We start from the raw sequence: 124,372 nt of genomic DNA, 5'->3' as shown, positions 1-124,372 counted from the left end.
TTAACTCAATATAAGTAAGATTACTTGACCAAAACTTCACAAAACTTTCAGTTTACATAGTCCACTTATATATGCACTGTATGTACAAGTATGTATGTACATTTACTGATGCTGACAACAATGCAAAATTCCCCCTTGTGGAATTAATAAAGGCATATCTTATTTTATAATACCAGAAATCTCAGCAGTTTTTATGGGGTTTTATAGAATGTGAGCCATCATAAACTGGACCCAAAAGATCAAGGGCCATCTCAGTGTCTTTCCTCAGTGGTTAGACATCCCCAACAACACATAGAAGCTCTACGAATAAGATTTCAATCCATCTAAACAAGTAGTAAAATCTGAAATTCAGTCATTTAAAATATTCAGGATATTAGTGCATTACATGTGGTTTGGAATGAGGAGTTACATTTACATTTTTGTGTTCATGCTAACAGCCAAGCCTCTATGTTCTACACTAACTGCATTGTAATAAAAATATGAATAACGTTTTCAAAATGTATGTGCCATTAGTTTCGCCAGCAGTCCTGGCTGAACTTAGAAGCTAGGCATTTAACAGCACAGTTAATCTGTTTGTCAAACAGACAAACAGACTTTTACATTTTTGCCAAGGGCTTTAGTGAGTCTTTAAAGTTCTTTTAACAGGCAAATATATTCTATCATTAGCTAAACGGAGTCAAAATGGAGTCAAATTTCCTTAAAAAAACAAAAACAAACAGGAGGTAGCAGGGAAAACAAAGGTCCTCAAATGGGTGGTTGAAAGTGTGGTGTGAAATCTGTTAACTGAGATGTTCCTGTCTGCCAAATGGGATTTAAATCGCTTGACTACTTGCAAACACACTGTCAAGTGTGGATAAAAAACTTTTAAAAGATAAAAGATCACAGTATCCAAGGCTGTTATCCTGTGTAGATACATTTTAAAAAAGAATTTAAAATAAACTGTTAAAAAGACAATCTTAGTGCTTTGTCATTGCTGAAAAACCAGATTGACACACCTCTCATGCTCAGTTAAAAGCCAAACAAAAAAAGAAGTATAGGGTGTGAGCATGTATATAATGGCAGCTCATTCCATAGGTTAGGAGCCACCACAGGAAAAGCTTGATCACCTTGTTTTTAATCTACCTATAGGGATGAGGATGAAGAGCTTGAAGACAGGTCAGAAATGTATTGTGGGGATGATCCGTTTAATGCTTTAAAAACAAAAGTATTAAAATTAATCCCAAATTGGACCAGGAACCAGTGAAGGGACGCGAAGATCAGGGTGAGCGGTGATGCTTTCTGGTGCCTGTTAAAAGGCGAGCAGCACTATTTTGGCCCAACTGTAAACACCCCAGGGAAACTTTGTTCACACCATTGCAGTAGTCCAAACAAGTACACTACAGACATGTAGCCAAAATCACTAAAAATAAAACAGATTGAATCTCAGATTAAAGCCTCAGATTATAAAAATGATGTATCTCTATTTAAAATCACTGTCTAGCTTTACTCCAAGATTTGAAACAGGATTTAAAATAAGGTAGAAGAGAGTCCAGGCACTTAAGAGGTGCATCAGGGTCAAAATGATTATTCCAGTTTTTGTTTTATAAAAAATTAAAAGGATAATCTTGTCTCATAATGGTATTTGGTAGTGCCTGAAGTCAGTGATAAGAAACCTGCAAGGATGTGACTTAAGATTCTAATTAAAGGTCTCTAATTTGGTTTCTGATATTTGAACACTATCTTTATCCTCTTTCTTATATGATTTCATTCCCATTAGAATCTCTGTCTCCCTACATATAATCAGTATTTTTCTGTCTTACTACAAACAGGTCTTTCAGCCCCCTTCTTACCAGTATAAACATTCTGTTTTTTAACCAGTCCATTTATGTCATTTTTGCCAATAAACACTCCATTTACCTCACTGTTATAAATACTCTGTATACCCTATATATCAAAAACAAATAAAATTTACAAATCATCAGACAATCCTCCATTAACTTTTTTATCAAACTGTCATGACAAGTTAAAGTTTAACATGTCTTTTGTTGTGTCCACCAGGTGGGGCATTAAATTATTAATTGTGCTTGTCACCACACAACAATGAGGTTTAGCTTTCGAATACCCAAGAATCAAGGGGCTTTTCTGTGTGGCTCTTGAATGTTCTCCCTGTATCTGCATGGTTTCTCTCCAGGTACTCTGGCTTCCTCTCAGTCCAAATACATTTAATTGGAGGATAGATGAATTGGTCACCCAAAAGGACAAGAGATGTGACTGTGTGAATGGTTCTTTTGCTTTGTATTGTGTTCCTTCCATCTTGTATTGTGTTAGCTCTCTCCATGACTCCATTTAGGGAAAGGTGGTAGAAGATGGACAGGTGGATGGACAGTATTATTTTTCAGCTCACTAAGTGATTTTTTTTTTTTGCAACACATTAATTTCTTAAAATTATAATACAGATTGGATATTTGTATTTTGTTACTTTAATGCCTACCTTTGAATTGGAAATGTTATTCTGTGGGCTAACAGGAGTCGACAGTAATGAACTTTGCAGCATTTGTTGGATGTTTTTCCTGTTTTTTTAACATCCAACAAATTCAGCAAAGTTAGGCTCAACTCCTGTTAACCCGCAGTATAACATTTCTGCTATTACATGTGATGTGTTTGTTCCACTGAGGTGGATGAAAAAAAAAGGGTTTTTTAGAAGCAGTTCAAAGAAAGCGGAGGGCACTTTCTTCAAACCCACGCAGCACACACTTCAAAGTGTACTGTACTGAACTTTCTGCTCTCTTGACTGTGAAGGTATCCAACAGAAGGGCTTGTCCATGAGGGGATCTTGTTAACAACTGCTAAGCCTTTCTGTTCTCTTCCTGCAGAATCCAGAAGGAGCTGACCTTGTCCTACAGAAGGCAACTTCTGCAGCTTTGGTACTTGCCACCATCATCATCGGAACCATCGGAGTAAGAACCAGTTGTCTATATGACTGAAGACCACTGTTTACATTAAAGTACATACCAAAAGTCCTCAGGAATCAGCAGTATCACCTACAGTAAAGCGGGTTGGGCATACACAGAGAGATTCCACCTCTAAGACCTGTAAGCTCATTTATCTGTCCAATTAGGCCAGAAGGGATTTCCCTGCAGCCCTCTGGCTATCTTCCCAACTGTCTCTTAGGAGTGCCATTATTCTTCATTGTGAGACATAAAATATGCTTGATTTTTTGTTTGTTTGCTTTTTACATAAAAAGAAAAATAAAATACTGGAAGTTACGGTCTACTTCCTTAGTAATTTAATATTAAACAGTTTTCATCATAATATATTGTAGATGCTTTGTTTTTGGCCGAGTGTGGCAGATAATTTAGCTACTTCAGCACCAGTGCAGGACACGTATTAAATAAATTTATATTTTGGAAAGTTGCGTTTTTAAAAAAGCGCGTCAGATTGAAGTAAGTCCTCAAAAAGTACAAGGACATCCAAATTATATTAAAGTACATAAGTTGACTAAGTCATTGTGTTTTCTGTTAACACTGTTACAAAATAGAACTATATCATCGCCAACAAACGTAGTGTAGGCGTTTTCAATGTGAGCACCCCATCTAGTGGTCAATATGGAGCAAACACATTGTAACTAGAACATTACGTTCAATTGTTAAAATAGTCACACTTTTTAAAGTGAAATACCACTAGCATCAAAGGTACACGGAGTATTAAAATGTATTTTATATTCAAGTGCATCTTCATTGAAAGTCACATAAGATAGATAGATAGATAGATAGATAGATAGATAGATAGATAGATAGATAGATAGATAGATAGATAGATAGATAGATAGATAGATAGATAGATAGATAGATAGATAGATAGTCCCGAATATCGTAGCACATCTGGGAAACGGCTTGATGCTGAATTCAAAACAAACTGCATCATAAGTATCACTGCAACCCAGAGCTGTCCGCTGTGGCCTGTTTTCACTCGCAAATATTGAATTCATGTGTGCATGAAATAAAAGTGAAACCCGAGCCTTCGTCGTTTGACTGAGCGGCGTGCTTGCAGTAGCTCAGGCAGCTGGATGACGTCTGGAAACATCTGCAGCGCCTGTTCCGGAGTTCAGCAGCTGCATCGATGTGCGCCGCGCGTCCTGGATCAAACATGCCAGGAATGACGCATACTTGCGCGCATCAGAGACCGATGGGACACGAGAGGAGAGCGTGTCGGTTTTCGCGTGTCTGTGTGCAGTTTGAGTCGTGCGGGGATACCACACAGAACAGACGGTAATGAATCACATGAAGATTTCCTCTGAGGAGTTGCGCTCTCTCCCTCCCAGACCACCGCTTTTACCTGCGGTGTCGCCGAAGAGACGCTTCGCCAGGTTGGGAAGGAAAACCAGCGATGGCTCTCAGAAGTGAGTTAAAAACAAACATTGTACCAATGAGTTATTTTTTCCCTCCAGTTGTTGGTTTTCTTCCCGATGACAGATCTTTGCTTTACTTGTAACTCAAACCTCACACAAAGAACTGCAGTTTTGCAGAGGATATCCATAATTATTTAGGAGGATTAAAACTACATTTAATGAAAACTTGTTCCAATTTTAAATCTATATAGTATAGTTCCAAAGGCAATTGTGGATTTATTGCTAGTTACCTTTATGAAAGACTGTTGTTGCTTGATGGTGCTTAATTATGCTCAAAATAGCATTTCAGCACTTTAATATTCGTAATTAATTACATTCCATCTCTACATCATGGATCATGCGCATTCTTCTTTCATACTCAGTCACTATAAATTAGCTTCAATGGTCTTTTATATTCAACTAGTGTTGCAACTACAGAGCCCTTGAGCTATGGTGATAAGTAGCTTACAGACTCAGTCAGAGGTAAAACAACAGTTATTTCATTAATGTACTGAGGGAGCAGAGGGACACAGAGTACTCGCGACTTATACACATGTATGTATGTATATATTTTCACTACTTGAAGGTCGTTTTTTCTATTTTTTGCCACTAGATCTTCTTTTGACTCTTCTAATCAATACCTTTTAACCCTCATTGCTGCATTCATTGTAGTATATTCAGTTACATTTTTATGAGATATTAGCTGCAGAGATGCTTGTCTTGCTTTAGCTATTTTGTCTTGTCCACTAGAATAAACCCCAGACAGCACTTTGTCGCACAATGTGTCCACTGGAAAGACAGTTTGAAACTGTTCTTAACATTTTCGAGCACATTTCAACCACTGAATGGGAACTCTGCAAGGCTCTTTGTTGTATTTTGGCACTTGAGAAAATCCGAAGGGTTTCCTTAAGTTTCCAAAGTTTTTTGGTTTTTTTTGCTGCTAAGGCTTCTGGAGGGACAGTTTTCCACTTCGTCATTAAAATAGGCACATTATTGGTACATCGTCAGGAGAAAGCTACCGTTTTGGAACCCATGAGAACGTATCATAGCTATAAATAGAAAGACATCCCATCATCCCTGTGTACCTCTATTGTTCTCTATTTGGTTGTTACTTTGGGTGCCACGTGCATTGTACCATTTAGTTTGGATTTGGTTAAATTAATGAGATGGCAGATAGCTCTACAATTAAACACTAAATTGTGCAACTAACATCAAACCAAATCACAGTTTAAACCCAGCACTAGTTACGTTTATAATAGATTTAAGTTATGTCTTTTCTATCTATCTTTTTGCCACATTATAAAGAAATAAAACCGTCCACTTCATAGTTCTGCTTATCCTTCATCTCTTGTTCAGCAGATCAGCCTCATCCAACAGCAGGTCATCAGACGACGTGGCCACCAGGCAGCCCAGCAAGAGCCGCATCCATCACCACACCAATCGGCTGTCAGGTGTCTTTCTGCGTGGCCCTGTCTCAGGCTCAATGGCACTGTCAGCAGGAGTCAGGCCTTCACTTTCTTCCCAAGACAGTAAGGGAAATGGTATGTCTTAGCCTTTTTCACAGTGTATTTGCTCCAAGGTTTGTTGTATTATGTCTAACAATCTAGAATTTATGATGGTGTCTTAAAATGGCATTTGGATGGTTGTCAACCCTCTTGACCTCTGGCTGCACCACTCTGCCGCTAAACAATAAGACTAATTAAATGCACGTGCAAAGACTGGAAAGATAGGTGATCATTTGGCAGTCGGGTTATGCACACACACTCCATGTGAGTCACAAGCAGGTGAGTGTGTGTTGTCTGGCAGTCGAATACAAGAAGATGAAAACTAAAAAGCCTGATTACATGCTCACAAATGCTACAGTCCTTGTGCACTCATTTGTAAGAATTAAAACTACAATTAGAATGATTAGACAGACTGCACTGTTTTGCTAATGAGAGCTGTTAAAAATCCTGGCGATGATAATAAAGACAAGGCGGCCAGTGATACAAGACAGGTCCCTACTTTACAAATGTCAGCAATGCTGGGTCAAGATACAGTAATTTATCCCAAACTCCTTTGCATAGTATGGTCTTTTATTCATTGCAAAGCTACAATTATGTTTGGTGATTTTTTTCATTGTTGATATATCTACAGAGGGTTTAAGGGCAGATGACCCATCTGAGCTGTCCAATCATGTAACGGCGCCTGGAATCTTAAAGATCTTTGGAAATGAAATCTGTGAGGGAGCCCACTATAAAAGTGTTCTAGCAACCACAGACTCTAGTGCAAGAGAGCTAGTCAAAGAGGCCCTTGAACGGTAAGTCCATGTGTTATCTGCGTGTGTGTGTGTGTGAGCGTCTGCCTGCCATATGTCTGTCCTCATGTGTCTGAGTAAAGTCTGCCTTTTCTCAGTAGGATGTACTAAACTCGTGCAGATGAACAAAACTTGGGAGCTGATAAAAGCAAAGCATGTAAATATTGCGATTTAAACATTTCAGATCGACAAAACAGATTTGACTCACTGTTTTGTTTATTCGAATTGTAGAAAACGCTGTTTACAACCTCAGACTTTTCTGAGAGACAGAGCTAGTCTGAGATGTTTCTACTCAGTGGGAAAATGTCAGGCATTTTTGGCCAAAATATTATGCGGTGATTAATACAAATGGCATTTAACATGCAAAGAAAAGAGAAAATAGTTTTCCTTCCTTCAGTGACAATTTCACTGTTGACTTTTAACTAAAGCATTAAGGATATGACATTACAACTTTTGACAGTTTTCTATTCTGCTTTGTCTTCAACGTTGGCTAAAGAATACACCAAGTGGAAAAGTCAGTAGTTGCCAGACAAAGCTGGGACAAAAACATCATGATGCTATAAAAAGCCCTTCTTTTTCAGGCCTTTTACTGATTTTGCTCTGCTGCTTCAAATAAAATCTAAGCTAATGTCACACTAAAGTTTTGATGAGGATGTATCCTCAGACCAATAACTTTGAATATTTATTAGCATATTATGGACAATGGTTTAGCAAAAATTCCTCAAATAACACAGTTGCATTAATAGTAATTGCTCTGATTTTTGAATATATTAAGCTCTGATCACTTCTACTCCTTGGTTTATATATCGTAAACATCCCTCAACATACTTTACAATGTGATCAAGAGATAATGAGAAGTCAGGTGAGCAGCATTTGCAGTTTTTGACAACTCTCCAGAGCTACACTTTGCATTAGTGTATTGACTTTAAACAATCTTTCCAAGGCAACACTGGATTTGTTGTGACCTGTTACATGTCAAGTGATCATTTTCCGGTGTCTTCTAGTTACGGTCTGTCTAAGAAGGAGGCAAAATCCTATGTTCTTTGTGACACCATCGGATCAACTGGCAACCATCAGTGGAGGCCAGAAGGGTTCAGAGTTGTGGGCGACAATGAGAGGCCCCTCCTCCTGCAGTCACTATGGAAACCCAGAGAGGGCCTGGCAAGACGGTTTGAAATTCAGAGAAAAAGCTGGGTGGAGGAGAGGACATCCAAAGACAAAGACACCATTACTGCTGGTAGAGTGTCGGCCTGTATTTTCGGGGTGCTTTAGAAGCTGATCGACCACATCCTTATTCTGTACGTCTTGGGATAAATGCGTTTTTTAAAAACTGAAATAAAGCAGTCATTATTAAATCTAGGTTTACAGTTCCCACGACAAAAATGTGGTTTGTTGGCATATTTTTTTCCAGTGAAAATCAGCCAAACCACACAAACCAAACTGTAGTTTAATGGGTCTGAATATTTTTTTCCTTTCCTTCTGCAACATTGGTCAATTTTTCAAAAGAAATTTGACTAGTAGACACAATTAAACCTCTCAGTGGCACACCCTTCCCCTTCACACTTTAATGGTTTGATGCAACAAACAAAAACATGGCGTGCACTCAGATTTACAAACCACGATGTGGTAACCAACGAGGGTGGACTGCTGTTTGTGGTTGATACAGCTTTGGCCAGGATGAGTTCTGTTTTGTGTTTCATGAATGGCACAGCTTGTGATCGGTATCTATCAGTGTAAGCCCGTGGATGCCTGCAGAATGTGGATCTTTTTTATTTTTATTTCCATGAGTTCTGTCTTCAGTTCCACTGGGGTCTGTTTCCTGACTAGGGCTTCTCAATGTTGACTCTGGCTTACACACATATGTCGAAAGGGCTGAAAACACAGATCACCTTGCTGCAGGAAAAAGGTGTTCCCTAATCACCATATTCCATTACCGTTATGCTTTAAAAGCTTAATTTGAACACATTTTGAACTACATTTGACATGAACAAGAAAATTCTGCTCACTGTATTGCAAATGGTATGAATATTATAATAAGATAATGCAACTATTTACCTCACAAAAGGAGGAAAGGCAATTTATATTTGTTTCACATGGATTGTATTCAATCCACAACTAAAGAAAGGATAAGAAGTAGTGAACAGTGTATCTAAAGTAATTAATGAATATCATGTGATGTCAAGTATTGTTTTGATATACTTTACACCCTCTTTTGTATCTATATGTTTTAGGTATCAATGCACAGGCACGAAAGCTCCAGAAGAGTCGCTCTAGAGTAAACTCAACCCTCATACAGAGGACCATGGGCAAAAGCCAGAAGCTATGGCGGAGCAGAAGTGAGATGGACATTCTAGATTCAGACACTAAACAGTGTTACGAGCAGTCAAAAACAAACCCAAAACAGAGTCACGTTCACAGTCACAAAACCCTCTCCGAAGAAGATGGTGTGTTGCAGTCCAAGAAAGAGACCCTCTGTCTAATGGCTGAGCAAGAAGGAGAGGAATCAGAGAGGGAGGAGACGGAGAGCAGTGACGATAACACCACACAGTACTCCATTCACCCTCCTCATGACTGTCCATACTTGCTGCTGCTGCAAGGCTACAGCCCTGCACAGGTATGTTATTTAAGCCAACATAGGTACCACGAGGAACTAATACTTTACTGCTACTCTCCAGATTTGACAAGGCTGTGTATATAAAATGCTGGAAGGAAATATTATTCTGGATCGCAAAGTTGAAAAAAGGTCTCATCTTTATGTCACAAAGGCCACAAATGGCAAATAGTAACTAAAAATAACACTGCAAAGATAATAGGAAACAGAGCTTCAGCTTCAATCAACTCTAATTTTCGACTGTCTTCCAGCCGAGGCTGACGCAAAGGCGCCGTGTTTCTTCTCAACAAGCATGTGGAATTTGCTCGCTCATGAATACACAAAAATTCTGGTGCTTAAAATGTGTGTCTTCACTGACAATAATGATCAGGGAAAGACACTCAAGTACACTTAATAACTGTTTGGCTTTTGGCTAAATTCTTGTGAAGGTACCAAAGTACTTAAATTACTACATTAAAAGTGTATACTGAGTAATTTCTTAATTCTATGTAAGTATATAGCGCGTATAGAACAAGATCATTTAACCCTTGTCTGAAATTTCTCTGGAGAGTCATTATTTTGTAATTAGAGGTCTGCTTGTTATTTTTAAAACAAGGACCACACTCCTCTATAAAATGGGGAAAAATGAGTCCCACAAAGCAGGTTTTGCTATGCGTCGTAACTCTGGAGCTCACTTACGCAGAGGCTCCTGACTGAGTTGTTAATGGGCTGAATTTGTTGATACTGGAGCTGCTACTTTTCCTCTTGGCTTTCCAGTTTCAGGCTGGCTTTGTCTTTGTGATTTAATGGTTTTGGAACCAATTTTACACTGATCTTTCAGCTCACTGTCATTACTGAAACAAAATTGACCTTTTGACCGTGGAATTTACCGAGTCAGGCTTGTCTCTCTGCAGACTAATCCATTCTGTGCCACTTCATTTCAGGGTGGTAAAACGTGGACTCCAGTAAGGTTGTCTGACAGTGTAATAGAAGAACAGTGACTCCAAACATAAATTCATCATGTATGCAGGCTGATTTTACAGATTTTTTTTAAAAGAAATGTGCTATTGTTATATTAAAACTAAATTAATTTCATTGAAGAAACCAGCTTTTCTTGCTGGAAAGTGTGAAGCTAGGCAGGGTCGGTATGTGGAAATTCAACAAACTGTGGCCGGACACAGAGTGTGTCTCAACACAGGAAACAGAAAGACAACCCTGACAACTGCTTCCTGGCTGATTGTGCATCCCCTCTGTGTCACACACACTGATTTTAACTACGTCAGAGATGTATTCCCAAAAGAGCATTCACAACAAAATGCTATGGAAATACTGGAATTGATGTGGGTTTCTCCTAATGTTTTAAACTTTCTGCCATTCTTAGTTTGCAAATTCCTTCAGAATTCCTATCAAAAGTTTTGCTTTCCTGTACCACTTAGGACTTTGTCATCTACCTGCTTGCTGGACCAATCATTTCATTTGGTCGACAAAGTGAAGGTGAAGAAGGATATAAGACTGATTTTCATCTCTTTGCTGCTGACATCCTTCCAAGACACTGCTGCTTTCATCGTCTAAGCAATGGCAGTGCCACAACTCTTCAACCAGGTCAGGGCTCTTTGGTCATGAGGAATGGGGAGGTACTGAAGACAGAGGTGCACCTTCATCCTGGTGATATTATCAGCTTGGGCCAACATTACCTGTTCCTTTTTAAGGATCCATTAGCTTTAGCAAAGGTAAGTAAAAGGAATATGCCAAATTATATTGGTCAAGACAATATACACAGAGAAAATGTGTTGCTTCTTTCTTTAAAAAAAAGGATGGCAAATATGGACCTGATCGTTGTCTGAACGTTATCCCTTGGATGGTCAATCAACCAACTTCAGCGTTTTCGACATATCAAGCCGGAGAAATTAACCTCTGCAGCACCTGTACTGATCTCCAAGCTTCAGATGGGACACTGTGCCAGAAACAAGACCTTCCCCTTTTAAAATCACCTGCAGGACACATCTGGAGTCTGCAATATGAGAGCAATGATGAGGATTGCATTATAAAGAAGATCTTTGCTATGGGAAGTAGCAAAGACATCCCACCATTGACTGCTGCATTTCTTCTATGCCTGTCTATCCAGCATTCTACTGTAAGTCAACATACATCTGAGCTGCGAGGGCTGCTGTTGCGTATTGCAAGTGGAGTTCAGAATGCAGTCTGGGTGAGTTCTGGACAGGTAATAGGGAATGCATCTGGCTTGTAGACACATCCATCCCTCATTTGGGTGGGATAACAACATTTTTTACGTATTAGCAACTATCTTAGAGTGTCACTAATGAATATTATTTAATGATGCTTGTTCAATCAAAGAAAAATATTTTGTTCCCACAGGAACACACAAGGGCTCTTGCTGAATCTCACATAGACGTGTAAGAACATGCCAGTTTTCATTTTTAACTTTATTATGGCTCCCAAACTGCACACAAGATCCCTTCTCACGTTTTACAGTGGCAATGACACAAGCCTACAAGATCTCCAGGCTCTCACCTGGCAGGAGGTGTACACGGGATTGCGCCCTCTGGTGGTATGGATGTCCAACAGTCTGGAAATACTGCAGTTCATCCAGTTCCAGCTGCCTCTTATGCTGGAGTGTAAAACTCAAAAAGAAGAGCAATGCAATGGTGAAGAAAGAAGGGACAATGAGACGAAGAACTTGGGTTAGTTAATCACAATTTTTTCAGTTAGCTAGTTTAAAAAAAATGTTCAGCAGTCTACCCACTTTTGTGTTTGTCACATCTGCTTTAATTTAACTACCGTACTGAAAAGTTGAACGTTTCTTAGTGATATTGTATAAACAACACTTTTGTTATAAATTCAGCATTACCTATCAAAGCTGGAGGTTGGAGGGCATCTGCATTAGTTTGTACATTGCCTAAAATACTGTAAGCCAAAATTGTTACATAGTACATCTTTCTGGATTGAATTTGCTGTTTGGCTGGCTTTTGAGTGGAGGATGATATTGGCCTATAATTTGGATCAGATGCTTACACTGACCAAGCCTCCAAAGAGGCCCACCTACTGTAAGACACATAAGTAAGAGAGAATTGAGTATGTTTGGTCTGGTATAGAGTGTTACCAGCATGCAGATGGTGTCTGGATGCACAATTATATGCTTATTTCCCATATGATGAAGGCAAACACATCTAAATAACAGTCAGAACAAGTACATTTGCACATGATGACTGGTCAGACAAAACTGCAAAGCCTTCTGTGAGTTATTGGTGCTCATTCCTTTGAAAAAGGAAAAATTATGTTGTGATATGTTTCCCTATCAGTGTAAGGCTTACTTTAGGCTTATTTGAGCAGCAGGACCAGTATCTTCTACATTATCTGAAGAGGACAAGGAGTACTAAATTCTATAAATTCTATAAGTTGAAACCATATGTCTATAGTTAGCCCTGCGATGAACTGTGATTTGTCCAGGGTATAGTCCACCTGTCATCAAAAGTAACTGGGATCTCTTCTCTATCTTTAAAAAAGCATTGGAAAATGGATGGATGGATGGATGGATGGATGGATGGATGGATGGATGGATGGATGGATGGATGGATGGATGGATAGATAGCTGAGCTGTCATAGTCTAGATTGGGGTGGCACGAGGACCTAAAATCTTTTATTGGGACCAAAGTGGTAGTGAAATAAATACTGGAGTTGAATTTTTGTCTGAGAGAGGGCAGTTTATTTCTGAAAGTTAATGGGAAGTCCACTGATATGCTCATCTGATTTTTTCAGCTTTGGTGGAGTCTTGTGTTTGTTCAGCCAATGAGGAGACAGTGGCCGTCTTGGAGGAGGTCATCATGCTTACCTTCCAGCAGTGTGTGTACTATATCACCAAGGTAAGAAAACCACCTTTCATATAACTACAAAACTCATTTAGTTTAAGTAGACCTATTATGTTTATGGTTGGTCAGTTTTTCAAGCTAGCCAATTAAGTAATGACTTCGGGAAAATATGCACTTTTTCTTGGGCTGAACAGAAGTCGAGTCAGAATTCCTTTTCAATGATCATCATGATGGCTTAAAGTAAGGCAAACAATCAATTAAGGAGTGGGAAAAAAGAGTCCAGTTAGCCTCCCTGTGAGCTGAATAATAGACAAAGACTCACTGCCAGGCCACACTGGAATCATTATGGCCAGACACGACACCATGGACCTTTGTATATTTATGTTTATGTGTTGGGGGAGGATGAAGCCAGGGATCTGGTGGTGCCAAAGAAGAGGTGGTCCAGCACGTGGTTAGTAGCAGCCATGGCCATGACCATATTTTCTCAGTTGGACTTGCATGTCAAAAAGAGTCAGTTTTACCACACAAAGAAAATCTGACTTAAATTTAAAAAAGTCTTCACTTCAGTAGTATCTTGCTGCTTAGCATAATTTTTATTCAGCGTGGGAGGATGTGGTTATCAAACTACCTGCCCCAGAGAGCATGTATTTATCTCAATAGGTCTGCCTGATGATTCAGATGACTTCCAGATGTGGTTTGTCAGTGAAATCATTAATAATCCAGAAACAACATAGTATGTTCATGAAGTTTTGATTTAACATTTGATGTTTAGTCGAAATATTAAATTGCAGCGTCTTGACCTATGAGTTTTCAGGCTTGCTAGAAGGGAGGTAGGATGTTCTACATCAACCAGTTTTGTTGATATGGTTTGACTTAGCCCCCTCCTAGGCCACCACCTTATCGTGGTGGAGGGGTTTGCGTGTCCCAATGATCCTAGGAGCTCTGTTGTCTGGGGCTTTATGCCCCTGGTAGGGTCACCCATGGCAAACAGGTCCTAGGTGAGGGATCAGACAAAGCGTAGCCCAGGACCCCCTAATGAAGAAAAATAACATTGGTCTCAAGTTTCCCTTGCCCGGATGCGGGTCACCGGGGCCCCCTCCTGGAGCCAGGCCTGGGGTGGGGCACGTTTGTGAGCGCCTGGTGGCCGGACCTCTGCCCATGGAGTCCGGCCAGGCACAGCCCAAAGAGGCAACATGGGACCCCCTTCCTGTGGGCTCACCACCTGTGGGAGGGGCCAAGGGGGTCGGGTGCATTGTGTGTTAGGTAGCGGCCGAAGGCAGGGACCTTGGCGGTCTGATCCCTGGCTGCATAAACTGGCTCTAGGGACATGGAATGTCACCTCTCTGGTGGGAAAGGAGCCTGAGCTGGTGCGCGAGGTTGAGAAGTTCCGACCTCTGGAACCAGTCTTCTCGAGAGGGGTTGGACTCTCTACCACTCTGGAGTTGCCGATGGTGAGAGGCGACGGGCAGGGGTGGCAATTCTCATTGGGCCTCATTCACCAATATGTTCTTAAGAATCTTCTTAGATTCTTTCTTAAGTTGTTCTTAAGAAGTTCCTTAAGAAAACCCTACGTCAGATTCATCAACGCGTTCGTAAGCCTCAGAATTGTTCGCAGCTGTGTTCTTAGATTGATGAATGCCATCTACTCGTAAGTTGAGAGCGCGTGCCAGGTGGGTCTAATTAACATACGATTAGTATAAGTCACCGCCCACTAATGCCCATAAAAGGAACTGCAGCAGGGCCCTGTAGACAGAGCAAAAAGCAGCAAAAAAAAGCAGAATGTAAAAAAAAACAAACGTGTAAAAGCTGTGCTCTGAAACTGGTCTCTCTTATTTTTTCTTTTTGAAGTGAATCAAGACTGTTTGACTGAAATTGTGACAATAATGCATTTTATTCACAAACGGGCAATTAATTGCGCTCGAACGTGAACCGCGTACCTGCAGTCTGGCCCCATCATTGCGTCAGGACGCACATCCTCACGGGGTCGTGGCTCTGTGTCCAAACACATCCAGCGCCCCTTTAACATGCCGATGGTGCGTTCAATGGTGGAGCGACTGCGCGCATGCATCTGATTGAATAAAATTTCCTGTGGAGTCTGAGGGTTGGTCAGTGGTGTCAACAACCAGAGCATATCCTCGATCCCCTAATAAAATAAATCAAGATAAAATCAAATAAAAAGACAGTTTTGGCATGGTTTCCAATTTGGTTGATTAATGTTAAGTCATTGGCACATTTACGTAATTTTAAAATTCTTTGTAAATCACCAAAACTAGGAAATAAATAAATAAATGAATAAATATGACAGAATTATCATTGTAATATTGAATTTTATTGAACTGCACAAGAGAAGAAAACACAACCATGCCAACATGTCGGCACTGAAATGTGCGTAAAAGTACTCCTGAGTGTTCATAGGATTTGTTCTTACCTACGCATAAATCCAGGATGAGAAGAAAATCCTGAATGCCACAATGGGACTTAAGTGGGACTTAAGAACAAATTTGTTCGTAAGAACGGTTCGTGAATGAGGCCCATTGCTCCCCGGCTCAGTGCCTGTATATTGGAATTTACCCCGGTGGATGAGAGGGTAGCCTCCCTTCGCCTTCGGGTGGGGGGACGGATCCTGACTGTTGTTTGTGCCTATGGCCCAAACAGCAGTTCAGCATATCCACCCTTTTTGGAGTCCTTAGAGGGAGTGCTGGAGAGTGCTCCTTCTGGGGGCTCCCTCATCCTCCTGGATGCTTTTCAATGCTCACGTTGGCAACGACAGTGTGACCTGGAGAGGTGTGATTGGGAAGAACGGCCCCCCTGATCTAAACCCAAGTGGTGTTTTGTTATTGGACTTCTGTGCTCGTCTCAGATTGTCTATAACGAACACCTTGTTCAGGCATAAAGGCGTCCACATGTGCACTTGGCACCACTTGGCCTTAGGCCGCAGATCGATGATCGACTATGTGGACACCAGCGGTGAGGGATGCCGTCAGGCTGAAGAAGGAGTCGTATCGGGCCTTATTGGCCCATGGGACTCCTGAGGCAGCAGATAGGTACCGGTAGGCCAAGCGGAGTGCATCTGCGGCTGTTGCCGAGGCAAAGACCCGGGCATGGGAAGAGTTCGGTGAGGCCATGGAGAACGACTTTTGGACGGCCTCAAAAAGGTTCTGGACCACCATCCGGCATCTGAGGAAGGGGAAGCAGTGCACTGTCAATGCTGTGTATAGTGGTGATGGTGTGCTGCTGACCTCAACTCGGGATGTTGTGGATCGGTGGAAGGAATACTTTGAGGACCTCCTCAATCCCACCAACACGTCTTCCTGTGAGGAAGCAGGGCCTGGGGACCTGAGGATAGGCTGTCATATCCCCGGGGCTGAAGTTGCCAAGGTAGTCAAAAAACTCCTTGGTGGCAAGGCCCCGGGGGTGGATGAGATCCGCCCAGAGTTCCTTAAGGCTCTGGATGTTGTAGCGCTGTCGTGGTTGACTTGACTCTACAACATTACGTGGTGGTAGTGCTGCTGGATTGGCAGACCGGCGTGGTTATCCCTCTTTTTAAGAAGGGGGACCGGAGGGTGTGTTCCAACTATAGGGGGATCACACTCCTCAGCCTCCCTGGTAAGGTCTATTCAGGGGTACTGGAGAGGAGGGTCCGCCGGATAGTCGAACCTCAGATTCAGGAGGAGCAATGTGGTTTTCGTCCTGGGTGTGGAACAGTGGACCAGCTCTATACCCTCAGCAGGGTCTTCGAGGGTGCATGGGAGTTTGCCCAATCAGTCCACATGTGTTTTGTGGACTTGGAGAAGGCATTCGACCGTGTCCCTCGGGGGGTCCTGTGGGGGGTCCCCGAGAGTATGGGGTGTCGGGCCAGCTGACACGGGCCGTCTGCTCCCTGTACGATCAGTGTCAGAGTTTGGTCCGCATTGCTGGCAGCAATGTTCCCTCTAATTTTTCATGTGTCTGAGCAGACACACAAGCTCCCTGAGCACACTGAGGACCACTGTGATCAACATCAGATGGGTATGTTGTGGCCACACACCAGTATCACGCTTGTTGAAAACCTTGGATCATAGCAAGTTACATGGCTTATTAAAAGAATCAAATGACAGCACATAAAATGAAAAAGACAAAAATCTTGTTGTTCATGAGATGTGTACTATGTTCTATGTGAGAGTCCTGCTTTAACCATAGGAAGAGTCCTGCTTTGGCCTGGGTAAGGTCCAGTTGTGGCATTGGTGAGGGTCATGTTGTGGAAGAAATGACATAAACATCTTTCAGACATAAAATTTTGTTCACATTAAAACATTAAAATTTTGCACAATGTATATACATATATGTGCATATTTATTTATTTAAATTTGTTTTAAATCTGGAAAAAAAAATCATCATTCTGAAGCCGCTTGTTCTTCTATTTGCACATACTCCGACAGCCATTCCATCTTAAAAGAACCGCATTTCTTTTTTACTTTGTCTTGATGAGTGGATGTGGCTCTGCCCGTTCGTTTCGCCATGATAAGGGATTAGCATTTGCGTCTCTTAACTCCGCTGCACTGTTGTTAACTAGCTAACGTGCACGGCGAGTAAAGGCACATACGCAAACACTGTCAATGCTATGATTGGCTGCGTAGCGTAAGTGAACTGTATCGTATTATTGGCAGGACACCTGTCACTCATTGAGTTACGTTGCGAAATGGTACAGAAAACAATATTACTTGTCTAATGAACTAGATTATATCAGTTCTAAAATTAGATAATAGTTAATACGTTTCTAATTTTGTGCGCTGCATAGATTTTCTTATGCGCTGAGTATGTGCAAGCAGTGCGCGATTGCGCAGGCGCGCAGCTTAGAGGGAACATTGGCCGGCAGTAAGTCGAACTCGTTTCCGGTGAGGGTTGGTCTCTGCCAGGGCTGCCCTGCCCACCGATTCTGTTCATAATTTTAATGAACAGACTTTCTAGATGCAGTCATGGTGTTGAGGGGGTCCGGTTTGGCGACCTCAGGATCGGGTCTCTGCTTTTTGCAGATGATGTGGTCCTGTTGGCGTCATCGGCCCTTGACCTCCAACGATCACTGGATCGGTTCGCTTCCGCATGTGAAGTAGCTGGGATGAAAATCAGCACCTCCAAATCTGAGGCCATGGTTCTCAACTGGAAAAAGGTGGAGTGCCTTCTCCGGGTCAAGGAGGAGATCCTGCCCCAAGTCGAGGAGTTCAAGTACCTTGGGGTCTTGTTCACGAGTGAGGGAAGAATGGAGCAGGAGATCAACAGGCGGATCGGTGCGGCATCCGCAGTAATGCGGACTCTGCACCGGTCCGTAGTGGTGAAGAGAGAGCTGAGCCAAAAGGCAAAGCTCTCGATTTACCGGTCGATCTTCGTTCCTACCCTCACCTATGGTCATGAGCTTTGGGTAATGACCAAAAGAACAAGATCACGGGAACAAGCGGCCAAAATGAGCTTCCTCCGTGGGGTGGCTGGGCTCTCCCTTAGAGATAGGGTGAGAAGCTCTGCCATCTGGGAGGAGCTTGGAGTAGAGCCGCTGCTCCTCTGCGTTGAGAGGAGCCAGATGCCAGATGAGGTGGCTTGGGCATCTAGTTAGGATGCCCCCTGGACGCCTCCCTGGTGAGGTGTTTAGGGCATGTCCCTCCGGTAGGAGACCCCCGGGAAGGACACCCAGGACACGTTGGAGAGACTATGTCTCTCAACTGGTCTGGGAACGCCTGGGGATCCCCCCGGATGAGCTGGAAGAAGTAGCTGGGGAGAGGGAAGTCTGGGCTTCTCTTCTTAGGCTGCTGCCCCCGCGACCTGACCACGGATAAGCGGTAGAGGATGGATGGATGGATGGATGGATGGATGGATGGATGGATGGATGGATGGATGGATGGATGGATGGATGGATGGGTTTGACCTTAACCCAAGGAAAGAAATCTGCATAGCCTAATCAGTGATTAATAATTTTAAGGTGCACATTTCTTAGTATTGCACATTGCGACTGTGATGATCAGCCAATATAACGGTTATCATTTTAAAAAAAAAATCCAACCCCTGTTCTGTAATAACAGTCTGCAGATGGCATAGGTCTTCATGACTCAACCCTGGCAGGCCCTAAAGTTAAAGTAAATAACAATTAAATGAAATAAAATAAAGTGAGTTAAGGCAAATTGTGTACTCAGATGCCTCACAGTGGGCACAATCTTTTGGTTGTTCACTATAGTCCCACCCCAAACCACTGATGTAACCAGCTAAGCGCCAGAACCACACCTCTTTTTCTGGCTTCGATGTTCTCTTTGCGGTCAGTATTTGAAAACCAAAGAAGTAGTACTAGTTAAAGCACCAACACTGAAGAAGTTTGATCATTTTGATGGGAACAGGGAAATATTGTGCTTTCTACACTGTAGTCAGTCTAACTAAGCTAACAAAAACCAAGCAAAAATGTATTTAACATCTGTTTTCTACTTCTACTTTAATAATCCCTAAAAATACAAAGTGCACTAACATTATTTTCTTAAATTAAGGTTCACAAGGTCTAGTTTCATAGCAACTGATCTAAATGAATACATATTCCCACAAGTCAATAAATACAAAGTTCATAGAGTTCAGAATCACTTTGATAGACTGTGATGGCCTGTGTGATTAATGCACAAATAAGTGGCAGTTGCTTAGTGGCTAAGTGGTTTGGGGAACAGGAGGGTCACTGGTTTGAGTCCTTGCCACAACAAATGGGTAGGAGTATCTACTGGTGCCAGCTCACCTTGTTGAGGTGCCTTTGAGCAAGGTAATACGCCTTCTCTGGGTGTTGTAGACTAGCTGTCCCCTGCTACTTGCATCTGCTGTGTGTGTACAGTTAAATGCAGAGGAGTAATTACATTTGTGTGTACATGTATAATAAAGAGTTTTTCTTTTTGTTCCTACCAACACCAATACAAATTAAAGTAGTGCTTCTCCTGCAATGAATTAATCCATTGGTTTGGCTCAGCTGAGCAACATTTCCCAAACAAAATAACTGAGATTATGTGGCTACGCATTCTCTCCTCTCTATTGTCTCACGTGTGACATGACCACTTATGGTCTGGACTGTTCAGCGCTCAGATTGACCCAGCTCTGGAGCCTTATAGTAAGTGTAAAATGATCTGTTCAGGGTGGATTCTTTGTAAAACCTTCACTCAGCAATGCCATGCCAAGCCCACATGAGCCATATTCAGCTTTTAAGGAATGTGAATGTATGGCTGGTGCTGGTCTCCAAAGTGTGGTGGGTTAAAAGCAGATTTGGAAGGGGGGGAAAGAGGGATGTCTGTGTACAATTAAGCAGGACAAAGCTATCATTGTCCTGGCTCACTGTGAAGAGCAGAGGGGACTTTTGCCTGGAAAAAAGGAATTATTCCACATTCTGTGACATAAATAAACTAATATACTGTAATAAATCTGCAAACTAAAGTGAAACACACAGGAAGAACAGAGGCTATACGGGTGGTCAGAATTCTTTTTTCTGGTTTTTACTGCATCCTAGTGGTGAGAAAATTCATCACACAATCTTAACTGTTCCAACCTCAAAATGACCTGAAAGGATCATTCCCCCTCTATAGTGAGTCATTCTTCGGTTGAACTGCACAGTTTCTATTCCTAATATATTTTTTGTGGTGAAATGCAAAATAGTTGAAATTTTCTCTTGGTGAAATTACTTTTATAAACATACTCTAGTTCTGCTTTTTGTGTCAATTCTATCAGGTCCTCTATCCAATCCTGCCAGATTTTTTGGACTGCAACCCTTTCAGGGAGAGACCCACCCCACAGGCAAATGTTGATACTTCTCTAGCCCTGGGAAGGGGTGGGCTGGAGGTCCTCACTGAGATACGGTGTATAGTGGACATTCTTTCCGACACTTGGAGACTCTTGTCTGACTGTCAGCTCCATCAAGAAATTTCCTCACAACTCATTGGATACCTCCTCTTCTTCATCAATGCCTCCCTCTTCAACTCACTCATGGAGAAAGGTACCAGTGTGCCAGTGCTTACAGAAGACTGTCTTGTCCCTCTGGTAGTCAAGAAATATGACATGACCAAACTACCCACTGCCCTCGAGCTGCATAGAAAAGAAAGATGGCAATTTTAAATGTACATGTTTCATTTTACAATGTAAATTAAGCAAATTTTACATTAAACATTAGTAGGTGTCATTTTTGACAGGTAGGGTCAGTTAATATCTTGAGTATTCCACTGTAAGCAGTTTCTCTGCTGCATCGAACTCAGATAAGCCAGCCAAACTGTTTCCCTTATTATTCCTTTTTAAATGGTCTATTTTACCTATTTTTTTTTCGACCCCATGACAGGAAGTTTATTTAGGGTCCATACGGCAGAAACAAAGTCTATATCAAACTTTCTCAGAGACAAGTCTCATTTGCAGACTTGTATAGACACAGTTTATTAGAGGCAGAGTGATGTCCAAGAGTAACTTCCCACTGCAAACTCAACAATCTGACCTGAACATTCTGAACCTGGCCCATGAATCAGATTTTTTTCAAATAAGATTTAACACATTTTAGACCTCAAATATTTGGAGAGAAACAACGATGCAGGGTCAACATTCATTTGGCTTCCTTCACTGCGAAATAACTTATATAAAGCTGAAGGCACACATTGCCAAACTGTGTTTGCGTTCTTTGTATGTTTACTTCTGTAAACACTGTGCTACATCTGAGGTCATATGTGTCCACTGCACATACAGTATGGGTCACATCCGGGCCTTAAGCTGTTCATACTGATTACTGAGGAAAAAATTAGAGCTGAAAAAAAATCAGATTCTACCACTTCTCACTGTTATGTGAAGGTAGTACAAGAAACAGGGAATTAAACACGACTTGTCTTCAATACCTCCATTCCTCATTTGCTGTATTTATTACAATGGATTTGAACATTGAAAAAACTATGAGAGCTTTCTATTGTGTACACAGGCTCCAAGCCAGGTTTCTACCAGTGGTCCAGGGGGGTTTGCATGCAGGCTAACCTTGATTTGCTCCTGGACTGGGCTCAATCAAACGGACTGGAAGAAATGGCTGTGGAACACACACACACTCTCTCATCGGCCATCAATCTTCTGGCTACACCTAGAAAACATTTACTGCAGGTAACACAGAAGTTCATGCACTCTGATACACACTTGATATGTATCCTTATAGTGACAGAATTTACAGGGTATTTGGGATTTCTGTAGTGTACAAAAACCTATGTTATATGTGTAGATGTCTTGGGTATCGTTGAGGTCTGATTACCCTGCCCTCAGTCCAGCCCAACTGAACCACCTGCTCAGTCTTTACAGCCCAGCTCCTCCATGCCGACATACCTGGACTCCATCAGTTCATGAGCAGGCTTCAGCTCGTTCAACTGGTCAGAGCTTCTTTGAGTCCTTTCATGATATGCTAGTTTTTATTGAATTGATTTTCATACCACCATGTCTCTAACTCCTTCAGTTGACATTCTGGAGAGTTTTGAAACGCAGCATCCTCTGGTGCTCCCTGACAGTGGTTACCAGTTTCAGCTGGGGCAGGAAGTGACAGATTCAGCCCTGTGGTTGGAGCTTGAGAAGCTAAAAAAGTTCATTTCCACACTTTCACAGTGTGGTGAGGTTTCAACAACTCACGAGCAAAAGGTACCAACCATGAAGAAGAATATTTTTCACCCCTAAAAGTTAGTTTTAAAATAAATATATAATATTTTGATAGGTTTTATCAGATGTTAAAATAAAATCTCAGCTGAAGTGGTACTTGATTGTTGTGCTTCTGATATTACTTATCCAGAGTGTTAGCATTAAAGCAAAGAAAATCCATTTAAAAGACAGCCTGGAGACATCAGACTCACCTCACCTTAAGCTTCTTTTCCTGTCTCCTGTCCACATCCATGGTCATCATGTTGCTCTACCTGTTGAAAATTGACTGCATCTCCATCATCTTTCCCTCTGTTCAGGATGTGGAGGAGTTCAGCACCTGTGATTCACCTCTTGTTTCCCAGAAGTTACAAAATCCAGAAATGACAAGGACATCGATGGATCCTTCGACACTCCTCACCACACCCAACACCCCCCAAATTGTTAAACAGACTCATGCTGTAAAAACACACCAAGATAAATGGGGGAATGATGATAGTGTGACAGTCTGGTCTTCAGGCGAAGATTTGAATGATGAAGGTAATCCGTTAAAAAATTCTATGCACTTAAAATGTAGTTATTTATATTACGTCTGTGTATTTTTCTGCAGTCAACTAACAATGAATTTTAATCTGAAGGGGGACTTGTGTTTGAGTGTCTGGCTGCACTGAAAGTTGACATGAAAACAGATTTCTCTGGTGCAAAAAGATTAGTTGATCTGAAAGAGGAAGAGCAAGAAGAGAATGAGGAGGGGTTTGGTGACCCTTTTGATGACATAAATGATGAAGTATTTAGCTTGGAGCTGAAAAGAAGTGAAAGTGGACTTGGTCTTGCTCTGATTGACACAAGGGTAAGTGAAGTGACTTGACTATATAAACTTTCATTTTAAGCCAAATTAAGTTTATATTTAAGGCAAATTGAGGCATTCTTTTCATGTTCTGTCTTAGTCTGATGAGAAAGAGCTAAGGTATCGGTAGCCCCCTTGAGAGCAAAAACCTTTTAATCTTACGATCTTAGAAAGGAAGGCTATTATACCATTAACGTAGATGTCATCATATTGTTGGCATAAAAGAAAGAATACACTGTAATTCAGACATGATTGAACTGTAAAGAAAATATGAGATGCAAAAAATGTGATCAGCATTAAGAAAGCAAAAAACATATAAGTAATGCACTTTGATCATTATGTGAAGATTGATCCAAGAAGCTTTGTGTTATTTTGAAACTAAAAGAAAGTGTAAATAGACCTTTTTACAACCCCTTATCCAAAAATGTTGATTGAATTTGGACATGAAATCCAGATAGAATGAGATTAACTGAAAAGACTCTAAAACCCTAAAAATGTTAAATAAATATATACATATGAGCAACCATGGTTTTGAGTCTTAAAGCACAGTGATGTAATTACAAAGCGCTTTCTGCTTTGCTCCAGGACACATCTTTTAGGATGAAAGGTATCTTCATTCGTGCTGTGGTCCCAGACTCTCCTGCAGCACGCTGTGGAAAGCTGGCACCAGGAGACAGGATCCTGGCTGTTAATGGAGTCAGTCTGGTTGGACTGGACTACCACAGGTTAGAACTATTTTATTGGTGTAATCCCACTAATGCCATGTTGAAATATTTAATTGAACAATCTGCTTTTGTCATTTCCTCTTCCTTCCTGTGTGTATGTTAGTGGGAAACAGTTGATGCAATCATCAGGGGACAGACTAAGGTTGCTGGTGGCCAAATCTGACTGGATGACTGAAGCTGCACAGACTTATTGTTGACAACATGTTGACTGCCTTTTCAATAAAACACACAAGCTTTCAGTGTCATTATAGCAGTTGGTGAAATCATTTCTTAGGAGGATAAGGTGGACTATTAAAATTCCAACCAGAGGAATGTTAATAGTGCACATCATATGAATAATTGATGTGACTATGTAATACCCTTTCAGGTGATCCAGGTGTTTTCTCCCTTCTTGCAAGGACAGAAAGACATGCATTTAAGATTGATCAAACCTATAATAAATGCCACTACATTGGGGGGAAAAAACAAAATAAGATAATTTATATATACATGTATATATAAAGGCTATTGCAGTGCCACCAACAGATGTTTCCAACTTAAATTTTAATGTGTAGGTTTTCCTAATAAATTCAGTAAAGTGATTTCATCACCCAAATCTAACTTCGAAACAAGTGTTACCCTCAGATAAGCTTATTATAGAGAAAATAGACCTCCTGAGCTTTTATTAAAACTCATTATAACACTATTCAAATGTTTTTCTGCAGCAAACTATCATGACAAAACCCTGATTTTTTTTTTTTAAACTCTTAATATTCGACAGTTCAGATTTTGTTTAGGTATTTCTCTTTATTCTTGTTTTAAGGATCAATTTTCAAAAGCTAAAAGAGAAATAAAAACTAAAGAACTTTTTTTCTTATTAACCACTTTTTGCCTTTTGGGGTCACAGACAGGGTACACATAAAGGTGAAGGCAGGATCCACCCTTGGATGGGTCCTCAGTTCATGGCGTGTGAGCATTTGTGTGTTTGGTACCTTGCTCAAGGGTACCTCAGCAGTGCTCTGAAGGTATTCTGGTGCCTTAAGCTGAAGTACGATATAATATTATTCGATACTGTATTTTTGAAAGGCTACAATAATGAGAACATTTTGAAAATGAGATTAATATTACAATTTTCCACCATGCTGTCTATAAATGCAAACTGACTTATTAAAAAATAGCCAATCTGCACTGTACCATTTGTCAGCTTTGAATCACATTTATTATAAAACTGTGATGAAATAAAGGTTGAGTTCAGAAATCATTTTTTTTACTGAACCATACTGCACCAGGTGATCAGTGGCGCAATGTATAAAAAGTCTCATTTCCTGTCAATACTTATCTGTCTTATTGGTAAGTTTGTAAATGAGATAATAGATCGTCCACTATAATTATTTTAAGTCTACACTTTTGTTTTTAACAAAATCATCCATGCCTGTGAATCCTGGCATGTTGCAAGATTTTTGGTTAAGTGATTTATGAAATTAATTGTGAAACTTAATCCCAAACAAATTTGAATTTGACATTTTTCATTTTGTCGTTGTACACAGCATCAAATGTTTCTGCTTCTGCAACAGTTAACTTGTTTTTCCAGTCCCCAGTGATACCTGAAAGAAATTAAAGGTTGCTGAAACAGGTGATGAAGCTTCACTACTCATTTATTTGCAGAATGGAACCAAATGTTATGGAGAACAACTGCCAGGAAAAAAAGGATCCATCAACTGAAGCTTACCTTTCCTAAGAAATTCAGACTTTTCCTGATCCATGATGTCACAAGGAACTGTCGAGTAATTTGACATTTTGTTCTGCTTCATGTTCTTGAACACACATCGCTCTGCTATCTTCTCCACGACTTCACTGTCCAGAAATGTATTCAAAAAGTGACCAATTTTGGTCACAGAGTCCTTCAGATTCTGTAGCACAGAAGAAAAAAAAATCAGTGATTTCTACACTATAGCAAAATGTATAAACTTACCATTATCATTTCCTCATAAGAGATGTACATTATAGGATGTCTATCCCCAGCACTCAGCCAACCCTTCACATGGTCAAACCATGAGCCAAAAATGACTAGGAGAGGAAAAAGGCATAATTATTATGAGCAAATATTTTTTAGCCTTTGCATTTAAACCTTTAGGTTATATTTCAAATAATTGGTGATAGTTCATGGACTCAATTTACTCCCTTTTCACTTTAGTGTGCTAGAGCAATGACCGGAGCGATAGGCCATGATCTGTGTCATGTTTCCACTGGTGGATGTGTAGGATGGATGGTTACTTGCATCTGCTATGTAATTAGTATGACACAGCAGAAACACACAGTCACGACATTCAGATAGCTACTATATCGATTTGTGTTGGTCCACACACCAATGGCTCATATTCTGCCTTTTATGCAATTTGGTGTTTTGTCTTTTTTCAGTGAAACTTACTGACACTAATAGAAATGTCACTTTTTAGAGTTAGAGTTCTGGGTGTATGCAAGCCATTGGAAAACAGTTTTAAACTACATGGAATGTTATCTGGGTAATTCTTTTTCTGCTCCCACCCATCAGAGAATAGTAAATACATCCAATTTACCATTAGTATATTAATCATCAGGCGAGTACACAGTTCCTGTTCCTTAATCAAATAAATACTGTACATTAAACATGAACAAAAACCTTTTCCATCAAGGAACGTCTGAAGGAAATCACTCTGTAACCCTGGTTCTACTAGGAAGGATGTCATGCCATGATAGTGAAAGGAAGATGTGAACACATCTTTGGGGTTCCTCATGACATAGATAACCTGCATTGATGATAAAGCATTTGTGAATATTTGAGTGTGTAACAGTTGTTTGTGTTGAACCATATTGTAGGCAATATCTTACAGTTCAAACCTCCAGTATGCCTTCAATTATAATGACATTATTTGAAAAGGATAACAGCAGGTCTACCTTTGGCTTTACTTTAAGGAAGGATGGAGTCATCATATCATATCTGAAATGAGTGGTTAAAATTCGTGGAGAGGGCCTCTCTTCCAGATTAAGCACTCTGGCTCTGTCCTGCTCCAACCAGGGAGCACGGTCCCAGTTTGGAACAGTCTCAACAGAGGCTGGGTCTCCTCCAGTCAGGATCAGTGGGACAATCTCCTGCATCCATGTTGTGCCTGAAAACAAGAAAATGAATTGTGACTACACCTCAACTAAATATATTTTTGTTGAGCATAAAATCCAAATCTGTGTTTTGGTCCTCATTAAATGAAGTAGGGCTACTTGTGCAAAGAGTGCACAGGAGGCGCAAAAGAATTGTGGTTCTGTATTCTAGTCGGAACATTTAGGGTGTTGCGCGGTGTGTGCATCACGCTAACGGATCCGACTGAAGATTGGGAAAAATAAATAGGGAAGATGGAATTACTAAACAAAGTAGAAACGAAAATGTAACTATTATATGTGGAAACACAAGACTCATTTATTACTCTTTTTTTCTTATAACGGAGCAGTGTAGAACAATTAACATTTTTAGGCCTATGCATGATAGATATTCAAATGTTTCCACAGTGATAATGTGAGTATAAAATACGTGAGTATACAGATATTTCCCTTAAATATTAACTGCGTTGTTCGTAAAGTGTATATAATAATATTAATGTGCAAACGTCTCTCTACCTTTCATTCTTGCTACGGGGGAGATTAGTCATGCAGAAATGGGCATTCAGAATGATGAGAAGCAAACGACTGTACCTCTATCTATTGCTTAGTAGTGCTGCAAGAAAAGGTGATGATAATGTTTCCAAGTTTTGTCAATATCACACTGTGCTTTAAATGCGTTTTCTTTCTCCAGATAGCAGCACAGTTCAAGGGTTGGGCTGTCAAAGTTGAAAGGTTTTCCAACATGAAGCTTCAAGGTTGGCTGGTATGTTAACTCAGTTTCGGATTTCATAAATATTAATCCTGATTTGTTATAATTGTAGTATTTTACGGATCTAAATAGACCAATTACAGTTCTGTTCAGAACATGGAGAAACATGCAACTTATGCCGGACGGCAAAATTTTGTACTCTTTTCAAAGTCGGAGCAGCGCAGACTAATTGAAGAAATATATATTAAAATAAAGGGAGGAGAGTAATATTAGTAGTTATTTTCGAGTATTCAATCTTTTTTCAAATTTATTTTAGTTCAGTCTTAGCTAAGTCTTATTAAGGGTTTTATTTTAATTTCTCCCCCCAAAAACACAAATATGATTTGCAGTACAGCTGAAATCCAGCTGTGTTGATGCAGTAATATAAATTATTGACCCAGGAAATTTATTATTTAAAGAATGCCATAGGGTAACTAGGAGCTTTCTGGGAAATCACATTTTTATCAGTTTTATGTTTCACCGCTAATATTCATTTATCGCAGCCTGAGCATTGATTAGTGTCTCCAGCAGGTGGCAGTAGAGCTGCAAAATACGGATGAGCGGCGAGGCCTCAAAATGATATGAAACAATTGCTTGGAAGTTATTTTGTTATCTGTGTTATTGACAATTTCACAAAATAAATGTAATACAAAGCTATCCATCTATCTATCCAACAATTTCACAAAATAAAATTTTACAATTTGAATCAGACAACCTTGGCATTTTACTGAAAATGATTGATCATTAAATCAACACCATGCAATTCATTGCATTTAAGTGCATGGATGTGACAACTTACTGAAGTTCAATTTGAGCATCAGAAGTAACTTTGAATGCGGCATGGTTGCTGATGCCAGACAGGTGGGACTGAATAAACTGAGGACCATGAAAAGCATGCACAACCATCTCTGGGGTTTACAGAGAATGGTCTAAAAAAAGAAAAAAGAACATTTCAAGTGAGTGAGTGTAGATGAAATTGCATGGTTGATCTGAGAGGTCAGAGGAGAATGGACAGACTGGTTAGAGATGATAGAAAGGTAACAGTAAGTCAAATAACCACACACGTTACATCCAAGGAATTTAGAATGAAGTAGATGACATTTATTTTTTTATTTTTGCGCGAGCAAAGTTAGCAAAAATACTGAATATAAATACTAAGATAAACGCTGAAAACAAAGCGAATTAGGTGTCTGTGTAGATTCTCAACCATCCAGGTCATCGTTATCTAAGGTAAGAGTTCGCCTTCAAGAGAAGAAAAAACAGTCCATTATTGACACATAAAACGCACCTTGGATAAAGCGCGTTAGGGGCGAACTGTATGTATCAGAGAAAGTCTTCAGTAGGTGACTTCATAGATCATAGACTTCAAAAGATCTCCAAAAAGTATAAATAACGGATAGATTAACGTCAGCTACGTTTGATTCAAAAATTGAGAAAAACGCATTCACGCTTCCCTCAACAGAATCCCTGCAAGCCGCCCGACTCACCTGATTTGGGATAAGTTACAATAACGACGTCATCGGGGCGGAAAGAAAACTCCTCATAGTATTTGAGGCTCTCCGGGGAGTGCACCAAATTGGGCATATAGAACCCTTTGTACAGTATGTATAAGTCAGCTTCTGTCATTGTTGGAAGACCAGCTGGATCGCCACAGCACTGGAGAAATGACGGAGGACTAACCCGACAGCCGCGCTACTATTGGGCCCGGGGTGGGGGGTCGGTCCCACCCATTGTGACCCAAATTCATCGTAACGAGTGAGTGATTTCGCTTAGTTGCGTTCTAGCTGGTCACCCAAAAGCAACCCGAGAGATTTGGTTGAGCTTTGACCCTCTCAGCCGATCAGCGACTTCTATGCCACGTATGGATTCTTACCCCTAAATTGCACCCGTCCCTGTGGACAGAAATCACAAAACCACGCGAGAACCGTGACTGCTTTCGCCAGATCAGGCAATTAAGAAAAACCTGAAATAATAATTAACTTGATGGTTGAAGGTCAATCCACCAGCTTGGAGTATGGACTTTACTGCCCATAGACCATATCTTAGATTGTGTCAAGTGTGTTTTCGGTTTGATGCGATCAGGGCAACGAGGTTTTACGCGTCGAGGTTTTACGCGTCGCTGAAAAATAAGTTGGAGCGTCACAGGGACGAAACAGCGTCACGCTCTGGAAACATACTGTGGAAACAGTATGGACTGGCCTGCAAGCCATACTCCGCACCTGCCCAGCCACACACATAAGGGAAACCTAGTTTTTGTGAAAGACTACCAAGTCGCAGAAATACACACACCACACGCACACACAACGAAAACCCTGGCGCCACTCCAGTTCCGGACTTCCACGCCCTTCTTTACGGTTTATCATCCAAACACGCCTTAACCCTGCAGAAAATTGCACCACAGGAAACTGAAACACAGTGCAGGAAGTAAATGAATGTTGCTGGGAAATTTGCTCAATATATAACACTAAACTTAAACTTTCTCTTTAGTTTACATGCAACCCCCCCCCCCCCCAATCACTTTAGCTCTCACTGCTAGATCAGGGTACATATAGTTAATTTAAATAAATGGTTCTTGAATGCTGAAGGCCTGTTAGATCCCCAGACCTGAATTCAAATGCGCGCCTCTGTGTCGTTGCCATTCTGTACCTCTGACTGTTCAGATGCTGACTGATGCCGTAATTGAGGAGATACTGACACGATCAGTCATCAGGACTGAGCATCCCAAGACGTTGTATATTTGTTTACATAGAGGTTATGCACACTACTCAGCCATGTTATGTTTGCTCTTGTGGAAAGTCACAGAAGTTGGATCAGCCGGTAATTTAATTTTTCCACTTTGATTCTGAGGAAGGTTTTTAATTCAGTCATTAGTGTGTTGATTTGGCTTTAATCAAATTATTCTTACGTTCTTTTGTTCTCAACAATTCAAACTATGTAATCAAGAAAGTTTATCTTTGGTTTGTGTCACTTCTAATTTGTGTTAAGTAACGTGTTTATAATAGTGTTGATTTAAAAAGGAAAACCTTACAGTGCCAAACACACTCGTTGTGGCCCAGTTTTCTTTCTTTCACTTTAAATTCAGGACACAGCTTGCTCTTACAAGATCACATGACTCTTTACACAACAGATGACGTTGAGTCAGCTGGGGCTAAGACGAGCCAGGAAAGTGAAACTCAGGCCTGGTGTTTCTCTCTCCTCCCTCCCTTGGGCACTTCACCATCACTTTCCTTTTCCCTCTCATTTCAACATTTCTTCATGTGCTGTTTATCACACGCCTATTCAGCCTTAATGCCTATAATCTGCATCACCTGCTTTTATCTGATTGTGTTTTGTGTATCTGTGCTCAAATTGTACCTTGATAAGCATGTGCACTCTGTTTGCTTTCAGTTTTGTTTCTTCCTAGTTTGGCTCAGAATGGAACGTATTAGAAATGAGGAGAGGGAGGGGCTACATTCCAGAAATAAGGGTGGTGTAGGCTTATAAACACAGCTCTGAGGTAGATGAACCACAGTGATGCTTTTTTAAAAGTCTAGGTAAGTTGGAAATTCTTTTTATCCCCCTCTCTCTTTCTCTCTCTCTCTCTCTCTATATATATATGTAGTTTTTTTAGTGACGGCTCTACTTTATGCGTTGTATATTTATCTTCCTATTGCATTATACAACACTGAATCATTGTGCAATTGCAAAGGTACTTCATTATTTATGTGTTGCTCAGTTTCAATATAGTATAATATTAATGAAATTATTGAATCTAAATTTTAATCAATATTAAATTACGGTAATTACAATTCAAGGAATTAAATCGATGTTTAAAAATGTCTACGTCTTATTTCTAAAGCAGCTATCATTCCAGAGACAAAACTTTTTGTGTGGACACAGTGTAAGCTCAGGAGAGCATCAGACATGCCAATTTTACCTGCCAAAAACAATGATAGTTCATTGGATGTTTTTTGTAATTTATTATAGTGTAACCTCCTAATTCTTCTGTTGACATTTTGTTGTTGTTTTTGTTGGCAGTATAACACATGATGGAGAGTGTTCAGGACAATGTAGTGGCTTTGGTGAAGGAGCACCCAGCTGGGATCCCTCTTAAAAAGCTGGTTCAGTACTACCAGAAGAAATACCACCAGAACTTGACTTTGTCTTCGCTGGGTGTTGATTCTGTGACTAGCCTGATTGCTTCTTGGGATAGTGAGCTGGTTATAAAGGGACAAATGGTGATATACAACAACAGTCTCCACAATAATCAGGTTGGAGCATAACACACATTCCGAGCAAAACAACTGCCTGCCAAAAAAGATGATTATGATCATGATTATTCAGGATTTTCCTCTGAGCACATTTCTTCCTCAAAAATAATGCTTCCCTACTATTCTTTCAGTTTTTAGTAAATGCATGACAATCATTTATTACTTCTCAAACAGCCAAACATTTTTCCCACAGTAACAGGATGTCTCTTTCAACATGGTTAGCTAAGAAATGACTGAATTAATTAGTTGCAATAGCATAGTTTACAAAGTCAAACTCAATGTTCTCAGTGTAAACTGTTCTATTCTGTAACAGTTAAAAACGTTCGATATTTTCTGACATTCTAAAAGGACCAAACTACAAAACACCTTTAAGTAAAGCTCAGGAGCAGTGATTGAGGGCATATTTATAGAACATTAATATAGTCTTGCTGAAAATTGGATCGGGTTTGAAATTTAGCAGTTAACCTAACATAATGATAAATTAAACTGTTGGGAAATTTATGCTGTTTGTTCTTGGTAAGCTCTCCATCCAGCTTTTTGTCTGATCCTGCATTTCGCTGCAGGATGCTGAAAGGTTACCGAAAGGGTCAAAGCACAGAGACAGAGATGCATTCCTGAAGGAGGGAAGTGCTCCTGTGTTTAGAGATGGTTTTCATGCCCAGCTGAGGGAGACCCATGGAGCTAACATGAGGGCAGTGGAGGCAGCAGAAGGAGATGAGAAGGGCCACAGTTGGAGGAGAAGAAACCTCGATCCAGACATGGTGAACAATCTGATGGAAGATTTGATACGACAAATAGCTGAAGAGGGAGAGCTGGTCACCAAAGAGAAGGTAAGGAGGAAGAAGAATCTCTTTAAAATTATTTTTTAACATCTGCAAGACTGCGTGCTTAATTTTTATTAACATCACGCTAATGTAAAGCATACATTTGGCTTAATTAACTTTGTTCCTTGTGGATTGGTACATGTTTTTTTGCTTTGTCCTGATCATGTAAATTGTGTCCTTTATGTTGCTGATAGCTATACTAGAGATGTAAGATTTTTACTGTGTACTTTCAAATAAATATTTTGGTGAACCTCCAATTAGTGTTCTGTATTTGCTGCATTTCTTGATTTAACTGTTGTAATCCGGTTTGTCCAGGTAATATCAAGAGTGTGCCAGCAGATGCAGATCCCCTCACTGGAAGCAGGAGGAATTTATCCCGGGATGACTCCAGCTCTCAAAGATCTCCAGTACAAAATAAGAGAGGTCAACATGTTCATTGAGGTTTGTGTACATTTATTTGCTGGTATTTTTCAAGTATGTTTTTGGTCGAGCAAGTTTGAAATTTGTGCTGTTTCTGTCAGTGTGCTGAGGCGGTGTCATCCATCTGCACTCTGTATGAGCTGGGCCGTTCACTTGCCGGCCTGAAGGACAAAAAGCAATATGAAGAGCTGAACCTGGGGCCACTCTGCAAACTCCCCCGCATCCACCGCATATTCAAGATTGACAGTAACACAAAGGATGATGACATTCAACAGATCGAGACTGTAGACATCCTAAAGGTGAACCATGCTTTTTAGACATTTCACAACTAGTATTTATTATTGTCAAGAGGGCAAATGATAAAAACAGACACTTCAAACACTTCAACTCAGACAAGGAGCAGAGCATGAAACACATGTCATGTCATTAAGATTAACTACAGTGTATTATCTCCTAATTCATTTCCTCATGTTCCAAGAGTCAAGTCAGGGATTCTAACTGCCTACAATGTTCAAGTCTGAGGATCCCATAGCTTCAGTTTTGCTCTGTGTGACATTCTATATTTTTAATTTAAACTTTTCTTTTCTTTTGTTCAGCTACTGAATAATTTTAGGAAAAAGAGCAAGGGGAGAGTGGATCTGACAGAGTTCATGCAACATTTGGCTGACCACTACAACTGTGACTCTCCCTACAAGCTGGGTATCAGAATAAACAGCATTGCGCTCTGCATATCTGTAAGTCATAGTACAAGAATATATTGTTCTGGTTTACATTGAATAAATATTATTCGTCAGGTTTATACAAAATTAACTTCTTCTGGTCACTTTTATCTAAGAATTCTCTTGTTCGATTAATCCATAGACCTTAAATAAGGTGATTCACCAAGAGCGCGCATTCCGAGAAGAGGCCCAGCAGCTTATTGAGAGAGAGCTGCAGGAGGAGACCTACGAGCGTTTGAGAAAAATCAAGAAAAGCATCTTGGAGCCAGTGCAAGGAGTGGGCTCCTCATATCCTACAGGAAACCCAGAACTCAGGAAAAAATATGCTTCTATGTCAGCAGCTGAGCTTGTTCTGACTGTCTTCAGAAATGCAAAGGAGGTGTTTTCTACAAAAATGGCTTGGGTAAGTTCATATCTATCAAAGGAGGGTTCTTTGAGGTTGTGTGGGAACTCATCACTAGTACCAATCTAAATTTTCATGTTTATGTGATGACTTACCAATCTAGCAAATTGAGACGTTCCTGCAGCATGTGTCAGGAAACGCGCTGACAAATGCTCTGTTTCAACTGGCCATCTGTGGAGGCTCTTTGGCTGTCCCACAGAACCTGGTGCCCATAAATAAGATGTCCAAAACCAGTGACAAAATTAACATGGAAGACAAAGCCACCACATCCCTCCCCAGCGAAGGTATTGATACAGGATGTCATGTTTTTGTGACACATTTGCTTAATCTTAATGCTCACGATCTGCTCTGCTCTGTCTCTCAGCTAAACTGAAGCAGTACATAAAAGATACCTTGTCGTCCCAGAACTCAACCTTCGAATTGGCACACATAGCATCATTGGAGAAGAAGTTAATCAAGCACTTTCAGGTCAAAGATTTCCTGTCTTTAGAAAAAGGCACCTTTCTTGAGTTCCTAGCGAAGCACACTCAGGTAAAAAAGTGTTAACTTCGACATTTGTACAGCTCTTGAATCTGTGAGGTAAAATTATACCTGCTTTCTCCTTTTTGGTTGTGTGCAGTTGCTGCAGGACACAATGGGCTCTGTAGTTTTTCTGGGTAGTGTAGAAGGAGGTTTCAGGCCTACCAGGCAAGATGTGTTTGAATTCATAAAGCAGTGTGGCAGTAAAACCTCCAATGATCCAGAAGAAGTAAGTCATAATAATGGCAAAGCTGTAAGAACTGCAGTTTACAGAGTATCCTCAATTATTAATTTTTTCCCCCTAAAATCTGTCTAAAAATCTAAAAAATAAGTGAGCCCAGTTTAATTACAAAAGAATCTCCCTCTTGCTTTTCTCAGCTTGCCCTTATTGAGTCAGCACTCAGGGTTCACTACAGGGTGCGGGACAGTCGTGACCTGGGCTATGGTGCTCTTCGCGTGCTGGCTGATCTGGTGCAGCGTCAGAGAAGTCTGCCTGGAGGAGGGCTGTGCCCAGTTTATTATGAGGCAGCGTTGTTTGCCAAAAACAATCAGTTAAGGTATGTGGAAGGCCATAGATTTTTCAGCCTTAAGAAGGTTACCCATCAAGTCCTAAAGAGGTATTTACAGGTCACAAACTGTATTTAACAGGGTTGAAGGTGGATGCGAGGCAGTGGGGCGCCTTGGTGAAATTTCCAAATTCCAAGCCTTGGAATGCTTGCTCTCCTGTCCCCTGCTGGAGGATTTGAGTGAGTGGAGCCAATGGGAACTGATATTTAAACCATCTCATGGCTCCCTTAAAGAATTCATCCAAAGGAACACTGGTAGGTGTAAATTTGTGCCTTGTGTGCCCATATTCATTTTCATTCCATTGCTGACTTTAAAATATACACAGAAATGAACATTTGAAGATGTTTCCAAGTATATTATGCAAAATTACAATGCAACTACTTATTTATATTTATTAACAACACAGCAAACACAGGCCTGGCTGCCTTAGAGGTGACTCCAGGCTTACTTCTCAAGCTCACCTCATACACGGGGGACAAGCATTTCTCCAGAGCTGCCATGAATCTCGACCCTGTAGGTACAGCAGGCCACCTTGTGTCCATGGTGGTTGCTGATGGCCTTGTCAACACTCCCACAGCCCTCTTGGCAACTCATGTCCAGAACTCCCTGGCATCAGCAGTGGCCAAACAGGGTAGTTATTTTATAACTTATTTAAAAAAATCAGGCACTAGAACATTATGTGCTTTAAGTACTGATCATTATTTAATTAGGATCTGTGCCTGTTTAATAAATGTTTATGCTTGTTAGATTTGTCCCAGGATGAAGACAGCGTGTCCTGTTACAGCAAAGTGGCCATATTCCTCTTGGAATGTTGGACACGGATTCCCACCAAAATTTGCCAGGCTCTTCTGCAGCAGGTCAGCCAGACTGTGTTAAGTTACAGCAGCAAACAATAATTTTGATTGTCTTATCAGAATTTTTTCTTGAGAAAGGCCCAAAAGCTCTTAATATTGAAGATATGATGTCTCAGAAAAACACTTATATACACAAAACTTACTTTTGGCTTATGTTCAAGCCTGTTTAATCACTTGCTGTCATGCTTTTGGATTTACAAGACAAACTATTAATAGCACTTGCTTTTGCATAGAAGGAACAGCTTTTGACAAACAAATGAGAGGTTACTAGAATTACATGTTTCCTTGATCAAAGGGGCAATGATAACCTGCCATTTGTATGTCTAATGTATTTTTTCCAGCGCAATTAGACAAATGCATCATTGTCACTATATTCCTATTATTAGTCTAATAGTCTGCAGCATAAATTCATGGTTCTTGCTTCTACAGCAAATAAACTTAAAACATTGGTTTTAGAATGATGGTGTGAATGTGGCTTCCAGGTGTTTTTAGAGCCATTTTCATTGGTCTTGGGTCAGTCCAAGTCAAAACGAGTCCTAATCAGTGTGGGTCAATCAGACACAAGGCACCTGAACTGTCTGCACCGGCTGGGCATTGTTCTGGGAATCACAGACTGGGTCAAAGACTATCAAAAGAAGCTGGACCCATCACAGAGTCCACAAATGGTTCCTGTCGAACAGGCCAAGGTGAGAACACATTCAGAACTAACAGTTTGGATGAGACATCTTTTCAACTGTTGTTATGCTCTTTCTTTCTTTTTTCAGTCATACTCGATAGATTCTTCAAGCAGCAGTCTCTCAAGGCTGAATTCAAGTGAAGATTTTGAGGAGGACATCTTGGACAGAAGTTTTGCCTTCTCCCAACAAGACTCAAGCTTACACCAGGGTAATTGGGAGAAATGTAGTTCTCCATCATAATTTCTATATTGAGTTTGCACTCTAATTCTATCATATTTCCCTGAATTATATTTTGTTGAATGTTTCCTTTCAGCCAATGGGGAGATGGACATTGAACCTGAGGAGGTAGAGGATGGAGAAGAGCTGTATGAGTTGCTGCCTAATGGAGAGACATCAGATGTCAGTAGTGAAGCTGAGGAAAAATCAGAAATGCCAGATTATACAGACAGTAATGCTGCCAGCTGGCACACAGAGAACGCACAGAATCCCCAAAGATCCATAATTGAGGACATCAGGTCAGTTCTCATCACTTCATCCTTTAGGATTGTTTTGTGTCATATTGTCTTCAGCTGACGTAAGTGGACTCTTCACGTGCCTTTTTTCTCGGACAGAAAGAGCGCATTTGGTATTGGTATAGAACTGAATGCAGAATGCCAAAGGTTGATGCAGGTCCAGCAGGAGAGGCAGGGCCGAAGCTTAGACCGCCTCGCCACTGAACTCTACAGCAAAGACACTCATTTTGTCCTGGAGCTCATTCAGGTAGCCTTTGTATTTTTCCCCCAAAGATGACACAGAAAGCTTATTTGTTATCTGCTTGTTTTTCATTTATGCTTGTGAATTTAGATTGAAATTTTCCTTTTCAGTGTAAGCATGCAAAAACCTTGGAAATATAATTATCCATTATTGTCTAAATTTATTGTAATCTTTTTGTTTCTATTTGCTAGAATGCTGATGACAACACTTACCCATCAGAGGCTGGGGTCATTCCAGCATTGGCATTTGTTGTAGAGAAGGACTGCATCACCATTCTTAACAATGAGATGGGATTCCAGGAGAAGAACATCAGAGCCATCTGCGATGTAGGTCGCAGCACTAAGGGCAAACACAAATATGGATACATAGGTGCGTAAACACATGATAGATTTCAGGAGATTGAACCTTCTATTCAATGTCACTAATGATTTCTCTCTGATGTGACCTTTACTTGCCAGGACAAAAGGGCATTGGCTTTAAGTCCGTGTTTAAAATCTCAGACTGTCCAGAGATCCACTCCAATGGCTTCCATTTGCGATTTGATAAGAATTCTGGGCCCATGGGATACATCCTCCCTCACTGGGCTGAAGCAGACAGACCTCTGGACTCACAGCTGGGAGACATAAAACAGCACAGGTGAAACTCTTGACAGATGTGCTGTTTACTGTATAGATATTGCAAAAACCATCACAAAATCCTCCTTAAATAAAACATTTGCTCCAGAACTTCTAGATCGAAATTTAACATGCCGTTACTAAAAAAACTACTAAACCAACCACAAAGATCATACAAAGAGTTAAAAAAACAAAACAACCTGAGCATAAACAGAGATATTAATGTCAAGTCAAGCAGTAGCAGAACAGTTCCTTGTTATATACGTTAACATGATGATGACTTGAATGTATATCAGCAGTTTTAGCAGAATTTGCTGAATTTTGAGCAGGATTGTAACTTTGAAAAGGTTTTTTCGCTAATTTTGTTAATTTTTGATCTCTCTCCTGGTCTCTCACAGTTGGACCACTAAGATCTGCCTTCCTTTGCGCTCCCAGAGTCATCAGACCAGAAACCTCTTCCATGATGTGCACCCCTCCTTGCTGCTCTTTCTTCACCGCCTGCGCTCTATTACCATCTACAATCGAGTAAATCTTGCCCATACATGCTTGTTTTACAACACATGCATTTGCCTTTAAACCAAAAAATAAATCATGAGGTGTCACTGTAATAATCTTCCACTGTATGTGCAGAACGAGAAGCGCCTCGTGAAAATGACCCGGAAAGACCTAAATAACAACGTACTGGAGGTGGAGCACACTGACGGCACAGAGCGCTGGCTTGTGGTTAAAAAAACACTGCATCCCAAGAAGGTAAACCTGAACACTGACCCTAAATCACAGAAATGTTTCTTCTTATTTTAATACATTTTTGCATCTGTGTCCTTTTTGTAGTACTGATTCCTGGACTCTAGTACTCGTATTTTACTAAAAAATAATCATGTCTCTCAGTCATGACAAACTTTTCTATACTGTTCTTGATTTTTTTTAGCCATTTCAATTCTAAAGCTTACAAAATATGTTCAAAATCTGATGTTGAAGACAGCAAAGCTTTAAATTATTCTGTTTAACTTCAGAGTAAACACCATATCACCTTTCACACAAAGCTTCCCCACTGTCTGACTGAATGTCCGACAGAAATTAATCCAGGCACAAATACAAACATACAAATGTCAGGCTGATAGTGCAGCACTGTTTTGTTCGTCAGCCTCCTTTCTTCTCTTCCCACATGCAGTGACCTGTTTTCACACATCAGATTATGTAAAAGAAGAACTGAGAGAAACAAGTTGTAACATTTTTGGTTCCAGTCTTGGTGCAGCCATTTAACAAAAATCACTTTCTATAGAAAAAGCAGCCTTTTGAGACCCTGTTTTACATTTTTTAGATCAAAGAGGATGTTGAGTCTACGGAGCTGGCTCTTGCCTTCCAGCTCACCAACGGTGACACGGAAAGTGGGACTGTGTGGCAGCCCCAGAAACAGCCAGTGTTTGCTTTCCTGCCCCTTCGTAGTTTTGGTTTCCGTTTCATCGTCCAAGGTAAGAGCATATTAGAGTATGATGGAGCTTGGGAAGAACGGATCACTTTCAATTGCTCCATACTTCTCTGTAGGTGACTTTGACATCCCTTCATCTCGAGAGGACGTTGACAGAGACAGCCCCTGGAACCAGTGGCTTCGCTCTGAGATACCTCATCTCTTCATACAGGCCATGGAGGTAAGATGAAACGAGTCTGCAGGATGATAACTAATCATAACGGTCACTAAGTAGATTCATGACGGAAACCATAGTTTCAGGATTCTATTTTTAAAATAATTGCAGCATTAGAACCTGTGTGGTAAAATACTAACACCTGAAATGCTAAAGCTGGATTCTCAGAGGCCTGGCTAGGTAAGGTCACTCCAGTGACATGAGGGTCATTAGTTTAATCCATGATGCATACATACTACAATCTACTGAACCCCAAATATAGGTCCCACCAATGTATGAATGGGGAAAACAGACTCTTTAAATGGTGATTAGAAAAGTGTGCTATAAGTACAGTCCATTTTACTTTTTTTTTTTAGAACTTTCATTGGCGATAATGGGACAGCTTAATAGACAACCCCTAAATGTTGGATATTGGAGCTTATCCCAGCTGACTTTATGCGAGAGGAAGGGTAAACAGGGGACTAGTTGCCAGTTTATTACAGGGCTAACAGAGAGACAAACAATCATTGACACTCACATTTACAGCTAAAGCCAATTTAAATGAATATGTTTGGGAAAAAAATACTAGTAATAACAGTCTTTTTACTAGTAATAACAGTTTTTTCTGTTTGTTTTAGAATTACCCAGAGTTCAGCGGCCTTAATGGTCTCTATCTTTACCTGCACTTTATTCCCCTGCCTGATGAGGTGCTGGACTTCTTCCGGCCCGTTGCTGGGCAGATTATTCAGCTGCTCAAGGGCAAGGCCTTCCTGCCTACAATCAACTCAGGTAGTAAATTACACCCAGAAAATCAAAATTGAGTTATTAATAAAAGATAAACATTGGATTCAAGTGTAAAAACATCACTTTTGGTAGTTCTTCCTCTTTCATGTATTGTATATTATTACATGTATTATAAGGGTCATGTGTTTTTCAGGTTTGATAATTCAATTTAAAAAAATTGGAAAACCCTGCCCTTCCATTCTTTGCTATTTAATTTCCAGATGGGAAGATCGTGTACAAGCAACCATGCAAAGTGGCAGTATGTCAAGATGCTGTGATCCGTGATGTGATTGGCGGAGATGAGCTGGAAAGACATCTCTCTCTGTCGTACCTCCATCCGAGGTTGAGTAGTGCCCCGCTTACCTCCCTCCTCACCCACCTGGGAGTGCGATATCTGCAGGGGCCAGATGTTTCCACAGTAACTACAGCCATGGCAAGAGAGCTGACAAGAACAGAGGGCATCTGTACAGGTAGAGGCCTTTATTTAGTACAATCACATGTAATCATAATGTAATCACATGTACGGTAATATATATGTAATAATAAAATTGGGTTACATGGTTCATGTCATTTGCTGTCAATGACTTGCAGTAATGGCATCATAAATAATTTATTTCATTCTCTTATTTTATCTCTGATTTTAAAGATATACTTGAACACATAACATTTTAAAGGTGCATGCAGCCATTTCCACATACTCTGCTCCTTCCTCTTAGTCTCCTATTAGTCTCTGTTTTTGGAGATACTGTAGGTTTCTGGATTATGATTGTGGCTCAGCTTAATGCAGAAGACTGGTGCCTTTCCACCACACTTTTATAAATGTATTTGAGCACACATTCAATCTATCTCTCGTGAACTGGTTAAAACGGAGCAGGATATGTGCAAAGATCAAGAAAAAGTGAAACAGTCATAGTTGATGTGGTCTGCACCATTGTGCCCTGATATTCTGGGGAACTTGATGTAATGTGTCATTTTAGGGGCTTTTGTTAGCTGTGTTTTTTTTAAAATCTATTTTTGATAATTTGTTTTTAGTTTTAACACTTTTTTTGCATCGTATTTGTAAAAAAAAGTATTTTGTACTAAACTACCGTAGGTATTTTTAATAACTTATAATGTGATGATGTGAACAGAAAAGATCATTTCCAAAATTACCTCCTAGATAAAAGGAAACTAGTTCAAATGGAGCAAAAAACTAAGGGTTCAAAAGTCTTAGTAATGCACCTCTTGTCAAATATATAAAGTAATAACAAGCTTAATTTATTTTGTGATGTTCGCAGCTGTTTTTTTTAACCATTTCTTTCTACCATTAAACGTGGATTTTTTTAGATGGAGGTTTACGTCAACTGGCCAGGTTGCTGGTTTGCAACTTTCGAGCACTTGAGCACGGCTACGGAGAGACAGAGTCTGTTTTGCAAACCCTTAGAGATCTACCCATCATCCCTCTGGCTGATGGACGTGTGGTGGCACTGAGTGAGGAGGGTGTGTTCTTTCCAGTGGAAACACAAACTAAGAAAAGCAAGGACTTAATTCAGACAGGTAATTTCATGTCAGTGCACACTTGTAGTCACCTTCTAAATAATTTACTCAGCAACTATAATATCATAAACACTCTAAATTAGTGTTTACCTTGATATTTGGATATTTATGTATATAACAGGAAAAAGGATGGGAAAGGACCACAATCAGATTATTGGGCAGAATAGCTCAACATTTCTTAGAATGTAAAAATTATTTTTAGCTCAGAAATAGAAAAAAATATATATCACACTAGTGATGGTGAGAGATGCACATATAAAACATTCCATCTGTGCTGTTAAAGCTCAGCAGTCAGCCTGAAACAGGTGTGATGATGTTAAACAGGAGATGAATAAAAATAGCACATTAACTGAGCTGGTACATTTGGACTAAAATAAGGTTGCATGAGTATTTATGATATTTCTGAGTCCGTTCACCACCTCAGAGGCACTAGAAAAAGCACAGCTGGTGTTTGACATACCTCATCCATCTTGAATAAGCAGACTCTTGCATCAGAGCAGGAATGCTTGTAAAATGAACGCATGCAGTCCATGTGGTGCGTCATCATTGCATTCAAAACGAAAACGCAAAGCAAATTCATATATAATTGCTTCAATCTATTTGAAAAATTGAATTTTATACTGATGCATGAATTCTTTCACTCCATTGGCTTTAATTGCGGAACTGTCATTATTAGTAATTCAGAGCTGCTTAAGGATTTCACCGCGATCCTGCTTTCTTTACTAATAATCAAACCCAGTGAAATGTATCATTGACTGTTATTTTCATTGTTTTCATTAAGGGTAACGATTATATTAGTGTAAAATATTCATAACCCCTGCAAAAGGCTTTGCAGCCCTGCAGTAATAGACTTGTTTAGTATCACAGTTTCATTGTTCAGTCCTATGTTTGTTTCTGGTGCCTCTGCCTCTCCGCCATGCCCCAACTGGACTTTCACCATTTGCTTGTCTCATATTTTGTCTTCATTTGATTTGACCGACATTTGTGTTGTAACAGCCTACATTTGCTTCACACTGGGGATTTGAAAGTGACTATTTTATCCCTCTACATCAATTTATTAAGTTCCCAATTAAGCCACTGAGATGTACAGCCAGTTAAGTTAAAGCGTAATTTACATATTTGGTTAGGGTTAGGGTTAGGGTTAGACAAATTGCAATGTTATATCATACGATTGTTGACCCGCTTCAGTTATACTTTTTCTAATGTCAGCTTTCTTTTTTGTTACCAAATAGTTATGTAAACCCAACAAAATCTATGTTTTAGCTTTTTATGAAAATGCTAAACATACTATCACTCTCTCTGGATGATGTCATGTTGACAGTTTGCTGTTTCACATATTCTATTATGCCATCATGTCATTATTGTTATTATATAGCATGTCACAGTTATTAATTACACATTCACATTCCACAGGAAAGATGGCACAGGTAGCTTTGAAAGTTGACAGTAAATAAGGGTATTGGGTAGGGTAAGGATTGATTGGGGTTGGTTTTCAGGCCAGTAGGTGTAGCCAGACTGGAGCCAAGCTAGAATTCTGCTTAAAGATGAACTCAAGTGGAGAGAGATGTGCAATAGCTGAAGAGATACAACTCAGAGAGTACCAATGTTCTCTTTAAATATTAAGTAGAGTGGGGAAATCTTCAGATGACACTCTCAGAACAGAGATAATTGGGTTAGTGGAGGTTGGGATTTTTTTTGGCATAGTTACAATGTTAGCTGCCAAAAGTTGGTAAAATAGAGTACCTGTGAATTCAAAGATGTAGAAAACATGAAGGCACACAAGAAATGTTAAGATGTTATCTTCCTTTGTCAGCAATCCATTGAAAAGGGATAGGTGCAGTAGTTACATTAGTAAAAACCGCTGTCCATGAGCACAATTCATACATACATTCAAAATTTGCAGTTGAGAGCTTGTAAAGCCTCCAATCTAATGTGTCTTATGTTCAAATTCTGTACAGCCCTGTATAACAAAATGCTTCATTTATTGCCTTTTCTCAGAAAGTCTTGCAGCATTGTACAAGGATATAAATGTAGTTAAACCCTCTCTGTTGAGCTGCCTGGAGCCACTGGAGAGTCAGCAGGTTCAAAAGCTTCTAAGAATGCTTGGTGTTCATGATTTGGAGCCTCAGCAGCTCCTGGACCAACACATCTACCCAACAATACAGAGCAACAAATGGAAAGTACGTACTGTGTATGCTCATTTTTAAAAGAAGATTTATTTGCCATTATACAAGTGATTGCACAATGAAATTTCAAGGCCAGACAGAGGGTCGGTCCTGCGCCTAACCATTGGATGCAGATGTCTGGTTTAATGATACACAAGTATTGTTTTTATTTAACGTCCCTCACTTGCATCCACTTGTTTTTCTCTTCTGATGATGTCAACACCAGTCGAAGCCTGAGTCTGTGGTGGTGAGTTACTTGGTTTTCATCAAGGAGCATTCTATGTCCAGCCATGACTACGTCCATGCCGCTGTGCCTGTACTCACCAATAGAGGACTGCTTTGTCCTGCTGAGGAAAAAGTTCACTTCTCTGTGGACTATGACAATATAGACCTGCCAACACAACTGCCAGGTAGGGAATTAAAAATAATTTTGTTAATTTCCAGCTTGCTTTTTGCAATATTTTTCATAATCTGATTCTGACTGTTTGCAGCCAGTTGTAGTTAATAAATAACTTGGACCCACACCTTAGCAGATGGACAAGCTGTACCCAAATTAACTGTTCTTCAATCTAAGAGTTGGAAAGTTGCTTATGCCAGGAACACAAACAATCATGCTGTGTGAAAATATTAACTTGAACGTTGTTCTTTAACTGTTACATAGTGTCCATAGTGTACTTATTGTCTTCACTTTTTATTATTATTATTATTATTATCTACATTTAAGAGTTAAGGGCCTATTGGTGATGAGTGGAATGCATATATTTATATAGTAGTATGTGACTATATTTCTGGTAAATACAGAATGAACAAAATTTATAAAAAATAATTCTTTAATATTCAGCTTCCTGCAAAGATGGTCAATCTGTCTGTGCGTTCTTGCCTCCATCAGGTCATGACTGGATCATGCTTAGTTCCTGCTATGTAAAGACAGATGGCGATGTTACAGGATGGAGGGAGCTGTTTAGCAGACTGGGGGTCAGAGATGGACTCATCATCCGCAAAGAGAGAGTCACACTCACTGCTAAAGAACTGGTAAGGATGTCCCATTTGTTATTTCAGCTATTTGAAAATAACACAAAAATGCTATTATGTATCAGCTGAACCAAGGTTGTCTGGGAGCGGAGGCGCTAATGGCCTCCATTCTGTGGTTTGGGAGGCTTCAAAGTTTAGTGGTTGCATGGACACCAGAGGCAGAACACAAGACACTGCACTACAAATCAATGAGCTAGTGATTAAGGGATGAAGATACCAACCATTATAAGCCTCAAGGATCAAGGACTGTTTTAAGGTTCAATAGAAAAAGCAGCTGATGCAATGACACACGTCAAATTGAAATATATGTAGATATTTAGTCAGTACTGTGTGACCTAAACTATGTGTTCTAATTCAATTGTAAATATTGAAAACAGGTGATGGCTACTTCACATAAGTGCAAGTGCTCAGATGAGTGTCAAAAGAGAAAATTCAGAGAGAAAGTTTCTGATTTGTATATGTTTCTCTATACCTCCCTCCAGGCTACAAGTCCCTGGTCAGTGGAAAGTAGAAGTTGGAATAAGAATCCTGGGGAGAGCTGCGAGCTGGATGACTATCCCTGTGAGGAGTTCCATGCCCTGGCCACAGCCCAACTGCCTGACTCTGTTCTCTTGCAGCAGAGACTGACTTTACTGGAGATGCTGGCCAACAACTGGGATACAGGGTAATACACTCATGGCTATACTGTATATTAATACACACTATCTGGCCCCCCAAAAAAGCTGCCACCAAATAAAAAGGTCACACACTATTTAATAGGACCGCCTTTTTGATTTGATTTGATTTGATTACAGCATGCATTTGCTGTTTTCTGTTTTGATAACCTTCTGCAGTGTCACAAGATTTATTTCTGTCCAGTTAATTTTTAACCAAGATCTTATATTGATGGGAGAGTCGGGCCACTGTGAAAAGTCTTCCCCCCCACATCCCAAAGATTCTCAATGAGGTTAAGGTTTGGACTCTATCGTGGCCAATTCATGTGTGAAAATGGTGCCTCCTGCTCTCTTAACAACTCTTTCACAATTTGAGCCTGCAGAATCCTGGTACTGTCATATTGGAATATATAATATTAATATTCATGGAAGAAAAAAAAACTAATGAAGGAATAACCTGGTCATTCAGTATGTTCAGGTAGTCAGCTGACCTCATTCTTTAAACACATACTGTTGGTCAACATGGACCTGACCAACTGCAGCAATCCCAGATCAGAGCTGCCCCCACAGGCTTGTACAGGGGACAGTAGGCATGATGGGTGCTTCAGTTCATCTGCCTTCCTTCTTATGATGCTTTTTAAAAAGTCTTAAATGACTCCAATCCATGTGTCTGTTGTAGTCCCTTTTGAAAAGTAATAGTGAGCAGGAGTTTAATTCCTATGGTCTGCCATTTGGAAATCTTGTTGACAATCTTATGTTATCTGTGGGTCTGACAATGGCTCTGAAATAATATTATGGTAATTGTACTGAAAGAAAAACAGGAAACCTTAAATCTCTTCAGTTTTTTTTTCTCTTTGTACCATTGCATTGGCAGTATGTTTGCTTTCTTTTTCATGTGGTGTTTACTGGGTCCTTGTCCAGGATTTGGTGTTTGGAGAAATGTTTTCAGCCCAAATTTCCTTCACAGCGTGTTCTAGTGACTAGCTACCACCACCGCACAGTAAAAAAAAAATACTGTCACTTACATGATGACAAGCCAATAAAATAGCATGAAGTTTATCCTGAGGTGAAATCAGAGCTTGTAACCCTCAGTAGCTGTTTTTCACTTGTTTAATCATGTTACAACATGAGTCATCTCACTTGCCCCAACTCAGCCTTTCTTCGATATGCCACAATGTCAAGACTTGAGTTAAATAAAACACCATATGTAAACAATATGCTTAATGAGGGATTTTTCCATGAGATTGAAAAATAAAAATTCAAGGCTGCCTTATCTGTCCAGTATGTATAGATGAGGTACAAGGATTCTTAATATCGTAGCCATTTTTGTATAAATGGTAATTTGGCCCCAAATGGAATTTCTTTCTGGAAATTACTTATAGATATTTATAATGTCTTTGGTAGATTGACTGCCTGTGAAACGCAAAGATTCCTTTAAAAAATGATAGCTCTGTATTTACGTGTTGTGACTCTTATCTCATAGATATAAATTTCTCAGTACATTTAACTCTAACTGTGGAGCACGTGCGTTGCTGAATTTAGGTCACACAGTTGTGCCAGTTTGTTGAATCGAATCACATTTATCTTGTTTGCTGACATCTATGATTACCTAGAAAGAAAGAGATAAAAATGGATCTTGGAGTGATTTCTTTCAAATGAATTATCTCTGTCACCTTACAGGCACCACTACTCACAGTTCCTCAGAGCTCAGGTGGTCAACAGTGATGGCCGAGAAGTTAAAAGCACCAAGTCATCTTTCTACCACTACTTGTGTACTCTTAAATGGGTGCCCGCATTTCGCCCAGTAGAAGGAGAGCAGCAGGAGAGGAATTATCTGTGTCCAACTTCTGTGTACCTGAACTCACCTGAGGTCAGAAGCTTGCTGGGGACTCATGTCTGTTATGCTGATCTAACTCCCAGTGACTTCAGCAGAGCTATAGGTAAATTATTCTCTGTCTACATCTTCAAAGCATCTACATCTACAACTACAAATGACCACATGGAAATGATCGAATATATTCTCCTTTGTACCCAACCTGATGTGACATTATTGACCTCAACATTATTGCACCAACCAATGAATCAGAATCAAAATAATTCAGCCAGCAACTGAGAACAAACAAAATATTTACCACTTCAGGAAAATGCTCACCAAGTGGATTATTATCTGTATTTTTGGCCTTTTTCAGGAATAAGGCAAAATATCTCAGTGGAGGCTATGATAAACTACCTGAAGGAGTGGTGCATCAAGCCAACAGATAAACAGGAACTGAGGCAGCCTGACGATGTTTTGGAAGGGGCGGATTTCACGTCTACTGTTCAGCACATCCATAACGTCTACAACTATCTGTATCAAAACTGTCCCAAAGCCACCCTTAAAGAGCTGTTCCACCATAGCCCTGCTGTTTTCATAGAATACAACAGGTACACTCTCAGCTCCACCTTTCCCAATTCATGTTGAAACCAAGTCACCACATACTTTGACTCTACCCCTGCAGGCGAGATGGCAACTGGTGTTCAGGGCGTTTCTACCACCTGAAGGAGGCGTGCTGGTGTGATCCAACAGGCATGTTTCAGCGCTACAAACAGCTGACTCATGCAACAAACAGCAGTGTCCTGCAGCCCAAAATCCTCGCTCCCTTCTACAATCCATTGGAAGGCATGAGAGACTTCTTCCTCAATGTATGCATCCCTTTTACTGCCATTTAGAAGTAAACAAATAGAGACAAATAGAAGCAGCACTTCACCTCTAATTTGTTACAAGTGAAGACACTTTGCTTTGTCATAACCGAACCATTTCCTTTGCACGATTTGATTTAACTGTCTAGCTGCTGGATGCAGACCACAGTCCCAAAATGAATCAATATGTGGGTTTGTTGGAACTGATCTGCTCATCATCTCCCATACCAACTGCTGAAATGCTGCAGGATGTGTCGGTGGTCTACGCCAGTCTTGGTAGGAACATGAAAACTGACTGTTGTTTCAAAGAAAACCTCATTGGTTTATGTCCCATCTGTTTGCAGCTCAACTACAGTTTTGTTCAAAGTCAAGGAAGACAGAAATAATGCTAGCAAGAGTGAATGATGCACAATCTGTCTTTCTTTGTTTGACAGCTCAAAAATGTACAGTTCGCAGAACTGGAGATCAGGAAAACAATATTCAGGGCATACTTGATGATGGATACTGCTCCACATTGAAGGGTAAGCAACACATGTACATAGTGTTACTACACTAATGACCTGAGCATGTGCTGAAGGGAAAATCAGCTGCAGAGTGCATTTCTGTATGTAAGATTTAGTTTTTTGGAAAAAAGATGATTCTTTACGTCATGTTCATATAGAACTATACAATGTCCAATAACACTGGTATAGGTGCTATTAAAGCAATAAACAGAGAGAATGTGAAATCCAGGAGGGGAAAAAAGAAAATATAAGCAATGGGGTAAGAAATACTTTCCACTTTTTCTTTTTGCACAGGTATGGTGTTTGATAAGAAGATCTTTCCCACCAAGGACAGTTGGGTGACTTTGGCACGTAAACCCCTAATCCCTGACAGCAAGGAGCTGGAAAAGGTCTTCAAACTCTGCAACATCTGTCTGCTTAACCTGCCACCACCAGAGAAGAAGGCTTCTCAGAGAAACAAGAGTGGAAACAATGGTACAATCATTTAGAGTTGTACTTGTTTACTGATAAACAAAAGAAATTAAACAAGGCTGTTGTACTAATACTGCTTCCATAGTGCTAAGAGAAGCTGAACCCAGCTTCAACGTGGAGGACAGAGCTTTGTTTCTTCAGATCTGCGGGATCCGTCAGTTGTCCATGTGTGTTAAATCGGAGCCTCTGACTGAAAGCCTGAGACCCTGTCCATCCATGCAGGCTATGGTTCGCACTGTGGTCCCTTACATCCAGAGGTTCTTGTGCAACCATGATGAGCTTTCTGGAGTCTACTCTGAGCTGGTTAAGAACAACATCAAAGAGAAAATCAAGCATCTTTACTTTGCACAGGTCAAGAGTTTACAGTTTGCTCAGAAGAGATCGATTGTGTATACCTAAGTCTTATTAAATTGGAAAGTTCCATCACACCCATTTAGAACTCTTTCCTGTTTGTTTACAGGTGGGAAAGCTGTACATCCGCTATGAGCTGGATGTTTCTGACAATGTGATGGTGGAGGTGAAGGACGTTAACTGTCTGTTAAAGGATGAGAAGGAGCTGTACATCCAGAAAGATCACCTCACTGCTAAGTTGGACATCTGCAGGTGTGTGAGTGATGCACCGCTCTGACAGTTTCGACACCATAACTGGCCTACTGTTATGGCAACCCAACTGTCTGACCTTGACCAATGGTCAAATACTACTATTAAAATCAATTTCAGTCTCTGGGACATAAAATTAGCTTAATCAGTACAATGTATATTCAATAACTAAGCAATGCTGGTATAAACTTCCATAAACACTCCATTCATTAGCTTCACACTAATACAGTGCTGTCTCTCCACCCTCAACAAAGCAAGACCTACATTTTGGCCCATCTTACCAACACCAAAGTGTTGAACTAACAAGCAGACAAGGCAAGATGAAGGTCAAATTTGAATGATCATTTGAATATTTGGTAATCAAAACCATTTATACTTCTGACATTCACTAAGCTGAAATGAAAAGGTTATTGTGATTCAAGCAACAGCAGAAATGGTCAGAATATGAAAGCACTAACTGTGGTTACATGTAATGTTGATTATTTAAGTGAATGAGAATCGCGAAGATTGGCCTCATTGGCCTCTTTCCCAGTTTAATGCACCTTTTTGGTGAGTCCTGGTTGCCACCATTATGTCATGTTACTAGCATTTCTGTATGTGGAGAATGTACCAAAACAGATATGTATAAAATGTTAGTATTTTCCCTGGTATATCAGTATGTGTGTATTCATGTATGTGTTTGGATTGGTGTGCTGCAGGGAGCTGGTGAAGTTGTTCTGCACAGAGAGCAGCCACAGGAAAGAGTTAATGCATTTCTTGAGCTTCTTGGTAACCTCAATGGACGTAAGTGACGCATGATCGCTCCAAATATCAATCAGTAAAGGGCTTGCTAACTCACGGTCGGCCCTTCATCCTGTCTTATTAACCATGCTCACAAACTCACACAGTGCAGCTCCAACCAGCTACTACAAAGTTTCCTCTGAGATGGAAACATCCCATGGTCACCTACTGTTGAATGACCTGCCCTCTATTGAGGCCAGCACTAGGATTTCACATTTAAAGTTTTTATTTGGATTTAGTCAGGCAATACGTCAGTTATAATTGTTATTACTGTTGTTGATTTTCATTGTTTTGTTCTTAGTAGTATAACTTGAAAAAAAAAGGTGAAATAGTAAAAAAAAAGGTAAACGTAAAAAAAAAATCCTTAATCTCTTAATCACATTACAAGCATGTTCCAATATTTCTTTTGCTGCCGTCATTTTAAAGCATCTGTTTTAATATTCACCCATACATTGGTATTTTGCACAACACTATGGTTACTAGTAATTCAATCTAAGTGATTTTAGATGGTTTGATTAATGTCTACATATGAAGATTAAAAAAAAAAAAAAAAAGACTTTCCCCCAACTTTGATTAAAATTTTGATTTTGATTTTGAAGTGTAAAACCAATTTCTACACTTCAGTCAATCTGATTCTGATGTTGGAGACTTGGGAAAAGTTGCCAGATCAGTTTCTCCTGACTTTTGCGTTATTCCAGGAAATTGATCAAACACCAGCTTTACAAATTAAAGAATTCATCAACCTATAACATAGATGAGAAGCAGAGAGGATGGAAGTTTCTGTCATTTCTCTGGTGAAAGGATTCCAAAATCCACAAAACTTTGCAGCTTTGGGCTTCACAGTCCCTTTTATAGGTCAATGAGACTGTGCGTTCTTGACTAAATAAAGAATTACAATAAAAACTGAAAGGTCACCATTGAAACAAAAGTAATAATTCATAATTACAACTCCATTTGATCTTGTAGGATTCAGAGTCCCTGAAGCAATTCTTGCTCAAGGAGGACATTGGAGAGCTTCCCAGTGAGGAGGAGGTGTGGGAGGTACCAGAACCAACTAGAGATAATAACCTGGAGAAAGGTATGAGGAGCATGCAGGCATACACATTCCTGCCCAAGCTGAAACAACAGCCAGGCTCTTTTAATGATCACATGATGAGCACCAGCATGTGCTGCTGCTATTAGCACATCACAGAAGCCTGGGAGTGACATCATGACTGCACTCGTACATGACTGTTAACAAATCTAGCCTTTTAGAGCTAGATTTGCATAACTTACTGTCAATAGAGTTTACAAACTTGTCTGTATAACCTTTACCACCAATTTATAATTGATTTCACCTTTCGGATTTACATTTATAGCAAGAGAACATCCAAAAGTACTAAATTTTTCATTCATTCATTCATACATACATACATACATACATACATACATACAAGCAATGCATCATCTGAAACTACAGTATAAAGCGATTACAAGTTAATGATAGTGGTGGTAGCTCAGTCTGTTAACCATGGACCGTGTTCTGGTAGTAGGGGAAAGTGCCAGAATGCCTTCAGAGCACTACCCTTCAGCAAGGTACCAAACCCACAACAGCTCATATAGGGCCCTGCGATAAACTGGGTCGACCCTGGCTTTGCCCATTGTGTACCCTCCCCATGACCCTGAAAGGGATAAATTGTTAAGAAGACGAGACAAGTTAATTATCTTTAGTGCTACTGTGTTACATAGAGTATGCATATAGTTTGAGTCAAAGACAAGTTCAAAAGATGATGAACTGTTCATCTCGCTATGCTTATTACATAAATGCAACTGCTCAAACCAACTACCTTACTGAAAAGTTGTAAAATAATTCACAGCATTAAAATGTGTAAACATTAATGATCTATCAGGTTTTATATTTGCATTGTCTTAAATGTAAATCACGGCGATATCTTAAAATTAAAGAGAAACTTCCCCGGTTTGATGATTTCATTTTAGTTCTGGAAGATGTGTCTGCACAAAAGTCTCATCCTACTTCTCCGATGGCTGTCTGTGACACTTGGTTCCATTTCCATTATCATGTCATGCTTTTTTGTTTGTCTCTGTACACACACACATACAAGCATGCACATTAGTGTGTTTCTCACATATGCTAATTCAGGTGTTAGCTGTAATGTGTGGTGTCATAACAGAGCAGCTGTTACCCGGCCACAAAGAGCAGATCCCTCACTGCACAAACACACACTCGCGCACACAGACGCCCACACTTTGATCTCAAGGCTTAATATGATCAAAAGACTTTTTCATCTGACATCTGTCTGACATTGAAACAGCTTTATGTATGATTGTTTTCTATATCATTTCTGCCTCTGCTTTGCATTTTAACAAAGTGAAAATGTTGCATTGCAGTGCTATCAAGGAGTTACTCCTCTCATGCCCCTGAGGAGTTGCCACGCCATGCACAAGAAGATGGGGAAGAAACCTTACAGTGCTGGCCCCCCAGAGCCCCTCTTCACAGTACAGGAGCCAGCCGCACAGGTAGTGTTTGGATGGTTGTTTCATTCTCAGTTAATGACGACATTTCCCTCACACCCAGTATCTTTAACAGCAGTGCACAGAGATTCTACTATAGTGGATAAAGTCATGAAGATGTGGCCACCTCCTGCTGGGCCCGATGATCGAGAACCGGGCAGGGATTTTGTCCAAACAGGAAACAGCGAGAGTCTGAACAGCAGCCAACCACAGAAGAGCTTTAGACCTACAGACGAGTCAAACCGACACGGGGTCCACCCACCACAACAAAACAACACTGTGGTGATCTCCAGTATATTACAAACTCCAGGTTTGGTCATTCTTCTCAGCTGAATGGTACTTTGAGTCTCTCGTGAGAACACACTCCTGCAACGGAGGAAGATACTTTTAGTTACTGCAGAATTCATCCATACTATTCACCTTATTTTAGACAGTTTTGTGAGGCTAAGCATGGTCTGTTTTCCGGTTGTGGTCAATTGCAAAAATAATTTCTAAGATAATCACACACAATAGAGCTGTTTTTCAGTTGTTCTGTCTGCTCTCATCTGCCATTACCAGAGCCCAGGCAACAGACTGAGACTACCAAATCTAGTGCTGAGTCTGGAGAGGAAAACCCTCCCAAACCTCCATCTGTACAGCCTGCCGAGCCAGACAGAGAGCAGCGAAAACCAAACAGTCTGTACGTGTGCCCTCACTATTCTGATTCATGAATACCTTAAGGTGTTTATTTTCTCCTTCGGTGCTTATTAATTTTATCATCTTTGTTTCTTTGCCAGTGTTGTTCCTGAGGTCACTGTAGCCTCTAATACATTCCATGGGTCTACAGCTACTACCCAGTCTCTAGGTCCACTGAACATGGACTTCCCTCAGTGGAACTCAAATGCCATCATGGAGGAACTGTCACCAACCTGTCAGATACCCACCACAGTCAGTACATACCCACACCCCATCCTTCCACCACTGATTACGCGGCAGGGCTCACTGAAAGATGCTTGTACCGGTATGTTGCAGGTTGTGCTGCCTGGTGATTTGACAGACCTGGAGTTCATCGGCAAATGGGGGGAGGAGCTGGTTTACTCCTTCCTTTGTCAGTGGAAAAGCAGCAGTGATCCTGGACGACCAGCACAAGTCATTTGGTGCAACCAGAGTGGAGAGAGCGGCCGGCCATTCGACTTCAAGCTCACATTTGAGTCCACCGGGGGGGTAACAGAGGAGGTGTACGTGGAGGTGAAGTCAACCGTGAAGAAGGAGAAGTCCTTCATTCACATGTCAGCCAATGAGCTGGACTTTGCTTTAAAGGAGAAGCAGCGCTACCACATATTTAGAGTGTACAACGCTGGAGATGCCCAAAACGTCCGGCTGTGCCGTTTTCGGAATCTGGCACAGCACCTGCACACCAAAAACATCTCTCTTTATCTCTTTCTTTAAATGTATTTGTCAAATCTTACCACATATTGCTGTCAACTTTTTAAAATGCACTGATTTTACTTTTTACGTTTTTATGGGTATTTTTTAATTTACTTTTGTTAGAACAAATCCTATGTATTTTATTATTGTAAAAGTGTCGTTTTTGACCTTTTTAAAGATTTCCTCTTGTAGTCTGTTATGTAACAGTAATTGGAAATAAGTGTCAGCTGATTCTAACTCCGCTTGTGATGTACTTGAATGCATTACGATCTCTTCTCTTGTCACTGATGAAGTTATGTTTACTCAAGGGAAAAGCAAAAAATTAAAAAGGGATGAAAGAAAGAATAATAAATGTATATATGCAATTCTTGACCTTCAGTAACCTTCAATAAGAATTTACATAAAGCAAAACACAGATAATTATATTTAAATATAAATCCAACAGAGAGGTGGTTGGATTTGGAGTCCAATTTTATTTTTAAAATAACTGCAAAGGGTATTCCCCTCATGGAATCTAAACTTCCCAACCATAAAGAGTATTCTTTCTAAGAATTTGCAAATATAGTCCCAACAGAACACCAATTCTCCCACCATATGACAAGCGGTGAAGTGAGCCAAAACAAACTCTGGGCACAGTACCTCCTTGGCCCTTTGATGCAACTGCCTGGTTAGCAGAGGGATGTTTTTGCTGTAGAATCAGTTAAGACTAATATCTCCCTGGAAGTTTAAGTAAAAATGTTTATAGCTATCAGCGAAGACTGTGAGCTGTATGATGAAAAACAATTTTTTAAAGACTTAGGCATGGGGAGAAAAGGGAATGCCACTGTTACACAATTTGAAGATTGAATGGTTTATTATTGGGCTGATTCTGATCTGATCATACATACAGAGACCCATTTTGAGCCACAGTCAGATGAGGGCCAGGTGATGTTTTTATTTCTCAGAACACGTTTTCCATCTGTATTAGGCTTATGAAGCATTCTTGTGTAGCTTGTAAATTTTCCATATTTACATCCACAAAACATATTTAAAGTGGAAAATGCAGACTTACAACTACAACCTACAACCAAAATACATTATCTGTAGTATTAAAAAAAAAATTGCACTCTCTATTCTCTCCAGTATACGTTAATTCTGACAGACAAACTTTTGTTCAATTTTCTTTTCAATGGTTCAATTGTCATTTAATTATGAAAAAAACAGTTGTTTATATTTTAGTAACTTGCAAATTTTCTGATTCACATTTTTAAGTAATACAATTTTGTTACATACTTGTTTTGCAAAATGACTTTGTTGTTTCTTGAATTAACTCAATCTATCTCAGTTACCTTAATTTAAAATGAGAATATTTCAGTAATATTGCTGTGGTATAATACTGTGGTATAAAAAAAAAATAAGGTAATTCTCTTTTTAAACAATGTACACCATCAGTGTACGATTCTGTGATTTCCTCATTTACATACATACATTGAGATATTTGACATCTTACACTGTGGCATTTTTTTTGCAAACCTAAAAAAATTCTGTTTTAGTAATTAGACTTTTTTCGATTTCGTAAACACTTTACAATTGTAATTGGTAAAATAAATTATTTATATTACCGGTAATTAAACAAAAAAAAGTGCATTTCTAATACAGATTTAGTTGGACCCGTAGTAATAACAAAGATCCCTGCAGCTGTTTGGAATATTTACGACTGCACCTGAAGGCGGCATAGTCTGTACGGAGACAGCGAGCAGCAGCGGCTCCCGGTGGAGCTGCGCTGTGATTGGACAGAGCAAAAGGGAGGGGGAGGGCCCTCCGCGTTGCTGCCCCCCCCCCCCCCACCTCCTCCCCTCCTTGAGGACAGAGCGATGCGGAGACAATAGGACGCAGAGCTGGAAGAGGCTGCAGGATGCTTGGTGACATAGCCACCGTAATCACACGGTTGGAGACAGGCTTCTCGCCGGACACCAGGTGTTCCCCCCGGCTCACCTGGCGTTAGTATGCGCCCAGACATCCTGTGTGTTTTCTAGCATCAGCCCGGGCTGACAGGGCGGACTCCACAGACCCCATATGGGAACCAAGTGATTGGTGAGTGTTGAACTAAAGCTACTCCTTTCATCTCCACCTGCATATCAAACATGAATCGTTAAATTACATGATTCTACTTCAATTGCAGAAGGTGTCACTGTTTTCGTGCAGTGGATACGTGATTGATTGGGCCTCTTCTGTGCAGCTGCATATGCTGAACACAGCACTATGATTGGTCGTTTATGAAGTGTGTTGTTGTCTATGATTCTTCTGTAGGCAACAATAAAAAAAAGCATCTTTTTAATTCAGAATATTCTTGTAGCATTGAATTCTGTACAGATCAACCTCGTCCCTGTTTTATCAATCACTGCAATGTTGAGGTGTAGCAGGTACCTACAGCAGATCCTCTGTCTGTCAGGTCTCGTGTTGTCTAAGAACATCCTGCAGCTGAGGATGTGTGAATAGCATAAAGAATACAATGTTTACATTCCGGCTGCACCAGTCCACACATAGGCCTTTCACAATGATAATTGATGAATATGATTGGGAAAGGAAGGGCTTTGTCTTCCCTGCATTATAAACACCTTCTCACTAAAGGATCAAACTAATGGAGATGTGAACCAGCTTGAAACAAACCGTGCTATTTTATACACCCTGGGCTGCAGCGGAGGGCTCTTAGATGTGCTAAGCCCAAGGCACGGCTGATCAAAGTGGGTTTAAGCCCCTTGATGAGATGTAACAGCCGAAACACACACACACACACACACAACACACACACACACACACACACACCATGATGAGTCACAGATCATGATTTGGGTCACACAGACACTCTGGTGATCAACAGTCCTCACAAGGAACATCGTTGCAGGTAGATTTGTCATCAACCTATCAAAAGAAAGCTTCAGTGGGAACATGGGGGGTGTTCTCCTGATGATGCTCTTTCACAGCAAAGTGCCATGTTTTGATTCACTGGTTCAAACACTGCAAAATATAAATAGTTATGCAATGGGCGATACTGATGCAGCGGCAATAATCAATCAGGCTGATCTGAAGAGTCATGCAGTTCAAGAGATGAGACAATATACTGCACAGATTATAACACTAGTATATAAATTAGGAAATCATATAATATATTCCACTTCCTGAAAATGACCGACATTCCAATTATGATTGTCCATTGTGATAAGCCATCCATTGTGGCACATTTTGTGAGTTTTGCACTGTCTTGGCTGCTGTAGGCAATTATTCTGTTTTCGGAGCTATGCTTGTTCTGGAGATGTATTTTCATAGTGGTCATGTTCGTCAAGGTTTGTTTGTACATGATCCCACATGCCATCAAGCTCAGTGGACTCCCACGAGAAATCATCACAACCTTTCAAATGGACAAAAATTTTAATGGAGATAACATTACTGTTGAATATACTGACATTATTTCAGAGAGATGGGCTGCTGTAACTACAAAAGGTGGACCATTCAAGGGTAAAGTTCAAAATGGATTAAACAGCAGGACTGACCTCATATGGTGTGTGTTGTGGTCAAAAACATTCTAAAATGAAATCGTGTTTTTGAGGCAAAAAGGTCGATATTTCCAGATCTGTCAGGTGTATACACAGGTGTTTTTTTTTTAAAGGTGATTCTCATTTCAAGACCACTGGCAGCATAATTATGTTGCAAATCCAACTGCTATATTTTGAATAAAACTTTTAATTGCTTTCTGAAACCTTTTACTTTCTGCCAATAACCAAACAATACTTAATATATAGTATATCTTGGTCTTGATTAGTTAAGAAATCCCAGTTTGTGAACATTATATGCATTTTATGTTGAATTTTGTCCTGCTTTACAATTTAACATATAATCCACATGACATCATCATGATGTCATCTGTATTTTTGTTGACATTTCTGTTGGAAATTGATCATATTGATCATTCCAATATATACAGTCTGAACAAAATTGCCACCTCCCTTTTTTAATGAATACAATACAATAAATACAGTAAAATTTAATTGCTGGGGTTAGTTTATCTTAAGCATATATTTAAAATGTATTGTGTATGTTCGATTTAAATATGCCAGAATTTATAGGAAAAACTGAGAATTGGAGTCGAAAGTGGTTTGCCTTGTAGAACAGAATAGAATAGAATAGAATATGTGTTAAAGAACACACATTTGTGGAGAAATTTAGTGTGAATTCTGACATGGGATTAAAAACAAATTAAGTTAAACATAATCATCCACCTCTGACTGAAACAATGCTGTAAATTATATTTTTTAATGTGTAAATGATTTGTAGATATTTTCAGGGGACAATATGGCTGCAACCATTGCCTCGCCTTGTTCAGTCAGCATTGCCCTGCGGTTACATAAGCTGTCTGGGATTCATTTTGGCCGTTGTCACCGCTCTGTTTCCACAACCTGATGTCAGGGTGTGTGCTGAGTGAAGACTGCATGAAGGCTTCATCTTTACTCAGCTGAAATGAGCACATTGTGTTTGCTGTTTCCAATATGTTGCATTAAGGGACCGTGGGAGTCTCCTGTCCAGACAATGAGGTTGTCATGGGTGGTCAGCTCGTGCTGTCCAGGACATTGTCAGAGAAATGTTTATCAGAAATGAAGCATTTTAACCAAAAGCTTTTCAAACACGCAGATTTTATGATAACTGGAGATTTGATTGGATAGTTACATGGATATTTTGATTGTCTGTAGATGTGCCATCATGTGATCTACAAGATCCAGGAGTCATTATTGTTGAAACTGCCAAGTTACATTTCAAACACACTCAGTGTGAACACTTGTGATCATGATCAACTGTTGTGTCGGTTCATGTGTGTGTATTTCATGTGCGTCTGAGTTCTGTTATTTGAAGCCCAGAAATGGAGCAGTACATCCTCGCTGCGCTGCTGTTAATCATCCAAAATGACTCATCCCTCTTCACCTGCTGGTGTCAACCTCTCTTCCTGTCCATTTCACACAAACACACATGATACTCCCACAAATGAACACAGCCTGTTGAGAGGATGACAAAGTAACGCAGCTAGCATGCTGTGTGTGCGCGCGCGCGTGTGTGTGTTCGTTTTCTCATATGTCTGGTCTCTTACATGTGATTAAGAAGGATTTGACAGTTGCAGCTCATCCATGTGCATCAGAATGATTGCTGCATCTCAATGTGACATGATGGAACATTCATTTCTTTTAGAAGCAGTTGAGCATTACATGCTGAGCTCATGTCAGCACACAAAGGGACCTGCTGATTTCCTGTGTCCTCTCTCAGGATTTTTAATGTTCCGTTTGATTGAGTGCCATGTTCTGCACTGCAGTGCAACCTTCAGATACCTTCTAATGTTAACATGATCCCGTGTCATCACCAGAAAGCTGCTTGGGTAGATAAATCAGGACCCCTTGGATAAGCAAAATATCATTATTACTTGTTCATAAACTCTAAAGTTTCAACATTACAGTTTCAACCTTTTTTTAACTGCAAAAGATTCTCAAAGTGTCTCCTACAAAAGATTCTCAAAGTGTCTCCTCTTGGATAAGGTTCCTTTTCTAGCACTTGAGGTTATGTAATGAAGCGTCTGTTTGTCTCCAAGTGTGTGTGGGGGTGTGGTTGTGTGTGAGTGTGCATTTAATTCCAGTTATCTACAGAGGGTCAAGACTTGGAACATAAATACAGAAAGCAATCACCACAAATAATCACACTGCAGCAAGGAATGGATTTTCTGTTACTGTTGGCTCCTGCGTGTATGTGGGTGTTTTTGCACATGTGTGTTTGTGTGAGTTCGGCTCTGGCATCTCCCTCAGTGTGCAGCATTTAGAATTACTTTCGCCTTCACTGCAGATAATTAGCATTTTTTTCTGCTTCTGGGTTGCAGATTTCCACTGCTTGTTGTCGGTCTTTGACCTTGAAAATAAGCAGAAATATCACATCTTCTATTGTACACACATGGATGAATTATGCACCCTGCACGTCTTACAGGTGTCAGCTTACACACCTCAACAACAATGAAATGTATTATTTCTATTAAAGTGTCATATACCACCAAGCATTTTAAATATATGTAGTCACTAAAATAAAAAAGCAATGACCAAAGATACAATGGCCAAATGATTTCATTCATCGCGCTAGTTATCAAGATCTTGATAAATAGAGATAATAATTCATTGATAATATTTATGGTGGAATTAACATTCTTTCCTCATGGGAATTTCATGTTTTCTCTGTAGTTGGTTTATGGTCTAACGCATTTTTCTTACTGAAAGAAACAAAGCCATTCAAAGTTTCCTTACGGAGGGCTAAGCTGTCCTCTCTGTTGTTTCTGTGCAGGGAAATCAGGTGCTAGTTGTTGCCCTCATCCTGTCAGAGCATCTATTCCCCACTTTTTCCTGGTTGATCCACCAAAGTTTTCCCCACGATGACTTCATCTCCGCTGGTGTCTCGAGCCAATATGGACATTCTGGACGAACTGCAGCTGATTGCGGCCCAGAATCTGGAAAGGCTGGAGGTCAACAAATACTATGAGGTGATCAGGGAGCTTGGCAAAGGCACCTATGGCAAGGTGGACCTGGTCATCCATAAGATCAGAGGTGAGGACCTCATCTGCTGTTTTAGATTAGCAGAAGGGAGGTCTAAAGTGACACCAAAGCTCAATTGTTTTTTCTTTAATCTTGCCTCAAAAGGGACAAAAATGGCATTGAAGTTCCTAAAGAAGAAGACTACCAAGCTGAAGTCATTCCTGAGGGAGTACAGCATCTCGCTCTACCTGTCTCCGTGCCCTTTCATCATCAATATGTTCGGGATCGCCTTTGAAACGGATGAGTACTACGTGTTTGCGCAGGAATACGCTCTGGCTGGAGACCTCTTTGACATCATTCCACCACAGGTGCTCCATCCCATTTGTCTTTATATCTTTAGTTTTATCAGCATTTCAAATAAAACATGAAGCTATTTGAGGACAGAGGTGGATGAGACAGAGGTTTCCCACATGTAATCCAAAAAACATCTCAGTCACCCTTTGCAGCTAAAACCCATTTCCATTTATTATTTTATTTTAGTAATTGTCTTGAATAACTGTTAAAATTGGGTTTCTTGGCACTAAATAATCAATTGTTAGTATAATAGATTTCAGGGGAAGGATGTTTTTATATCACATTGTGTGTGCTGGACAGCTCAGCAATAGATTTCTTATTTGACTGCTCTTCATTGCTTTAATCTAACATGATTTCCTTAATTCTGTCTGTTCTTTCCCTCAGGTTGGTCTTCCTGAGGCTGTGGCAAAGCGTTGCGTGCACCAAGTAGCAATTGCTCTGGACTACCTGCACTGTAAGAAACTTGTCCATCGGGACATCAAGCCTGAAAATATTCTAATTTTTGACCGTGAGTGTCGCAAAGTCAAGCTGTCTGACTTTGGCATGACGCGCCGAGCCGGCTCGCCTGTGAAGAGAGTGAGTACTGCAAAGATGTAGCTTTACACATAGACTCATCGGTGTGTCCTTACTTGTGTGTAAATAGCCAGTAATGATAAAATATAGATATTCAGTCAGTACTTCTTCCTGTTTTATAGCCAGTTTTCCAATTTAACCCGGGGGTTATGAGAGTGTGCTGCTGGCTCAGAATTTTATCCAGGGATTGTTTATGAGGGTGTCATACACAAATTAGTGACTAAAGACTTCTCACAAATTTGGAAACATATCTGAAGCCAATGTATTTTTTCAATAAAAAAAATGTAGCAATACTGCTTTCATTTTCTATTGTGGAGTTCACTGATTGAATTTTCTTCCAGGTGAGTGGCACCATTCCGTACACGGCCCCAGAACTCTGTGATGTGTCTCGCCACGAGGGCTTCTGCGTGGACTATAGCACCGATGTCTGGGCCTTTGGTGTGCTGCTCTTCTGCATGCTGACGGGCAACTTCCCCTGGGAGAAGGCATTGCCATCTGACTCCTTCTACCAGGAATTCATCCGCTGGCAGAAAAGGAGGACAAACACAGTGCCCTCGCAGTGGAGACGTTTCACCGAGCAGGCCCTCCGTATGTTCCGCCGGCTGCTGTCTGTGGAGCAGGACCGCCGCTGCTCCGTCAAAGAGGTCTTCGGCTACTTCAGTCATTCCTGGATGCTAGACACGGAGAACAACAACAACAATGGCAACAGTAACACTGGAAACAGCGGAGAAAGGGTGAGTGGTGGAGGAGGGGCCGGAGCTGGGGGAGGGGGGCAGGGAGATCTAAATGGAACCATTTCATCTTCCTCGTCTGGAGAGGAAGACGAGGAGCTCCTTGTGGAGAGGATGAAGCAGCAGACTTTATCTCACTTCTCCCCGCTGTCCCATCTGTCCCCCCTTTCCCCCGTGGCAGTAGAGAGGAGCAGCGGTGGCGGGGGGGCAAAGGGAGGCATGATGGAAGCGGGTAGCAGCCACCACTTTGTGTCCGTGTCCACCAACAGCTCAGTGTCGTCCACCAACAGCTATGACCGAATGCCACGGGAGAACAGTTCGCCAGGTGGTCGCATGCTGGTGACAACGCCCATCGAAATCTGTGTCTGATCGCCATCGCTGAATCAGATACCTTTCATCCAACCCCACTCATGCATGGAAGCAGAACTGAAGACAGTATTTAACACATATCCATCTGACTCACACTGAAGGAGGAAGAGCACAGAGATGGAGACTTAACTGATATGTTCCTCAAGAAGCTGTTGATGTTTTCTGTTTCCAGGAGTGGAAAACGGGATTCTCGAAAAGAATACGTATTCCTTAAAGCAATATTTCCAGCGGGAAAACGGAGGTGAAGGCTTGAGTGAGCTCTTCTAGATGAGACTGTATGATTTTGTAAATGAAGCCATGCGGCAAAGGATTTGTATTTTTGACTTCAAGTACTCCACTTGCGTGATCAAAAAAGAACGAGTTGAGGTTTTTCCAAGTTTCGTGTAACAAATGCGTGTGAATGTGTTTCTGTATGAGTCAAAAACACCTTATAGGGATTAAGACACTAGTTTTTCTCTGTCTTTTTTTTTTAGTACAGTGGTTTTCATAATCTTTTCTGTAATTCAGTGTCTGATTTCTTTGGGAAACATTATTTGGACGTCTGCTGCATGTGTGAACGTTCAGGTTAGAAATGCTCTGATGTCACCGATTGATTATGTAGCATTACACACACACACACACACACACACACACATACACACAACATAGAACATTGAATTAAATAGGAAATTCATATTTATATTTTCTTATGGACACAGAGTGGTGGTGGCTCCTACAAAAAATATAGGATTGAATTAAATAGAAAATTCTCACTCACACCCATGATATCCGTGTTCAGGCCTGGATCAGCGCATGGCTACTTTATGGCGTTCAGACCAGCAGCAGGACGTTTGACGTGTGTCGGCTGTTTTCTACTCACTCTTGAAATTATGTTTGTATAGATATTTTTGACACTTTCATTTTGGAAGAATTCAGTTCGTCTTTCTTAAGTTTTCAGCAAAAAAAGAAAAAAAATGCATTTTTAATATAGTAAGGAAGAAAATACCAATCTCAACGTTGAAGACTCACTTTTATATAAACTGCATGATTAGCTCAAACTAAGTCTTACAAAATGAAGAAGAAAAAAGATTTTCAGGTAAAAAGATTTCAAAGAAAAAAAGTTGTGATGTGGAATTCTTGCCGTAGCACAAGTTCTCCCATTATGGTCCAGAGTGAATATTGCCATCATGATCTGCTGAGATGTTTTAGGGCTACTTAAGAAAGAAAACTTAAAATCCTAACAATACTTAGTTTGTATTCAGTGTGCTGTGTTTGTGTTGCTGTTAATGTTGTGTACATTTTGTCACCGTCACAAAGGGGAAAAAAAAAAATAAAAGCATGAAGACAGCGCGAGCTTGAATTTAAATCAGAAGAAAGGACTCCGATGTCTTTTATGCTTCTAAATTCCCTTTTTTTTTTTTTTTTACTGAAGTAGGTTCTTAAATAATTACTGACGAGGAAACAGCAAAAAAGAAATTTTTACTTCAATAATGTTTTGGGGAAAAAAGAGGATCGTGCACAGAAATCTGTCGCTGTCCATAAATAAATCTGCATGAATTTATATGTGCTTGGGCTCGGTTGTAAAAAAAAAAGAAAATAAGAAACTGCAATTTGCCTGAGTATTCTGTAGATGTACTTTAGCTGTTTGATTCATCTCAGACGTGAGGGTGCACATAATTGCATCTTGTGACAATCTCTGAGCTCATGGGCCGTGTCAGACTCGGTACAAAGAGCCCTCCTGACGCGGACACTGTAGCTGTTCTCATGTCACTCTGCGGGCTTTATTGTTTGACTTCCAGCGAGTCGGACTCATCTGCTGAGGCCTTTCACATGACCACTTATACATGAACATCACCCCAATGTCATTTAAAACAAATGACATTGGGGTGATGTTCATGTACAAGTGCTATCGTCCCCCAAAACCACCCACCAACTCCCATCATGTAGTCAGATTAAAACCTTCCTGAAACATTCTAAGTGTGCGGATATTGATACTGTTGATTTCTTAAATTCATGTAGCCTATAAAAAAGTGATGTGTGCCGTTCCTGGACAGGTTTCCACCTACAGACCAAACTCATGCACAATAGGTTAATAGCAGACTCTTCTTTTGGTGTAACTGACCAGTCAGGATGCCTCTCGCGTAGTGGGCTGAAAAGCAGAGGGGTCACAGTACGAACCCCAGGCAAAAACATGGAAGGGGTTCTAGTAGAAGGGGGAGGTACCCTTGAGCAAGGTCCCAAACCCCTAAATGCTCACAAAGGGCCCTGAAATGAGCTGGCAACTCATTCTGGGGTGCACCCTGCCTACGCCTGCATGCAACTGGGATAGGCTCCAGCACCCTCCCTTTGACCCTGAAAGGGGTACAGCAGTCAAGTTAAAGGACAAAAAAAAGGTTTCAAACTGTAGAAGTTTTAAGGGTACTCCTTCACCCCTACCCCTACGAAGTAAACGCACCAAAGCAAGGGCAATCAGATCAAAGACCAGGCTTGGGTTGCTATTGCTAATGGTCATCATGTGTAAAATGTTTTTCAGATTAGTTTTATTTTAGAGCTTGGTATCAAAAACACAAAAAGAGAATATTGGAATTTTACAAACAACAGCATGTGCATATTTTGGTTTGACAGTGTCTATTCAAATTTATTCTGTGTTCTTGTTTTGGTAAAACTGCACCACTGTTCTGCTAATTCCGTTTCACTGTAGCGGTTTAGACCTGTGTTGCTGTGATACATGTATTTTTAGGACATTCCTGATCAAAGCTGATGACACCTGACCTGAGATGAAGGATGGATGAGTCACACCAGACGAAATATCCAACCCAACGTTCTTTTCTCCTTCCTCGCAATGAGTCAGTTGCTGCTGGCCACTCGTCTCATCTATCCACATGTGTTGTCCTTGCTGTCCAGTGCCATATTTTATTATTTGGTGTTTTAGTGAGCAGATGATCACAGCGCTAGAACTCTGAACCACTTCTGCTGTTTCAATGCAACTGTCTTCCTGTAAACTGAGATTTAGCCAATAAAATGAGAATCTTGTTGGAGGGACCTTTGGTATCAGGACTGTCCTTTATGAGTCTGTTTTGGTTATACTTTGCTTTATGTTAAATACTAGCGCAAAATGATGCCCACATGAAGTAAACATCCTTCCATTCAAGTGCACTGAGTTTTATATGCAACATTGGAACTGATTTATTTCCCACAATAATCAGTATGTTTACTTCTATCACAATTTCTCTAAACCATCTCCCTTTTTCCTCACAGTAACTGTACTGCTGTACAATTACTGACTTCAAGTCAGTCCAAAGAATAATTCTATGCCAGCAGAAAACAGGATTCTATCCTCTGATTATGAATTTATTGTCTGACTGGTGACATGCACCCACGATGGCTAGGTTTTTAACGCTACCTGCCTCAAATATTCCTTTAAGCGTTTAAGATGAACACAGATAAAAAATAAATCCATCATTCCATTTCAGGCTCAAAATCATTCATTAAAAATGTTACAAACACACACACACACACACAGTATATACACAGTATATACATATATATACAGTATATATATAGTCCTAGGAACAGCTAAGATCCTGCGCAGAACCCTCAGACTCCCAGGCCTCTGGTAGAGGACCCGAGTCTGAAGGAAGGAGGCACTGCCCAGGAGGGCGAGGAAGAGATTATTTTATTTATACAGTATATATATATACACATACAGTATATATATATATATATACACAGTATATATATACACACACATACAGTATATATATATACACAGTATATATATACACACATACAGTATATATATACACACACACACACACACACACATATATATGCTGCTGCTTAGTTAATGTTTAACCTCTATCTTGCAAACCAGCAAAACATTTTTTTTCCAATTTTGCCCATCATTCAAATCCAGAAATATTAGTTAAATAGCATAATGTTTAACAAAATATTTATTTTTAACAATTACAATAACTCCTCCGGTGTTCCAAGAGATGATACAAACGGTTGCAATCAAATAAAATACTGGAAAACAAAACAACAAAAGTGACATAGGTTGGCAGTTTTTGTTCCATGTTCACCCCCCCCACCAAAGATCAGCAATGACTGAAATGTGGAGGTGGTGTTGGAATGTCATTAGTGTGTGTGACGGGACAGAAGGCTTTGTATCCATGGAGATAAACACATTCTGCTGCGCCTGACGATAGTATTTACAAGTTCACGCCAAAACAATATCTGAGAATCAGCCCTGAGATTAATAAATTCATTAGGGGAAAAACAAAAAAATCAGGAAGAAGAAAACATTCCAAAGCTGTATTTGGTGGAAATAATATTTTGTACTTTGAAATAAAAAAATTATAGTATGCTACTAGATTTAAAAAAACGTGGCACAAAAGGTATTATGCAAGATGGTTGAGAGCGTGTCTGGATCTGTAAACTTTAAGCCCTGGCTTACTGCAAAATCAGTCATCAAGCCAGTGCAAGACTGCCCCCATGGCTGTGAGTGAAAGTAACACAGGTATAACACTGAACAGGCAGGCCGACCCCACCGCATAATTCTGTCACGCTGAGAGCATTCACCTCCGCACCAAAAGAATATAGTTCTGCAGCAGGGAGGGGCACACCTGCTGCCCTTGGTTACCAAAAAATACCTCTTACAGGTCCTGTAAGGCTTTCTGAGAAAGGGTTTTGGTGGAAACTCTCAACTCAGACTCAGGGCAAGAATTTAAAATCCATGTCAAACTTGCAAGCTAAAGATTGTCAGCACGGAAAATCTGCTGAACAAATAAAAATGAGTGAACAGGAACCCATTAGCTTCGATCAGAAAGAAGGCCTGGTCAACATGAGACGACATACTGGGACGACATACTGCAGCTACCAGTTAATGAAGGCAGTGGTGGACCAAAGTGCTTTAAGTAAAATAAAAAAAATGGCGTTGAAGTGGTTCACATGGTTGAGCTCACAGGATGACCTGCGACCCTCAGGGAAAGCCATGTGACCCAAAGGAGGGGGCAAGTGATACAGCATCTGAAGCTCGGACCAGATGTAGTCGATGCACCTTGAAAGTGTGTCCTTAGAATCGCCCACACTTTCAGAATACATTCAACACACCGTTCGGTCCAGTTGAACTTCAGCTTGGCTTGACATTCAGCATTGCTGCTTTCCGATTGACCCCACCTATTTTGGATCCAGCAAAGCTGTCCAGCCGGGTACCTCCTTCTGGCTTTTTATTTTAAATAAAGCTCCTTTTCTGAATGATTTCAACGATAACTTTAAAAAAAACACAGAGCTCTTTGACAACTGCTAAAGCACCAAATGCGAAAATTTAATGAATAAATACACCAAATAAATCAAATATGTAGAAATCTTTTAAAAAAAATTAAATAACTTTGATTGTAATTCATATTTAGCCAGAAGAAACAAATTGATATAAATAACTAGTAAAAAGACGAGTTCAGGAAGTTTCTTTGTGTTGTCACTTTTAGCCTGTTCAGAAATGCCTGACTGCACTGAGGCCGTCTGCACCTCTGGCAGTGCAGCTGAGGGTGAACGTTAAGGTTTACGGGTGCTGAGCTGTCGCTATGAAGGTCCCTGGTCAAGAGTTGCTGTGGTTATGAGCGGAACGGAAGCCACTTCAGGATGTTGATGGCCTGGAAGAAGCATAAAAAACAGGAATCAGAGAGGAATTCTTCTGTTCTTTGGAGTGTACAGGCTCTCTTAGATTTTAACAATGAAGTATTCCTACATATCCCAAAATGCATCTCATTAAGATCTAAACTGTATATTTAAACCCAGCACCATGATCTTACCTCAGGAGCTGTCACCGTCACCTGTCCTCACATCGGTTTTCTAGAGAAGCTTTGACTGTCTTTTTCTAAGTAAATTAAAAATAAGATATGTTGACCTTGTTTTATTCAAGATATGAATGTTTCTCATGGAGACTGGAGAGTTTATTGGTTCACCTTGTGCTTTCTACACTTCATGGAGAAGTTTTCTTCAAAGAGGATGCAGTCTGTGAGAGGAGGAGATCAGGAATTAGAAACGCTCCACTGACTCACCCACAGGATCTAGATCGCCCACATCAGCGGAGGCCATAGCAGCCATCAGAAACCAGCAGCAGATGTCTATTTTGGGTGACTTCAGTGCATTTTAACAGGTACAAGCTAAATCTGAATGAATTTCAAGACAAATAGCTGCATGGTAAAAAATAACACTGAATATATCGACAGGAGGGGATGACGTCTGGTGCAAAATCTAAAATTCTACTAAAAATTATGAATTCAGCTGGGAATCGTTCAAGCAGCCTAACCAAATCTCCCAGTTTCTGTACGATTCATCAAACCCAGATAACTGAGCACATGTGACCTGCTCTCGTAATCATGGGGTCTGCCCTTTGTCTTTTGGATAGAGAGGGTCGGGGGGGGGGCAGAAGGCAGTATTTACCTGACTCCAGAGCACACCTGTAGTGGTATTTGTTTGGACAGCTTTTGGTGATGCATCCCAGTGTGGCGCCTGGCTCGCTGCATGCTGAGCACCTCTGCAGACACACAGGATGGATGAAATTAAGACAGCAGAACATTTTTAACAGGACCGGATCAAACAGTGTGTGTAATATTTAGTCCCAACTGCTGATAATATATCCATGTGCTGACTATCGAGCCAAACATAGGTAAAAAAATGCAGCATTACCGTCTCCTGGGCCACCCTGACAGCCTCCTCCAGTCCGTAGACCTTGCCTTTCACAAGGTAAACACCTGCTGACCAGATGCCACAGTCTTCATGGAGCCAGTACTCGCAGGGCTCCAGGGGCAGCATGGGGGGGCTGTACCAGTCTTCGATCATGGCTGTGTCCCTGTCTGAATGAGCCCGTTTGGCAGCAGGGCTGCTGGTACCATCGCTGGCCCACGGCTGGGCCCCTACTCTCAGGCGGTGTGAAGGCTGTTTAACAGTGCGCTTCCTTCCTCTCTCCTTAATGGTGGAGGATGAGGAATCAGAGTCACTGTCATCTTCCTCTCCCTTGAGTGCGGGTATACCTGCCGGTCTTTTAGCAGCAGGTCGGTATCCTTCGGGGTAATAGGGACCATGCAGGTCCCCTAAGTCCATTGCGTTGGCCGACTGTCCACAAAGACAGCAGACAAGGGAACGTTGATGCTGGCTGTGCACTGATGCCCGCCCCAGCTGCAAACAGGAAGTGCTTGGGACAGCTCCAGTTACAAAATTGCCTGAGGGCAACTGCTGGCCCTTCTTGAGGTCTCTTCTAACTTCCTCAGGATAGTTCACAACTGTGCACAGCGAAGGAGAAGACTGTAGATGCTCCACATGCACAAATGGAGAGAAACTGTCCATCCTCAAGTCCCTTTTCTCCTCTTTGTAGGTGATGTACTTCAGCTTGATCTCTGGCTCCTTAGGTGAAAACATGAAGGAGCACTGGCTGTGTTTTTTTTCTTTATGTTTCTTTCCCCGACTCCTGGGAGAGCAGGTGGCCTTCCGTGCTGCGGCGGGAGCTACATTTACTCCAGCCTTTCCTGTAGTTTTCTTTGGAGATTTGGAGGATTGTATGTGGGGAGACACGCTAGCTACGTAGATTTCCATAGCAGGGTCTGAGCTGGAGAGCTGCTCTGGCAGCTTCTTTAGGTTTGTGTGGACAGCAGGTTGAGGGATTTCTGGAGGTGTGCTGTTCTGAGGCTTTTCAGAGTGATTGTTAAGAGTATCAGAGGTAGAATCATTGTTACTGTCAGTGTTACAATTATTATCTTTATCCTCTTTCACTGGAATTACTGTTTGTTTCAAGCTCTTCTCTAAAAGCGATGCCTTATCTTTGCTTGTTCTTTTTCGGAGTGACACTTGGCCAGTGCTCTCGCTGTTGGTTACCTTAGCGCCGCATTTTGCCGCCCGGGAAGGATTTGGCTTCTTATTAGTGCGTATGCAACCAGCCACTTTGTAACTGCTGGAGTTAATGTTCATAACTATGGCCTCTAACCGAGTCCCTCTACCTGACCGCACTGGCAGTTTTTTCTCGTTTAAAGTCCTCTGGAGTGCTGTGGCGTTCCCATTGACATGAACATTGAATGGCTTTTTTTCTGAATCATCTGACATGCAAACATTCCCTGTGACACCAATCAAAGGCTCCAATGTGGGGTTCTGTTTCAGAACAGGCTGCTCATCTCTGTCGCTTGAGTCTGACCCCATGTCAGCAGTGAGCCTGGAGCTGAGCTGATTAGCACTCTTTGAAGACGAGCCAGCCCACACAAACCCACCAGTAGTATCAGGGTAACAGTTGTCGGTGCTGGGTGAGCTGGAAGCCTGAGGCAGATCAAACCCATCCTTAACGGCATCCTGTGAGATAACTGAGGGAGAGAGTGGGTCTTCTAGAGGGCTGATGTACTCTCTGTTCAACAAACACAGGTCTCTCACCCCAATACTGTCTGGGAAGACCACTGGGTCAGGTTTCTTAGACACAACAAACACCGCACAGTCCCCTGTTTTCTCATCATGCCCAGTAGCAGGGACCAGAGTTTCAGGTGAAGGCTGAAGATATACAGCTGGACTTTCCCTGCCGAGAACCTCCCCGTTCTCCAACCCACTGTTCTTCAGAGATAGGCTGTTTTCCTCTTGAAAAGCCTCATCAAACTCCCTGGAAATTATTTTACTCTTGACCTCATGGCTTTCCTTTGCGGGAACATTGTTCTCTGATCCTAGCTGCGCCTGAGATGATGACTGAAAATGTTCCTTTGGAATATCAAGGTCCACAGGCTCTGAATAATGCTGGTTAAGTTCCCTTAGTGCTTCAGAGTTGTGTAGAGAACAGAGGGGCAACTTACTGATGGCTGGTAGGCTGGAAAGTGGCGAATGCTGAGACAAGGAGTTGTGAGTGATGCAGACATGAGACCTGCTCACGTAAGATAGGGTAACTGTTGTGTGTGACAAGGCATTGTCTGGGTGAATCTGATCCCCTGATTGAATATTGATGTCCGAGGACCCGGCACTCTCTGAGAAGGTAAGCTGGGGGTTGCAGTTTGCTGAATTTGGACACCATCCCGGGCTCTTGACCAAGGTATTTACAGATGTATTGCTGGATACACATTCTTCACTTTTCCTTGTTGAGTCGATCAAGGTGGAGATGCTGGAGGTGGAGAGGTCTTGAGGCTGTAGATCATCTAAACTCTCAGGTGCCTGCTCCATAACAACTGGAATTAAAAAAAATAAAATAAAAAAATGTTTTAAGTGTGGGAAATTTACTTTTTCCTCTCTAGCCAAGAGTAATATATGGCACACTTATGCTATAGGAATTTGAGTCTATAGTTTAAGCAACGTACAATTTTGATGTGAGAAATATAATAAATCAAAACCAGGTGTATTCATTAATCGTATTGTTGACATTAGCTTTGAACTGGCATGTGCTTATAATTCAATAAAGGTTGAATATTGCTTAGTGTAACAGTCCAATTGTGTTCACCTACAAGCCCGATTCTAACTGAAAACTTACACAAAAACAAAAAAGTACTTTTAAAGGATATAATATTTAACTTGACATGTCAAGGCTGACAGGTCATGGTTTAGCAGCAGTTAGCTTAGCCTAGCCACAGTTGACGTTAGCTAGCTAGGCCTAGCTTAACTACGATTACGCTTCCGTACGCCGAACAACATGACATATCTAGCGTTTAAAGTTTATTCTTCCACACAATAAATTACAGGTCTCAGGGTGTGCCCGTGCAACAACGAGAAATAAATGGCCAACATACTTTCAATTCGGCGAGGGTTTTGACAGGTAAAACGCTCAACATGTGATCAAAATGAGAACTTTTAAAATCTGAATGATCGACATTGGTTCTTCATGCGTGCAGCGACTTTTGATAACTTTAGTGGGAGAGAAGGAATTTAAATGGTTAAATCCTGATGAAAACATTACTTTAGCGACAATATATAGGTCCCGATTTAAAGTACAAACCCTGCCTGTTCACATCAGTACACTTTTATTTCCAATCGATACAAAGATGGAGCAGTGAAAAGTGTTTAATGAAATGGCTTATTATTTTCAATGGAGTTTGGTAACACGTTCTTTCCATTTACGCGTAATCTACATAAGGGCAAGGCCCGGCTAGATGGAACAAAGACAGAGCGGAGGTTAAACGCTGCGCTGCTGATCAAAACTTACCCGGACCGGAAAGATCGTAACGCCTTTAAACGTCCACTCGTAAATTTGTGCCCCCCTGCATCTCCTTAATTACACATTCAATAGGCCAAAATAAATAAATAAAATCGCTAAGACATCAATGGGATAACGCCGTGAAATAAGATAAACACACTTTCCAGGAACACAGTAGACTATAGCAGCGACATCATATTTTTCACGATTTAACCACTTACTTCCGGTTTACCTTTCAAAGTAAAATTAACAAACTTGTTCTTTGGCTTTATGGCGAAATATTAAATGACTGCAACAAACTCAAATCTGTGAGAAAAGAAATTAAAGTAAATATATAAATACCAACACATACATTTTCAAATTTATATCTAGGGCCAGACCATAATATGACTACTTCACTTAAGGGCCTCTTTAGAATTTAAGCACAATACCTGAAGTTTTTAGTTTATCTATTGTCGCACAAAAGTTCCCCCATTTTCGTTCTTGGGCCATCAATAAATCTGCAGAGCTGATTTTTTTTCTCCCGAAACGTTATCCGCGAAGACAATTTTCAGAGATGTGTTCAATTTCGAATTCTCATGTTGTGATAAGTTGTGATGATTGTCTATAAAAGTGGTTTGAAACTAACTACGCCACACAGCCATCACGTGAACGTTTTTAATTTTAGAAATCTATATACAATTGGCATCAATGATTGCTTTCAGTTCATTGCTGTCTCACTGTAAGTACCTTGATCCGAAAAAGATAGCAGATTAGGTAATCTATTAAACAAAATCATCATTAATGTAAAGTGTCAGGACCGATGTATCAATCAACATGCACTTAGAATTTGAGCTTGACACAATTTCATTGCCAGTAATTACTGTTGAAATGATTGCACACGATTTAAAACAAAAAACAAAACTAAACTAAAAACCCTTGACTCTTGTAACACCAACATCCCTTCTCTTGAGATTTTAAAACATCTCTTCTTGCTGGCTCCTTTTCAGGAATTTCACTTTCAGATTTCCAGATTCTTTATAAGTAAACCACAGATGGTAAAGTTTGATTCAGGTTCTGTAAAATTGTGCTGATATTTCTGTTTCCTAAACCATCCCCATCTTTCATTGTTTTAAATACAGCTGCAAACTTTGTTTCTAATTAGCTGATGGTTCCAAGAGGTTCAAACACACTATTCTGCAGTATACAGAGAACAGAGTCATTCTCCTCCTGTGTGGTCTTTGTGCCTCAGGTTTCCATTTTTTCTTATTGCGTCATCAGTATTGCCACATGTGCTCTTGTGAAATCTCCAGCCTGCAACACGGTGTGATGTGTGATGGTGGACAAATGCAAAAAAATCACAGAAGAAAAAAAGGGTGCAAAAATATTTATTGCTAATAAACTTGTAGTCAGTCGGTGTATATTTGCTTTATATTTACAATAATAGAGTACGGGGGAATGGGAATGTGGAGAAAAAAAATCCCAACCATTTAAATAAATACAGTCTGCCACTGAACAAGACTACAAACATAACCAATTCCATCTCCATTACAGCTGGAACCATGATTGCAGTGAGAAAACAAAAGTCTATATAGATTTTCATATATAAATTAGAGTCAGTAAATCTTATCCTTATGCATTCATGTGTCGCCTGTCCAAGACAACAGAGAGAACATCTGTGATGTTGGGCGATGGAGCATCCTGGCAGCTGTTTCGTTTTCCAAAGCCAAAGAGCTTTTTCATTCCGTCTGTCCCTATCATGGACTGGGGAGATTATAGACTGGTGGAGCGCTGAATGATGGAGGCCTCGTTCCTGTGCATTTCTTTACGTGGCGCGCTCATCTGTGCGTCAAATTTACATCGTTGTTAGTGACAGTCTGGGGTGTTAAAACAGTAGCATACACAGTCATAGTGTTAATGTACGTGTAACAGACGCTCAGTTAAAAACATTATTTACAGTAAGATGTGGCAGCAAAAACAAATACAAAAAAAGTCACAGTAACTGAAGTGCATGGAATGCAAAATCTAAACATGAAATTCAAACTTCATACCATGGTTTGTATTTATATATGATCTGTTGTGACCAGTGTGTAGTGTTACTAAATAAGCCATTACAAGGGTAAAATATAGTGGGACTTCTAAACATGCAGCCAGATGTGACGCTTTACTGTCAGAAGTCCTTTGTGTCTTTGTGGTCGAACAGGTGGAGCCTCTGCTCTGCTGTCAGCCCTTCCTTCAGACTCTGCAGGGAAGAGGAGAAGAATGACATGTTTACCATGAGTGCAGATGTCTGAAAGACTCTTGTCTGTATAACGCTGCTGCCACTTCATTTCTTAAATGCTACTCTCATGACACATACGCTCATCACATCAGAGAGAAATGCAAAGGCCTCTACACCTTGAAACTGTGCAAAGACGAATCAGAATAGCCCGTCATTCAATTGACAGTGTGCGCAGAGAGTGAGAAAAAGGATTTAAGATCCTCTGCAGAAATGGAGAACAGCTGTGTTTATTGAAATTCTGAATACTGAGTTTTCCGTTGATGAATTACTACATGAACATGGAGCCTGATATCTCTGCTGCTGCCACATCTTGGACTGGAGGGACAATTTAACTGTTTGAAAATGTCGGGCTCAAAAAAGACACTATTATCTGCACTAGCTTTATTGTTGCCTATTTAGTTAAACAAGTATTACATTTGTAAACCATAGAGGAAGAGGCAAAACTGTCAAGCAGTCCAACAAATCCAACAACAAAGAAAAGGAACACACTTGAAAGAATCAGTTCGTCAATTGTCAAACTCTTAAGCTGTTTCCACAGCTGCCCAAAGATCTGCTGTCCTGACCCCACTGACCCAAGTCAACTTGGCCATCAACTCCCTTACCATGTTAGCCATCGTCAATCATTAAGATCCTTTGAAATTTGTTAGTTATGCCTGGCTGTTAAAGTAATCAGAAACACACTACACAAAAGCAAAAGATGGATACAAATCACATATTTAACTAATGTGTGTAAACAGTGTTCATTTCTGAAGCTAAATACAACATTTGAGATAATACTGATTATGAGGACCCTGGCCCAAACTTTTGAAAATGTATTCCTGCCATCATATTTGATTTTTACATATGTCAAAATTTTGATTTTACTTTTAGTATTACATCATAGCCCAGTTAATGTAAAAAAAGCAGATGTTTAAAATATTCTGTCAAAATTACTGGTTCTCACTATACCCAAAATGTTTCAAAACTTTATTTAATGACACATTTAGATTATATATATATATGACTAACTGAATGCTGACAGAGGCTGCAAGTGACTCATTCCTGCATATTAGAGCACCAACGTGATACATTCTTCACCACGGTGATATTTCAGTGGAACAGAGACTCTGATCTGTGGTTTACAGATGTGGAGGGCGAGAGGATGTGCTTCAACCAGCTGTGGATGTGTCTGGTTTTGGTTTACCTAAAGGAGGAGGGAGAGGAGGCCTACGCGTCCTCAGCCGCCCCTAACTGTCCCAGGGCATGTCACGACTCACAAACTGAGAACAGAAGGGGGAAAAAAAAAAAAAATCACACCAGCAAGTGTGTGTCACACCACACTGTTCCTGCTCCATCACAACAATACAAATTATTCTAAGGTGGATGCCTGTAATCGAGGCAACGGCTGGCGTGCAGTGCAACATGCAATGCCATAGATGAACAGAAGATGGCAGGAGTCCCTTCAAACTACTCTGTTGGGATGCTTTTGCTCTGTGATCCTGAATGCAGTGAAGAATTGATGTCACTGTGCATGACAACCTACCTTTGACCTCATTGTTCTCTCTGAACGTTTGGCTGCAGCTGCTGCCATCTTTAGGATGTCAGGGTTGCTTTTGGATTTCATTATATCTAAAATAGTAGAATAATGTTTAGTCTTCTCATATACTGTACAGGGTCAGCAGTGTGGCCATGCCAACTTAGTGAATAAAGAGGTAACTTGACTTATGAAATATAACAAGTCTACAACTAAGGAAAAAAAATCAAATTATTCTAAATACACTGCTCAAAAAAATTAGAGGAACACTTTGAAAACGCATCAGGTCTAAACAGGGGGAAAAATGATCTTGAATATCTTTCCTGATAAAAGTAGGTGATGTATTTAGTATTACCGTAGTAACAAAATGGTGCCACATAATTTGATAGAAATGGAAATGATCACTCTATAGAGGGGAGAAATCAAAGACACCCCAAAAATGAAAGTGAAAAAATAATTCAGCAGACTGCTCCATTTTGTGTGGCCCCAACATGCTTGTATGCATGCCTGACAATGTCAGGGCATGCTCCTAATGAGACGACGAATGGTGTCTTGGGTGATCTCCTCCCAGATCTGAACCAGGGCATCACTGAGCTCCTGGACAGTCTGAGGATCAACCTGGCGGTGCCAGATGGACCTAAACATAATGTCCCAGAGGTGTTCTGTTGGGTTTAGGTCAGGTAAATGTGGGGGCCAGTCAATGGTATCAATTCCTTCATCCTCCACCAAATGAATAACTACAGCAGTAGAAAGTCAGTCAGTAAAAAAATCAGCCAAAAGAGATGAGGAGGGAAAAAAGTATCCGTGGCCTCACCCTGGAAAGCCATTCCTGTTTTGGGGCCGTCTCATTGTTGCTCCTCTGATGCACCTGTTGTTGATTTCATTAACAAAAAAGCACCAGAAACTAATTAACAACCCCCTCTGCTACTTAACTGACCAGATCAATATCCCAGAAGTTTGAATGATAGGTTGCTATACTCTGATTAAAAAGTGTTCCTCTAATTTTTTTGAGCAGTGTATTATAAAATATTATCTTCTTCAACATCGTTTTGCAGTGTAATGCCAATCCCTATTCTGTTCTGGAAAGGTGAGATTAGAGTAAACCAACAGGGGTAATCGCTCACAACAACTTTTGGGCTGAGCGATAAACTCATGATTTAAAATAATAAAAACTGTTAGCTATATAAGCCGAATCATCTTGATGTTCTTCAGCAGAGCCTGGTGTTATTCCTACTTCCGTACCATATCCTCCTCGCTCCACCTCCTCCAGTGTTGGCTCGCCGAGGGCTTCGTGGGCCAGCTGCAGCTGGTCTCTAAGCCGGCCCAGATCACGCTCTGCTTTGGCCTTGACAATACTCAGCTCCGTGTAGATGTCCTTGTACTTATCTGTTGCATATTTCTTGTCCTGAAATCACAATGTGGCATCTCAGTTAAAGAGAATTCATGTTATTTATGTCTTCTGTTAACAGAGCAAGCATACTCTTTGGGCAGCATGGAGTTCATCCTTCAGGGAGTTGATTTCTTGTTTAAGGTATTGGACCTCTGATTCCTTCACCCTCAACATCACCTGCAATACATTTAGAAGAACCTTACAAAATGCACGTGAACCAGAAATGTACCCTTCATTCTTTCCATGTTCAATTGGAAATCAATCATAAATTTAAAAAAAGATAAAGTGACTGATACTTTTGTTACTTGTTTTTCATCCAATACAAGATATGCTTGGCTTTTCATATTTCAATTTTGATCTTCAATTTTTAGTGCTCAATTAGTTGCATGCATCATAGTAGCTATAGCTCTGAAATGGCAACAAGGCGCAGCAGTGCTGCAAACAGAGTTGTAAGAATAATGTTGAATGAGAACTTTGAAGATAAACTGATAACTAAAGTGTCTTTCCTTCTGTTGTAAAGATGAATGAAAAGCTTGTTTTTAGCATAACTATATGACCTGAGTGATATCTATAAAGGACTGCATCATAGGCTACCAGAAATATTATGAGGTAGTCTACATTTACTGCAAATCTTCTCAGTAATACACATTAAAAAACTATACTGATATAATCAGTACATGGTTGAGTAATACTAAATATAATATGAGGTACTTTTACTTTGTCCTTCTGAATTTCAGGATACTCTGCTGCAATGTGCAGGAAATTTCAGTGCATGTCAAACTGCTGTTGAATAAGTCTGAACAATTGACAAAATAAGCAGAAAAGTTAGAGTGAAAGATGGTTTTTTTTGCACTCCAATTTTAGGTCCAAATCAAAAGTATTTGTCTAATTATTAGGTTATTATCTTAGTTATGCTGCTATAAGCTGAGGCTGCCGGGGTCCAGAAACATGATCACCTGACAGGCCTCTGTCACCCATTCACAACTTCCTCTCCTCTCCTCTCGGAGTACATCAGTGATGATGTTATTACTGGTGTAGTTTCTCTGCTTCTCTTCCCCTCTCTCTGTATCCATCTACAGGCATTGTCGCCTTCATAGCTGTACGCTGACCCGCTGACCTCCGACCCCCTGACTATACCAGCAGTTTGTTATAATTAATGTACCTGTATGATTTCTACCTATTCTCTCTTCTACCTGTCCTCCCCATTCTCCTCTCTACCCAGCTGGCCATCAGCAGGAGGGTCCCCCTACATGAGCCCGGTCCTGCTCAAGGTTTCTTCCTGTTAAAGGGGAGTTTTTCCTTGCCACTGTTGATTGTTGGGGGCCAGGCCCTGGGATTCTGTAAAGCGCTTAGAGATAATTTTGATTGTATGCCAAGACTGCCATCACTCATTATTTTAGCGGCACGCACCGAGGCATGTGAGCCACGGACATTTTGAATTTTATAATGTGAACAGTTATTTGGTATGCCTCGTCTCTTCTAAAACACTGAGATATTCTCAAAAATTGACGGTGCGCCTTATAACATGGTGCGCCTTGTGTGTGGACTGAGTTCCAAAATCTGCTGTGCACCTTTGGTGGGTGCACTACGGTAAACGCTCCGCCAATCGATTAGCGGCACACCTACGCGTGAGGACAACTGTTTGCGCAGCGGCTGCCTGCAGATTACCAGGAGAGGGTAGCCATCTTCGGCACCTACTGCCACGACAAGATAACCGCGCCCAGCCACATCACCAACATGGATGAGATCCCTCTGACTTTTAACATCCCTTTGATCGGCAAAGTGGAGAAAAAGGGACCAGCACAGTGGCGATACGCACAACGGGGCACGAGAAGTCGTCGTTCACTGTGGTTCTCGGCTGCCACGGAAACGGACAGAGTGCTGGATGACGGAAGGCGAACACTCCTTCACAAAGACTATGAGGCAGCGGCGGTATCATAGCCCATGCGTCTACAATCCACCCGCATATGGTGGCAGTTATGCCACCATATGCGGGTGGATTGTAGACGCATGGGCTATGATACCATCTTCATGTATTGTAAGAGCTTTCACAAAATCAACGCTGAACCGAAACCGGTCGGTGAGTCTGATTCAGATGATTAAGAAGAGGAATTCAGGATGTTGGACATTGAAATAGTGCAGCTGTTTAATTTAGATACAGAAGATGAAAACTTTGATGGTTTTGTGGCGGAAGAATGAATATTTTGTTCAATAAATGTGTCGAAACTCACTGTTTTACTTCCGTTGTCATTTTTACTGTATGTTTCAGCATGCGCCTAATAATATGGTGCGTCTTATGTATGTTTTAAATACAGAAATAGCACCCATAACTGAGACTGTGCCTTTTAATACAGTGCGCCTTATGGTCGTGAAAATACGGTACATACCAATCTCATCCCTCTTATAATGGTGGTACTCGTCTGTGGCTCACCTATCTGACCTTTTGGACTTTATAATGTGGACGAGCCACAATAAATTTTACTACCCTATTATTACCACTGTCTGACCTATTAACATGACATTATTACATTATGTGGTATGTACAGTAGTGTAATAATAATATATTCTTGGTGAAAATCAGGGTTCCTTTACTTCCAGAAGGGGGCAGTATTTGGTAACTTGTTTTAAGTCCTTTGTCCCAACAGAGTCAAGTTTTAAAAGCAGTATCAAAGACTATTACTGATTTTCCTCTGCTCTGACATGGCCACTGTACTTAGTAAGCAGCTATTTAACAGCATTCAGTCTTTCCCCCCAATAAAAAATGACAGGGTGATCGATATGTGCCATACAGTGGGACCTCTACTTACGAACGTCTCTACAGGCGGAATTTTCAGCTTACGAAACATCTCAACGGGAAAATATTTCCTCTTGTTACGAAAGAAATTTCAGGATACGAAAGGCAAAAATACTCTACCGCTGCTACTCGCAGCTCGCGGAGTTTAGCGAATGCAAACATGCTTGTAGCTGCTCTGCCATTGGCTATCGCCGAGCATTTTCCTGTCATCCCATTGGCTATCGCCGAGCATCTTCCTGTCATCCCATTGGCTAGGAGGGATGTCAAAATGTACAAGTTTGTGTGTATCCCAGCGTCGCCTTAGTTTAACTTTTATTTATTGTAGGTGTTCGTATGTTTGTCCATTAGATGGCGGTGTTACCACAAGTGTTAACGTTCGTTGCTAATAATGACGGCTAATGTAAGATTAGCCTGTAATAAAGTTTATTTTGTTCCTGGAGAAGCCTTGCACTGAATTCCTACATTTATTGTGCGGTAATCTAATTGTAACATGTATTTGTTAAAATTATGTCCGAATTTTTGGGGGCTTGGAACGGATTAGGGCATTTACATGGAAAACGCGTCTCTACTTACGTAGTTTTCAGGTTACGAAACAACTTCCGGAACCAATTAATTTAAGTAGAGGTCCCACTGTACGTCACTTTGGGATCTTACTATCTCTTCCATGGGGACCTACATTACCTGAATTGTTGTGTGCAGAGCAATTTCCATGCCATATAGACTCGACCGATTAAATATTAAAATCAAATTCAGTCCTGTGACTCCCTTTGTCCATTTTATATTTTTGATCTGAGGCTAAAAATTAGATATGAAAAAACATACATCTCCTTTTTTCATGTTAGATTAATAAACAAATAACAAAATAATGAGTGACTTTTTCAGTTTTGATTGCCAATTGAAAATGAAAAAAAAGAATGAGTATTGAATTCAACTTTTTTCAGTTTTTGATTTTTAATGCCAATTGAAAATGGAAAGAAGGAATGACACCAAGATTCAAAAATGTTAATTAAAACACTATGCGATGCGCCGCACTCTGCTGTCAGGGTCATGTGTCTGAATTGCATCAGCACTTTCTTAACTGTCTTCTTATGTTCAGAGCTGGAAACATGCTATTGTAATTCAGGCTTTCTGCATTTTCTTTAGTCTGTGATAATATAGGAGGGAGTAGTTTTACAAAAACAGTATCTAATTTTAAAAAAACAAACAAAAAAAACAGTCTATTCAGCAACATGTCCATACTCATTTGAAATGTACATGTCACAGGTTACGGCCAGCACTTTTGTAAGTTTAATTGATGGTCAAAAGGTTTTAAACCATCTTGACACTTAAGGTTTAAATCTTACCTGATTTATTAATGTGTGACCCTCAAAGCTTTATTAGTTTAGATTTGGTTACATTTGTACTGCTCTCAGGTTGATGTTTTGCTGTTTGTCTCTTACTTCTAACTCGTAGAGCTCTTTTCCCTGTATTGTGGTATTTGCATCTCCGGGCCCATCCTCAGCTGCCATGGAGCGCATTTTGGTGATCTCTGCTGCCAGTCGATTGTTCAACTCCTACAGAATCCAAAAAGAAGCAGCTCAGAAGAGAATGACAGCTGAGTAACTGTATTTTAGATCACAGTGTGCGTACCTGGTTGTGGGCATTGAGCTCCTGGTTTTCTCTCTGACACTGTCTCAGGGCCTGCCTCTCGGCCTCCAGCGCCTGGGCCAGATGGGCGTTTTCCAAGCACTTCTGGGAATACTGTTCTGACAATACTTCAATCTCACGCTGGAAAGAACACAGCTCCTCCCTGAAACAAAACAACAGCACATTGAGATACTATATGTGACAGTGTGGTGTACAGTTCAGTGATTAAGGAGCATCATGATAACTGGTACTGAACTGAAAAACTTTCAACTAGGGCTGAGAAAGACCACAATATATCCACCTAACTCTGGTATACATTCTAATTATGATAATACATTTTCTATTCTAATATAACGCGTGTTCTTTTAACATTATTATTATGGTTAATAATATGAGAGGCCGGCAATTCTTTTTTAAATTAAAGTAAAGCACAACATTGAAGCAAAGCCGGCAGATCAGTTGAGGACATTAGGAGAACGATTGCACTGAAACTCTGTTATAATAGCTGTTCCATATATTTACACATTTAGAATCTGGAGACTAAAGGGCTCCTCATGTGACTCAAAACAGAGCAGTATGTTAAGAACTTTTACTTAATGCAACGACAAGCCAAAGCTAACTAGTGATGCCATAGCTTATCTAGCAACTGTTTGGTCATGTCACTCACTTTAGTGTTCATTATCTATAGTTTGGCTTCAGCTCTTGATAGTGTTGTATTCTTCTAATTCACTTTACATAGTTGTGTAAATTATTGAGTAAGCATTAATGATAGCTTAAGGTTAAATTGAAGGTATACTGCTTGACCAATAATGTTTGAATATTGCTGGACAAATAATTAGCCCCGAGGATGATGGACAGAGTATTTCATCACTAAGATTGATGTACTCATGCTGTTTGCGGATCTCGTCGACATCTGCATTTCCCGAGTTGCTGTTGGCCTTGCGAGCCTTGTCCAGCTCCTTCTCCATCTCATTCCGGTGTGCATTTTTCATGGCTTCAATGGCTTTAAAAAAAACAAACAAAAATAACTCATAAAAATTCAAAACAGTAGTTTTAGAATAAAACAATGTGATGTATTTAAAAAAAAAAACAGCAAGGACTGCACAATTATTGAATTACATGTCTAGCAGTAACAGTAACAGCAGCAATGTGGTTGTTTTTTTGTTTTTTTTAGTATTGTGCAGAAGGTTAATCCATGGTTGTGCAAGTTTTAGCTCTCTGGTTTCTACACAAGTGTAATGCAGACATTTACCAGCTATAGTTGCTGCCGTCTCCTCTGCGAGGAGTCGCTCTTTCTCCTCCTCCAGGTTCTCCAGCTCTCGCTGGTGTTTTCGCTGCAGCTCATCTATTACCTTCTGATGGGACTCCTCCATTGCTGCAAAGCCCCTCTCGCACGTAGCCTGTGACAAAGGAAATGCTAGTTAGGGGTATGGCCAGCTGGACGTGGACCACGAGGTTCTCCTGAGAAGGACAAAAAAAAAAACCTCTGGGCCCTACACCATGAGGCAGAGATGATCTTGATGATTATGTTTTCCAACAAATATCTTGCAAGCTGCAGCCATTTAGCCATGAGTGGACAGGGACTGCGTGAGGATGAAAAGGTTTTAGAGGAATGAGAGGTTACGCAATACACTTAAGGTTAACGAGAGAGGGGAGGGGGAAGACATTATATTTTACCATGGTCTACACGCAGAGCCAATATTCATGGATTATTTAAGCAAGATGTGAGTGCACACTCCTTATTTGGATAATTACGATAACTTGTGGTCAGATAATGTGAATATCCTCATCTACCTCTCACCTCTAAACGCATACTTAGAAGGAAAAAAAGCAGAGGAATCCTCTTGAACACACTTTGAGAAGGAATGCTAATATTACAGTGCAATTTTCCAAAGACAATGCTTCACTTACGCAAACCTAACACAAAATGTTGGCCCACTTACCCTCTACCCACACTAATCTGACTGCTCTGGAGTCTGTTTCCCTATGCTCTCAATCGAAATTTGAAATGTGCTGTGTTTTTCGTGTTTTCACTCTGCAAATGTATCCTAGGTCATGGTCATGGAGTCACTCCAGTTAATGGAGAGATGAGCTTAAACATCATATCAGCAGTCATTTTTTTTGTCTTTGTTTTTTTACATCAAACATGAACATGAAATATGTAACCATAATGTTACAATAATGTGGAGCCACTGAAACAGAATATAAAATAAGAAAAACATAAGATATAAACTTGAGGGTGTTCATTTTACAAATGACTGTAAATGCTTTAATTTATTAATGAGTGCGCTCATTTAGCTCTGAATGAGAAAACAACTTTACCTCCACCTGAAATCATCATCAATGACAGTGACGAGATAACATGCAAAAAGGTAATCACGTAGAATTTTCTTTCATATTTCTACCAGCATTACCTTTAAAACATTTTTAGACACTAAAAGCATCTCTGAGGCTGAACTGCATACAGGTAATTGAGAATTTGTGTATGTTTCCGGCATTTGTCAAATCGCATTTCAAGGGCACCGCAACAGCAAATTAGCAAGCTTCAGTTTTAATACCTAAAAAAAAGCTTTGGCTAAGATATTCAAAACTGACATGTTATGCCTTCATATGTTATTCAGAGAAAGAGGAGGTTAAATGAACTGTTAGCAGAATCAGAGGAAGAAACACAGCCAACCCAAACAGTAGTTAAATAAAATGCCCAGATCAATGGGTCAGGCTGTCAAGCACAACCAACTACGGTACAAGCAGAGGAACCCATTTCATAAAAAAAACAAAACAAACAAAACTATTGATGTAAAAGTTGTGAATATTACAAAAACTGAAAGTTAGAAAGTAATTTTTTTCTTAAGGTATATCTACGGTATTGTACCTGTAATTAAAAAAATGTGAAATTAATGATGCTGATAAACAAGATTGGGTCCTCCGTCCTCAACTACTCACAAAACATGTCAGATCACATTAAACAGTAAATGGTTAGTTTCCATGCACAGAAAAGACAAGTTAACAGAAGAAGAGTGAAAGTTAGGTAATAAAAGGAAGGGATTTGGGAAGAAGGGAGGATCTTGGAATGCCACAAAGGAACACAAGGCATCACAGATGGATGACAGCAAGGACAAGGAGCACTTCCACCTTCAGATTTTCCAGGTCTTTCTCGTATTTCAGCCGTACAGTTGTTATGTCTCCTTGCTCTTCACGCCGTCTCATCTCTTCAGCCATGACTGAAACCTGGTTCACCAGATCCTGAATGCGTTCCTTCAGGGAAGATGTTTGGGCCGCGGAGTGATGAGATGTTCGATGTTTTTCTGTCAAGTACTGCTCTGCATCTGTAGGACTGACCATGCCTCTTAGCTCTTCCATTTCCTGATCAAACTTCTCAATTAGGTTTGTTCTCTCCAGCTCGTGCTTCTTCTTCAGCTTTTCCATACTCACTGTCAGTGAGTTGATTTCTTTCACATTTTCTTCTGTACTGGCACGAATCTCCTCTTTTGCCTTAGTAATTTCCTGCTTCAGCTTCTGTGCTTCCTGCTCATATCCACCCTTAACTTCTTGTAGTTCCTTAATATGCTTGGCTATGATATCAGCAACCTGACTTTGAGATCCTGTGGGGGAATTCAAAACGACCTCAGATAGTTGATTCTGAAGAACGCCCATAGCTTCTCTTAATTTTACACAATTTGGACAATCCATCCTAGCAGACTGGGCTTCTTCTTGTACTTGCTTTAACTGTTTCTCATGTTGAACTTTCATCCTAGTGATCGCATAAGAGATACAAGCTTCCATAAGAGCATCAGATAGAGATTCAGGTAAACATTTTCGTTCTTGATCAAAGTCAAAGCTGGCTACAAACGAGGCCAGAAGCTCCTCATCTTTGACCGCTTCCACGTTAGATGCAATCTGCTTCAAGACATTTGACTTTGCTTTCAAGGTTTCTACTAACTCCTTATGAATAAGAGCATGGGCTTCATTATCAAGCCATCCATACATGGTTGCCAAATTGGACTTCATTACCGCCTCACTCTCAACTTGCGGGCAAGGGGACCTCATTAAAAGCATCAAGCGCGTCTGTGCCATCATCTGTTCTGCGACATGTCTTTCAAACCTGTGACCATCTTCCTCCGGTGGTTTTTTGTTTGTACCCAACAACTGACTCCAGAATTCTCCTTCTATCAACAAAGTCCTGTCATTTTGACTTATAAAGACTCCCTCTTCATCAGAGGATCCAAGTAAACAGTATTTAAAACCAGTTAACATTTTGGCTACATTAGTATCTATCATTGCTAGCATCTCTAAAACCTGGTTAATCGCTTCACTTTTAATTGCAATCTTATCTACAACTTGCTTCATAAGCCCTTTATCGATAACCTGCTCCTCCCCTGCCTCAACAGACTTACTAAATGTCTTAAATTCTAACTTTTCTTGCAGCATTCTGATTTCATTTTCTGCTTCTCTTAGCTTTTCCCTATACTCTCTCTCAGATTCCTGACTCAGTGTGATCAGTTCAATGTTCCTGGCTTCAAACTCACAACACTGTTGCTGTGTGTGCTGGAGCTTTGCCTCCATTTCTGTTAAATTCACTTGTGAAGCTTCAAGTAGTTCTTTCAATTGCTCTTTCTCTGGGTGTAACTCCTCTTCCTCATAATCTGCTTGAAAGCCCAGCCCCTTCAATGTGGCTTCTTTCAACTGCAGTTTCTTCTCAGTGTCCTTTAGAGTGTTTCCAAGCTCCTCCAATGTCACAAGAGCTTCATGGAGCCTCAGAGATTTCTCATTTAGCTCTCTCTCATAATACTCCCTGTCTATAGCAATAGCCTCGTTTTCAGCCAGTTCTTCCTTCAGTCTTTTCAGCTCTTCCATATCCTGATGATACTGTTTGCCACCTTGCTGACCGTTGAGCTCAACTTTCAGCCTATCTATTTCTCTGTCAGCCTCAGTCAATTGGTTAACAATCTCCTGACATCGTTGTTTCAATGCCTCATTTTCACTTGTTAAGAGTTCAGCCCTCTGCGAAAGCATCCCAATGGTCACATCACCAGCGTCTGAGTGCTTTTCAATTTGTAAGAGGGGTCCATAGGGGCTTTTAAGATTTTCAGTGTTTTGTTTCTGAACTTTCTCCACCATGTCCTCCATAGTCAGAAGACGGGATTCATATTCACGGATGCTTTCCCCTGCTCTGGCTAAACTCTTTTTTAATGTTTCATTTTCTAGTTCCTGCTGGTACTTCCAGTTTGCCAAGAGCTTCTGAATATGTTGTTTCTCTGCCATCTCTTTATTAAAGCTATGTGACCTCAACAAGTTTGCCAGCTCCTTCAAGGTAACCGGTTTCTCAGTGACCAAGTCTTCTAGTTCTTGAATTGCTTCTGTGGTGTCCTGGAGCAAAAATCGAACTGTTTTTTGTACAAGTTCATGGGGGGGACATTCCAGAATGGAACATGTTTGGGGATCAGAAAAGTAAGATTCCTTCAAGTGAGAAAGTGAGAGGCCAAGCTGTGCCTGCATATTGCGCTTTTTCAGCTCTTGCAGCTTCAGGAGCTCCTTGGTCTCCTGGTACTTCTTTGTCAAACTCTGTGCTTGAGAACTAACCAGTTCGGGCCTCTTCGTCTGGGGCGTAACATCAGCCTCCAGACCCAAAGCGTGCTCCAGCTTGGAAAAGGGGACCAGACATTTAGTTAACACACATCAGGGGAGACACAGCCTGTTAGCAATCTCTTATATCTATTTGTATATTACAATCAGCTTTCTAACATGATGTCCCAAATGATTTGTAAGAACAGAACTTAAAAGAATGCAAAATTTCAAAAGGCAAAGGAAAGAGAGTTAACTGCCAGGATTAGTTACTACTTAGCATGCATATTAAATGGTTAACAGATATTTTATTTGTTAGGTAATGCAATATTAGTTAAAGCTAGATGTTTATTAAGGAATGAAAGGCATACCAGGTACCTTTTACATAAGCATTTGTATTTATATGATGCAATCTTAATTTTTTACCAGGTGTTACAACAATGTGGTGTGAAATTATATTTTCAAACTCTCTATAATACATTGTACAGAAACTGCACAGATAACAGTACACAACACATGCTAACCTAATCTCATCTGCCATCTATATAAGTGAATTCTTCAGTCGAATTCTGGCAAATCCACTCAAAAATATATGCAGAAGCTCCAAAGGTCATCCTGTTTGTGATGTACATACCTACCCACATTTGTTAACGGAATAACAAATGAGTGGTCTGTAGAACAGTTAATAGATGAAAATCTGTCCATGCACATAATTATAAAACAAGCTATGGTTATTGAACAAACATGTTGAGACAAAACTTTCAGCGAATAGAGCTATGACTGTTGGACCAGTGACTATGGAGGATCAATTCACTCTAATTTTGATTTGCTAGCCAAGTCTAGAAATGTACACAATTTAAAGTTCATGCTTACCTAAAACTGGGGAAAGGAGGAGAAATGTAAGGAAGGTTTTGGTACTTCCCCCAAAATTGGTAAACCAAATTATGACAATGACAAACAAATTTAGAGTGAAATAATCCAGATTAAGTCACATTAGCATCCATAAAATGTAATGTAAGCAGAATATTTATTGCTGCTGCCATGAGTTCAGATACCACACTGGTCTAAGAAAGATAGAAATATAGAGCCAATGAAGTAATGAGATATTGATCTTCTTTTACATGCAACAAACTCATGCAATGCATGTACCTACAATCATTTTGTTGTTTTGATGTCAGTTTGTCTTATGTTATCAACAATTAATAATGACATGCAAAGATGGTTACAAAATGGAGAAGAAAACACTGCTCTCTTCAGTATAGGCATGTGAAATCAGGATTTCCTGTCAAAAGAATAACAGTGTGATAACACTACACAAAAAACTAATACCTTACCGGTGAGATGTAACCTGATCGGATGTCCTGCTCTCTTTCTAAAGCCGTTCTTAACTGGAGCTCCAGCTCCTGCTTGTGCTTGTTGGAGTCAAGGAGTTGTTGATGACAGTTTTCCAGCTGTGCCTTCAGGTCCTCTATCTGCAACAGCAACAGGAAAACATTTCAGTTAATCATAGGAAGTAAAGTTTTAATGATGCTGTAGATCACAAATACCTGTAGCAAGTTACACAGCCGTTATTAATTACTGATCATTCTGTGAGTAGAAGGACTTGTAAAATGTGTTGTGTTTTCTTTTATTATGGTGTACATATGACAATGATTGTGTGTTTTCCTGCTTTGCGGGGAAAACACTTTATTTAATGAATCAAAAGCATGAATTCATGGACTTTTGTTTTAGCCGTAACTTTTTTACATAACCTTGGTGTATGTAATTAAATGTAGCCATTATGTGGAAAGATTTTAAGTATGTACACAGATGTTTACGGTACTCTATTCTCTACATGATTTTAGCATTCACACTTGTCAAGACTCAATTCAACATAAATGCAGCAAGAATAAGACTCTAGTATTGACCAACATACAGACTCACCCCCTGTTTATAATGTTCCAGCAACTGCTCCAGCTCGGAAGACTCTTTGGATTGTGCCACAGGAGGCAGAGGGACCCTCCTCTCCTCTCGGATGGGTGTTTTTTCCACCTGTTGCCAGTGTTGTTCAATCACCTCTTCTACTCTCTGCTGCTTTTCAAAATTAGTGGGACTAATCGAATGGGTTTGTTCAAAACCCACTTCGCACTCATAGTCAGTCTTTGCTCCTTCTTGAGCAGCAATGGTCTCTGCCGAAGAGCCTGAAACTGTCTCATACCTCCTCCGCCTCTCCTCTCTTCTTCTACTGCGCTCTGGCTCTCCCAGGTCAGCGTGGAGGTTCTCAGCCTCCTGTGCTCGCTGCTGAGCCAAAGCCTGCGCAATTGGCCTGAACTCTGCCCAGTCAAATGTTTTAGAGCGGCCTTCTCGTCTACGTTCACGTGCACGACTCTTTATGACACCAGGAACGGATTCTCTTTCAACTGATGAAGTCTCAGAGGAGGGGGAGTCCTGTGTTACATCTGGTCTGACTAGACCCTCCAAAGGAGAGAAGCCATGATCTTCAGATGAGCTGGAAGACAATGAAAAGCAGAAAAGTAACTTTTAGTAACAAGATCTTTGCAAAGGTGTAAATTGAAATGCAGAAAATAACAATACATGTCTATTATTATGGCAATTATAATGTAAGCTACAGTAGCCTTTGTTATATTGATTTGTCTGGGATGTTGTTTGTTTCAGCTGCACTGAAAGTGATCAGAATAAATGGAGACTGGCTGAATTTGATTTGTCAATGAATTTGTAAATATAAATTCTTAAAAATTCATGTAAAAATGACTGACAATTCAGACAAAACAAGCACAGCAACAAGGAGATGGAGCCTCCACCATCCACAATCTTCCACATTTGAATAGAACTTTGCTTAATAATACTATTTGTGAATATGTCTGAACCTGTGTGCTCCTGCTGACCTTGCCACATCAGGGGCATTAGAGGGTCTGACATTCTTCATGATGGCCTGCATCCAGTTTCTCCGTATCCCTGCTGTCATGGCTGACAGAGTATGGACTCCCTCCAGGGTCTAAAAATGTAAATTCTTTGACTTTTAATCACCAAAATAATGTAAACATTTAACACCTCTTTAGTACAAACACTTTACAGAACATGTGCATTTCATCAAAGAAAACATCTCATACGTGTATTTGAAAGCCATAATTGCGTTGCGCCTGGTATTCTGTCACATTGCTGCAAGTCGAAAGGTCAATTTCACCATCGAGATCAGAGGCCTGAGGAGACAAACATTCAACATTGAATAAATAATTATAAATAATAAATAATTAAATGTAACTTGTAGACTTCAAATGAGCTTACCTCCTCTGCAATTGAGTCCTTATAATATCTCAGACTGTGGTCCGTCAAAACAAACCAGTATTTTTTCCACTACAAAGAAAAAAAAAATGTTTGAGGCATTTGCAAATATCCAGAGAAAATTTTCAACTGTCTTCTGTTTTTATCACAATCAGGGGTATTGAAACCCTCAAACAGACAGTTCTGCTTGAACTTGCTTTTGAAAACATTTTGTTGGCGTATTCACAATATTGAAGATTTTCAGTCATTTTTTATTGAAAAGACTGTCACAGTCTGCTCATATGACGTGACCTGGAAAAGTTCAGCTTAATTCTCAAGGGTATAAATAAAAAAAATACCTGGGCTTGCTCATCCAGTTTCACCATCCAGCCTTTCTTGAAGTTCAGTAAATCGGGCTGGAAATAGGTAAAAAAGATATCATGAAGACAACTAAAAGTACTGAGAAAAGGTCACTCAGCATGCACTGAAATATAACAATATTTCACCACATGCCGCAGTATTTTACTACCACTGTTCTTGAATGACAGAAGAGACTCTACTAATTTTAGCTATTCTATTAAGCATTTTGCCTATCATGTGTAACAAGTTTTTATTCTTTCATCGCTGTTACAAATAAATACATTTAAACAGTCTAATTAAATGACTTTTCACTCGAAAAAATACATTACACAATTTTCCTCCCACAACATGAATTGACTACAAGGAACACGTATTAGCCATGCAAATTATTTTAATTACTAATTTGTGCTATTAACTACTAATAACGCATGTAATAAACATATACTGTATTTGGGTTACACAATGCAAATTTTTTGCAATTTCTGCCACTGTACACCACACAAAATATTTTGCAAATAAATGTGATTAAAATGAGACCTGACACTGCCACTTTTAAAAATACACTATATGTGTGGTGTAAAAAGGTAGACCCGCAAAAACAGTTTCACTGCTTACTGTTTTCAAACTGACATGAGACAAGTACAGACTCAAAACAATGACGCAGCAATGCTTACACTGCTTATACATTCAAGTTAAAAACAAGAGAAGGTATTTTAAAAAAAACCATGCTCACTCGGTCAGCTGGGGGTAGAAGTTGACCACACCAATAGAATACAAATGAATTAAAGTCAGGTGCAGAAATTGCAGAAATGTGAATGACTTTGAGGGTCAACTTCTACCACATTTCTTGCTGGGGTTTACCAACTCCAGCTGATGATGCGGAACACAGTGTTTGGTACTGCTGTTGTCTGCTGTGACTGCATACAGTGGGAGGAACACACATGTGCACAGTGGCCTCTGGAAGCAGTGGTAAACCGTGATTAACACACAATCGCTCACACTCACACATGTCTCTCACAGAGGATGAGTGCAATGAACAAAGAGCGGGCACAATCTGCACACAGATGGGAATTACGTGTATGACCTGAAGAGGAGAGGGAGAAGAAGAGGGGATGGCACTGCCCCCTGCAGCATGGAGGTGTGGTCTAAAACATCCACAAACTTGCACCACCACACCAAGACCAAAAAAAGTTAAAAACAGATAGTATTACTTATAATGGTAATCCAAAACTGTTAATATGTGTTGACACATTTTAACCACATGTCAGATATCTCAAGGATGAAATGCTTCCATATTTGACTTCAGGAACAAGTTTTTTGCACTTACAAAACAAAAGCATTTTAATAGACAACAGATATATAAACAAAGCTTTTAACATACAATAGCCTTTTCTCAATCATTAATTCTGCTAACTATGTTACCTAACAGAAACCCAACAACAACTCGGTGACCTCTCTTCACACAGCAAAAAGCCTGGCACTAACGCCAACCCGAGATCCTACAGCTTAGTAGAACAGGAGAAGCTTTGTCTGGCATCCCACAGACACACTGCGACACATTGGCCTTTGCATGCACTTTCCCCATGTAAGTGTTGGATAGCATCAAAACAGAACAAATGTGAACTCAATCCTTTTTTGTCAGCTGTATTATTCATTATCAAACAATCTTCTTTCTAAGGGTGTCAGTAGCTATTTCAGCGCCATCGAGGAATACATCAGAACCATTTACTTGTATGAAATTACTATAACTTGACTGTAATGTCGTATAAAAAGAGGCAGCTAAAAATATATATGAATTAAGTTTAAAAAAAAAGGGTTTCCCTGCTTAATTCATCACTGTTTAACATACACATAGGCATGTTAATACTACACTGATTATTTTCATAGATGCACCATCGTGTATCATTTAACATTATTGTCACAGCATTGATTTACCGTACATTGTTTTTTTCCTCTCAGTATTCAAACAATCACAACTTAAACACTGCAACTCTTGCTAGAATAAATACTTTAGTTTCTTCTAACTAAACTGTCTTCTAGCCTGACTGTTCTCCTCAGCAACTCCACCATATTCACAAGATATTAAGATCCTCTTTTCCAATTAATTTGCAAAAAGTTTTAAAGTTTTGCTTTCAATTTGTTATTCTGGGGTATTGAGAGTAGATCAGTGAGAGATTTTTAGTTACTTATTTACATTTTAGCATACGGACACAACATAATATAAAACAAAAAAGGATCTTAAATCTTTCTGCACTGCATATCCAGTATACATGTATAACTTTAATTCTACACAATTTGTTATTGTTTGGTACTAAAAAAATATCCATTCTATCTGACAAAAATAATTTGACTGACTGACTGGTTCACGCTGCCTGTGGAGTACATTTAAGCTCATACTCAGTGTATTTAATCAAAATTGCTCTTTACCAGACTCTCATATGACTGATTTCTCCAAAGGCCATAAAAAAAACTTTCCTTGTATGCACAATTTAGTTGAGTCTGGAAACAAACAGTGTTGCCATCTTATTTTTCTTTCCCCCATTTCCTCCATAGTTTCTCCAGATTGGGAATTAGTGAAACCAAATTCCATACGCTGCAGAGACCTGTAACAAGCACTTCACCAACCTTTTATAGACAAACCACTAAATCAAGGCTATATTATTGCATACTCTGCTGCTCAACAATGCTTTTAAAATTCAACCCGCAGTTATTCCCCATATGTTTCTGTTGTGCCATTTGCCTTAAACCTGACAAACAAGTGGAACAGCATTGGTCCAACAAAGACACAAACACAGTTGTCCAGGAAATGAACACCTGAAATGTATTTAATGTTGTGTGTCCATTGCATTTTACATATACTACCTGCTTTTACCTTTGTTCTTCTATGGAAAATACCATCCCTTTAATATACTGTAGTTAAGATGTTAAATAGTACTATTGTGATATGATGTGTAACTGTTTACAAAGTCACAAAAACTCACGCAACTTGTATTAGATTTATGATTCACTGACTAAGCTTAGCCACTGTAGATTCTATCATCATTGGTTTGATTTTGTGCCTGACAAATGTAAAAGGACGATGCAAGGATAATTGTTAGGACCATCAGTAGAATGCAACTGTCATTTAACATTACCTCGGTCTCTTTGGAAACTCAACAGAAAATGTACTAAAACAAGAGAAAACAAAAGCAAAGAGCACCATTTCAGGCCAAGATGGTACCCTACAGTAGAAAAGGGGTGCAAAACAAAAGCAGTATACATCAAAGACTACATATTCGACTTGTAATTAGAAAAGGACGGGGGACATGACTCATAATGAACAGCAAGTTACCTCCTTAGCAATAGTTGGAGACCTTTGCCAGAAGTATTTCTAGTAACTGTGTTTATGATTAAAGTAAGTGTGAGCAACCACACATTTGTGTTTAAGGTAACATTTCCAAACTTGAGTACTCTCATTTTACACTGCTTGAACTACATAAGCTACTTCTTTCCTAAGATAGTCCTTCACTTAGACTATCAACAAAAATGTGGTGGATTAGCTCAGAGTGTTTGAAAACGGCTACTTACCGTCATAACTGACTCAGTTGTCCTTCTATCCAGTGACTTTGCTCTCCTCAGAGGAGGCAGACTGGAAGCAAAATCTAAATCTTCACCTGCATCACGGGTCTGCCCCTAGATAACAAGCACATTGGCACAGGCAAATTTTTCTGCAGTCCATCATTTAGAGTATCGGTAATAAATAGAAAAAATCTTTATTATATTATGGAGTATTCAACATGCAAAAATCAGTCCTTTATATACATGATAAACAAGTAAAAAAAGTAGCACACAAGCTTGTTACAGATTTTTGTTTGGAGGCGGTTAAGGATCATCTATTTAAAAAAAAAAAAAACATTGTAAGTTCCTATACACTACACTGAGCAGATAATTAGAAAAAGAAAAAACCTAGAGCGCTTCAACCTGAGCTTGGAACCTCTACATCTGTATGTATTGTTTAAAAGCATCAGTATAAAAAGCACACAGATTGGCTGAGACTGAGAACATGGTTCAAGAAAAAGGGAGATGTTGTCATTCTCCTGAGAATGTAAAGATATTTAACAGTATTAAACATCCAGAGAGGATCAGTTGGGAAAGGGAAGCAATATCACCAGGGGGATTCCCAGCACAGAATGGAGACTGGAAATGAATACCACATACTGGTGACCTCTGACCAACAAATAAAACAAAGACAGGAGAGAGATAGGGGGATGGAGGGAAAAGGGCAGTTAAGTGGGAAGGAAAAAAATTGATGGAGGAGGAGAGCAAAACCAGCCGGTCCTGCAATGAGCTCACAGGATGTTTTTCCACCATTCACAAGTCTTAGTGTAGTGTGATGATGCACATTGTTGAATTAAAAAACTAAAATTCGATGACACACCTCTCTGTGGAAGCGTCTGTGCTCACTGCGGCCCTGTCTCGCTCCGCTCCTTCCTGACTCTTCCACCTCCATTTTCTCTTGATTCTCCAGCTCCAAGGCCTCCATCTTCTCAATAACACCGGAGCGACTGCAGACACAGTTAAATGAAATAAGTCACAATTAATTTGGTATTTTTGTCATGATGAAACATGCGAGTACAAGTTATGGAAATATAATGATATTTGAGCATTTTTATTAGGTGCTGTCTATTTGCATAGATTTCAACTGGAAAAGATATAATAATAGCACTGTAATAACCACACAAGTAAAGCTGTAAGATATGACTGGAAATTCTTAGCTAGTATGTTTGAATAATTGATATTTTACCATTAACAGTGGTCCACTGGTGTCTCTTTTACAACATGTACCGGTATGTATATCTGACTTTATGAAGTGAACCTGCAAACTAAAACCATTGTTTGTGATACCAACAGCACCACACCACAGATGAATGAAGATGGATTCACTAAAATTCCCTCTGGAAACATTATGACGTGCACTTTTTGCTCCGATATGTTCCCACATTGGTCTTTTGTTTGATGACCATGGAATCTGAATTACAGAGTGGAAGAAGGTGGGAGGCAGGGGGAAATGTTATATTGCACTTTTGACTAACTGCTGCCCTTATTTGGGGGCTTACGGCCAAAGCTTAAGTCCTTAAAAGGGAACAAAGACGAGAGGAGGAGGACAATGACAGTGTGAGGCCAAATGCTCACCCGATCTTCCAGCCAGCAGAGTGAACTGGCCAGATTATACTTTTGACCACATCACAAAAGAGTGGGTGAAACAGAACCCAATGGTTTTACTTGAATGAAAAACACAGACTTCCGGTCAATCCACAGCAGCGGTTTATAAAGTACAACAAGAAATGCACAAGGCTCAATATCATAAAAGTTGAAGACACATATATGCACACACACACACGCACGCACGCACGCACGCACGCACGCACTCCATCACAATGTTGAAGTATTTACCTTCCTTTCATTTGGAACATGAGTGAACATGTGGTCAATGACTTCTGATGTTAAACGTTAAATATGTCACGAGTAGGAACTCGAAATGTGAGGCAAAGGATGCACCCAATCATATGCCCAAAAACCAGATAAAAACAATAATCAGAGGGCACGTACTTACAAACATAATAAGAAAGAGTCAGTTCTTATTAAAAGGTTTAAATGCAAAACATCACCGATGTGTTGTCTCCCAATACACCCTCACTCATCCTTTCTAATGGAGTTGGGTCAGTTGGAAAAAAATCAGTGATTAAATTATGTGCGTCACACTGGATGTGTGTATGGTTTTAAAAGGATAAAAGGCTCAGCTATTTCCAGAACACAGTGCCTGTACCATGGAACTGGATTCCAAGAAACAAACCCACTAACCTGGTTTAATTAAATCAGATCTTTAATCTCAAATCTTTAATTATCTGCAAGGCTACCATGGTGCTCTCAGTCGACCACACAGGTTACTAGAGTACGAGTAATGTGCCAGCACTAGCCCACACAAACACTTAACATCATTTACAGTACAATCTTTCAATGTGATCATTCTTACATCATGACTACAGTATATGCCGGGAGGGGACATAAGGATGAGTCCGTCCAACTATGATGTGATAATTGGAATTTTGCGAACACATTGTAAGGGTTCTCTATGAGTTGACTTATGCAATAAATAAGAAGTCATAAAAAAATAAATGGCGTTTTCAGTGTATGCTCAGCCACATGATTTACTAATATCAATTGTAAAAAACGACTTAGTGGATATAAATGTGGACATAAATATAAATCTTATAATTGAATATGAATGGCCCTTTGAACAAAAAAGTAATCCTCTTTTCAGACTGTAAGTACAGAGAAATGTAACCCACCACAAAAAAAACAATCTACACAGGAAAAGCAAAACACAATGGATAAGACACCAGGGCCAACACAGAATGACAAACAACCATTCACACTCACATTTACAACCAAAAAAGTCATGAATATAAAATTTAGGAAGGAGCAACTTCATGGTCAGAAAAAAAAAATCTGTGTATTTTGTGATCAACCCATTTTTTTTTTAATTTTCAGACCCTCCTTGAATTAGGAGACAAACCAGCAGAGTGTAGAATTAGACACTGACCTCCTCTCGGGGCTGAGGATGGCCTCCCTCTCTTGCCTGTCAGGGCTTCTAAATCGGCTCCTCTTTTCTGCCTTTCTAGCCTCAGCCTCCAACCGCCTTGATCGAGGAGTGTCATGGTGACTGTAGGAATGACTGCCCCTCTGGTTGGGGGGGTGGCTATCAGTGCTATTGACTGTGCCTCCACTTGCATCCGAATCCAATGAGCTGACCGAGCCACTGATGTGTGATCCATTAGAAAGTAGAGAGCTGCCAGAAGGAAAGGGATCACTGGGGGCTGGAGACAGGCAACGAGGGATACCCCCAAGACTGGAACATGAGCCTGTTGGGGACAATAGGTCATTGGGAGGCTGTGGAGCAGAGGCATGTAGCACCAGGCTGCCCCGATCCACTTTATCTCCATTCACCGAACTCCCATCAGAGGCTTGTGCTGCAGAATTACGGTCACCTGAAGAAAAAAAAAAAAAAATCATATGAAGTACGGTATTTTGATTGCTTTAGAATATATATATAAAAAACCTGTCAATTTAAATGACCTAAACTTTTTCATCTTCATTCCTGCTTACCTGCAGGGGGTGGAGATGATCCTGGGAGGTCAGCTTGTGACCAGGCAGCAGCTGCATCAGCCTCCCTCTGACTCAGTTCCTCCTGCCAAATGATGGAACTTGAGTCTGGAACTGTCTCCGCATCAGGGATACCAGAATCCGTCACTGCGACCTTGGCTGGGCCTGGCTCCTGAACACAGACACACCAACCAGTATGCAATAAAACAATAACAGCATGGTATTTGAAGTTAAACTTGGATTTATTGTGATGACAAGTACCTGGAAAGTTGCTGGCTCCACCTTGCGTTTTTTCTTTTGGTTCTGTTTGTTGGTTCGGGGGTATACAATCAACTGTTCACTCCACCTAGAGCCACAAAAATGACATGTTACCTGTTGAAACTGGTTCTATAAAATAAGTGATTTCTTTGGCTAAAATAAAGCTTCTTCATGTTGCTGTCATGCTGTTAAGCCAAAGCTTTCTCTGTAAGATTGGCAGCATATTTTTTTTCTCAGAGTTGTGCATATTTTTGTCCTGATTAATGGTACCAATATGATTTACCCATAATGCAAAATGTATTTCACTGAATGCCTGCTGTGGAACAGCATGGACGGATGTTTCTTTAGTGGTTCTGAGAATATGATATACGTGATTTTGAATAAAAATGCATGTTATTTTAAATGAACAGTAATTTGATGACTTAAAATATACACCTCAATTTTGTGGAAAGGAAAATGTTACGGCCTCTTAACCCACCCATCAAGACAGCTTACCCATTAATGATCTCTTTATTCTCCCCTCTGATGAAGTACTCCTGCTCTGGGGTGATGATACACAGTGAGTTCTTTTGACCAGTTAGGGGTTCCGCATCTACAACATCTGTACAGAGGTTCATGTTCACCGTTCCTTGAGGTAAAGTACTTGGCTGGAAGATATAAGAAAAAAAACAGAACTTGTTTGGATGTAATAAAACAAAGTCTCCAGTTATACATAGATTCTGAAGTGATCCTGTCAAGAAAGATGAATGCACTCAGATGTGGCCAAAATTTAAAAAGGGATGCTTGAGTCATTGGTTTCTATATTGAATTAGTGACCCCTGAGTGAACACTGATATCACCTCACTAACATTTCAACAATTTCATAATTCAGACATGATCTCAAGGAAAACAAATCACACAGCTTCATTTTTCTCAGACTTGGCTCCAATCCTTAGTCCCTCTTCCTCCGCCATGCTTCACAGGTACACGGCATGGCACATGGGGCCTAAACTGTATCGACTTTGAGACCACATCCTCATGGCAACAAGGGAAATTCAGCTGAATCACACATAGATTGAAAGGGAAAGATAACAGCAGTGGATAAATAAAATAAAGCCGCTTTGTGTAAGTGATCAGTTAAGAACTTGACTGTATCTATGATGCTCAACAGCTACCGCACAGAAGCACTCTACTTAGGATACTAATACCATGTCTGTAAGAAAAAAAAAGACATATCTAACAAACCATATAAGATGCACTGATGTGAGCCCCCATTGGTTTTATATTGCAGCGGGGGGGGGAACATTTACATTTGAACATACTGATAACCTGCTGCCGCATTAAGATCTAAGCAAAGAAATCCCTCTAACTTCCTCCCAATCTCATGGCTCTGTTATGAGGCTTTTCAGGAATATGACTGCAGCAGAAGTAAAACAGGTGCTTTGTCTTTTTCCAACGCCTTTTAAGGCCACTGAACACAAATCCAGTTTTATTCAGATCTGGCTGTAAACCCCTGGGGGATGCCAAATATGGCAATTGGACTGTGTAGCACTTTACAACTGCTGTGGAAAAATTTCATCCACTAGACCCGATAATGTAACACTCATAGATGCAGCAGTGGCAAAGGAAGTAAAGCTGTTGCTAAACAAAGTTTAATTTATTACAGTAAGTAATTAAAGTCATTTGACAGTAAATGAGTAGAGTGAATTAAAAGAGAATAAATAATCCACATACCATGCTATAATGAACCCAATATTTAGAACCGAACTGGACATACACTATTGATCTGGGCAAATATCTTAGTTCCCATTTTTCCTAATCAGCCACAAAAGTCTGCATTCTATTTTCTTCTTTATCTTTTGCAATTTACAGTCCTGTCTGGTAAGATCGCCCCAATCCACCAAGATACCATCTATCTTACATTGCTAGTTTCATTAGTAAGTCCAAACTTATTTCAGGGAATTTAGAGAATTCACAATTCTTTGACTTTTTAATTTGTACTGCTTAATATATGAGCATGTTCAAAACAAATGTGTCATAATAATAATTGTGAGTATATGTATGATTCATAATTTATCCCAAGAAGCACCCAACAAGGTGGTAGCCATTATTCTTACTTGATGCTTTTGACACACACACACACACACACACACGCACACGCTTACATTCAAACACAAATGCGTTTTCATGGTTTCAGTTTCAACATAGCTGTGCCAATTCCATATCCTGCCATTGTATTTGCCTTCATAGAGCTGTCTATTTTTAGATTTTTATTGGAGTATTATTAAACCCAACAACTTTCTTAGAAAAAAAAGTCACAGTTTGTTTAATGCGAGGCAATAAAAACAAGGATGGCGATGACAAATTTAAATGTATCTACAGTAAATTAAATGCTTTTTATTCTTGAATTTTGCCATTATTATTATTATTATTATTATTATTATTATTATTATTATTATTATTATTATTCTCTTTAATTTTATTAAAATGGATTCCATTTCTGTTGACTTTCAAAAAAGCACAGCAATGGTATCAATGTATGTATTGTAAATATTTTAATATTGCAGTGCATAATGGTCCCTGTGGTAGCAACACTTCAGCACAGTCTCACGATCAGTGATGCTTTGGACTTATGGAGGGTGACTGCATTCTAACCTGTTGCTTCATAATAACCTGCCTGTCTGACTTCTCACCATTTTACTATATCATGCTTAAAGTTGTATCAAACCTTTAATAAATTACACCACTATTTCAAAAGTGCAACTAATTGCAAATGGCAGCATTAGCATATCTTGGTGTATGTTGTGGCCAGCCATGTGTGGAATGTCTGAGTCTGGGACATTTCTGACGTTTATTCTTTGGATTTCGGGGGCAACGGCTGTTACTCTTGCACTCTGTGGTCCCAAACAGTGTGTTCACTGCAGTTCACCAAATAAGGACATTGGAGGAGGAATGCTTCTTAAGATGAGAGAGCATCTTTGCTTTTGCTCCTGGTGAAAATAGTTCAGCTTTGAGAGGCCAACGCTTCAGATAGCACCATTCTGTTTTCAGGCTGAAAAATAGCAGACCATGTCATCACATCTTGGAGTTTAATCCAGCATATATAAATAAGTGAAAATGATCACTTTTTTGAGAATTGACAAGGTTAATGTGTGTGATTAGACAGAGCATTATTCTAGTTAAAACACAGATTTAAACTATTGGCCATTTATTTTTCCTTGAAAGTACCTTGGCAATTGCCAAGAAATAATCCAATGGGAGCTGAGAGGGATGACATCAAATGTTGAATTTTCTTTCATCATACAAAAAAGCAAGAAAGTAGTGTCTTATGAGATATGAGATAAAAAAAAAACAATACTTGGAAACCAACTTAGAGAGTTTTCCATACTGCAGAAAGGCACAACCACCATTAATCTAATGAAGAAATTTTACAATTCCATTTTGTGGGAAAAGATTTCCTTGCCTTAACCATCAAGTTCAAAGGAATTTAACCATTTAGCCTGCACTGTATGTAAGCCTTCAGTTACCAAGGTTGGCTTGACTAGTCTTTAGATGGTTGAAGTAAATCAATTGACTCAAATTTTATTTTGATGATTAGCCACAAGACAATGACAGGATGAGAAGCTGGGTGTCTTTACTGTAATATAAAAAGCACACAAAGGTACAAAAATCAAGCACTCTTTAAAATGCACAAGCTGAACTATTTATGGTTGTTAGGCCTGTTCACTTTGTGTTTGATTTATTGTTTACAATGTACATTACAAGTACAATCACTCTGATGGGACTAATCGTGTCTGTACCAAATGCAGATGCCAGGTAATGGTTCAGGTCCATTATCTTAAAGCCACATAAGGAATTCTATTTAAATCCCTTACACACCAATGAAATGTCAAACAATGAACATTGACTGTGACTGCCTGCTAATTCGGTCTTGTTGTTAGGTATTCTGCCTGTATTGCTGTAGACGCATCAAACATATGTGATTAAGTGTTATTCTCTAATGAAAAAAAACCAAAAGGGCTTCATTATGATAAAACTACATGATTTCAAAAAAGTTATGAAGAACCAAAATTTCTCAAATTTCACCTGGACTCTACCCAGAAGTTTGAACTAGAAAAATGCTGCTCCAGCAACAATCCAAACTCTGATTTTTGCTTTCAGAAAGGTCAATGAAGAGCTGCACTCAATTCTTCTGTTTTAAAAGACCTTTCAAGTACTTCCAATTTTTGAAAAAAGTCAATTTCTGCCTTCAGAAAATGACTACTGTCCTCTGATCAATGATGAGCACCAAAAAGACCATGACCATTAATGTGTTTTTACCAGTTGTGTGATTTCTGAGAGTTCCTCTCCTGAGTCTTGAGCACACAGCAGCCATTTCCCTGACCTACTTTTCCTGCCTTGTGCAGCACATGAAAAGACCAAAGGACAAAAAGCCACACCGCTTTGGAATCACTGTTACAATTAGAGGAAAACACAACTACACACTAGCCTGGGTGTCAATGGAAATGCATTACATAGTGGAAAAGCACAGTCGCAGCCGTGCAACCAAGTTTCCTCCTATTGTCATTGGTGGCAACAAAGAGATTTGTGAAATGCAGTTCCAAACAGCTGGTTAACAGACTGAAGCATAGTCTGAGTAATATGAAATAAGCTCATTTGCTTTTCCTTCACCAAGGTACACTTGAACACAGTTAAATGCTCTCGTTTGTTGGAAAAAGCAGTCCAACTCTCATTATAAGAACATCTGGACTAAAATAAAGACTTCCTGGTGTTGTTCATTGCACATATAATGCACATTAAATAAATGTCTAAATTGACTAGCTATGTGCCCCCCACCAATGTTTATAGACAAGCAGCATAATCTCTAGTCTGATCAGCTGGTGTGGGTTTGGTCATCCGTGTTACATTCCCCCAGCGACACAGCACCACCACAGCAGCTTCAGCTGGTGATAAGCATTCACTTCTGAGCCTCTGTTTGATTCTTAGGTTCGGTTCACGGTGCGGTGCTCATCCGATTAAATGTGTGTTTTACTGCCATAATTGCAGGCGTTGTTACTGAAACATGTTATGGTATCTACAGATTTATGCCAATTGATTGCTTTGTTGTGTGATGCAATGATTAAAAAAAGATTAAAATTATTAGTTAGAAAAAAACAAGACAGGATAAACAGTCACAAATAGCAGCTGCTTACAATCAGCACAATGCACTAAAAAGAGTGACAGCTGATCTACATGAAACTGAAATTTCACAGGCAAAGAACATTTGTCGGCAAAAACAACAAAACAGGACTAAAGTCCTTTGAAATCGTATACCGATACCTCAGTCTAGTGGCACATTTCTACCTGTACCTACTTGGCACAGTATGGTTTATAGGCTATTCCACTAGAGGTATGAGTTACTTTTTTTAGTATATACTCTGTTAGTGTTTAATTTTAGTCAATGCATTGAATTACTGAATCTGAATGGTTTACTTTTAATTTGTTACTTTCAAACTTGTGTATTGTCACATTCAGTTTTCCGAATTCAAATTCAAGTCTCAAAATTGAACTTTAAATTAAACAATATAAATTCAAATTCTGTAATTCAAATTCAGTTTTTTAAGGCAATGATTCAAGTTTAGCAGATCAATTTCAAATATAAACGACTCATATTCAGTTTCTGGGGGCACATATTCAGCCCATATACAGTATATGCATCATTACATGTAGAACAAAATAAATCTAAAATTTATGGTTTCTGGCTGAAAACTTGCAGGATTCATTAGGTTTACCTTGTTTATATAGTGAGCAATCAACTAACGTCATTAAAGACTACTTATGTGCAAGGAGTCACCAATTATAAGTACTAGAATACACAGAATTCCCGATAGCCAAAAAGTCCTGCAAGTATGATACACAAAAGGAACTGGACTGGAATTTAACTCTTATGCCACGTATTTTACAATGTACTTAGTTTTACAATGTAGCTGGATTGAAAATCTGAGCAATGGATGAGCTTACCGACTCGTCCAGGGCAAAGCGCAGGCAGCCATGTTCGTACAGCACAAAGAATCTCCGTTGCCATTTCTGTGAGATAGAACAGAAGCCATCAGAACAGCCTCAAGCTGGGACTTAAGATATGCATGTGAACAAACTTCAACTAGTTATTGAACCACAGTAGGATCCCAGTATCGGTGTTAGTTGGACAATGAATTTGACATCAGTAATTGCTACAAAGTTTCTGGGAAATAAAGTTATTATCGTGTGTGAATGTGTATATATACATTTAGTGAACAAACATCAAGGTCAGTGGTGCATGTTCTTACCCGGGATCTCTGCATTGGATTGTCAAAGTCAGTTCCCTCAGGGGCCAAACATAGCCATCCACCATAAATCGGCTTGGCCTGGAAAAGAGCAACCATGGGCAGGGGGGGGGAAACAGAGCAATTTAGCCAATCATTTAAACTGGGAAAGTACACAGATGAGGCAAGTGGGACCATTAATAATAGATAGAAATCCTCCTACAGCAACAAATCCCTCCGACTCAAAACTACAATGCCAGTAATGTCCCAGATGTGATCATGTGATTGGAAATCAGGGTCAATCGCGTAATTTTCAAAGGACTGGAAACAAGTGGAAAACTTCAGGATCCCTGATGTATCATAAATGTAATGTTACATTGTCCACATGTCCATGCTGTACACATGACAAATTTGCAGAAAGCAGAGAGTGGGCCCATAGAAATACACAGCTGTCCAGTGCTAGTTGGGTCATTAAAGCTCCATGGTGCTTTTCCAATGTTGACAAGAAGGCGATGAGGCTTCTACTACTGTATAGTTCTATGAGCATGTGTAACGTTTAGGCACATGTTAATGTGAAAAGCTGGTAAGAACAAGAGCAAATTAAATGGCCTCTGATTGGAAATATTTAATCTAATATCTAAGAGCATGAAGATAGTGATACAGCTACTTGCAACATCTGCAAGATGGGGATTTTGCATGAATGTTATGATACTGTTGTTTTAATAATAATTAAAGCTACAAGCAGCATCGAGTAGTTCCACACACTGCTGTGGCACAGTTAAAATGTCAGATGTTAAAATGCTATTTCAGCGACCAAATCAATTGTATTGAATTTTTCAACAGTTCTGACCTAATCAGAAATACCTAGAGACCATTTTAAGTGTGATGTAATTTTTAACTGCGTTGCCAAAGTATCAGCATCAGCAGGCACTCAATTGACTCAGACTCAGGGGCAAAAATGTTTTTGGTGCATCCCTATGACCTGCCCAGTAGAGGCCACTGAGATACCGAAGATACACAAACTCATTCCCCATTCATCTTTAAGTGTTAAGCATTAGTGTTAAATTTTCTTCTACAGACTGTACCTAAATAGCTATCCTGGAAAGAAGTAGAATCTGATTATTAGGCTGCTATTCTAATAGTAACCCTGTTACTGCATGCCTTCCATTAGATCCATACATGCTTTGTCTAAACTTGTAGCAACATGCCAGCAAATGAAGTCTGGATGAGCAGAAAATGTTGAAAAGGAGGTATCAGACAGGCAGCACGCAGTGACCCAGATAACCCAGGTCCTGCATGCAAGTCATGCAAAGTGTTCCATTTGGCTGTTTAAACACAAAATCACTTAAAATAGATGTGTTGGGGATGAAATAAAGAGAGCTCGAGAATAAAAATCTATTATCGATTACTTTCTGACTTTTATGTACCTTTAAAACCAACCCTTAGAGTGAAGAATCATGTAGCAATTATCACTAAAAATATTCACCATTTTACTTTTCAGTGATAGAGTTGTCATCTAGTTATTCCATAGTAAATCATAATACATTACACTTTGAGCTCTAATTACAATTGCAAATGTGGTCTAATTCTGTGCTGTGAATCACTTTGGTTTTGCCCTTAAGCTACAGCAGATCTAGAACATACCTACATACGCAACCCAAGTTTGTTTTGGCAGTTAAAAACCAGTGTATAGTGTCACATGTAAAGAAATCAAACTGAAAGCAGATAGAGATATTTCAGCCCAAAAATGGTCTTTTAAAGGTCTTTGTATGTTTTGCATTTAAGAAAAGTTGATGGAAAAGTTACCAGATATTATCCATTTAATATATAACAATTTAACATGTTTTTTATGTTTATGCAATCAACAACCTTATTTTAAACTAGCAATATTTTCCATTTGTGTATCAAAATAGTAAAACCTTTGAAGATACTGTAATTCAATAATCTATGTAAGTCAGGTTTTGACATATTTTCATCTCGTTCATGAGTGGGAAAAAACAGCACATTTTATGTTTCTATATGCGCATCTGTTTTGTCTCTTGCACATCTGTTTGCTCCACTGCACCTACACATTTGTTCACTGGCGCAAACTGAGACCCAAGCTATTAGCTGCAAAAATCATATTTTCAAGTGCGTTCAAACCCAAATGGGTTTTCTCATCAAATATAAAATGTTATATGTATGAAGTAAACTAGCGACTGTTTATAGTGGAATAAATTAAACTAAACACTACACTGAGGCAATGTTTAAGCTGCTACGACACAAAAAGTGTCTTAGTAGAGGGTTGCATTATCCAAGTGTGTTAAAGTTACATAATTCTTAGTAATATGAACAAATGAAAAGCAAATATCAGTGTTCTGTCAGCTCTTCCAGTCCTTAGTAAAAAAACACATTAAATCAAATCAATCCTTGTCAGCCGAGATTACAACTATTTAGTTTGAACCCTAGATTTAAACATGACTTTTTTTTTAGACCCGTCTATAGCTTCAGTTAATATAAAAACAATTCATTCCAACACAGTTGATTGCGGAAAAGAGAGGACACATGAAATTCATTCCATTATTATATCCCAAATGTGACACAGAAAAAGAGCTACAAATGAAATGATTGTGCCTGCACTTTACCAATGAACACAAACACCCTGCAGCAATAACCATTAGAACATTTGGTAGATGTTTAAATCCCAGTGTTGAACAGCAGCTGCTGGGAGACACCGACTTCCCCATCCTGAACTTCCGCTCTCTCCCAGTGACTCCTGCCCCCACTCCTTTACTCCTATCGCACTTATTCTCTTTGATTTATGTGTAAACCTTCACTTGCATGTATCTTCCAGCACTGTCTTGCCTCCTATTACCTCTCCAGGACAGCATGATAACTGTTCCACAAGCCCAATCTGAACAACAGATGCAGAACCTCTGACACAGGGAAAAAAAAGCCAGCTAAATGTGCAAATTTAACAATTGACAAGATTTCTATTTCCTTTTTGTCCACCTTTCCTGTGATTTTAACAATGTTTCACAAAAACACCCATTATAGGTCCAGTCCCAGTCACTGATTAAATCTGAAATACTAAGTAACAAGGTTCCTTCCTGCACCTTTGACTCTTTAATAGTGCGAGACACATCTCAGTCCCCTAGTAGTCAGTGCCTCAAGTTCTGAGATAGGTGGATAAGACAAACACATGACATATGGACAGGTTAAAAGCACAGGTTAAAAAAAAATCTAAGGCCTATTCTCCCTTTCTCAAAACCAGACATTTCAGAAAAGCTCTCCTTAGTCCAGCTGAATGAGGCTTAGAAGTATTACACATGCAGCATTATATAATACAGCTTTAGGTCTGTCTGGTGGATAATGGTAAACAGTCTGAAAGCTGTCCACACACCATCCTGGCAAAACCTCCTTGTGAAACTCAACAACCCCTTTAACTGTTTAGATAGCCGTTAAAGCTGGAAACGGTTTCAAAAGCATGTGTGCGATCGATGGTTCATCGTTGTTGAAAACTGGGCAAGCAGATTCTCTCTGGTGGAGGGGCCAGGTCACAGGGAGATTAGAGGAAGTGATGTAATTGTAAACCAGCTATACTGATTCAGGAAGCCTGCATTACAACGGTTAAATAACCAGGAGTACACTTTGCGCAGTGAGGGCTACAGACTTAAGGGAAAGAAGTGTGTGTGCACCCACACAATCTCAGAGGAGAGGAGGATGCTGACGTTGCTGTTTGGCTCTTCAAGGGCCCATCTGGGCCTCCCGTCTGGGATCAATTACAGGATACAACAGAGACTAAACTAATGATCTGAGGGAAGGAGAGGGAGAGAGAAAGAGGGGCACAGAAAATACACTGCAAATAAGGCCTCCACAGCTGAATAGAGCTTCCTATGAGCCATCATTCAGGGCAAAATCTAGAGAATGAGCTCTAAACGCACCCGCACACACGAAACAAACTGTAGATGACCAACAGCTCAAAGTAAAGAATCAATCACCCAATAAAATAAATAGTTACTGCTGAAAGAGAATATTTTGTGGGATCAATGGATTAGACTTGTTTGACATAAATAACTCAAAGACCATACAATCCAAAGCTCTGTAGATCCTGTACATGCTTAACCTTTGCAACTATGTTTTTGCCTCATTTGTTACCAGGTTCTTCCTCCATTTTGGATTTATGATATTTGACTTGTAGTTCAAAGCCAGAGGGCAGGGAACGGGAAAGCACGCACTGAGTTCAAACCCGAGTTTGGGTCTAAGATGTACACTACATTTAAGACCAAAAAGGGCAAAACAAAATGTTATTACAAAGCAAACGGCTTCCAGAAGAACAATTTACCCTGTGGTAAACTGTTTCATCTTATCCAAATCGAGTAAGTTAAACCTAAAGGATCTACCTTGATTTTAAAATCTTAGTTCTGAGATGACCTTGAATTTGGCAACTTGGAAAATATCTTTGCTGACAGACTGACAGCTTTTCTCCTTTACAGTGTTCCAAAAGATTTCAAAATTATCTTTTTTTAATGATTCTGTGAATCTGAACAAGGTTCCTTGTGCCCAGAGAAGCAAAACAGCCCAACTCTACTAACCTAGACCCTCCCCCCCACCCCTCCAAAAAATAACTGTGGGAACAGTTCTTCCTTCTCTAAACAAAAACAGCATCCATATAACCAGTTCAACTGCAATCTATTTACACCGACAGACAAACTCCCAACATGCATTTGCACGCTTTACATGTTCCTAATAATTGATGACGAATGACAAATATCTAACCACAAATGAACCCAGATATCACCACAAAGCAAATCTGCAACAATTCTCTATTCCTGTTGAGATCTTCAAAAAACTTTCCTCTCCAATGTTCCTTGCGTCGTCAACATAAAACCCCTTATAGACTTGTGTTTAATTGCAGTCCCGTATTTTAAAGGTCAACACTTAAATATTTCTCAAGGGTTTATTGAAATCAGCCCCATATCAAATGTGAGGTATTTTGCCTTCTGAAATGTACCATAGTTCTCGACAGCAGTACAATAATAAAAATTCAGTAAACTGAAAAACAAAAAAAAAACAACTACACTACAACTTAAAACTGAAAAAAGTTTTAAAAGATAAACATAGCGGAATAGAAGTAGTGGGTAGAATTCTAAAGCAGCAGTTCCACGGTTCACTTTGGACAGTCACCTTTCCTCACCTTTATAATGTCTGGGTATCAGAGCCAACTTAAAAAAATAGATACATTTAAATAGATTTCCTGTGTCTTCAAAAATTGACCCATTTTGATGACATAAACATAAAAAAGGATTAACTGTGATGCAAATTACAGCAACTACGAGATAAATCAACTGGATTTCCATTATGATCAGTGTTTTATCAACCTATTATTGTCTTTACAGTAAAGATGCACTTTCGGTTTCCAAGATTGTATCACAGGCGAACAGGATCGTTTATCTAATGCACATTCTGCAAAAGTCCGCTTGGATATTTTAAATGGACAGCGGATGTTGACATCGGCAGTAAAGCGATGCTTTTTAAAAGGCTGCAGCTGTCAGAGGAGGGTCTAAATGTATTTAGAAATTGGACAGCAGTTGAAATGTTATACGACTTATTTGAGATTCCGAATCTGAATGTAACTTACACCAACACATTACATGCATTCCTTACCTGGGTCAAGTCCTGGTCTGTCAAAAGATGTAATTCTCGAGGTTTGAAGCAATTCTGACATTTACTTTTGTTGAAGAAGTTGGCCTGGAATTTTCTACAGGGGTTTTCTTTTGCGGTAGACATGATGTTTAAATATTCTTTAAACCTTCTGGAGTGGCTATGGTCGGTGGAATGCCTCTGGTTTCTTCTATCTTAACTCCCAAAAGGATCCAGCACATCGATGCATTTTCCAAAGCCAAAAAAAAGAACACAACGTTGCTGATTTCCTTTGGGAAATGTTTCACACAAGGCACCTTTTGGTCCAATTGGCTATATTAAATTGCTGTTTCCCGATAAATAATTAGCTGCCATCAAGCCAGCTTTCTCGTCAGTCAGTCAGAGATGAACGCTTTTTAGTCCATGGCCTGTAACCACAGAGAGAACTGGGGAGAAAGGTGGCTAATATCCTGTTAGCTTACTAGCGGGTTTCCAAATCAATAAGGAATAACATGAGAGCGCACGCCGCAAAAGCATTATCGCCTTTACTTTCCGTGGCAACAGTTTCCAGAGAGTAACATTAGTCTCCCATGCGAAGGAATCCTAAAACTAAACTTGCAATGAGATAGAAGGGCTTCTGTCCCAGGCACACAGCAGTCCATGCAAAGTTCACCCAGTGCTGCCCTGCGAGGCTACGACTAGCAGAGTCGGCTAGCTCACACAGAAAAGAAAGCTACTGCAATCCTTTCTCGATTCGAGTCTTTATCTAGACATTTGAAGGAGACAGACTCTCCGGAAATGCAGTCCCTGCGCCTTTCTTTTCAATAAAGACGCCGCATGCGGGGTACCACCTCGTATTCAGTCAAAAACGCCCAAAGAGGTTCTCCGAGTTCCGTCCCATAACTAGCCTGGTTAGCAGCAATAGGTTTATTTTCTTTCCAAACGAAGAGAGGGGGAGCAGCAAAGCACAGAAGACCCTGGAATTCCGTGGAATATCGCGATAACTGCGCACGGTTGCCGCCTACTGTTATAACGCGGCTACTGAACAACCTGGACATTATTATTACACGTCTACACGTATTTGGCTTTTTACGGATACACTGAATACATATCGTGGCGTCACATTAAAAATAAACGAAATATATACGATACTACACCACAGCTCAAATTACAGAAATTTACAGGTAAATGCTTTAAAAGGTAAGACTTAATTGTTGCGTTTAATACGTAAAAAATGATGTGAACGTACCACGCTAGTACTGTCTTAAAACACTTTTGTTCGATTCAGACTATTTTATTAATTTATATTCAAATTTTATTTTTAATGTGACGCCATCAGCTCTTTTGTAATGTTCAACAAGTATAGTTGAGGATTTGGATTTGTAACCTATTCAAGAACAGCTGTACAATGTAAACACTTGTCCTTGCACACAAGTGTCAGTTAACCCTTCATTCTGGCAACATGGGGAACATGCCTCAGTTATATTTGTGTGTGTATTTGTGTGACTGCAGTAGAGGCTATTAAAAGCATTTCCACTGGACCGCACTAGGACAGACAGACAGAAGAACAGAGCGGTGTGAATGGACAGGCAAGGGGAAGAGCCTCTGTTACCTTACAAAACCTGAAAACTCCAACCAGCCCCGTTGACGGATTAACTCCCAGAACCAAAAATAACACGGATTACAGGTGTGTGTTGTGCTGTGTGGTTGCGCTATAATAGCACTAACTATTACATTAAACCATAGGAAATGGGTTACATGTCAGCTCCAAATCTGACTTTGAATAGTTTGTGGGTCTCTGAAGTCATCATAAATGCTGTATTAATGTGAACCATTAACATATGATCTTAATGTGTTTTCTAATATTATGTTTTGCAAATATGGTCAGCCATTGAGTATAAATTCAAGCGTCCCCAGACTTACCCTTTGGGGTATCTGATGACAGAAACTTGGAGGTGACAGTGAAAGGCATTCTGTGTCCGAGTATATTTAGCTGTTCTTATCCAGCCCACTTCACAACTGTTTTATTAAGGAACCAAATGGTGCTTTATGCTTTATAGTAATTTAGTACTTTGTATTGACTTGCTTCCCTCTGCCAAGCCAGGTGCTTGACAACCATAACTGAGACATCAAGATTTGGCTTTCAATTGAACATTAAACACATTTTGCAAAACCCATTTAGTCAGTTCATATGTAATAAACTGAATCTTCTTCTTATATCCACCTCAGCTTCACACAGAAAGGAATGAAAACATTGACTGATTCATTGCCTAAGGTCTTTAGTTTTGTGGAGATGCATGCATGCCTCACACATTATTTCTGTCAGATCATACTAATGTACTCTTGACACACAAGACTTTGAGACACTGTTTCCTGACAAAAGCTGATGACTTATGAGATAGTGAAAATAACTGTGAGGCCCTTATTGACTCCTAAATGGCAGCAGTAATACTTGGAACTTGCTTCTTCAAATGCAGATCAACAGCTGATGCCATGTGCCAGAAAAAGCACTTCTTAAAGTTGCTAATGATCTTCTTATAGCTTCAGATCATGGACTGGTTTCTATGCTGGTTCTGCTGGACCTCAGTGCTGCTTTTGATACAGTTGATCACAGCATCCTGTTACAGAGACTGAGACATGTGATTGGGATTAAAGGGACAGCACTAGACTGGTTAAGTATTATCAGATAGATACCAGTTTTCCTCATGTCCATGGTGTTCCCTCTTCATACAGTAGGGTTAGCCATGGAGTTCCACAAGGTTCTGTACTTGGACCAATCCTCTTCACATTGTACATGCTTCCCTTAGGGAACATTATTCGGCAGCATGGGATAAATTTTCATTGTTATGCTGATGACACTCAGCTTTATTTATCCATGAAACCAGAGGAGACAGAGAAGTTAGTGAAGCTTCAGACCTGTCTTAAAGACATAAAGTCCTGGATGTCTTCAAATTTCCTCCTCCTTAACTCTTTTTTTTTTCAAAAACTGAGGTCCTGGTGTTTGGTCCTGAACCTCTCAGGGATAGATTAGATCACATGATCACTCTAGATGGTATCTCATTAACATCTAGTCTCTCTGTGAGGAATCTTGGAGTAACTTTTGACCAAAATCTGTCCTTCAACACACACATTAAAACAGTCTCTAGAAATGCCTTTTTTCACCTGAGGAACATCCCAAAGATCAGGAAGCTACTGACGCAGCATGATGCTGAAAAGTTAGTCCATGCATTTGTTACTTCCAGGCTGGACTATTGTTATTCTTTATTATCAGGGTGTCCAAACAACTCTTTAAGAAGCCTCCAGGTGATCCAAAATGCTGCAGCCAGAGTTTTGACAGGTATTGACAAAAGAGATTACATAACTCCTGTACTGGCGACGCTTCATTGGCTGCCCGTTAAATTTAGAATAATTTTTAAAACCCTTTTTTGACCTACAAGGTCCTCAGAGGCCTAGCTCCATCCTACCTGAAGGAGCTAGTGACACCTTACCAGCCCAATAGACCGCTCCGCTCTCAGAATGCTGGTCTACTTTTGGTTCCCAGAGTGTCTAGGAGTAGAATGGGGGGCCGAGCATTGAGCTACCAGGCCCCCCTGCTATAGAACCAGCTCCCTGTCAAGGTACAGGAGGCTGACTCCATCTCTACTTTTAAAATTAGACTTAAAACCTACCTCTTTGAAATAGCTTATTGTTACTAATTCTGTAGTTCCAGTTACTATCATAGACCGACAAATTATCATAATTAGGGGGTTGTCTAATCATTAGGTTAACATCTTAGCTATGCTGTTATAGGCCGAGGCTGCCGGGGCCCAGAAACATGATCACCTGACAGGCCTCTGTCACCCCACTGGGTCATGGTTTCCTCTCCTCTCCTCTCCTCTCCTCTCCTCTCCTCTCCTCTCCTCTCCTCTCCTCTCCTCTCCTCTCCTCTCCTCTCCTCTCCCCCCCCACACACACACACTTCTGTATTCATTTACAGGTATCGCCGCCTTCGGAGCTGCATGATGATCTCCGGCCCCGCTGACCCACTCGGGGTTGTCTGGGGTTAGGCTCTGGGATTCTGGAAAGCGCCTTGAAACAATTTTGATTGTAAAAGATGCTATATAAATAAAGATTGATTTGATTCAATTTGATTTTGATTTTGTCCATCTACAGGACATGGCTCTGCCCTTTGTGATGGTGTTGCCCCTGCTGATAGTGGTGTCAGCAGGGGTGTATTATATCTACAATGAGATCATACTGTTCATGTCCAAGTCCTTGGTGCGAAATAAAGTGGTGGTGATCACTGACGCTGTGTCCGGAGTTGGAACTGGTAAATGATATAGAATATAGAATAAATAAATTTAGTGACAGCTGTAAACTAAGTCTAGTATTTGTAGAAGAGCGCCGTCACAGAAGACATGCTTTTCCCCCTAATGCAATGAAAAAACATATTATTACTTTGTTAGGGTGAAAACGATCTTTATGTCAATGTCCTCTACTAGTTCATTTCATAAATGCAAATAGATGAGAATAGTCACAAATGACCAATGTTATGATTTATTAAACAATTTATCAAAGAATGAGACAAAAACCATTAACTTATAGTTTTTGTTTTCTGTTTGTTCAGAGTGTTCTCGTCTCTTCCATAAGGGTGGCGCCAGACTGATCCTGTGTGGGACCAGCTGGGATAAACTGGAGTCTCTGTATGACTCTCTCACTAATGATGCAGACCCCAAAGAGGTCAGAAAACCTAAATCACACAAATCAGCAGGGTTGGTAGTATGAAATAAACACAATGTATTTGACTCAGGTTGCATATTTTAATTGCAATCATTAACCGTCTTTCTTCACCTACTAAGTACATTAGGTAATGCCAATGTAATTGAAGGCTAGTAGCATGGTTGGATCTTAGATTGGTTAATGCTTGAAGTTATCACAGAAATTCCAGTCAGTATTTTTGAGTTTGGCAATGCTTGACTGATTATAGTGGACTGGTCTTAGCAGTATTATCATAGTGAAACAGAGAGGCAAAATGCACCAATTATAGTATTACAGAGGCTAAATAGACTATTAAATAGATAGGATGTTATAGAAGAATGATTAGATTGACTTGACTAGTAATAATATCATCCTTAATGAACTGTTTCATTTGTAATAAGATTAATAGGAATTGTTATTTTGGGAATAAGTTTCAGTATTTTATGACACGGGAGAAAAGGATTATTGTTTTAGGACAGGGAGATGAAATATGACATTACAGTCATCCAGAAGGTATCGAGTGACTCCTTACAATGTCTGTGTAGATTCTCAATCATCAATTTTCTATGTCAACTGGACTGGGTTTCTTCTCTTGAAGACGTTTAGCCTTCTATCCAGAAGGCTTCTTCAGTTCTGAAATTGCTGGGGAGAGAGCTTGAAAATATATAGCCCCTGTGGACCATCTGCATGCTAATGATCTGGGTGGTCACCTGAGAGTCGTTACAATGGTTTCGTTTCGTTTCGTTTCGTTTCGTTTCGTTTTCTGCCGCTTATCTGGATCCGGTCGCGGCGGCGGCAGCTCCAGGAGGGATGCCCAGACAGCCCTCTCCCCGGCCACTTCCATCAGCTCTTTTGGGGGGAACGCCCAGCCACTCCCAACGCCCGGCATCCCTGCCGCTTCACACTCGGTCGTGAACTGTCCCAGCATTTGTTGGAGGTCCCTGTTTGATGGCGCCAGAAGAACTACGTCATCCGCAAAAAGCAGCGACGAGATCTTCCGCCCACCGAACTCGACACCCTCCACTCCCCGGCTGCGCCTATAAAATTCTGTCCATAAAAGTTATGAACAGAACCCTTGACAAAGGGCAGCCCTGGCGGAGTCCAACCCTCACTGGGAACGAGTCCGACTTACAACCGGCTATCCAGACCACACTCCTGCTCCTTTGGTACAGGGACTGGATGGCCCTTATCAAGGGACCTTCCACCCCATACTCCTGGAGCACCCCCCACAGGATGCTCCTGGGGACCCTGTCATAAGCCTTTTCCAAGTCCACAAAACACATGTGGACTGGTTGGGCAAACTCCCAACTCCCCTCAAGCACCCCAGCAAGGGTAAAGAGGTGATCCGTGGTTCCACGACCGGGGTGAAACCCGCATTGTTCCTCCTCGATCAGAGGTTCAACTATCAGTCTAATCCTCTTTTCCAGCACCCTGGCATAGACTTTCCCAGGGAGGCTGAGGAGTGTGATCCCCCTATAGTTGGAACACACCCTCTGGTCCCCACTCTTAAAAATAGGGACCACCGCCCCGGTCTGCCAGTCCAAGGGCACTGCCCCCGATGTCCACGCAATGTTGCAGAGGCGTGTTAACCAGGACAGCCCTACAACATCCAGAGCCTTAAGATACCCCGGGCGGATCTCATCCGGTCCCGGAGCTCCGCCGCCAGGCAGCTGTTTCACTACCTCGGCAACTTCCGCTCCGCAAATTGGATGGTCCACCTCCTGGTCATCCGACTCTGTTCCACCTTGAGGATACGTGTTGGTAGGATTGAGGAGCTCCTGGAAGTATTCCTTCCACCGCCGGATAATTGCCCCAGGAGACGTCAGCAGCTCCCCACGCACCCCTAACACGGTGTGGGCGAGTTGCCGCCTGCCGCGCCTAAGGCGTCAGACAGTTTGCCAGAATCTTCTCGGAGCAGACCGAAAGTCTTCCTCCATAGCCTCACCGAACTCCTCCCATGCCCGAGTTTTTGCCTCTGCGACTGCCGTGGCCGCAACCCGCTTAGCCAACTTGTACCGGTCAGCTGCTTCCGGAGACCCACAGACCAGCCATGACCTGTAAGCCTCTTTCTTCAGCTTGACGGCTCCCCTCACCTGTGGTGTCCACTATCGGGTACGGGGATTACCGCCACGACCAGCACCAGCGGCCTTGCAGCCAAAGCTCGCGACAGCTGCCTCGACAATGGCGGAGCGGAACATGGCATGGAACATTCAGACTCAATGTCCCCTACCGCCCTCGGAACATGATCAAATCTCTGTCGGAGGTGGGAGTTGAAGACCAGCCTAACAGGTTTCTCCACCAAGCGTTCCCCACAGACCCTCACTAAGCGTTTGGGCCTGCCAGGTCCGCGCAGTGGCTTCCCCCCCCACCTGATCCAACTCACCACCAGGTAGTGATCAGTTGACAGCTCTGCTTCTCTCTTCACCCGAGTGTCCAAAACATATGGCCGCAGATCAGCTGACACGACTATAAAGTCAATCATTGACCTACGGCCCAGGCTGTCATGGTGTCAAGAGCACCGATGAACAACCTTATGTTCGAACATGGTGTTAGTTATAGCCAAACTGCGACTAGCACAGAAGTCCAATAACTGAACACCACTTTTGTTCTGATCGGGCAGACCGTTCCTCCCAATCACACCTTTCCAGGTCACGCTGTCGTTGCCCACGTGAGCGTTGAAGTCTCCCAGCAGCACGATGGAGTCCCCAGTTGGGACACTGTCCAGCGTCCGTCCTAGATCCTCCAAAAAGGGCGGGTACTCTGAACTATTGTTTGGTGCATACGCACAAACAACCATCAAAACCCGTTCCCCGACCCGAAGGCGCAGGGAAGCAACCCGCGAGAACCCCAACGTCGAACTAGAGAGTCTGGGGGCAAGCAAAAAGCCCACCCCCGCTTTCCGTCTCTCACCCTGAGCAACTCCAGCGTAGAAGAGTGTCCAACCCCCCTCAAGGACTTGGGTTCCTGAGCCGACGCTATGTGTGGAGGTGAGGCCGACCATATCTAGTCGGTAATGCTCAACCTCCCCCACAAGCTCCAGCTCTTTCCCCGCCAGTGAGGTGACATTCCATGTTCCAAAAGCCAATTTCCATAACCGAGGATCGGACTGCCAAGGCCCCCACCTTGGTCCGCCGCCCAATCCACACTGCACTGGACCCTTCATGCTCCTCCTGCGGGTGGTGGGTCCACTGGAGACGGGAGTGTCCACATAGCTGGTTCGGGCTGGGCCCGGCCGGGCCCCATGGACGTAGGCCCGGCCACCAGGTGCTCGCCATTGAGCCCCAGCCCCAGGCCTGGCTCCAGGTTGGGGCCCCGGTAACCCTCCGGGCCGGGTACACGGCTTCCGTTTTAGGTGCTCCATGATGGGTCTTGACCCATTCTTTGTCTGACCCTTCACCTAGGACCAATCTGCTTTGGGAGACCCCACCAGGGGCAAACTGCCCCGGACAGCATAGCTCCCAAGCTCATTAGGGTGCACAAACTCCTCCACCACGATAAGGTGATGGTTCACGGAGGAGACAATGGTATGAAAGTAAAATAGAATGGTAATATAGGGACACATTGCCTACTGAAACTGGTATAGTGGTACAGAACCTAATGTATTAGCTGCCTCAGTAAAATTGAGTTTGGCAGAAAACCTAATTAGACTGATTGCATTGGTTATATAGACAGGCTCTCTGAACTGGTTATATTGGTGCAGTCTAAATGGGATGGTTTTAGAGTAGTGGGATAAAGGAAATAAATGGATTAGTTAGTAAACTAACGATATCCGTATTATATACGTATATCTATGTTATATCCGTATCCAATACTAATATTGTTTTTCTGCCTCTCCGTAGACGTTTGCCCCAAAGCTGGTGCTCCTGGACTTCAGTGACATGGAGAGCATGGAGGACGTGGTGGCTGAGGTTGTGGACTGCTACGGCTGTGTGGACGTCTTGATCTGTAACAGCAGCATGAAGCTGAAGGCCCCAGTGCAGAACATCTCCTTAGAAATGGACAGAAACATCATGGACATCAACTACTTTGGACCCAGCACTCTGGCTAAAGGTGGTTACCATGTTTTCATGATCTGCTTTCAATTGTTTGCTTTTAAAGGAATTTTGATATTTGTCCAAATATGTGACAGGAGTGCTTCCAACAATGATCTCGAGAAGATCGGGACACATTGTTCTTGTCAACAGTATCCAAGGGAGGCTGGCTGTCCCATTCAGGAGTTCATGTGAGTTACCAGACTTGGTTTGGTGTACATAAAGAACATTAATTATGTGATAGGACTTCTTTTTATGTCCAAACTGTCTTAAATTAAATTTGGATCATAATCCAAATCAATTTCTTTTCAATGTTCACTTGATGAAATATTACAAATACTGAGGTTTAAAACATGTTCCCACAGCATGGTGTAGCAATTATGTCAGGCATTTTTGTGCATTGTGCAATGTGTAATGTCTTTTCCCAGCCAGTCACACCCCTTAAGGCTTTACACATGAGTCATGTGGATGCCATGTCAACATGTGTGTGTATCTGTGTCCATATCTGTCAGATGCTGCATCCAAGCATGCCGCCCAGGGTTTCTTCGACTGCCTGAGGGCTGAAGTGGAGGAGTACGGTATAGTTGTGAGCACCATCAGTCACACCTTCATTAATGCCTCTGAGCCAACACCTGGCAAGGAAGCTGCCTCAAAACCAAACAGCCTGTCTACATGTGAGTGATGCAACTAGTATGATGCACAGACTGTATTTACATAAGAAAAATCATTACAGGTGTTTGTGTTTTCTCTTTTGGGGTTCAAAAACATGATTTACATGTCCATAACTCTTCCACTACTGTGAAATATCTGTTTTTAATGATAGACACTCTTAAAGGGAGGGAGGTTAACAATTAAGAGGGGAACATAAAGTCAAAATCTTAAACATATGAACAAGTTTTCTGTGAAGTGAGGTACCCAAACAAAAGCCCAAGTATCAGTTCAAAAGTTTAACAGTTCAAAAACAGCTTAACATAAATTGCAAAAGTGTGTTTTTTTGGCAGGTGCAATAAAAATAATAATTGATGACTATCAGTGATTATTATTTATTACTCCTTAATGGATATGGCATGGTGATGAAAAGTAGATGAGATGAAAATATATAATATAAACCTTGGTCTCTCTGTTGGGCTCATTTACAACCACTATTTGCTTTGTAAAACCTTTTGTAGATTCTAATAAGCACCCTGAAATCATTCCTATTGTGGCATATATTGAAAAATTACACAAATACCCGATTTTTAAAAACATTATCATATGTGATTCTAAAAAAAGATTTTATTAAAGCCAAAAATGTTCTCTTAAATGTGTCTTAGGACCTGATGGTGACCACTGAATGTTTTTGTTGTTCCACAGTCATCGCCAGACAAATGTGCCACGGTGTGCGGCCATCCGTCCTTGCCAATGAGGTCATGCAAACGGTGAACAGGAAGAGGAAGGAAGTGGTGATGGCCCACCCCATCCCCAGAGTGGCGCTCTGCCTCCGTTCCCTCCTCCCCTCCTTCCTCTTTGCTGTGCTGGGTGCTGGAGTGAAGGACTTAGTCTTGCCTGAGCAGATGCTGTAACAGGAAGGCTGGAGTCAAGTGGGGATTATGAATGCATAACTGTCCATAGATCAGTGAGTGAGGCTCAGCGTACAGTGTTTCCACAAATTATACGGTTCACCTTACAACATCTTTTGGTATTAATTTCACCGAAAATATGAGGAGGCACCAGACATGCTGTAGCTCTTCTAATGTTGACAGACTCTCCGCATTTTCATGCAATAGGTAACAACGCACACCAGGACAATCTAGTTTATCTAGCCACCCATTTTGGTGTTCTGGTGTTAATTTTCTTCTACATTTATTCTTTGATATTTTTCCTGATATGGCAAAAACTTAAGCGGGACTGTGGTGTTCGGTGGAAACAGTTTTAGATATGCTTATTTTAGGTTTCTGTATGGTACTGAGATAGTTTACATAAAAACTAAATCAAATAAACAATGTGAACAATGTCTTTTTTGGTTCTCTATAATAACATGCATGATACTTGGTCTAATAATTGGTGTTATAAGCATTTAACATACAGTATACAGTAAATCTTGTTATGATCCTGCGTCTGTTCTGTGTTTTTGGTTTTTTGTGGTCTATTTGTCCGCTAGGGGGCGTGGGGGACCCATTTGTTCGGCTGGCTGCCTCCACACCTGCAGTTAATCTGGTTGATTGACAGGTCTTTTAAGCAGGATGGTGGTGTGACCGGCTGATGGAGGAAGTCCAGTAACAAAACCCACAGCAATGTGAGACCAGGGACGTCTTGGGGTAGGGAGCAGGGATTGAGGAACCCAGCAGGTGGCCAGGTAGAGGTATTCCCTCTGGCACATACCGGACAGGCAGCGACAAACGACTTAACGACTTGTCCTGGGACATAAAAGGCCACTAGAATCATTTCCAGACATAGCGAAGGTATGGCCATGACCTGGATGGCAACTGAGCTTGGAAGAATGACCCCACTGGAGCACCTCAGACCTAATGGCGTCAGCATTATAAACTCTAACATGTGGTTCTTAATGTGTCCTCTAGACGGCAGAAGCACATCGCTAATATTCTGGTTGAGTGAGGAGCTCAGCTGGTGCAGATCTGCTTCTTTTCGTGAAAAAATCTTGCAGGAGAAACACAAAATATATTTCAACCCAACCACTCTTATGAACTATATATTGGAAATATTGTAAAAATATTTGTCCAGCTATTACAGATTCCATGTATCAGCTTTTATGTCACTTGGGCTGGTTGTAAGGATGTAAGGATCACAGGATTGGAGTCACTGCTAATGTTCCATATGCCTCTTTCTTTATGGAAAAATGTACTTAATACTTTAAAAAAAACGTTCTGTTAGACATAAATGCCATAGAACTTCACCTAAAATGACAAAAGGCTTTGTTTATTGTGAGAACTGTGATGTAAATGAGCACTTAAGTCCAGCTGGCATGCGTGAGGCTGTCCTCCAGGTCACTCTTCTCTGGGGAGATCAACATCTTTTGTCTCTGGGGCCGACGGAGAGGAATGTCTCCATAATGTTCCAATGAATTAATGTGACATTTCCACATGTCACTGGGAGACTCCAGGGCACTCAGCTGGACTCCCCAAATTGGCATTTTGATCATTTACATATGTCACTACCACATCATACATGTCTCATGGCATTGGAGCCCGGCCGAATGTGTGAATGATTATTTAACCAGAATTCGTCTGGTCAGATCAGGCATGTAATTATGTGATCAATTTAGTTTAAAGGTAAATCAACCACAATTGCTGGAGGTGTGGAGTAATATCAGCAAGTGATCATGGCCTAATAGTATACGTCGATCATTTCCCTGCATTTTATATGGAATAGACCTAAACATGTATGAGGAATACTGTCCTCTAG

The 124,372-nt window shown here is 40.4% G+C and overlaps 7 protein-coding genes across 20 annotated transcripts; 4 read left to right on the top strand and 3 right to left on the bottom strand.

Annotated features, from left to right (window-relative positions):
- The first annotated feature begins 3,947 nt into the window (after positions 1 to 3,947).
- radil2b (Ras association and DIL domains 2b) lies at positions 3,948 to 25,888 on the top strand. Of its 2 annotated transcripts, none has more exons than XM_057055947.1 (18): positions 3,948 to 4,378; positions 5,726 to 5,907; positions 6,503 to 6,665; positions 7,667 to 7,899; positions 8,894 to 9,276; positions 10,689 to 10,982; positions 11,066 to 11,458; positions 11,629 to 11,666; positions 11,746 to 11,954; positions 13,030 to 13,133; positions 20,790 to 21,054; positions 22,012 to 22,184; positions 22,300 to 22,444; positions 22,528 to 22,706; positions 23,021 to 23,240; positions 23,339 to 23,550; positions 24,133 to 24,272; positions 24,376 to 25,888. In XM_057055947.1, exons 1-18 carry the CDS (start codon positions 4,251 to 4,253, stop codon positions 24,467 to 24,469), a joined length of 3,555 nt encoding a protein of 1,184 aa, XP_056911927.1. In that variant the 5' UTR covers positions 3,948 to 4,250; the 3' UTR covers positions 24,470 to 25,888. The 2 variants fall into 2 exon arrangements, with proteins under 2 accessions (XP_056911927.1, XP_056911917.1); XM_057055937.1 differs by having other exon boundaries at positions 5,723 to 5,907.
- Positions 25,448 to 30,548, bottom strand: LOC130539181 (sulfotransferase 2B1-like). Of its 3 annotated transcripts, XM_057057374.1 has the most exons (7): positions 29,616 to 29,756; positions 28,928 to 29,057; positions 27,186 to 27,397; positions 26,911 to 27,037; positions 26,224 to 26,318; positions 25,981 to 26,161; positions 25,448 to 25,855 (listed from the first exon to the last, which is right to left on the bottom strand). In XM_057057374.1, exons 2-7 carry the CDS (start codon positions 29,022 to 29,024, stop codon positions 25,746 to 25,748), a joined length of 822 nt encoding a protein of 273 aa, XP_056913354.1. In that variant the 5' UTR covers positions 29,025 to 29,057; positions 29,616 to 29,756; the 3' UTR covers positions 25,448 to 25,745. The 3 variants fall into 3 exon arrangements, with proteins under 3 accessions (XP_056913354.1, XP_056913343.1, XP_056913361.1); XM_057057363.1 differs by lacking the exon at positions 28,928 to 29,057 and having other exon boundaries at positions 29,616 to 30,548; XM_057057381.1 differs by lacking the exons at positions 28,928 to 29,057; positions 29,616 to 29,756 and adding an exon at positions 27,972 to 28,108.
- Positions 27,599 to 58,956, top strand: wu:fj29h11 (uncharacterized). 6 transcript variants are annotated; one of them, XM_057055621.1, is made up of 48 exons: positions 27,599 to 27,795; positions 27,925 to 28,005; positions 28,072 to 28,143; positions 32,146 to 32,378; positions 32,942 to 33,208; positions 33,518 to 33,643; positions 33,724 to 33,921; positions 34,219 to 34,356; positions 34,484 to 34,744; positions 34,848 to 35,028; positions 35,109 to 35,275; positions 35,364 to 35,492; positions 35,642 to 35,820; positions 35,912 to 36,084; positions 36,237 to 36,461; positions 36,578 to 36,687; positions 37,167 to 37,370; positions 37,449 to 37,569; positions 37,675 to 37,876; positions 37,973 to 38,120; positions 38,306 to 38,483; positions 38,573 to 38,750; positions 39,127 to 39,253; positions 39,359 to 39,478; positions 40,050 to 40,200; positions 40,274 to 40,377; positions 40,989 to 41,139; positions 41,355 to 41,603; positions 42,460 to 42,669; positions 44,668 to 44,849; positions 45,061 to 45,244; positions 45,724 to 45,866; positions 46,349 to 46,530; positions 48,200 to 48,459; positions 48,709 to 48,943; positions 49,018 to 49,201; positions 49,348 to 49,474; positions 49,633 to 49,719; positions 49,996 to 50,175; positions 50,258 to 50,523; positions 50,633 to 50,775; positions 51,471 to 51,555; positions 52,519 to 52,630; positions 53,941 to 54,069; positions 54,140 to 54,373; positions 54,622 to 54,742; positions 54,840 to 54,990; positions 55,075 to 55,835. In XM_057055621.1, the coding sequence occupies exons 4-48, from the start codon at positions 32,154 to 32,156 to the stop codon at positions 55,489 to 55,491; spliced, it is 7,944 nt and encodes a 2,647-aa protein (XP_056911601.1). In that variant the 5' UTR covers positions 27,599 to 27,795; positions 27,925 to 28,005; positions 28,072 to 28,143; positions 32,146 to 32,153; the 3' UTR covers positions 55,492 to 55,835. The 6 variants fall into 6 exon arrangements, with proteins under 6 accessions (XP_056911601.1, XP_056911583.1, XP_056911610.1 ...); XM_057055603.1 differs by lacking the exon at positions 27,925 to 28,005; XM_057055630.1 differs by lacking the exons at positions 27,599 to 27,795; positions 27,925 to 28,005; positions 28,072 to 28,143 and adding an exon at positions 30,926 to 30,945.
- On the top strand, positions 57,304 to 65,382 carry bsk146 (brain specific kinase 146). The gene is made up of 5 exons (XM_057056718.1): positions 57,304 to 57,543; positions 61,813 to 62,072; positions 62,166 to 62,368; positions 62,739 to 62,930; positions 63,269 to 65,382. The coding sequence occupies exons 2-5, from the start codon at positions 61,901 to 61,903 to the stop codon at positions 64,025 to 64,027; spliced, it is 1,326 nt and encodes a 441-aa protein (XP_056912698.1). The 5' UTR covers positions 57,304 to 57,543; positions 61,813 to 61,900; the 3' UTR covers positions 64,028 to 65,382.
- Positions 65,383 to 67,941: 2,559 nt separating this feature from the next.
- si:dkey-94l16.4 (transcription factor 20) lies at positions 67,942 to 74,387 on the bottom strand. Its single transcript, XM_057056141.1, has 6 exons — positions 74,163 to 74,387; positions 70,697 to 73,194; positions 70,451 to 70,544; positions 69,970 to 70,019; positions 69,817 to 69,881; positions 67,942 to 69,657 (listed from the first exon to the last, which is right to left on the bottom strand). Exons 2-5 carry the CDS (start codon positions 73,187 to 73,189, stop codon positions 69,834 to 69,836), a joined length of 2,685 nt encoding a protein of 894 aa, XP_056912121.1. The 5' UTR covers positions 73,190 to 73,194; positions 74,163 to 74,387; the 3' UTR covers positions 67,942 to 69,657; positions 69,817 to 69,833.
- A 1,117-nt stretch (positions 74,388 to 75,504) lies between these two features.
- On the bottom strand, positions 75,505 to 113,125 carry mprip (myosin phosphatase Rho interacting protein). Of its 4 annotated transcripts, XM_057055844.1 has the most exons (25): positions 112,227 to 113,125; positions 106,605 to 106,682; positions 106,300 to 106,365; positions 100,816 to 100,967; positions 100,324 to 100,408; positions 100,066 to 100,234; positions 99,503 to 99,947; positions 97,337 to 97,463; positions 96,487 to 96,591; positions 92,919 to 92,975; positions 92,584 to 92,652; positions 92,409 to 92,498; positions 92,184 to 92,293; positions 91,222 to 91,786; positions 90,633 to 90,770; positions 86,869 to 89,376; positions 84,989 to 85,136; positions 84,622 to 84,739; positions 83,740 to 83,899; positions 83,550 to 83,663; positions 79,407 to 79,493; positions 79,169 to 79,331; positions 77,936 to 78,021; positions 77,597 to 77,672; positions 75,505 to 76,374 (listed from the first exon to the last, which is right to left on the bottom strand). In XM_057055844.1, the coding sequence occupies exons 1-24, from the start codon at positions 112,347 to 112,349 to the stop codon at positions 77,640 to 77,642; spliced, it is 5,796 nt and encodes a 1,931-aa protein (XP_056911824.1). In that variant the 5' UTR covers positions 112,350 to 113,125; the 3' UTR covers positions 75,505 to 76,374; positions 77,597 to 77,639. The 4 variants fall into 4 exon arrangements, with proteins under 4 accessions (XP_056911824.1, XP_056911814.1, XP_056911834.1 ...); XM_057055834.1 differs by lacking the exon at positions 77,597 to 77,672; XM_057055854.1 differs by lacking the exon at positions 77,597 to 77,672 and having other exon boundaries at positions 89,317 to 89,376; positions 112,227 to 113,117.
- Positions 113,126 to 113,222: 97 nt separating this feature from the next.
- Positions 113,223 to 123,065, top strand: dhrs7cb (dehydrogenase/reductase (SDR family) member 7Cb). Of its 3 annotated transcripts, none has more exons than XM_057057309.1 (8): positions 113,223 to 113,402; positions 113,715 to 113,889; positions 116,355 to 116,511; positions 116,809 to 116,921; positions 120,779 to 120,989; positions 121,069 to 121,161; positions 121,483 to 121,644; positions 122,324 to 123,065. In XM_057057309.1, the coding sequence occupies exons 3-8, from the start codon at positions 116,358 to 116,360 to the stop codon at positions 122,530 to 122,532; spliced, it is 942 nt and encodes a 313-aa protein (XP_056913289.1). In that variant the 5' UTR covers positions 113,223 to 113,402; positions 113,715 to 113,889; positions 116,355 to 116,357; the 3' UTR covers positions 122,533 to 123,065. The 3 variants fall into 3 exon arrangements, with proteins under 3 accessions (XP_056913289.1, XP_056913298.1, XP_056913280.1); XM_057057318.1 differs by having other exon boundaries at positions 113,248 to 113,386; XM_057057300.1 differs by having other exon boundaries at positions 113,287 to 113,612.
- The last annotated feature ends 1,307 nt before the right edge of the window (positions 123,066 to 124,372 follow it).

Source organism: Takifugu flavidus, chromosome 1 (assembly GCF_003711565.1).
Source record: "Takifugu flavidus isolate HTHZ2018 chromosome 1, ASM371156v2, whole genome shotgun sequence".
NCBI lineage: Eukaryota > Metazoa > Chordata > Actinopteri > Tetraodontiformes > Tetraodontidae > Takifugu > Takifugu flavidus.
Note: the sequence above shows the minus strand (reverse complement) of the source record. Positions and strands in the feature narration are given on the sequence as shown.

What these genes read in the sequence shown, in the direction of transcription:
- radil2b (XM_057055937.1), top strand. Translation starts at nt 4,251, where the DNA reads ATGAATCACATGAAGATTTCCTCTGAGGAGTTGCGCTCTCTCCCTCCC. An exon ending in ATCCATTAGCTTTAGCAAAG is followed by an intron (nt 10,983 to 11,065) that starts GTAAGTAAAAGG and finishes TTTAAAAAAAAG; the next exon opens with GATGGCAAATATGGACCTGA. An exon ending in CAACTCACTCATGGAGAAAG is followed by an intron (nt 21,055 to 22,011) that starts GTACCAGTGTGC and finishes TTGTGTACACAG; the next exon opens with GCTCCAAGCCAGGTTTCTAC.
- bsk146 (XM_057056718.1), top strand. Translation starts at nt 61,901, where the DNA reads ATGACTTCATCTCCGCTGGTGTCTCGAGCCAATATGGACATTCTGGAC. An exon ending in GGTCATCCATAAGATCAGAG is followed by an intron (nt 62,073 to 62,165) that starts GTGAGGACCTCA and finishes TTGCCTCAAAAG; the next exon opens with GGACAAAAATGGCATTGAAG. An exon ending in CCGGCTCGCCTGTGAAGAGA is followed by an intron (nt 62,931 to 63,268) that starts GTGAGTACTGCA and finishes ATTTTCTTCCAG; the next exon opens with GTGAGTGGCACCATTCCGTA.
- LOC130539181 (XM_057057363.1), bottom strand. Translation starts at nt 29,754, where the DNA reads ATGACAGAAGCTGACTTATACATACTGTACAAAGGGTTCTATATGCCC. An exon ending in TGTAACTTATCCCAAATCAG is followed by an intron (nt 27,398 to 29,615) that starts GTGAGTCGGGCG and finishes TCTTGTTTTCAG; the next exon opens with GCACAACATGGATGCAGGAG. An exon ending in CTTATGAGGAAATGATAATG is followed by an intron (nt 26,162 to 26,223) that starts GTAAGTTTATAC and finishes TCTGTGCTACAG; the next exon opens with AATCTGAAGGACTCTGTGAC.
- wu:fj29h11 (XM_057055603.1), top strand. Translation starts at nt 32,154, where the DNA reads ATGATGGAGAGTGTTCAGGACAATGTAGTGGCTTTGGTGAAGGAGCAC. An exon ending in GTTTTCATAGAATACAACAG is followed by an intron (nt 48,944 to 49,017) that starts GTACACTCTCAG and finishes CTACCCCTGCAG; the next exon opens with GCGAGATGGCAACTGGTGTT. An exon ending in CAGCGAAAACCAAACAGTCT is followed by an intron (nt 54,743 to 54,839) that starts GTACGTGTGCCC and finishes TTTCTTTGCCAG; the next exon opens with TGTTGTTCCTGAGGTCACTG.
- mprip (XM_057055834.1), bottom strand. Translation starts at nt 112,349, where the DNA reads ATGTCTACCGCAAAAGAAAACCCCTGTAGAAAATTCCAGGCCAACTTC. An exon ending in AACTGGATGAGCAAGCCCAG is followed by an intron (nt 92,653 to 92,918) that starts GTATTTTTTTTA and finishes TTTTCTTTGTAG; the next exon opens with TGGAAAAAATACTGGTTTGT. An exon ending in ATTATGGCTTTCAAATACAC is followed by an intron (nt 92,294 to 92,408) that starts GTATGAGATGTT and finishes TTACATTTTTAG; the next exon opens with ACCCTGGAGGGAGTCCATAC.
- dhrs7cb (XM_057057309.1), top strand. Translation starts at nt 116,358, where the DNA reads ATGGCTCTGCCCTTTGTGATGGTGTTGCCCCTGCTGATAGTGGTGTCA. An exon ending in TGTGTCCGGAGTTGGAACTG is followed by an intron (nt 116,512 to 116,808) that starts GTAAATGATATA and finishes CTGTTTGTTCAG; the next exon opens with AGTGTTCTCGTCTCTTCCAT. An exon ending in ATGATGCAGACCCCAAAGAG is followed by an intron (nt 116,922 to 120,778) that starts GTCAGAAAACCT and finishes GCCTCTCCGTAG; the next exon opens with ACGTTTGCCCCAAAGCTGGT.
- si:dkey-94l16.4 (XM_057056141.1), bottom strand. Translation starts at nt 73,189, where the DNA reads ATGGAGCAGGCACCTGAGAGTTTAGATGATCTACAGCCTCAAGACCTC. An exon ending in TCAGGGTGGCCCAGGAGACG is followed by an intron (nt 70,545 to 70,696) that starts GTAATGCTGCAT and finishes GTGTGTCTGCAG; the next exon opens with AGGTGCTCAGCATGCAGCGA. An exon ending in CAGGTGTGCTCTGGAGTCAG is followed by an intron (nt 70,020 to 70,450) that starts GTAAATACTGCC and finishes CTCCTCTCACAG; the next exon opens with ACTGCATCCTCTTTGAAGAA.